Consider the following 143,373-nt stretch of genomic DNA (forward strand, 5'->3'; position numbering starts at 1 on the left):
TGACTCCAGGATCTCTTTCTTGAGTGGTAATAACTAATTTAGACCCCATCATTTTATATGTATAGTTGAGATTACGTTTTCCAATGTGCATTACTTTGCATTTAGCAACACTGAATTTCATCTGCCATTTTGTTGCGCAGTCACCCAACCATACAACACAATTTCATAACTTCATATGCACTAATGATATACATATTTAGATAGAACAGTGACTTTCAGCAGATCATATCCTTTCCCCTGATACCTTACATGGCATGCTTTATATGCAAGATCCCAATTATATATAAATGAGGAATATGGGGGTTACAGAGCACTCCCCCAAGGTATAGAGTGTTACAGTAGGTCTCCATCCTGCTGCAAGGGGAAACTAGCAGACAAAGGCCCCCAAATTACACAGTGCAATTGCAAAACAGAAAAGATCAGATTGTGCCCAGTCCTTGCATAGGAGCACAAGATGGTGGGATGGCACAAGAAGTGCCCTGCACTGTCCAGCAGAGATCTTCATAACTCCCTGGCTAGTAAGTAGGCCCTTCATGTAGCAGCTCCTGTCTGCCTTCCAAAGGGAAGTTGTTTATTTTTCAGTTCAGCCAAGCTCTTGTGTGCCCTGCTGCCTCAGGTAGAAAGTTACTGATAAAACTCCAAGTTATACCGTTGTGTTGTTAACATATCTTAAAATATGAGAAATAAAGTGATTTTTGTCTATTAAATAGTTGTTTCCATTCATTGCTTCCCAAGGGCAGGATTCCTACAGTAAGCAGAGGTTAGGAGTGTAGAGGGGAGTTGAGTGGTTTTGGCAGGTCCCTCGCACAAATCCAGATCACCACAGGAACCTCCCCAAGAACTGCTTGGAGATGGATACACTTTATACATGTCAGTGCACAATAGGAACGTGCAGGTCTCTAGACTTGGGCCCGAGACTGTGATGCACAACTGAGCAGTTCTGAGATTGTCCAGTAGATGGCAGGGGCGTGTACACACTCCCTGGCTCATTACATATAACCGTAGTTAGACAGAGTTCATCCTCCAGGGGCCGTGGGTCACTCAGAAGAATTAACCACATCATCTCTCTGTGCCTTTGTTTCCCCATCAGTTAAATGAATAATTCTTACCTGCCTCTCTGGGAAACGGGGACGCTTTATAAAGCACTTTGAGACCCTGGGATGAAATGGGCTCAGATACCAATGTGACGGGCATGTGAGGTTACCATGAACTTTAAAAGTGCAAAGTCTCATCGAAGAACTGTAAGATGCTAAATAGCAATATTTAGCTGACTGAGAGTCCAGGACCACATTCTTTGCCTCAGCGACAGCAGTGTGAACGTGGAGCAAGCCCACCAACTCAGTGAAGTTGTTCTGGATTTACACTGACTGGATTTGTAAAGGGACTGCTCAATGCAGCAAAAACAAGCCTACTCTCAGGACTGCAGGCTAGGAACTTGCTGCTTTATTAACTGCATGCCCCCTAACGCAGCTGGGGGAAACTCCCACTAACTAACCAGTGAGGGGTAGGGGTGGAACATGGCACCAACCCCTAAAACGCTGAGTAATCCAATTAACCCCTTGATGACCACTTTATTACAGTTGCTGTAAAGGGAGAGCAGAAACTGGTCCCCATTTTTGTAATTTAATTGAACTCCCTGGTAATAATTCTCTTCCTCTCGTGCTCTGTGGGCCCAATTCATCCATTCAATTCAGTGGAGAGGAACTTGGGTGAATTTAGTCCTCCAGCATGTTATTTCATTGAGCCTATTAAACACTGGAGGGAATAGCTTACATGGCAAGCCTGCACTGAAAGAGACGCCAAGTTTCTGCAGTCCTTCCAGCATATTCCCCATGCGTCTACGAGCTGCTTGGCTGGCATTTGAAAAGCGACTTTTCCAGGCCTGTCTTCTCCAGCAGCACCCGGGGCACGTATTTGACTATGGCCCCCTCTCTCCTACTTAAATCTCACTGGGGGTGTGTGGGGGGGCGGGGAGCAGCATTGTTTCCTTACTGAAAGAGACCAGATGACAGCGCAAGGGACACACACCAGCCCACCACTTACCACTGTCTCAGCTGTTGGCTCCTGACAGACAGAAGCATGTGGTTTCTAAAAATACCCTCCTAAAGAAAATACGTGCGCTTTCCAATGGGAGAGGGTTAATTAGACGCTCTGGCCATAACCTATACAAATGCTTTCAGCTTGGGAAATAATTCCAACGTGTTTTTCAGACGGGCTTATCCTAATGAAGCAAACAGTGCTGGTCACGCGGGACCAGCCCCTTTGATTTCTGGGCTTATAACTATATGAAGTAAAAAGCTCCCCCCACAAGTGGAAAATGGTACAGCCTCATGTAAGTGGGTGTGATGGGGACCATCTATTTCTAGGATTGGTCCTGTGGCAACCCAAAGGTGCTGAAAAAGCAGGAGAGACAAGGGACCTGGCTCACAGTGGGACACCTGCGTTGCAAGCCTGGTTTCCCTGACATGACACCAGGGGAAATGGAGATGGTGGAAGTGTTCACTTTGGAAGGCAAAGGCAGGGGGTTGAAGGCAGCCAAGGAATTCTGGGCTGGGGATGTCATCTTCGCGGAGCCAGCCTACGCTGCGGTAGTTTTTGACAGGTAAGAGAGAAGTTATTACACAGCAAAAAACCAATCCGTGCTGCTTGTGAAGCCCAATCTGGCTGCAGTCGGTGAAGGCTTCATTAGAGTCTGGATAATATCAAGAAAGGCTCAGAACTGCCGTCAGCCGCGCTCCACTGAGAGTCATTCTGTGGAGCTGCAGGTCACAGCGGCTGTCCTCTTGCTAGGATGGGGTAGTCAGTCTGCTTGCCTGTTTTAAATACAGTGCAAACCTGCTTCCGGGACATGATCTTGGAAGGTGCTCAGCGCTTTCAGCTTCCATTGAGAGCAGAGGGAGTGGAGGGAGCTCAGCGCCTCTCAAAATTGGGCCCCAGCAAATTATTCAAGTGAATTGCAGTGTTCAAGCTGCGATTCCAGTTACAATGAACCTCTAACTGACTTTGCTATAGGAGGCTTCCACTATATGCGGGTACAATATGCCATTATGCTTTGTTTTCACCTATAACCCCCTTTGACTATATACATAGAGAGGGCACTAATGCTGAAAGTCAGTAGATACATTCATGTCACTGATAGTTTGTAATAACTTGAGATTCTTTCATCCTGTGCCCCTTTATAACCAGTTACCCCCAAACAAATGGCCTAATACATAGAACTTGGCAGCAGTGTTGTACTTGCCAGTGGATGAATTAATGGGCTGGGCTGGTGCAGTCATCTTTGAGAGGAGAGATTGGATTTCTGTAACTTTCCTGCGATATTGACGAAACCCGAAAGTGACTCCTGATGAAGATGCATTTTCCAGTTATGTTACTTGTCGTGAGCTTCTTACTTTTACATGAATAATATTTGATCAACTTCTCTTGTGGATGTGGATGTTGAGGGCTAGATCTGCAAAGGGATTTAGGCACCTAATTGCCATGTTAGGCACCTAAGTCCAAAATTTAGATCCTCAGAACCCCTGTTCAGATGCTACCTCCCCCTGTAGATGCCAATTTTTGCTGTTAAAATCCCTTAGGCACCTACTTTTCCACCAATGGGCATGCACAAAGCTTCCTGATTCCTGGTGCCAAGTGTCTAGCTCAGGGGTCAGCAACCTTTCAGAAGTGGTGTGCCGAGTCTTCATTTATTCACTTTAATTTAAAGTTTCACGTGCTGGTAATACATTTTAATGTTTTTTAGAAGGTCTCTCTCTATAAGTCTATATATTATATAACTAAACTAGTGTTGTGTTGTAAAATAAACAAGGTTTTCAAAATGTTTAAGAAGCTTCATTTAAAATTAAATTAAAATGTTGATCTTATGCCGCCAGCCCTCTCAGCCTGCTGCTGGTCTGGGGTCCTGGTCAACTAAGCTGGCAGCAGGTTGGGCGGGGCCTGCAGCCGGGATCCCGGCTGGCAAGGGTCCAGCAGCCGGGACCCCAGACCGACAGTGGGCTGAGTGGCTCAGCCCACTGCCGCTCAGGGGTTTCATCTGCCGGCTCCTGCCAGCCGGGATCCCAGCTGCCGGACCCGCTCAGCCCGCTGCTGGTCTGGGGTCCCGGCCCTGCCCACATACAGTGAGTACCTACCTTCTCCCTGGTTCTGGCCCATTCTCTTCCTCTCTCTGCACTGAGCTGAGGGTGGGAGTGCACTGAGCACAGGGCTGGGGGTGAAGGGTCTGGCCAGGAGCTAGAATGAGGGAGGAGGCTCAGGGTTGGGGCAGGAGGTTTGGGTGTGGGGCACTTACCTGGGCAGCTCCCATTTGGTGTGAGGGGTGCAGGTGGGAATGGGTGTGTGTGTGTGTGTGCAGGAGCGCCCGCTTGGTGCTCAGGGTGGGGGTGGGGAAGTGGGGGGGTGCAAGAGTCAGGATGTGGGGGGTGCATGGGGTGGGGGGGCTGGTATGTGGAGGGGGTGCAAGAGTCAGGGCAGCGGGCTGGGGGGCATGTGAGGGGGGTGCAGGTGTCAGGGCAGGGGGGGCTGGGTATGTGTGGGGGTGCCAGAGTCAGGGCTGGGGTCGTGGGGGTGTGTGTGAAGGAGTCAAGCAGAGGAATGGGTGTGTATGAGGGGGGTACAGGGCTCAGGGCAGAGGCCTGGGGGTGTGCAGGGCTGCGGGGCTCAGGGCAGAGGACTGGGTGTGTGTGTAGCGGGGGGTCAGGGCAGAGGGCTGGGTATATGTGAGGGGGGGTCAGGGCTCAGGGCAGAGAGATGGTAGTTGAATTATGCCTAAATACCACAATGGGTAGTGCCGTATAAATGCCAAAATCGATTAGACTAACAGACTATGGGCTCAATGCTGCTGCGACTAGGCCAGATTCTGCCTCCCCTTACATTGGCCCTGATCCAGATCCCATCAAAGTTACTAGGGGTCTTTCCATTGACTTCAGTGGGCGTTGGGCCAGGCCCATTGAGTAACTTACTCTGCAATTAGTCCCACTGGAATCAATGGCTCTATTTGTGAAACAGGTAGTACTCACTAAGAGTAGGGGTGGCAGTAGCTGGCAGTCCCTATTGAACTCAGTGGAAAAATGGAAGCAAGATCAGGACTAAGAGGTGATTTTATAGTGATTTGTTCCTAAGCTTGGTCGTTTAATGCCAGCTAATCATTCTGGCCAAAGCTGAACTACGCTGGGTCTCAAGGGTCCCTATAATGAACTTTTTTTTTAAATGAGCAGCAGGCTAATTAAAATACCACCGGAAGAATGTTTTGTCTCAGGCAGAGACAGAAGTAGCTTGCACAGAATGTTCTAACCATATCTTTAAAATAAAACCATTTTATTTAGTTAGGGTTTTTTAAAAAAAAATATGTTCATAGTAAAGGGACACAGCCCATTGAGACTAGTCTTAAAGATTGTAGCTGCCTTGCAGACTCATCTAGAAATGGATCGTTATGATTATGCACCGTTCTTGGAGAACTGTTCTTATGAGCCAGTTATGCTCATGTTAAAGGCATAGATATTCTTCAGATGGATCTTTGCGTACAGATCCTTATCTCTATGATGAGCCCCTTTGACTGCAATGGAGCTACTCCACTTTACACCAGCTGAGGTCAGGCCCTTAGATTGCTTTCTTTGACAAGAAAAGGCTGCTTGGTCTCTTGCAGCTAAGGATCTCAAAGTGCTTCACAAGCCCTCATTAATCCGCACAGGGCCCTGTCAAGGTAGGTATTATCCTATCAGTGCTCCACCTATTCTACACTGCTCTATCTACTGAACACAGTAAGCCACATCCCCACGTGGTGTAAATTGCCATAACCTATGTCTATGAACACCAGCTGGGGATTGGGACCAATATACGGAGCTTTGCAGGCTTACACGTGGAAGCAGTGTGTAAGGCACCTGTATAAAAGTCTGTGTCTACACTAGATTATTTTTCTTAACATTTCCTACGCTTGCTGCTACCAGTTCAGCTCCCCCTGTGCTAGTGGGGTGCTATGGGCTAGTGTAAACAGCCTACCTGCTTTGCCACCATGTCATCTTCCAGGTAAGGCCCGTGCCTGGGAGTGTGAATTGCCAGTGAAAGTCCTGTTAAAAGAAACTTTCCATTTTCTCCACCGCCCCCCACCTCTTTTTTATTTTTTGAAAAATGATCCTTGGAAAATGTCAATTATTATTGGGACCCCACCCCCTAAGTTGTTTTCAGTGTAAACAGAACATAGTAATCCCTAGCCATACACCAGTATATTTATAGTCAGACTCCGGGGGCAGCTGTTTCAAAGCCTTGCAGGTTTTGAAATAATACCGTTTAAAAAAAACCAGTTCTATAAATAATTCCAGCATTGCCCCCTCGCCTCAAAAATGTTATCTGGACAGAATAGCTTATACTGCCTGCAGCAAGGGACTAGATGTTATGTTTGCAATGGGATGGATTTCCTATCCTAACAGACCTTTTCCTTCCCAAACGTCTATCAACAGAACAACAATCCATCTAGGCTGGCATGCTGTTTCTAAAAGTATTTCAGAGCAAAGGGGATCTCCTTCTGCCTCTGTATGATGCACCAAACTGTGCTATATTATACCAAGGAAAGACATTTTTCCCTAACCCCAGCTGGTGAGCAGTTCACCCCCTTGTTATTTGTATTACAGTACTGCTGAGAGGTCCCAGCTGAGCCCAGAGCTCCATTGTGAGGCGATGGGCAGATGCGTAGTCAGTGATACTACTTCACTGCTCCAAAGAGTTTACAATTTAGACCTGGCAGAAAAAGGAAGCATTGTTATTCCCCTGTTACAGAAGGGGAGCTGAATCAAGCCACAGAGAATTAAGCAGTTTGTGTAAATTCAGGTCTAACTGGCTCACTTTAAGTAGTTGTTGCTCCGGTGGCTGTCATTGGGTCCTTAGAGCACGTCAGTAAAGTTCAGCCCTCAGCTACATACATGTGACTGCTCCCAATTAGTTGACTAGGTTTGTATAAATGAAGGATAATAGAGCCGCATGAGTTCAAAATTCCTCTTGCATTTTCCATAAGACCTGGGCTGCTGCTTCACTTCCTGTCTTTAAAACCTCATGTGGTTTTGTTGTGCAATGTTTGAAAGGTTGCTGTGCTCCTCCCCGAGGTGGCTGCTTTTCAGAGCTGAATGAAATGCTCCCTATACATGCTGCATGTCAGTTTTGCTTTGGAATCCTTCTACACAGGGATACTATGAATGTCAGATCAAAACCTTTACTTTCTTCCTGCTCTCATGGGGGGAAAAAAAAACCCAACAGCCTTAGGTCAGTGGTTCTTCCGCGACACATCCTCCTGAAAGCCTTCCTTTGCTTTGACGGGTACATTTTTTTACAAACCCTTTTCAGCTGCTGTCGACCTGTGTGCAGCAAGAAGGCTCCCCTTAACGACGGTGGGGAGGACCCCTCCATTCCCAGGCATTATCTCTCTCCTTGCCTTGTACAGTACACTTGTGTGTTTTTATCAGTCCTGTGGCTCTTTGCTGCCTTACAAGGAGAGTAATCTCTGCTGCACCTTTCTGCCCCCATGACTTGACAGCTGATAGAACACAGCCTTGCATTTCTGACCAGCACCTAGTTCTGCCATTTGACTCAAGAGAGCAGGCCACTGCTCCTGCTATTAGCACGGAACCTGCTGGCCAGCCTGCCTCTTGTTGGCATTCCTGCATGCCTGATCGTTGTCATCCTGCAAGCCACTGTTTAACGTGGGACTTTACACTCTGCCTATAATCTTGTTTGCAATTGTCGCTTAATAAAACTCTGTTTGCTTGTGTTGCAAAACCTAGAGTGGAGGGAGCAAGGCGTATGTTGTTAGCAGCACAGGTAGCAATGCTAGATGAATTACAGCTGTGCTGGCCTTTCCATTGTAAGTAGAGAGGAAGGATGGCTGTGTGGTTAAGGCACTGGACAAGGCCTCTAAAGCTCTGGGTTGAAGTCCCAGCTCTAGCACAGATCTCCCATGCATGGCCTCTCAGAGTTGGTAACATAACTCCCACCTTTTCATGCTCTCTGTATGTGTATATATATCTCCTCAATATATGTTCCATTCTAAGCATCTGAAGAAGTGGGCTGTAGCCCACGAAAGCTTATGCTGAAATAAATTTGTTAGTCTCTAAGGCCTGGTCTACACTAGGACTTTAATTCGAATTTAGCAGCGTTAATTCGAATTAACCGCGCACCCGTCCACACCAGGAAGCCATTTAATTCAACCTAGAGGGCTCTTTAGTTCGAATTCGGTACTCCACCCCGACGAGGGGAGTAGCGCTAAATTCGACATGGCTATGTCGAATTAGGCTAGGTGTGGATGCAAATCGAACTTAGTAGCTCCGGGAGCTATCCCACACTGCACCACTCTGTTGACGCTCTGGACAGCAGTCCGAGCTTGGATGCTCTGACCAGCCACACAGGAAAAGTCCCGGGAAAATTTGAATTCCTTTTCCTGTCTGGACAGTTAGAATCTCATTTCGTGGTTGGACATCGGGGCGAGCTCAGCAGCACCGGCAGCAATGCAGAGCTCTCCAGCAGAGGAGTTCATGTAATCTTTGAATAGAAAGAGGGACCCAGCATAGACTGACCGGGAAGTCTTGGATCTGATCAGTGTGTGGGGCGAGGAGTCTGTGCTTTCGGAGCTGCGCTCCAAAAAACGGAATGCAAAGACCTACAAGAAGGTCTCCAAAGCCATGAGAGACAGAGGATACAGCCGGGATGCAACGCAGCGCCGCGTGAAAATCAAGGACCCCGACAAGGCTACCAAAAAATCAAAGCGGCAAACGGACGCTACGGAGCCTGCCACCACTGCCCCACCAGTGACCATGGACTCTGACGATGGGACAGTGTCGACGGCCAGTTCCTCGGCGATGTTCGCGGACGGGGAAGATGAGGAAGGGTTTGTGGAGGACGAGGCAGGTGACAGCGCTTACAACGCTGCTTTCCCCGACAGCCAGGATCTCTTCATCACCGTCACGGAGATCCCCTACCAACCGTCCCCGGCCATTAACCCGGATCCTGAATCAGGGGAAGGAGCAGTCGGTAAGTGCTTTAACCATGTAAACTTTTATTCTTAATATAACAGGAATCTGAAGTATGTGAAAAGGAAGTCTCTCTATATATGGTGATAGAACAGAAATCCTCCTGGGAGATCTCCATGAAGCTCTCCTGGAGGTAATCGAAAAGCCTCCGCAGGAGGTTCCTGGGGAGAGCTGCCTTATTGGGTGCTCCGTGGAAGCACAGTTTTCCGTGCGAGGCTTTCATGAGGTACTCAGGGAGCATTTCCTCCCCGAGCACGGCTGCATAGGCCCCTGGTTTGTGCTGGCTTTCACGCAACATGCGCTCTCTATCTCCTTCAGTGACCGTCCTCAGGGTGATCTCGCTCGGAGACTCCTGCATCTAATTAGGGGAATTACTGTAATGTTACGCCTGGTCCAAAGTATTTTTAAAAAATCTCCGGACAGACGGCATAGCAGAGACTCAGCACGCTGCTGCGTGACGAGCGTAACGGAAAGCCAAAGATTCAAATGGACGCTCATGGAGGGAGGGGGGAATGAGGACGCAAGCTATCCCACAGTTCCTGCTGTCTCCGAAAAGCATTTGCATTCTTGGCTGAGCTCCAAATGCTTCTAGGGTCAAAAACAGTGTCCGCGGTGGGTCAGGGCATAGCTCGGCAATTTACGCAGCCCCCCACCCACCCCCAGAAGTGAAAGGGAAAACAATCCTCTCTTGACTCTTTTACATGTCACCCTATCTTTACTGAATGCTGCAGATAGACGCGATGGTGCAGCACTCAACACCAACATCCTTGCTACCCCCTCCGCCATGGGTGGCTGATGGTACAAAATGACTGGTACCCGTCCTCATCATCAGCCTATTGGCACATGGGGCAGTGCAAAAGGATTGGTAACCATGCGTACTAGCATCTGTCAGGTCCCCCAGTGTCAAGTGAACCTAATTTTTCCTGGTAGATGGTGCAGTATGGCTGGTAACCGTCTTCATCATAGCAACAGGGGGCTGAGCTTCATCAGCCCCCACCCTTCATGTGTAAAGAAAAGATTCAATTGCCCCTGGACTAGCAGCAGGATGCTGGGCTCCTCTCCTCCACACTCCTTAATGTCCTATCTGGACTATCATAGCAACTGGAGGCTTCCTTCCACTCATTTCTCACTAACAAGTCACTGGGTCTTATTCCTGCATTCTTTATTACTTCATCACACAAGTGGGGGGACAATGCTATGGTAGCCCAGGAAGGCTGGGGGAAGAATGGAATGAACAGGTGGGGTTGTTGCAGGAGCACCCCCTGTGAATAGCATACAGCTCATAATCTATGCAGGATCTGACACAGAGCAGCTGTGCTCTCTGGTTCTCTGATACAGTGGTTCTCTAGTACACTTGCCCATATTCTAGGCAGGACTGATTCTATTTTTAGATACCAAAAAGGAGGGATTGACTCAGGGAGTCATTCCCAATTTTGGCTTTTGCGCCCCTGGCTAAGAGCAGCCAGGGGCACTTATGACAGCAGCAAATGGTGCAGTGCAAAAGGACTGGTAGCCATGCCCATCTTATTACCAATTTATGGTATGGTAGATGGTACAGTATGGCTGGTAACCATCTCTGCTGTCATGCAAAAGCAAAAGCATGCTGCTGGACTGCCTCTGTCAGCGGCATCTAGTACACATACGGTGACAGGCACAAAAGGCAAAACAGGCTCCATGGTTTCCACGCTGTGGCATCTGCCAGGGCAATCCAGGGAAAACGGGCTTGAAATGATTGTCTGCTGTAGCTTTCCCGGAGGAAGGGATGACTGACGACATTTACCCAGAACCACCCGCGAAAATGGTTTTTGCCCCATCAGGCACTGGGATCTCAACCCAGAATTCATAGAGACAGACTAGACTGTGTTCATTGTTCGCAAAAATTTATCTTTGCAAGGAATTCACTCCCTTTTTCCCATCACACAGCTTCGACTGTCTCCAGACCTGCCACAGCATCCCCCTCACAGAGGCTGGCAAAGATTAGGCGGCAAAAGAAAAAGACACGGGACGAGATGTTCGCTGAACTTATGGGGTGCTCCCGAGACGAGGCAAACCAGCAGAGCCAGTGGAGGGAGACCCTCTCTCTGTACCAGTGCTCACACAGCGAACGGGAGGAGAGGTGGCGTGAGGAAGACAAGCAGGCGACTCAAACGCTGCTTGGACTAATGAGGGAGCAAATGGACATGCTCCTGCGCCTTGTGCATGTTCTTCAGGACCTCAGGCAGGAGGACAGAGCCCCCCTGCAGTGTATCTGCAACCGCCCTCCCCCGCCACAAAGTCCCATACCCCCCTCACCCAAAATAACCAGAAGGAGGGGCGCCAGAGGCCGTGTAAACTGTCACTGCACCCCAGCAGAGTGCTCAAGTACCGAAAAGCTCTCATACCCTAAATTTTGAGAAGTCCTTTCCTTCCCGCCTCACCCAAGCCCCCATCCCAGTTTCATCCCCTAACTGTCTAGTTGATAATAAAAAATACTTTTCTCTTAATTATTGTTTCCGTCATGTTCTTTTAGAGGAGACTGTGTTTGAAGGGGGGAAGGGGCAGGGGTGAGCTGCAGCGGGTTCGCACGGGTTCGCGGGAACCCGTTGTTAAATTTAGCAGCCATTTTAGAACCGCTTGTTAAGGGCTGCTAAATTTAACAAAAGTTCCCGCCCACTCCTCTCCTGCTCCGCCCCCTTCTCCTCCCCCTCCCCTGCTTCCCGCGAATCAGATGTTCGCGGGAAGCCTGAACAAGCAGCATGGAGGCAGCCAGCAGGTAAGCTGGGGCGCGGAGGGGGAGGGGAGGTGCGGCTGGCTCAGCAGCTCCCGGTCCCAGACCGCGGCTCCCTCCAGCCCAGCGCCGGCCCGGGGAGTCGGGCCCCGCGGCTGCCGCCGAGCGGCCGGGCCCCGGTGCCGGCCCGGGGAGTCGGGCCGAGCGGCGCCGGTCGTGGTTCTGGCAGAGTGGACCCGGTCCCCAGGCAGTGTGGTAAGGGGGCAGGGAGGGGGTGGGTTGTCGGGGGGTGTATAGGGGTAAGGGTTGTCAGAGGGCAGGGAACAGGGGGATTGAATGGGGGCAAGGGTCCGGGGGAGCAGTCAGGAAAGAGCAGGGTTGGATGAGGTGGTGGGGGCACTCAGGGACAGAGAGAAGGGGTAGTTGTATGGGGTAGGGGTTCTGGGGGGGTCATTGAGAATGAGAGGAGGGGTTGGGTGGGGCGGCAAGGGGCAGTCAGGGGACAGGGAAGGGGGGGATGGGTCAGGGGTCTCGGAGTGTGTGTGTTAAGGAACATGAGGGGTTGGATGGGGCACGACCCCCCCCCCCACGGAGGGGGGGGGAAGGAGGGAACCCGTTGTTAAAAAATTGGCAGCTCATCACTGGGAAGGGGGTTGGTAATTTGACAGGACAATCACCTTTACCAGGGTATAGACATGGGGGCAGGATCAGCAGCAGGTCACACACACACTGCAGTCAGTACGCACCCTGGTCGGTATGGAAGGTGGTTTGCAGGGTCTGTGTGGGTGGGGGGGTACGTGACTTTGTAGCGGGGGCGGGGGTTTACAGATCTCATGCAACGGTCCCTGTCCTGGACCATAGAGCCACGCAGCAGAGGAATCTGTATCCGTCCTCCCCCGCCAAAAGGCCACATAGCCCCCGCACACAGAGTCCCAAAAAGGAGGGATGGCAGGCTCCGTTGAAACATCCAGTCCGGCACTGCAGACCGCTCTGGGAGCAGGAGCCTGTCATTCCTCGAGTTTACAGGCGGTCTTCACATCACTGCACACCCTACCCAGCACAGTCCGTGTCCCAGTTTCAACCCTGTAACGCAAAGTCATCAATAAAGAAACCTTTGTAAAGTTACAGTGGAACCTGTATTTTATTTTTAAACGTGTGTTGGAAGTTGGGGAAGCGGGGTGGGCGGGGTATGTAACTGCAGATGATAGTCAACAGTCACTTGGTAAAGAAACAGGGGCAGGTTCAGCTTCTCTGTAAAGAAACTGAACAGTCACAGGTCACGCTGCTCACTGCTCGCTGGTATTTGAAGAGTTCCTTGTCGCTGTGCAAGGCGCCTGCACAGAGCTTCACGAGCCAGGGCATTAGCGGGTAGGCTTGGTCCCCGACGATCACTATAGGCATCTGCACATCCCCAAGACTTATTTTGTGGTCCGGAAAGAAACTACCTTCCTGCAGGCGTCTAAACAGACCACAGTTCCTGAAAACACGCACGTCATGAACTTTGCCTGGCCACCCGACGTTGATGTTGGTAAAACGTCCCCCATGGTCCACCAGTGCTCGCAGCACCATTGAAAAGTAGCCCTATTTCTCAGCAGCTGACTGTGGAAGAGGTGGACGATAAGGTGCGAGGAGTTGACAACGGCCATAACTGCAGCGGGATCCATGCTCAAAGTGCTGTGGCGCCCGCGCTGTCACTGAGCAGAAAAGTGCACGAACAGATTGCCCGCAGGCGCTTTCAGGGAGGGAGGGAGAGAGGGCGTGATTGACGGTTCAATGATGACAGTTACCCAAAACCACCCTCGACACATTTTTCCCCCCATCATGCATTGGGGGGAAATCCCAGAATTCCAATGGGCAGCGGGGAGTGCGGGAACTGTGGGATAGCTTCCCACAGTGCACCGCTTCCAAAGTCGACGCTGGCCCCGTTACTGTGGACTCACACAGTCGAATTAGTGTATTTAGTGTGGATACACAACTTCGACTTCATAAGGTCGATTCCACAAATTCGAATTAAGTTGATGCGAAATAGTCTTGTAGTGTAGACATACCCTAAGGTGCCACAAGTACTCCTGTTCTTTTTGCAGATACAGACTAACACGGCTGCTACTCTGAAACCTCCCATGCATAGTTGCTCTCAGCCTCAGTTTCCCATTTGCAAAAGGTGGGTGATAATCATAGGATTGGAAGGGACCTGGAGAGGTCATCTAGTCCAGTCCCCTGCACTCATGGCAGGGCTAATAAATAACGCTTCCTTTGCATGTCTTGTCTATTTGCACTTTGGAGCAAGGATTCTCCCTTCTAGGTGCATCACAGTGCCTACCAAGTTAATTTTGCTTGTGGCCTTTGGCTGGTAGGTTAGACATGGTTATGCTTATTTGGATTCTCTTGCACTCAATAAGACACTCTTAGACTTATCTACACCCACTTACCATGGTTAAGGGTGTGTTTCCACAGCAAAAGCTGTGCACGGGCTAGCCCGCCTGAACTAGTTTGAACCCAGCTAGTACAGGTGACAACAGCATTGAAGTAGGCTCAGTGTGAGCTTCAATGTGAGAAGTACAAGCCCAACATGACCTGTCAGTACATACTCAGTTTGCTAGCCGAGACTGTGCTGTATTCATTGCCTTTGTTACCAGTGCTAACCGGATTCAAACCAGCTCAGGCAGGCTAGCCTGTGCACATAGACATAGCCTAAGTTTCCAGTTCATTCATGGTATAACTATGTGTCGGAGACTGGGGTGGAAGGGTCCTGAAGGTTCTGCGGCTTACGGCAGAGGAGAGAAATGGCTTCCCCTTTTTTCCAAACAAAGCAAGTAACCAGGAGAGGCAGCTATACGGATGAAAGTTGTAGTTAGGTGCGTTATGGGTGGGCTTCTGCCTCCCTCTGAAGTAGCTGACATTGGGCACTATCAAAGAAAGGATGTCAGATTAAACAGACCCTTGACCTATTGTGCTATTGGCACTTCACATGTGTTTTATGAGAGTCACAAATGAAGCCTTTATGTGCTTAGAGAGGAAAGTCTAAATCTCACCCTTTGATGTGTAATCGGTAAGCTAGTAAACTACAGAGCCAGCTGGCTGCACCTGTTGTGTCCTCTGGATAGAAATGTCCCTTGCATTTCAAATGAACTTTCTGGGGACAGCTGGTTCTTCTGAGAAACCTGCCATTGCCAGCCAGTCTGCATGAAAGAGGAAGGTATTCTAAAGAGTAAACACAAGGGTATAAACCCCTCTTGAAATGTGTGGCATATAACCTAGAGAAGTTACTCGTTACCTTTTAGGTTTAATAGTAGGCTGGTGATGAGCGTATGAAGACACCAGTGACAAGTTCTAAATTGCTAACCTTTGAATTTTGCAAGTGCACGTGATTCATTACTAACATCCTATGATGGTTGTTAATGCTAGTCTCCTGGCTGCATTTGGCTAATATTACAATCTGCCATCTAAAATCCTACCTGCGTTCACTAATTTAGCATTTTTTCAGAATTCTTCTTTATTTCCTGGCCTCAGCTATGGTTTAATGTTGCTTGTATACTGTTAGACAGCGAACACATTGGATCCCAGAGGTGGCTGCACTTCAGTGATAGGTAAACAGATTCCTGTGTGTGTATATATGGTTTTATTCAGGAGAAAGCAAAGCTAGCTCCTTTTTTAGGGCCTGATTTTGCTGCCATTGAACCAATGGACAAACTTCCAGTGATTTCACTGGGAGCACAGTCAAGTCAGTATGAGGCAACATTTCAATCATTACGTATATAGGACCTGATCCTGCAAATCCTTACCACGAGTAGTACTTGTGATGCTGGCGGACCAGGTGCCAGCTCATGATGAAGCTCCTGGTTAATTCACTTGTGTGTTAGTATAGATCAAAGTGATTGTTAAATGTAGAAGAGTGCATTTGGTGTTTAAACTTCATGAAAACTAATGGGATGTTAGTTGCATTATATTCACTTATCTGTATCCTGTTATACTATAATGGCAAACATTTACTTTGTGCCTATCCCATAACTAAATAACCCATCAAACAGGAAGAGGCCTTGTGGAATGCAAATGAAGAACTTTAACAGAAAAGTGCTAATTTCAAAGCAAGAAGTCATTGTGTGCAATGATCGGAGGTCAAAGACTTTAAATGAGTTCTTCACTCTCTGTCATCAAAGGAAAAGCCCATGTGGGTAGTGACCCTGTCAACTTGTTTCCTGTGAGAAGACACTATAAGTATGGATTCAAGGCAGGGTCTCTGGACTGTTTGGACTCTTACAGAGAAATGTACTTGATGCAAAGCAGAGATCCCCACAGATAATCAAGGTACCTGAAAGACATTTGGGAAACTGGCAGTTTATTACATCACTGCCACCATTTGAAATTACAAACCATGACTCACCTGTGCATATAGTTTACCTGCTTTAACCTCTCAATAATTCTCACTAGCTTAGCTAATAAACCTTTAGTTAGTTTCCTATAGAATTGGCTGCCAGCGTTGTCTTTGGTGTAAGATCTGGAGTACCAATTGATCTAGGGTAAGTGACCGGTCTCTTGGGACTGGGAGCAGCCTGATGTGGTGTAATTTTTGGTGTAAGTGACCTTTTATCACAAAGTTCAGTTTGTCTGGGTGGCAAGATAGACTGGAGAGTCTAAGGGGACTGTCTGTGACTCCCTGCTAAGACTGGAACAGTGATCCAAGAGTTCACCTTTGTTACTGGCCTGGGGAAATCTAATTATGAAACATACCCCCAGCTTGAGTCCAGCTGGAGTCAATGGGGCCATGGGCCACTATTGGGATTAAAGACCATTCCCATGTGTTGTAGTTGTCTGTACACAAAGACCATCCACACACTTTCCATCTGAATGATCTTTATTTTGCATTAAGGGAATAACTAAAACAAGAGACAACAAAATTAAAGACTTCATGGGAGAGCACAGAGAGTGTTTTCTGAACTCCCAATGGCAGCTACCCCTGCAGCTGTGGGTATGTGGAGGGGCGTCTTCTCTTCGTTTAAAGGTGCACTACACAAAAAAGTAATAATGGAGACAAGTTCATTAATCATAACATTAATATGAGTTTGAAGATCAGGCCCCTAGTGCATAAAGTTTATAAAGCATTTGGGAATGAAAAAATCTGTGTCAGTGGAACTTGTTTAACTGACTTCATATTATCAGTTTTTTAAACAGCACCATATCAGCAGTGCAGTGAAGCCTTTTCTAGACTGGCAGCCTGCGTAGATTTCAGTCATTAGTTCCCAGCCATTGAAGTACCTGCTACCAGCCTTTGGGATGGAATGTGGCAGCTGTTTAACAGTGTACAGGCAACACTAAACAACAGCTGAGGGCAGAGAATACAGACACATTCTATGAAAGTGCAAAACTCCTGAACGCAGGTAGATTTTAGGTGGACACAGTAATATTAGCCAAATGTAGCCAGGACACCAGTATTAATGACCAAAACAGGGTGTTAGTAATGAATCAAGTGCTAGTTTAACCCCCAGTGTAGACAGACCAGGCTGCTGTTTGCACTAGTAGAGCTTACTTTGGTTTTGAGCAGGAGTAATCTCATCTGTGCAAACAGAGGTACGGCTACACTTGTGGTTGTAATCAGGGCAATATCCCCAGTCTAAAATCAAAGACCTAAATCAGTGATGGATATGAACCATTGGAAAGCAGCCCTGTGTATTGAAGATGGGACACTTGGGGATTCCCTTATACAGGAGTCAATTTAGGTTCTGAACTCCCCTGTGTATGAACCAAACTGTCTAAGGCACTTATATGGTAGAATGAGAGCACCTCACAACCTTTACTATCTTTATTTATCCTCACAACACCCCTTTGATGTAGGGCACCACACCCGCAGCTCCCCTACTATTGCTATTTGGCTAGCTAGATCAAAACTAGCTCAGGCATGTCTATGCGTGCTCTGATTACAGTGCAGAGCAGACCTCTCCTTAGAGTACGTCTACACTGCAGCCAGGGCAGTGAATAGCATCTTGGATACAGGTACCCGCACTTCTTTAATCTAGTAGCTCACTGAAAGTAGCAGTGAGGACACAGCAGTAAGAACTGCTGACCCACCCGCCCTTCTCCTCCAGGCATGTGCTTGCTTGTGCAGCTCACGCTGCAGCATCCTCACTACTATTTTTAGCAAGCTAGCGAGATGAAAGCTAGCGCAGGTAACTGCACATCACGCACCCGGCTGCAGCATAGATGTACCCTAGAACCTAGATGATTTACCCAGGGTCACACAGGGAGTCTGTGGCAGGACAGAGAAATGAACCCACGTCTCTAAAGTCCCAGGCTAAGACCTGAACCACTGGATCCTTCCTCCGGCTGTCCCTAAGCTTGTGTTCAATGTCTGTTTCTACGTATTGTCAGCACCATGGCAGAGAGGACATTCCTGTTTTACCCACTTGCTGCCGTACCCACTTTACATTACAGACTTTTTTTTTAATTAGTGCTTTAATATTTTAAATTCCTGCCAGACACAGGGTGATCTGCATTAAAAAAGTGCATTTGTTTTTCCTATTCCCACACCATAAATTATATGCTATGTTTCAGGTGGAAGAGTTGATAAGGTTTCTATGACATTTTCCTTATTTCCCAATCCGACCTGTGTTCTGGAAACTTTCAGGCTCCTAATATTTCTTTAGGCAGAGGATCATGTCTGCAATGCACCCTAACAGTCACAAACCTGTTTTTCCGGGAGTTAGACAGGCTCTTAGAGGAAAGAAAAATGATGCGGTAAACAGTAGCCAGGTAGATGGCGGGAGCTACAATTGTGACCAGGAATAGTTGCAGAGAGAAGTTGGTAAATGCTTTGTAAACAATGGTAGTCAGTCGTGTGGTAACAAGCAGTACTGTTCCCATGGATTGTCCTAAGAGTGCACTTTTCTCGGACAGGCCCCTATTAAGCAAGGTACATGAGCTAACTTTAAGCATATGAGGGGCCCCTTTGATTTCTGTGAGACAGCTTACATACCTAGCTGGTGAAGCAGAGCTGTAGCCATCCATTAGAAGGCAGTGGTGCATGCCAACACTAGCCATCTTGTTACAAATCTCTCCAGGTGATTTATTGCTATCCAGTGCTCTTGCCATGCCTCTATGGTGGTGGGTAGGTTACGGGTGGTTTATGCCCTAGGCAAATTCTCTGTGGTTATGTCTCGGAGAAATCCTAGGTCTCTCTCTCTCTCTCTCTCTCTCTCACACACACACACACACCCTTCTCAGCCCTTCCAGTAGAGTTGATACCTGTACAGGTTTTTCCCAGAATTGTCCCCTTTTTTGAGGTAGCTCTCAGAAATCAGTAAGGGTGCTCAGTAAACACGGTCCTATTTTATGGTCCCAGGATCACCCCAGATGTCCCCTTTTTTGTACCTCAGAGGTGATCACATCTTAATTTGTGCCAGGGCTGAGCCTTGGCACCTCTAGGCTTGGCACTTCATAGTCAGTTATGAAAGAAAAAAAAATTGCATGAGCTCTGGCACCTCTTTCATTATAAATTAAGGACTGGTGGTGGAAACCCTAAACTCTCAATGAAAATGGGAGGTAGAAACTGGTATCCCCAAGGGGGTGCCCAAAATCAGGACCCTCCCAAGTAATGTGGAAGATGGAACAGCTCTGGCTGGGGCCTTTGGGGACCATCTTGTGGAGAGCAAGCCAGGGAGCCCCATGATGTGTATCGCTGGGGTGTGTGAAGGTGGCAGAAATGTCCCAGTGGACAAAGCAAGCACTCCTGTCTGTCGAGATGGATTTGCTAGCAGCAGCCCCTTATGGGAGATGCGAAGAATCAGAGTAATCACTCATGAATTTCTTGGCTGAGGGAGGGTGAGTCAGTGGGGAGGGAGGAAGGAGAGGGAATAAGGGAGAGAAAATAAGTGTGGGGGGTGGGGACTGCCTGGGGCAGCACTCCTAGGTTTTAAACCTCAGCTTGGCAGCTATTCATTTGACACACAGGGAAAAAAACTCACATTGGTGAGTGTCTTTACCTGCTTCATGGGAGAGGAGTTCTTGCCTCCCGCCTCCCACTCCTCTTTGCTCCCAGTGCACTGAGGGATTTAGGCCTGCCTGTCCCACCCCTGCCATTGCATGGGGGAGAGAGGAGGCGAAAATTAATGCTTCTCTCTCACCTGTGAGAAATGTCCCCTGTGGCGCCACAGAGAGCTTGGCAGCTGGACTCTCACGCAGGTTTGAACTCAGTGTAATCTCTTGAATTCAGAGGAGTTACTCTCAAGTTACACCAGTGTAAAGAGGTCTGGATCAGGTCCTCTGCACTGAGTGTGGCAGTTTTTTTCTGGTTCTGTTGAGTGACAGACTCACTAAAACAATGAGGAGTTCTTGTGGCACCTTAGAGACTAACCAATTTAGTTGGGCATAAGCTTTCATGGGCTATAACCAAAGTGGGTTATAGCCCACAAAAGCTTATGCCCAACTAAATTGGTTAGTCTCTAAAGGTGCCACAAGGACTCCTCATTGTTTTTGCTGATACAGACAAATACTGCTACCCCTCTAAATGCTCTCTAAATGAATTTTTAGGGAAAATTCTCAGTGGACAGACAGCTAATGTTTTAACAAGGGCCTATGGGAAAAACGGTGTCCCTTTAGCAACGATGATACGAACCAGGAGTGCATATGCTAGAGACAGGAAGCTTGGCAGACTGGGGAATGCATCCATTTGTTCCCTCTTTTAAACAAAAAAGCTCTCTCATACTTATAGCCCAGGAAAGAGTCAACAGCACTTGGCAAAGACATTGATATTAACTGCACTTTGCTTGAAATGTTTATCCTTCCTTCCCGCTAGGCATGTGGAATATATTGCTCAGCATTATTCAGTTTATCGGGTATGATACCTCCTGGGGTTGGTGCGATGGGTTTGGTCACAGAGACCCCCTTGGGACTGTCACCTGATGTGCTGAAGTTACCTCTGAGCTTGAAACTTGAAATTACCTGCCAGCTTGGGACTCCAGAACCCTGCCTTGTTGAGCCAGACACGCTAGCCTGCTGCAAGACAGACCCAGGGTCTGGGCCACGCTCCCAAAGCTGCAGACTTTAAAAACAGCTCAGCAGGTTACCTGTCTCCAGCACCCAGACACCCAGCTCCCAATGGGATCCAAAACCCAAATAAATCCGTTTTACTCTGTATAAAGCTTATACAGGGTAAACTCATAAATCGTCTGCCCTCTAACACTGATAGAGAGATATGCACAGCTGTTTGCTCCCCCAGGTATTAATCACTTTGGGTATATAACAAACAAAAGTGATTTTTATAAAGTATAAAAAGTAGGATTTAAGTGGTTTCAAGTAACAACAGACAGAACAAAGTAAGTCACTAAGCAAAATAAAACAAAACATGCAAGTCTAAGCCTAATACATTAAAAAGCTGATTACAGGTAATCTCACCCCTAGAGATGTTCCAATAAGCTTCTTTCACAGACTAGACACCTTCCTAATCTGGGCCTAATCCTTTCCCCTGGTACAGTACTTGTTAGTTCCAGCAGACATCTTAGGTGGTAAACGGGGGTATTCTCATGACTGGGATTCTTTGTCCCGCTCCACCCCCTTTTATAGTTTTGGCACAAGGCGGGAATCTTTTGTCTCTCTGGGTTCCCACCCCTCCTTCTAAATGGACACATGCCACTGTAAGCCCTCATTCTTCATTACCTCGGGCTGGCCCACAGATACACAGGAGAACTTGCAGGTAAATAAACCATTTACAACCAGTTGTCCTAGTCAATATGAGCCATCAAGATTCTAAACCACCATGAATGGCCCACACTTTGCATAATTACAATAGGCCCTCAGAGTTATACTTCATATTTCTAGTTTCACATACAAGAATGATACATTCATACAAATAGGATGAATATATTCAGTAGGTTATAAGCTTCGTAATGAGCCCTTACAAGAGACTTTTGCATAAAGCATATTCCAGTTACCTCATATTCACACTCATAAGCACATTTCCATAATACATATGGATGCAATGTCACAGTTGGGACCTAGGCTACGCTCCCTGGGAACGTCTCCATGGAGCCTGGGGCCATCTGGGAAGTCTGGATTGGGATCCGATGGACTTTTCCTGGGTGCTGACTGCCATCTCCTTTTGTCTTTTTAGCCTTACTCATCTGGTCTGCCACACCTGCTTTAAAAGGCAGGAGAAGCTCCACCGCTGTGGTCAGTGTAAGTTTGCCCACTACTGTGATCGAACCTGCCAGAAGGACGCCTGGCTGAACCACAAACATGAATGCTCTGCCATCAAGGCGCATGGGAAAGCGCCCAACGAAAACATCAGGTGAGTGGGCGAGGGGGATGATTTTGGTCTGGTTCCTGAGTAGGCCTGAAAAATGTAGGCTTGAGGGGGGGGTTCTCTTCTGTGCTCGCTCCTCTCCACCCCTCCCTACCTGTCGCTTTCCCTTAAGGTAGGAAAAAAGTGGGAGTGCAGTGGTCTCCAAACTTTTTATGCCCAAGATCACTTTTTGAATTTAAGGGCAACCCAGGATCTACCCTTCCCCTTCCCCGAGGCCCCACCCCTTCCCTGAAGCCCCACCCCATTCACTTCATCCCCCCGCCCCCGTCCCTCGCTCACTTTCACCAGGCTGGGGCAGTGGGTTGGGGTTCAGAAGGGGCTGTGGGCTCTGGGCAGGGGCCGAGGGGTTCACAGTGTGGGAGGGGGCTCCGGGCAGAGCCTGGGGCCAGGAGTTGGGGTGCAGGAGGGGGTGAGGGGTGCAAACCCTGGGAGGGAGTTTGGGTGCAGGAGGAGTCTCTGGGCTGGGGCAGTGTTAGGGTGAAGGAGGGGGTCCAGGGTGTGGGCTCTGGGAGGGAGCTCAGGGCTGGGGCAGGGCTTGGGGTGCTGGAGGTGGTTCAGGGTGCAGGAGGGGGTATGGGGTGCTGGCTCCAAGAGGGGGCTCAGGGCTGAGGTGCAGCCTCCTGCCAGGCAGCACTTATCTCTGGCAGCTCCCAGGTGGCAATGCAGCAAGGCTGAGACAGGCTCCCTGCCCGCCTTGACCCCATGCTGCTCCTGGAAGGGGCCAACATGCCCCTGCAGTCCCTGGGTGGGCAGGGGGCACGTGGCTCCGCCCGCTTCCCCTCTCTGCAGGCTCCACCTCTGCAGCTCCCATTGGCCACAGTTTCCTGTTCCCAGCCAACGGGAGCTGCGGGGGCAGTGCTTGCAGCCAGGACAGCGCATGGAGACCCCTGTCCCCCAGGGCTGTGGGGGCACGCTGGCCACTTCCGGGAGCAGTGTGGGGCCACGGCAGGCATGGAGCCTGCCTTAGCGGCAGTGGTCAGCCCCGCTGCACCACCAGCGATCGCGATTGACGGGAGAGTGTAACGGCATGTAGACTAACCCGGCGGCGCCTCCTGCTGGTCATCTCGGGGAATTAGCTTCCAGCCTCCAGAGCACCCCCTGTCGGCCGGTGTCACGCTACCGCTGGCCCCCTGTGTCCCTCCTGGACCCTGGGTGACCCTTTCACCGGGTGCTGCCCCCTGGCAGTAGCCCGACTGTTTCTCCACGACTCCCAACTCAGGGGAACCCCCACCCACTACCCCCACCTCACCTCACCTCAGTCATAGGCTACTGCCAGTCACCAACTCACCCCCCACGCACTGGGGCAGACTGCAGCGTAAGCCACTCATCATAGGCAAGGTTGGGTCTGGACCTGCTGCCTCTACCTATTGCTGGGCTGCCCCTTTGCAACCCCAGTGCTTGTCTTAGGCCCTCAGCTAGGCCCGCAGCCTGGGGGCTTTCCAGGCTGGAGCTCCCCAGCTCCTCTAGCCTTCCCCCAGCCCTGCTCCACTCCCCAGCAGCCAGGCCCTTCTCTCTCTACAAGCAGAGAGAGAGTGTTTGGGTTCTGGCTCACAGCCTCTTATAGGGGCCAGCTGGGCCTGACTGGGGCATGGCCCCAGCTGTTACTGCCTTCCCCAATCAGCCTGGGCTTTGCTTCACAGTCCCAGCCCTCTCCCGGGGCTGGCTTTAACCCTTCCAGGGCCGGAGCGGGTGACCGCTCCGCTACAGAGAGTCTCTAGGATTGACCAGTCGATTGCGATCGACCGGTCGGTGACCATTGCTCTAGTGTATAGAATCAGAACTGCTCACTTGTGTGTCTTAGATTCTGCACTGGAAAGAGCAATAGGGGATTCCCTTTTAGCTCAAGTGGTAGGAGCCTGTGCTTCCTGGAGCAGGCAGATTATTTGTATTGTGCTAGCGCCCAGAAGCCCTTATACTGGACCAGAACCATTGTGCTAGGTGCTGTACAAATGTTAGACTGTCCCTGCCCCAGGAGACTTACAGTCTCCATCCCTGCTGTCTCTGGGAAGGTCTGAATGGCTGTGGCATGCAGCTTGGTGAGGATCTTTGGTGGCTAAAGGTCCATCTACAATACACAGTGGAGGAGAATGCAACACAAAGAAAGAGTCAGGTTCCTTCCTCTCTCAAACCATTTCCTCACTCGTCCCTAGAAGCAGCTGAGCCCTCAGAGCTGCACATGGCTGAGTGTGCTTCGCATTGCATCACGCCGTACTGACTGTGCACAGTGTGTCAGGCGGCAGGCAAGGGCCTCCAGGGAAAGGAGACAGAAGGGGTTTCTGAAGGGGCTCTGGGAAGGGGTTATGCTCTGTGCACTGCATCACCCAGAGGGATAGGATGGGGAGAGTCCCTTTTCTCTCTTCCCTTTGCCGTGACCAGGGCCGGCTCCAGGCACCAGCGAAGGAAGCAGGTGCCTGGGGCGGCCAATAGAAAGGGGCAGCACTCCATCCATTATTGGGATGGCACGTCTAGGTCTTTGGCGGCAATTCGGCGGCACTCCTTCACTCCCTCTCTTCCTCTTCGGCGGCACTTCGGCGCCAGCTCAATCAGATTTTTCTTTCTTTTTTTCCCTTCGCTGCTTGGGGCGGCAAAAAAACTGGAGCCAGCCCTGGCTGTGACTCTCAGTTCTTGGCCTGCCACCTACACTGCCCACCTGCCATTTGCTGTCGCGGATGTTTGAATTCAGCACGCAAACATGTTGGGCCTTACAGGGTGTCTCGGGTAACATAATGCTGTAGCATAACCCACTCATTCGAGGAGGATATGAGTTGTTACAGCCCCCAGCTTGGGTGCTGGGCTCTAGCCAGGGGTGAAAGTAACTTACAGGACTTACCGGTACTGCTGGAATCCTAAGGGGGGCGTGGCCTCATCTGGAAGAGGCGGGGCCTCAACTGGAAGAGGTGTGGCCTCTCAAGATTTAAAGGCCCTGGTGCACCAGCTGTGGCTGGGAGCCCCAGGGCCTTGACATCAACCCGCGGCTCCCAGCTGAAGAGGTGGCTGGGAGCCCCCGGGGCTCAGGGGCAAATTAAAGGGCTGTGCTGTGTATGCTTCCAGCCCTGTATAAATAATGCAGCAGAGGAGAGGAAAATCCATTCATTGCTTGGGAAGCTACTGAATGTTTGGAGTTGCGGGGACAGACAGCTTAGAGCAGTGAAGAGAGCTGGGAATAGCTTTGGCCTTTCACTTGCCCTCTCCAAATAAATAGGGGACTCTGCTGGTAACCCTAAGGAAGGTATGGCTAAAAGCCGTTCCTTCCAACAGCAAAGTTGACAGCTCTCGCCATCCAGAAAATAACAAACATTTCTGCAGTGAAGCAAGTTAATCTCCCCTTAAAATAAGAAGTTAAAAGGCAGGTTGGCTTTCGCTAGGACATGGAATTGCCACCTGCTTTCCCTGGGTTTAGTCTGTCGAGTTCCTTCACTTATCAGGCTAGCTATTAATAGCCTCTGTATAAAAATACCCCTTTGTGATACATGAGACTGAAAGGTATTGTTAGCTAGTGGCAAACATGGCTCCAGGGGCTAGCAGTCACTCAGACGGCGCTGGCATTGGACTGTCTGTTGCCAACCACCAGTGTGGGTGTTCAGCCTGCAGGACAAGCAGAGGAAGGATGGAGACCGCATTTTAAAGTGGCGTTAACAGTCGCACTGTGCACATCTTCCACCCACAGGGCCTGTGGAGCTCAGGGTGCATTATCCTTCAATGGTGCCACTCCACAGGGGGATCCCCTTCATGAGGGGCATGCCACTAGGTCTGGGAGCTCTGCCAGGGGTGGTGCTGGAGTCCCAGAGGATACACATAGAGTGGAGTGGAGAGTGGGTGTGTGGGGTGAGTGGAGAGTGGGTGAATAAGATGGTGCCATTTCTCAGCTCAATAACTCTCTAGAGGAAGGATTGACTAGTGGTTAGAGTGATGGCTGGAGACCTAGGTTCAATCCCCCGCTCTGCCATGGACTTTCTCTGTGATCTTGGACAAGACACTTAGTCTATTTCAGTTCCCCATCTGTAAAATGAGGGTAGTAGCACCCACTCCCTGCCCTTGGAGGATGTATACATTAAAGAGTGTGAGGTGCTCAGATACCCAGGCGATGAGAGCCAGGTAAGCACTGTAAGTAGGAGCCACAAGTTGATACATTTTGTGCCGTGTTTTAAAAATGAAAAAATTACCAAACTCCCTGGTTTAAGAGTTTTGTGCTTTACTTTCCACGACTAGAGAGAGGACACGAACAACAGAAAATTCTCGTCACTTTTCTCCTTTAAGACTCTGCATTGTTTTCCTTCAGTGCTTTGACGGGCATGTTCAGTTGTATTGTAGCTACCTGCAAAGGGAGCCATGAGCCATTGATTGAACTAATTCCAGATGAGAAATTCATCAAGGCCAAATCCCACCCCTGCTTTGCCCTAGTGCAGTGTGATGGCCTCCATTCGGTCCCTGCCACCTTGCTGGGCCTGGGTTTGGTTGTCTGTGAATTGCACTAGCACACTGGAGTTTCCTAACACGTTTCTGTGTTGGCCAGGCTGGCAGCCCGCATCATGTGGAGGATAGAGAGAGAGGGAGGTGGCCTTACGGAGGGCTGCTTGGTCTCCATCGACGACTTGCAGAACCACGTGGAGAACTTCGGAGAAGAGGAGAAGAAAGAGCTGAGAGCCGACGTGGAGAGTTTCCTCAACTTCTGGCCCCCCCCGAGCCAGCAGTTTGGCATGCAGTACATCTCTCATATATTTGGAGTGGTATGTCAGCCTCCTGGGAGAACAAAGCGAGAGCTATTTATAATGCCCAAGGACGAGGGCTATGCTGAGTTCACAAAGAAGGCTGAAAATGAGCCTTCTGCCACTGACTCCTGTAGCCAATTAGTTCATTTTATCATCCATTTATCATTGTGCTATATGGCGTTATGGTCAAGGCATATGCTGTTGCATATATAATCAGTGTGTCCTAAATAGATTTAAGTTGCAGGATTACAGAAGTATAAGATTGACAAGTATTTAGGAGTGATGAGTGTGTATTAGATACATAAGTAAAGCATGGCTGGAATGCAAGCCTACAGGCTGAGAGGCCTGTAAGATTTTTGCTTAGACAAACTAGGCCATAGACTTGACATGAATGGATGACGTAGGAATAACTCTATGTCAGTAAGGCCACAAGACTACTGAAAAAGATGTGCCAATAGTTAACATTATGGAAACCTAGATTGCAATAAACTGTAAGCTGTTGTCCAAGATCATGAGACACCTGATTGTAAAATCATGGAATGTCCTGTCCTGACTGCAGGGTACATGTTGTGTGTAGCTGCTATGAGAATAAGAGGAACTAAGAAACAACCTATGTAAAATGGGTCACCCCAGTATTCACAGGGTGTGGATGTACAAATAAGGAAAAGAGGTTTGAAAACCTCATGCATATGCATAAGGTAGGTGTGGTCAGAACCACACTTCCCAGTAAAGTAGTTTGCACTTTTCACTAGAGGCTCTCCCGACCCTTTACAAATAGTGAGGAAAAACAACGAGGAGTCCTTGTGGCACCTTAGAGACTAACTCATTTATTTAGGCATACGTTTTCTTGGGCTAAAACCCACTTCATCAGATGCATAGAGTGAAAAATACAGTAAGCAGTATATATATTACCGCACATGAAAAGATGGGAGTTGCCTTACCAAGTGGGGGGTCAGTGCTAACGAGGCCAATTCAATCAAGGTGGAAGTGGCCTATTCTCAACAGTTGACGAGAAGGGGTGAATGTCAACAGAGGGAAAAGGAGGAGGAGGCAGAAGGGGGTGGGGTGACAGCAGAGCAGGGATGGGAAAAGGCGGGGTGGGATGAGGATAGAGCAGGGGCAAGAAGAGGCGGGGTGGGGTAGGGACAGGAAGAGGTGGGGCAGGGTGGGGCCTTGGGGCAAGGAGTAGAGTGGGGGCAGGGCCTGGGGCAGAGCAGCGGTCGAGCACCCCCAGGGAAATGAGAAAGTCAGTGCCTGTGGGCTGCAGTGAACCAGTTATGGCTCTGATTCTCTGCCTGGCCTCAGTACTGGTGAGAGTCGACATGAGGATGCTGTAACATAAACAGTCCCAAAGATCCATCACCAGCTGAGGATAGATGGACAGAGTGTGCTCCAGTGATTCCTTCTCCCTGCACCAGGGGCCAATGGGAGGATTGCATAGGAATTGGCTATGCTGACGCTCAACCTGCTGGGGGAATCCCCAGCTAGGGGGATGCAGCCAGTCTCTGCTCCCTCTGTGCTGCTCCAGCAGAGAGAACCTGTCCAATGGGTCAGTGGCAGGAATAACAGAGTCCAGACTCCCTCTCACCTCTGCTAACTGCTAGACTACACTCTGCTGGTCCTTGGCTGGAGGATAGGATCAGGGAGGCCAGGAAAGGAAATAAAACACATAGTAGTTGAGTGAATTATTATCTAGTGAACAATTCATTTGACGGATTTCCCCTCATTTTCTGTCTGTGCATTGTCTTAGAACAGCCTATGTTTTTTGTTACTGAAATTAGTCACTGAATAATGACTGCAAATAATTCTCAGTTTGTCGATCATTTGGGAGTTGCCAGGATGTAGTAGGCGAAAGTCATTACGAACCGGGTTATTTTTATTTGGATACAGAGGTCAAGTGACATTGTTGTGTTCTCAGATTGGGTGAGTGTAGCCTGTAGAATTAGGTTGATCCAGGTACTCTCACAAGTTTGGAATTTGCTTCCTGTGGCTGTTCTGCACAAATTGCTTAACAGTCCCTTTTCCCACGTGACTCGTTTGCTAGAATATTTGCAGAAAGTGAACACAAAAGGGGCTTGAATACACTCAAAGCAACAGCATTTACAAATGGGAATAAATATTAGCAGACAGTATTTTGCAGTGTTTGCTTTAGATCATGCAGTCTGTCTGCTAGCGTTCTGCATTGTGAACTTTCTCGTGCTTTGTCCAGGCTAAAGGATGCTGTTTCTAGCACTCCCTGTGTGTATCTCTCCCTTGTCCCCAAAATTTGAAGGCCACACCCCTATGCCTGGAGCACAGAAAATACACATTTTATGAAGAATCAGTGAAAAATATTCCAAAATCTAGGGTGCTACTGGGGCTCATTTAAGTCAATGGAAAATACCTGTTGAATTCAATAGGGCCAAGATTTCATCATTATTCTCCTCCCCTAATACTTTTTTTGCCTATGTTTTGGGGGCTAGATAAACTGCAATGGCTTCACCCTGAGTGACCAAAGGGGTCTGCAGGCTGTCGGTGTGGGCGTCTTCCCCAATCTCTGCCTGGTGAACCATGACTGCTGGCCTAACTGCACTGTCATATTCAACAACGGCAAGTGAGTACGTTTCCATTCCAAGGGGCAGGGGGAGACGTTTGCCCCAGTGCATGACTCATTTTCCAGATTTGGTCCCAAGCCTCACGTTGTGCACCTTAGGAAAATCCCTTGGTTTCCTCTTTTTCTGGCTTGTTTGTGGAAAACAAAATATTAGACACAGGAAAGCCAGACCCCTTCGTGGTGAGCTGCAGAGCTGCTGCTTTTTCTGTCTTTTGTTGTTGTTGTTGTTGTTTTTTGGTGCACAAAACAAATACGCAAAAGACACCTAGAAGGCCTTGTGCAAACCATTGAAGCCATTGTTTCAATTGATTTTAGTGCGCTTTGGATCAGGCCCCTAACACTCAAATGGAGTAAAATAGTAACAAGACATATGGGTTACACTTTAAATTAAGGTTCCACTTATAAATAATTTACAGTGAATGGATGCTTATGGTAAAGCGATTGTTATCAGAGTCCAGGTCGATAGATTGCTTATAACTGTGGCTTGTAACCACATATAATACCTTGATGAGTTTATAACCATCTATAACACAAAATACTCATGTGTCTGACATGCTTATAATACCGAGCAATCATTTATTAACCCTTAATAAAGCATTTATAAATGGAACCTTAATATCAATTGTGACTGATGTATGTGAACGGAGACCCTCATGTAAATATGGTGCCGAGCACCCACAATTCCTCCTGGGGTCACCTAAAAATAATAGCTGAGACTGAAAGTGATTGTGCAAGTTCCAGTGGAAAACACAGCACCAGTTGGACAGGGCTGGTAGTTGCAAGCTGCCAGAACATTTGTCCAGCCAAGTCAATGGGAGGGGTGCATGTGTGTTCAGCACCTCTTGGGATCATGCCCGCAGATTTTAACATACAAGGAAGGCCAGATCCTCAGCGGGTGTGAATGGGCATTGCTCCATTGACTGACACTGACCTATGCTGAGTTACGCTAGCTGGGGATCTGGCACACAGCGTATAAATCCGAGCAAAACGGCTGTCACTTTAATTAAAATCAGAAACCCTCAGAATGGCTGTATCGTTCGTAGGGTTTGTCACATCCTGTTTTCACAAAAAACTAAATGTTGGGCCTAAATCAGCTTAACAGTGTCCCCTTAATTATCTTCCTCGTGCACCAAAACTGGGAGCTTTAGGGGTGCCAGGAATCGGACTGTAACCCTCATGGCATCGACCGACCATTCAAGCTTCTACGCCCACCAATGGGGAATGAGAAAAGAGCAGGAAACTGCTTTGTAACTGTTAGATTTGGGAAGATAGGGCCTGATCAATGGGAGTCTTTCCATTGACTTCAGTGGGCTTTGGGTCAGACCTATGTTATGGTGATGGGACCTTATAAGAACCTAGATAGATAGCGAAGTAGTGAGATCAACAACTCTCACATCTGATCTTGGCTCTTTGGCAGTTATGTATGCCCATGCGCATGTTCTATTACTGAATTTAAACCATTTGGTTATTTTTTTTAAAAGGCATTTCAGTTCACTTTTAATAGGCACTGCACACCAGGCCTGGGTTACTTGCAGAGCTATCTGTCATGCCAAGTGTTTGCCTTCAAAAGATGGAGAACATTTTGAGCTGCATTCTAATCTCAGATGTGTGGCAAACACGGGCCTGTCTCTTTAGGACTCCGCTACTGTGCATATACCCCAAATCCTCCCCCGTGAATGAGGGTACAGGCATTGTTTCTTTAATCTGTGGCAGGAGGAGGGCTGGGGATGTTCTGAGGCAGAAACTCTCCAGGGAAACAAAGAAAGAGTAGATTTCAGGACAATACTGTTTCCCTGCTCCTAATAAATGTCCTTGTTCAGTGCTAGAAGAAAGTGACTCTTTCTGTGATTATTTGCCATTGCCACCTGACACGGCTGCCCAGACCTGGGCTGCACACTGCAGATCTACCCACGGCCTGGGCTGCAGGAACTTTTCCTCTCTGCTCCCAGGATGGCAGTGGAGCTTCTCCACGCTTGCTACTCCAGCCACAGCTGTAGGACTAGCTTCCACACTGCCTGTATCCCTCTCCATTGGGAGCGATGGCCCAAGAATCCATGTGACAGCTGATCCAGTGGTCTCCCCTCACCTTGCTCCCAAATGCCAACTGTGCAGCCATGGGCCAGGACTCCTTCTGGAGCTGGCCTCTGCAAGGCACAGGGGAAGTGCACCTACTCCATGGGCTGGCCAGAGCCTGCCCCTCTGTATTGTGATGTCAGTGAGGTCCTGCCACAGACAAGGTCTCCTGGGTCCCCATACTCTGTGCTGTGCTGAGGAAGTGTGAGCACACTAGCAGTGTGCGAGCACACTAGCAATCGGTTACATAGACATGCATCAATGCCCACCACATGTCTGAGCTTAGAATCTGTGCCTTTGCTTGGAATATTGCTGTTTCTCATGGGTCCTGAAGCCTATTACTATTTAACTCCAGGACCCAGTGTGGAGTGAGTTGGAGGTCTCAGTACAGTGCTTAGGAAACAAGGGTTCATCTGGCAAACCAAGGGGCCCTGCAGCTGGCAGCTTCAGCTGAGTTTCAGAATTAACTTCCCTGGAAAATGTGGAGGGTTTTTCTCCATGAAAAGTCATACATTTAAGATGGTTTAAATCATGACGTTAGAGATGGTTTATTATCTGGTTAGTTACTGCTCTCCCAAATCCCCTCTCAAAGAAAACGTCCCAGACACTGGTATTCTCCAGATCTCTATGCAGTTTTCCCCCCCCAATGAATTTACCAAGACTTGCAAAGTGGGTAAACATGTGAACAAATATCATGCTCAGGACATCTGCTGACCACTCGGTGGAGTCAGGAAGGACACTCTCCACCCCTCTTGCAATTGGCCAGGGGCATTATGGCTGTTTCTTGTCTTCCTCTGAAACCAGTAATAGGTAATGGGGCCTGCTCCCATGACAGTTAATGGATATTTTGCCATTATTTTTAATGGGGCTGATCAGATATTATCATTTCTATGTTTCTAATAACTGGGTCTGATTTTACTTTCACACTGGTTTTAAGCCAGTGTATATCTATTGGTGTCAATAGAGTGATTCATGATTTATGGAAAATAATCAGATCCATTCTTTCCATAATGTTGCAAAACATAAGTCCAGTGACTGAGGTTGTCCATATATGCCCAGATCCTAGCAGATAACACCTGTCCATGGCTAAACTAACTGCAGACAGAGCTGATTCCCCCTTGACACTCACATGCAGTCTTGTGCAGAATGCTCCTTAAGTCACAGTGCCAGGACAGCTGCCAGCTGAAATTGCCCCAGGCCACCGATGGCCGATTCGGTTACAGCAGCTGTATAGTGACAGCAGAGAGCTACATCGCTTCAGACTCCACCCTGCAACCGGATACGTGTCTGTCCCTGGGACCCCTGTATGTCCCCCGGACCGTGAGCAGCTACTGTTCCATATACTGTATGTGCCGATTCCATTTTGCTTGTGTCGTACGTGTACCTGTGTAAACTGCAGATGTTTGTTTTGTCTTTCAGTCATGAGGCTGTAAGATCAATGTTCCACACACAGATGAGGTGGGTTGGTCTTGTAAGCATAATCCTTCCCCTTTGACCTTCCCTTCTGACCCTGTGTTAACTAAAAGCCACAAGCAACAATGATGAGGCTTGAAGCTGCCTCAGTTTGTGGATAGTTTCACTCTACCCATTCTCGGAATGTAAATGTTCCCCCCACCCCACCCCTCACGTGTAAAGTCCCACTAAACCCAAAGCCTCCCTTTGTAACCTCTGCATTTTGTAGTAGATTTTTTAAAAAGCGGACACTATTCAGTATGCTCAGACCTGCCACTTGTTAATGCCTTCTCTGTCTTGTCATTCCTTCCTTCCCCTGCCCTGCTTCCGTATTTCCCTTCATGCACTCTTCACTCCTGTTCTCTCAACTACAGAAAGAGCATGAAAGTCCAGCAAGGCCTCGCTAACCTTGCCCACCCCCAAATAATTGCAATAAAACCCAGTTTATTATGAGATGAGAAGTGATTGCATTACTGACAAACTAAATACTCTGTTTCTTTGTAACAAACAGTTCGCTCTGGATGCACTGACTACAGTGGCAATACACTGAGATTTAGATGTTATCCATTTTTACCTTTACAGTTGTGCCTGTTATGCCTTTTTACGATGCCACTGTTACCTGTTCAAAATATTTTCCTGTGTGATGTTTTAAAAGGATTTTTAAAGGTGTATTTTTTTTTTAATTCTCTGGTTACCTCATTGCACTTAATATATTGCAATCTGTTTCGTTTAAAGCGACACTGTTGTCTTAACATATATGATCCAGAATCTCAACACATGTAAACCAGCAGAGCTCCATTGACTTCAATAGGATCTGCATCCAAAACAAGCAGGCAATTCATTGTCATAAATTAGAACTGAAATATTTTTAAATGATTTTCACCATTAATGTTGTTTGTTTCCTCAGTGCATTTCTATGAAAATAGACTAGCGAGTTTCATGTTTGTTTACAGACATCATATCTGGTCAACTTCACTTTCTGGCTGTTTTGTGTCTGCACACTGGGGCAATGCTCCGGTTACAAACACTGCAAGTTCATTGGAATCTTGGAGGAAGAAGGGAAGGTCGTGGGAGCAGTTGTGTTGATCTGAAAGTCTTGTAAAAACCCTGTTTTGAGCCCTTATCAAGCAGACAGTGTCCCTGTAACTGTATAGTTCCAAACAATTCCTGGTATTTCTTTTTTCCCCAAAATGTTGCCACTTCCTTCTATGGTACGGTGGGCTGGTTAAAAATACCTAAATGTCTACTGTGCTTGGGCTACCAAAGCATCATCGGAGTTCAAAAGCTTGATTTTGTTTCTCCAACTTTATGATTGGCCTTAGTTAAGGCCCCATTAAGTCTGAAAAGGGATGTGCATATATGTAAATCTTCACCATGGATACTGTACCTTATGCATTTTCTCCTTAGAGTCACAGCTGGTTGCACCTTACTCTGTGTAAATTTAGTACTTTCTTGTGACATAGCTAATAGCTGTCCTTTTTGACGGCACGTCCAGTGATGAGTCTAGTATGAAATAGCCTGTTGAGTATAATCTAATGCCAACAGGTGGTCAGGGCCAGCCGCACAGGATGAGTAACTTAGGTAGCAGCCCTAGAATTTTATGGCTGAAAGACTCAAAATTGCAACCCCTGCATAAAGAAAAACAAAATGAGGCATCCTTGTGGCACCTTAGAGACTAACAGGCATAACCTTTTGTGGGCTAGAACCCACTTCATAGTTATGGTCAAAAAAACATAGTTATCCTGTGCAAATTTTAATCCTCTTGGGAAAATGCAGTAATGAAAATCACTGAAGTAGATCTGCTCCATCCCTTGAAAATTCTGTGGGTATGCTTTTGGCTTTATTTGCACTAGATGCCACTGTTTAAATGAAAGTCAGGAGTTCCCATATGACCTACCCTGTACTGCTGAAGTCAACGGGAATGTTGCTATTGACTTCAATAGGGACAGGCTCAAACCTTTAGTAAAAGAGGATAACTATTAGAATTGTTTCACTTCCCAAGGCCCCACTTTCCTCCTGCTCAGGTCTGGTGTGCTGCTCCATTTAGCTCTGCAGTTTACAAACTAATGTCGTTACTGCTGCTCTCAAGGCATTGAACACTCCCTGTAGGGCTTTATTCTGCTCTGAGAGCGGGGTGGGGGGGGGTTTCTCCGGATATGATTTACTGAAGTATAGACCTCATGCGCTACAAATCCCCAGGCCTCGTAGAGAGGTACACAGCCCTTTGTGATGGGTCATGCAACTAACCAGCTGAGTAATACCAGGATTGGGAGCATGGTGATAGGTTAAAACAAGGTAAAATGTACTGTAGATCCGGTCACTGGACTAGCTCCATTGTGCTGATATGTAAGTATGCTTAGCAATGCACAAATACATTTCGCCCACTAACTGGCATTGCGGGAACAGCCCTGGAGCTCTGTTCCCAAAAATGGAGTGATCTAGTGCTAAGGAGTTGCTAATAGGTGGATGGGGGGAAGAGTCAAAAAGGGTCGAATAAAGGAGATATAGATATAAACAACCTAGTACTTTTAACCACCTCTGAGGGCCTTATTTACGGTCACTTGATGGAGCTTTCCCCACCTTAAATAGTAACCTCGTCGGGCTAACTTCTCCTCTCAGTCACACCAATGCAGCCCATTAATGTCAGGGGGCTTGTACCAGTGTAAAGCAGAGGAGAATTTGGCCTGCTCCAGTGAAACAAGCTATGGTGGACTTTTGAGTATCCCAGGGCTTTTAAACACATGCTAGGGGATGAAATGAAGATGCAAAGTGCTGGCTCTTTAAAGAGGTGGGCTGGCATCATTCCGCAGCTTTCACCAGAGTACTGTAGTAGCAGTTGGTATTTTCTGTATGGTCAGTGAAGACAATAGTAACATGCTGGCAGTTAGAGACATGGGACAGTTTTGTTAGGAAACCTGAAGCCCACGTGAGATTGGCCTCAGTGTACGTTTGAAGCGTGGCCATCTTCACTGAAGGGTTTGCTTAATCTTTGAGTAGAGATGGGTGAAGGGACATGAAAGTCACTTTCAGATTCCTGATCCAGGGCTTTGGAAAAACCAAAGAGTCTCTCCCACCTTTCAGGAATCCTCTCCACGTTTTACACTGAGTCCAGTATGGCCTGGGTGGGGTGGGGTGGGGTGGGGAGGCAGTTTACTCAGTGCTTTGTGAATATTCACAGGGTGCAGACATGATCAGAAAGGCTAGTTTTAGTGGTAGCTGTGTACTATCAAGTGTCCGTGTCTTCATTTGAGGAGATTCCCCAGTAAACCAGGACACAGCAATGGCCTGGAACCGAAGATCCACATCCAACTACCCTTAAACATAATAAAAGTTTGTATCTTAGATTCAGCCCCTAACTATATAAGTGGATCCAGATCTGAATATCACAATTCAGGCCATTTACTACTTTCAAGTGAACTTCTGGTTGGGACAGAGGCGGTGAAGGGTTTGGACGAGGCGTTTTGTAGTGTGATTTAGAATAGCTGAAGTGCTGCACAGATGTGTATTTCCTTCAGTTTTGGAAGGGTTAAAGTGGTCCTTTAAGACAACAGTTTGCTTATCGGAGGCAGGATCTTTAGTGGAAATTGTCCCTTTCCGTTTAGCAAACAGTGTCCTGGACTTGAGATGTCACTTTCTAACTCCACATCTCTTCCTGTCTGAAACCAGAATCGAGCTGCGTGCGCTGGGTAAGATCTCACCTGGGGAAGAGCTGACTGTCTCCTATGTTGATTTCCTCAACGTCAGCGAAGAGCGGAGGCAGCAGCTGCAGAAGCAGTACTATTTTGACTGCACGTGTGAGCACTGCCAGAAAGGGATCAAAGATGATCTGATGCTGGCTGTAAAAGAAGGTGAAAACAAGGTACATCCCTGACTTCGTTCGCAGCTCTCAGTCATGGGGCGATGCTTCTTCTTCACTGTTTGTATTGCAGCAGGCAGTAGGGGCTACCGCCCAGGCAATAGGAGACCGGGTAGGCCAGAGCTAGCCCAGCTGGGTTAAAAGTAAGTTTCCCTGGTTACAAACACAGGGTCTAGGTCAGTGTTTCGGCCGCCAGGGGCTTTTCTTGGGTAGTGATTTGGGGGGAAGGGGCAAAGCAGCGGCCCCTCCTCTGGGGCTGCCAGGAGGGGTTGGATTCTGCCCACCTCTGGAGCCACAAACACCAGAGGAGCAGACAGCCGGTGTGAGTTCCCCACCTTCCCGGGGGTGGTGGGACTCAGGCTTCTGGCTTCAACCCCGGGGTGGCAGATGGCAGGGTCTGGCTGCGCAGCAGCGGGCTCCTGCCACTGGCTCTGATGTGGGTCTTTGTGCTCCAGGCTTTGGCTGCACTGTGGCGGGTTCCATCCCCTGGCCACAGGACTCCATCCCCGAGCTGACCCCTGCCCCCCCATCACCCTGTTGCTTCCCTACTCACCTCCCCATCCAAGGCTTAATTTGTGCCCCAGCTTGCCCCAGGGCTGAGTAAATCTGCTGGGAAAAGTGAGATATGAATGTTTGTTAATATCGCTTTCGCTGCCTCCCATCTAGCTAACAAGTCTGCTGCTGTGAAAAGTGATATTAACAAACATACAGATGTCACTTTTCACAGAAGCAGACTTACTAGCTAGCAAGTCTAAAAAAATGCAATCAAAAAAGCAAAAGAAACAATAAAAAAAAAAAGACAAGAACATGCAAAGCACCTTATTTGTGTTTCTATTCCGTTTAGGTCCAGTAAAGAATAGATACAACTGTACATTATTTTGATTATTGAGTCTGCAAAAAAAAAACCCTCCATAAATAAGTTGTTATGATTTGGACATGTAAATGTGCATATTTATTTGTTTTTCATAAAGTTAATTAAGTATTTTGTCTGAGTGGCCACCAGCAAGAGTTGGTGGCCGCACTCTGAGGCCACCAAAAAAATTGTTGTGAGAACCCCTGGCTAGGTCTTTGTGGGTGGCTGCATTGGGTCGATTCTCTGTGGGGAGTTCACATGACAGGCATAGTGAAGCATAGTGACTTGTATTAGTTTATTATTCAGCTTCACCTGAGTTCTTTGAAGAATAGCTTTATTCACACAATGATCAGCCCCTCTCTAAATCAAAGCACAGCTGAACTACCTTAAGGACCTAATCCTGCAACTTTGCACTCATGCAAGTAGCATCACTGAAATCAGTAAAAGCTTGATCCTGCCATGTGAGTCTTGTACTTGATTTTGTTCGGGTTACTCCCGCAAGTAAAGGTTTACAGGTTCAGGCCCTAATTGAAGTCGAGGGGACTACTTGTACAACCAGGAACCACTCACATGAGTAAGGGCTGCATGCAGCCCATAACTCCTACTAACTGCTGGGAGACTACTGCAAATTAAACTGTTTCGTTTTTATTATTTACTATAATAATTCATAGCGTACTAGTAAATTACCAGTCTCTGTTCTGTATCTGTGGCCACTTGTACCACACTTATCAGTGTGGGGTCTGAACACCTCCAGCAATATATTCAGAAGTCTGAGATCTTTCTGCAGCACCTGCTGTTAAACCTTTAGGCTACATCTACACAACGAGTGAGGGAATGCGATTCCTTGACTCATGTACATATACTTGTGTTAGTTCTCATCCAGCTAGCATTGTGTCTAAATAGCATTGTAGTCATGGTAGCACTGGTACAGGAGCGGAGGCACATACCCACTGCTTTTCAGGTGGGCTTGTGCTCAGCAGGGCTAAGCCAGGCCTCTGCAGCTGCTCATAGCATAGAGACAGAGCCTTAGTGAGCAGCAAAGGCTTGTGTGTCTCTGTGTGTGTGTCACTGGGGATCTGCTATACATACAGTCAGCGTGTGTCACTTTCAGGGTGAATATTTTCCATATCTTTTAGTGCCCTCATGGAAAAATCTCCCTGCACCTATGCAAGGCCTGGGATTTTACGTATTAAAAATACTCTCCATGCATAGGTAATAAATCTTGGGATTGACCTTAACAGGAGACAGTGTCTGCTTGCTGCCCAGCTTTTCTTCATTCCCCGAATTCAGGCTCAGTCCCCGGTTAGTAGCAGCCCTCACAGCTGCATGGAAAATGCCCTCTGAATATATGCTGGAATGACAGTTTACATACTCAACAGCTGTTCCATTCTCTGATCCTTCACCCTTTCAGATGAGTGGCAAAGCTTCCACCGATTTCAGTGGGACCGGGATTAGGCTCTTAGTGAAGGCAGGAAACAGCTTTCATTTGACAATTCATGTAGGCAAATGGGGTAGCCCCTCCGCCCCCCTTCCTCCCAAGCATATGCTGCTACTGTTTAAGTGACATTTCAAGTGCCCATTATAGGAGTCCGTTACTCAGCCAAAACAACTGGCATTGACATCAAAATGCCTTTTGAACAAAGTCTGCAGGACAGGCTAGGATCCCAAGGGTACATCTACACAGCAGCCAGGAGGTGTGAGCCCCAACTGGGCTAGAAAAGACCGACACTAGCTCTGCTTGAATTATTATGCCAAAAATAGCGGTGTGGATGTTGAGGCACAGGTAGCGGCATGAGCTGGCTGGCTGCGTCCAAGCCTGCCTGGCCCCACGACCACAATCTGATGGCTAGCCTGTGCCACAATGTCCATATTGTTATTTTTAGGGTGAGTTTGAGCAGCGCTAGCATGTGCCTGTCTACCTGGGCTGGGAGGCATGCTCTCTCACCTGCAGTGTAGACATATCCCAAAAGGCTTAAACCCGGGTTAAAATCTTAAAATCTGGTTATCTTCAGTAGTTTCAGTCTTTTAAGCTATAACTCTGTATATAGGCTCCGAGTAAAAGACCATTCTTGTTCCTCGTATTGTAAATATTCAGGGCCCTTTCTAGCCTGGCTGTCATTAGGATCACAGGTGGCTGTCTCCACAAATTTAACAAAATCTAACACAAAGATTCTCCAAGCCTCCCACAGTCCAGATGTTAAAAGCAAACAACGGGACAAACCTAGAGCGTTGAATCCAAACCTCTTCTTCTTTCAGGAGGGATCAAAATCTATTCCTCAGGTACAAACCCAGGATTACTGCTTTGGTTCTTGGTCATATAACAGTGTTATCAATTTTATTGTGAATTTCACAATAAAGGGTGTTTTTCTTGAAGCCCCACCTCAAGGCATCATGTGATTATAAAACAGTAGATTTCTAGCCCTTGTGATTGCGGGGAAAACTGTAGCGTTTAATTTCAGAAAGGGGAACTACACAAAAATGAGAAAGTTAGTGAAACAGAAATTAAAAGCTACAGTGCAAAGAGTGAAATCCCTGCAAGCTGCATGGAAACTTTTTAAAGACACCATAAAAGAGGCTCAACTTAAATGTATAGCCCAAATTAAAAAACATAGTAAGAGAACCAAAAAAGTGCCACCGTGGCTAAACAACAAAGTAAAAAGCAGTGAGAGGCAAAAAGGCATCCTTTAAAAAGTGGAAGTTAAATCCTAGTAAGGAAAATAGAAAGGAGCATAAACACTGGCAAATGAAGTGTAAAAAATTAATTAGGAAGACCAAAAAAGAATATGAGGAACAGCTAGCCAAAGACACAAAAACTAATAGCAATTTTTTTTTAAGTATATCAGAAGCAGGAAGCCTGCTAAACAGCCAATGGGGCCACTGGACGATTGAGATGCTAAAGGAGCACTCAAGGATGATAAGGCCATTGAGGTGAAACTAAATGAATTTGTTGCATCGGTCTTCACGGCTGAGGATGTGAGGGAGGTTTCCAAACCTGAGCCATTCTTTTTAGGTGACAAATCAGAGGAACTGTCCCAGATTGAGGTGTCATTAGAGGAAGTTTTGGAACAAATTGATAAACTAAACAGTAATAAGTTACCAGGACCAGATGGTATTCACCCAAGACTTCTGAAGGAACTTAAAGGTGAAATTGCAGCGCTACTAACTGTAGTTCGTAACCTATCATTTAAATCAGCTTCTGTACCAAATGACTGGAGGATAGCTAATGTGACACTAATTTTTAAAAAGGGCTCCAGAGGTGATCCCGGCAATTACAGGTTGGTAAGCCTGACTTCAGTACCGGGCAAACTGGTTGAAACTATAGTCAACAACAAAATTTTCAGACGCATAGATGAACATAATTTGTTTGGGAAGAATTAACATGGTTTTTGTAAAGGTAAATCATGCCTCTCCAATCTACTAGAATTCTTTGAGGGGGTCAACATGCATGTGAACAAGGGGTATCCAGTGGATATAGTGTACTTAGATTTTCAGAAAGCTTTTGACAAGATCCCTCACCAAAGGCTCTTAAGCAGAGTAAGCTCTCATGGGATAAGAGGGAAGGTCCTCTCATGGATTGGTAACTGGTTAAAAGATAGGAAACAAAGGGTAGGAATAAATGGTCAGTTTTCAGAATGGAGAGAGGTAAATAGTGGTGTCCCCCAGGGGTCTGTACTGTGACCAGTCCTATTCAACATATTCATAAATGATTGGGGGAAAGGGGTAAACAGTGAGGTGGCAAAATTTGCAGATGATATAAAAATCAGCAAGATAATTAATTTCAAAGCAGACTATGAAGAGTCCCAGGCAGATTGCGAAGAGCTACAAAAGGGTAGGTGACTTGGCAATAAAACGACAGATAAAATTCAATGTTGATAAATGCAAAGTAATTCACATTGGAAAACATAATGCCAACTGTACGTATAAAATGATGGGGTCTAAATTAGCTGTTGCCACTCAAAAAAGAGATCTTGGAGTCATTGTGGATAGTTCTCTGAAAACATCCACTCAATATGCAGTGACAGTAAAAAAAAAAGCTAACAGAATATTGGGAATCATTAATAAAGGGATAAATAATAAAACAGAAAATATCATATTGCCTCCATATAAATCCATGGTACACCTACATCTTGAATAATGTGTGCAGATGTGGTCACTCCATCTCAAAAAAGATATGTTGGAATTGGAAAAGGATAAAAAAATGGCAACAAAAATGATTAGGGGTATGGAACAGCTTCCATATGAGAAGAGATTAATAAGACTAGGACTTTTCAGCTTGGAAAAGAGATGACTGGGGGTGGGGCGGTTATGATAGAGGTCTATAAAATCATGACTGGTGTGGCAGCAGGTTTAAAACAAACAAAAGGAAGTATTTCTTCACACAACACACAATCAACCTGTGGAATTCCTTGCCAGAGAATGTTGTGCAGGCCAAGACTATACAGGGTTCAAAAAAGAGCTAGATAAGTTCATGGAGGATAGGTCCATCAATAGCTATTAGCCAGGATGGACAGGGATGGTGTCCGTAGCCTCTGTTTGCCAGAAGCTGGGAATGAGCACTTGATGATTATCTTTTCTGTTCATCCCCTGCGGGGCAAGTGGCATTGGCCACTGTCGGAAGACAAGATACTGGGCCAGATGGACCTTTGGTCTGACCCAGTATTGCCGTTCTTATTGCAAAGAAGTGGGAACCCCAGAAACTCAAAAACCAGAAGGCAAAGAAAAAGAACCCAACATTAATTAGTTTTTAAATTGCATGATTTTTTAAGACAATCTCAATATTTTGGGGGCCTGACTTGTGGCTTTGGAATGCTTGCAGCTGGCATTCCAGCATGGAGAGATGGAAGGAGCAAGCTTTCACGGCCAGGTGGGAAGTCATGTTTTGGCCCAAATGCTTACAGTTTTTCCAGTATGTAAATAAAATATGGGGTTAATTTCCTCCCTGGTATAACTCCATGGCAGTCTTAGTCCATGGCCCCAATCTTGCCATACATTGTGCACATGCAGCACCTGGTGACTCCATGTAACCCCACTGAGGGCAGCCTGTTTTCTGTCTCCCATGCTCAGTCTTTTTCATTCCCCTGTGAGGTTTGCAAGAGTCTCCCAATTGCCAGTCACTAACTTTTGACATTTTGCATGAACAACAAACAAAACCAAGCCCCCAAAACCACTCAGGTCTCTCTCTGCCCCCACACCCCCATCCCAGTGAGAGCACAATCAGGCCATATATATGCATTAGCAGCTCTGAGTGACATTGTAGGTTAGTACAGGTAGGGGCTGATCTGCTCCCGTTGAAATCAGTAGAAGTTTTACTCTTGAGTTCAATGGTAGCAAGCTTCAGGACCTCAGTGTGGCAGCTGGTGCTAGTCCAGGGAGCATGGGTGTTACTTCAAAAGTGAATTCATTTCAATAGCTTTCCAATGCTGTCCCCAGCCCTCCCAAGATGTAGTGAAGGAAGTTCTCCAGTTCTCCAAGGACACCCTGGAGAAGATCAACAAGGCCCGCTCCGAGGGGGTCTACCACGAAGTAAGTCACGGTGTCTTTGGTCTCTCGTTGCTGCAGAACTTCAGGGAAAGGATGCAGGCCTGGCTCTCTTCTGGCTCTCTCACCGAGCCACTGGGCGGACTCTGACAGCATTTGTGTTGTCATATTAATGAAACAGTCCTGCAGACAGGGGCAATAGTTGCATACGCAAGCTGACGGGTCAGTTTGCTGATGTCAGTTTTTATGGGGTAAACAATGAATGAATACACTGAAATTAATTCACCAGTATCCACTTCCTTCCTCCCTGGCTCATTCATTCTCCTCTGCCCATCTCCTCCACCAGTCTGTCCACAGCCTGCCAGTGAGTGACCCTTCCACTGGGGCTGCCCATCTCGCTGGAACTCTCTCATTCTCTCTCCAGGGTGATGAAACAGGGATGGGACCAAGTCACAAGGGTTCTGAGCTGGATCCAAATTCCCCCGGTGTCCAAGGGGATCAGATCTAGTCTTTCCCCTCTGATCCATTTCACAGAGGATGAGACTGAACCTCCAGGGCTGATGCTGGATCCACCCTTCACCAGCATGTGAGAGGTTCAGGGCTGGTGTCAGTCTGATCCCATCTCTCTGCTGATGCCCGTTAGTGATGGGAGGAAAGTTTGTGTGGTGGCCGCCATCTTGGCCAGCACTCCAGGGATCTCCAGAGCTACAAGCATGAGCTAAGAGCCAAGACTCCCTAGGTGAGGTTGAAATAGTCTCATGTCCTTTGCGGATGGGGACACAGGGGAAACTTGTGACTCACTCACCAGTGGGTTACATTTGCAACCCTTCACTCTTACTTTCCTCCCTTGTTTATGACTGACTCTCTCTGCAGAGCAGCTATTGAGCAAATAGGATAAATGTGAAACATACAAAATACAGTGATCTGTCATGGCAGATATGCAGTTCTAGAGCAGGCAATGCTGTGATGGTCTCTTGAACTCATTTGCCTTTCATGGGTGCCTAGGTTGTGAAGCTCTGTCGTGAGTGTCTGAAGAAACAAGAGCCCGTACTGGGCGATACTAACATCTACCTGCTGAGAATCCTGAGCATCGCTTCGGAAGTGCTCTCCTACCTCCAGATGTTCGAGGAAGCATCAGGCTATGCAAAGAGGATGGTTGATGGTTACATGTATGTGATCATATCGCCCGTTTTCACAGTGGCTCTTTTTGATTCTATAATTTAATTAAGACATTTCTACAAAGAATCTGGACCTGACTCTGCTCTCACTTTACAATGGTGTAAAACAGGAGTAAGTCCACTAAGGTCAACGGAGCAACCTTGGTGTAAAACCTGTATAACTGAGCTCAGAATCAGGCCCTGCTTTTATCACCAAAGAAAGAAAGAGTTTTGCTCACTTTGTGAATGGAAAGTTCAAAACCAGGATCATTTTTCAATGTATCTGCATATAACTTCAGAGGGGGACTGGACAGGTTTCATTAACCCATCTCTTTTGTCTGAGAAGCTGCCCAGAGCTGCTTAGATGGTGTCAGAAAAATTAGACACGGAGAAGACCTATCATTATGTAAAGAACACACTGTGCTCCTGGAATGTGATCTCTGACTGGTAAAGAGATGCTACTGTGATAAGAAAACTGCTGGTGGGTTGCACAGGTGTCACCAAGTGCAATTTTTTGTCTTGCCCTTTTACTTTGCACCACTTCAGGTCACATCTAGCTCTTGCTCCTGCTAGTAACTGTTCCTTGCAGTTTATTCCTGGGTGTCAGAGTCAGTGTTTAAGGCCAGAAGGGACCATTAGATCATCCATTGTGACCTCCTGTATATCACAGGCCACCAACACCCACCCAGAACCTGCACACTAAACCCAACAACTGAAATCAGACCAAAGTAAATGAAACTCATGGTAGACTAGAGTATTATGTGCGACAGGCAGAGAGCAGGAGGGACTGAGGTGCACCTGTGCCCGAGGCCCCCACAATGGCAGGGAAATGATTAAATGAGATACACCCAGATAATCCTGGCAAATCACCTGCATCCCTAGCTGCAGAGGAAGGCGCAAAATCCCCAAGGTCCCTGCCAATCCGACCTGAGGGAAAATTCCTTCCTGACCACACACATGGTGATCAGTTAGACTCTGTGCATGACAGCAAGAACCAGTCAGCCAAGCCCCTGAGAGAACAAATGCTTGATGCTACCCCAGAGCCCTGGCCCACCTCGCCCAGTGTCCCCCGTGGCATCTCTGATGCTTCAGAGGAAGAAGATAAAAAAAACTGTCCCAGAATACATGGGGAGAGGGGGAAATCCAGTCTCATTTTAAAGGACTCAAGTGATGGGGGTTAGGGGACAGGCCTTTAGGAAATAATATGTATTCAAATTTGTTTTGGCTGTTGAGCTTTTCCATTGTGAAATAGTCTCTTGCTTTGTTGGAGCATCTCCACCTGGAAGCTGCCTTCCTTCCTTCCAACAGTTGGCCATCAAGAGGTGATTGGCCAGAAACAAATACCCAGTTGGTCTAGAAAGAACCTCAAACCATCTAGAATTTCCTTCCATCTTAGCAGCCCAGCAGCATCTTATCTAGGTGCTTCCCCCATGTTGTCTTAATTTTAATGTGACTCCTTTTGGACAGCTCAATCATACATGATGGACATTGCTGTCTCCTTTGAACACTCTGTATCTACTTCTTTACTGACTAAACCAAGTTTCTACTGCAAAGCCAGTAAAGCTGGAAAAGTGGGTTGGGTTTTATTCTGTTCAGGCTAAGGGTACCCGATCCGGCAGGTAGTAATCGATCTATCGGGGATCGATTTATCGTGTCTCATCTAGATGCAATAAATAGATCCACGAATCGACGCCCGTACTCCACCTCGGCAGGAGGAGTAAGCAGCGTCGACGGGGGAGCCACGGCAGTCTACTTGCCGCCATGAGGACAGCCAGGTAAGTTGAACTAAGATACTTTTGACTTCAGCTACGCGAATAGTGTAGCTGAAGTTGCGTAACTTAGTTCGATCCCCACCCCGCCCCCAGTGTAGACCAGCCCTAAGGCTCTGCAATTTTTGTTTTTCCTCCCTCATATTAAGCGTAGCTCAAATGACAAAGTGAGCACAGATTCTTAGAAATCACAGGTTTTAAAATCATAGACATTAGAAGTAGAAAAGGCCTATCACGTCACCTAATTCATCCTCCTGTCAAAGAAAAATTGTTCCCAGAAGTGTGTTGTTTGCCATTTTGTCCAGTTTCATTTTAAATGCCTTTGACCGCTGTTGGTTTATGAGAGGCCACGTGGTCCAGGGGAAGGATCATAAGCCTGGAAATGGAACCTACATTTAAGTCCTGGCTTTGCCGCTGATCTGCTAGGTGACATGAGGAAAGTCATTTCACCTCGCTGTGACTCAGAGTCCCCATCTGTAAAATGTGGACGAAGAAACTTCCCTTCCTTTGCAAAGTGCTTTGAGATCCGCAAATGAAAAATGCTATATAAGAGCTAGGTTTAAATCTAAATTCAAGCAATTGCTCACTGTGCTGGAACTGCAATGTTAGGGGCATAGCACTGGATCCTGACTGCAGTTATATCGATGGCATGTGGTGTTACAAACCTTCGGAGCCTGTATCAGACCTTAACGGACTTTGCTCTCAGCACATTGTTTGTTCCCAGCCAGGTTCTGCCACACCAAGTAGCAGCAGTTTGACTGATTTCAATGGGGCTACTCACAGATTGAGGTACTGCTCAGTGTGAGTAAGCATGACAGAATCTGGCCCTCAGCAAACAGTGTTTTTGGGTAATATTTACATTTGGAAAGTTAGATTCTCACCACAATGAAATTTCTCAATGTTTTCCCAGGAAAATATACCATCCCAACAATGCGCAGTTAGGGATGGCAGTGATGCGGGCAGGGGTCACCCACTGGCATGCCAGTCTCATTGAAGCAGGGCACGGCATGATCTGCAAAGCCTATGCTATTCTTCTGGTGACCCATGGACCTACCCACCCAATCACCAAAGACCTGGAGGTAGGTGGCCAGAGTCTCTTGGACAGTTCCTACTTTGACATGTGTCTGTGTAATCTGGTTTGTTGTCATATATGAAGAGTTAAATTTAAATAAATGGTGAAGCAGATGCCTAAAAAGCTGGGAACTGCTCATATAAAGCTTGCTTCATGCAGTGTCTTGTTAATATGTTTTCCATTAGATTTCACTAGAGCTGGTTGGAAAATAGAATTCCTGTCCTCTGAGACGTTCCAACGTTTTAACATTGGTTTTCATCCCAGTTGGGAGAAATAGTCAAAATACAGTATTGAAAACTTTCATGGAATGAAAAGCGATAAAAAAATGTTGAAACAAGATGTTGATTCAAAATGAAGTGTTTCATTTTGGAATGTTGATTTGAAGCGAAAATGTTCATATCTAACAGATGTTTTGACTAAAAGTTGACATTTTAAAGTAAAAATGTCAATTCAAAACAAAGTGTTTCATTTCCAAATGCGGCGTTGGGAAATTGAAAAATGTGACATTTCCCGATCAAGTTGTTTCGCTCATCAATATGTTAGCTCCAGAGCTGGAGGCAGGCTTTGCTGGCCCTTTGGAGAAGTGACATGTTCTCGTGCCAGCTCCGTCCTCACCTGAACTTGGACAGTGGCACTGTGACTGCTAGGTCAGGGGTGTGTGTGTTTGAGAGAGAGAGACATGCATAGATGTTTCTGCAACCGCCTCAGCAGTATAGTCCTAAAGTCACTGCCAAATGTGCATTTTATTTCCTCAGACCATAATAAGGGGCAGTGTGGTGCTGTGCTCTCCCAGGAGCTCCCCAGGAAAGGAATTGTGCTTCAGGGATCCACTTCATTCCATTGTAATGCCAACAGGCCCCAGTGGGCAGGATCGAACCTGGGACCTCTGGAGCTTAGTGCATGAGCCTCTACTGCATGAGCTAAAAGCCATATGCCCCTTAGCTAAGGCTGTAGAGCAGATTCATTTTATCTCTCTCTGAGTGGTCTTGGTGCCACTCAATGGGACAGAGCACCACACCCAGGAGGAGTGTGGGTTACATATGCTCTCCCCTTGCTCCTGGGATAGTAATTTGTTGCGGGCCCTCCTTTGTCCCTGGCACACTGACTTAGCTCAGTTGGCTGGTGTACTGGAGGATGGAGTCAAGACTCTGCTCATTCCCTGTTGCTCCTTGCCCAGCTTCTCCAGGAGGAGAACAGTGGGCTCGCAGCATCCACTTACCCTTGTGTGCCTGGATCCAAGGCCAGCTGGCCTGCAGAGGGGTGTAAAGGGAATCCTTAGCATCTCTTCTCTGCCTGTGTAGGCACAGGGGCAGCCCTGTAATCTAGCACTGGCCGTGAATTTGTGCTCAGGAAGAACTCTGGGTTGAGAACTTTGGGAATGGGAACCTGTATTTGTCTACACCATGCTGCCTCACCACTAATTAGCCTGGTCTAGGAGGAACCATGACTGGGTTTGGGAGAGTAGCTGAGTCTCTGTGTTTGGGCAGCCTTTGGCCTCCCTGATGAGGAATGGGTTATGAAACTGGTCTGAGGTCATCCTCCCTTGTCACATGGGCCACTGAACAGTGATTAGATGGCACCGATGTTCAGCCATCTAACAGAACTGGGGAGCAGGAGGCCACTATCCTACCTTAGAAGGTACTTTATTTCTTTACTTTGAGAGATATGGTAGAGTTTTCACCACTTGGTCTGCCCTTTGATTTCATCCCTGCAGGTCATGCGTGTCCAGTCGGAGATGGAGCTGCGCATGTTCCAGCAGAACGAGTTCATGTATTACAAAATGAGAGAAGCAGCCCTGAAGAACCAGAAGATCCAAGTTATGTCTGAGCCCACCAATGAAGCTCCATCAGGCCTCTTCCACACAAAGCAGTAACCACATAGCTTCCAGTTATCTGTATTCCTGCACATCTGATAGAACATCAACCCTTTCCTTCCAAATCTGAAGAGATTATTTGTAATGAGCACAATGCCATCTAACTAAGAACACATAAATCTCCCGAGAGTAGCTCTTGACAAGTATTCTTCCAGGAGCTCAGGGCACCAGCTAAGAAATATTTAACAGGAAATAGATCTTGTTTCCACAAATAATAAAAGGGTCATTATAGCATCGCTTCCGCAATCATTCATTTTAGGGCTAGTTCTCTTCATATAAGGCCAAATCTTGAAGTCCCTCACTTAGACTTTCAATCAGTTCTTTCTCAAGCAAAACTTCCATTGGAGTCAACGGGTGCTTGCCTAAGTGAGGATGGGGATAAAACCCAGTAAAAATGAGGATGGACTACAGGGTTCAGCCCAAAGAGAGTCTTGTCTGTGTGAGGATTGAGTGACAACTGAGGAAAGCTATTAGGATTTGGCACTGAGGAAGTTTTAGGTAAAGACACTTTTCCTGCCATTTTTCTATAGTTCAAAAACGAGCTTGTAGTGTAGGAACTAACCTGCTGAATGGAGCAGACTTTAAGCAGTACTTATGACCAGTATGCAGATTAATTAGAGATCCTACCTTACGTAGAAGAATTTAGGTACCATTAAGGCCGTATAAACTAGGGTGGCGATGGCTCAGCTGACACTGGCCTGCCAATTAAAAAGTGCATAGACACTTGGTTTAAATCTCAGCATGGATGAAGTCAAACCAGGTTAGGGTGGTGGTCTGGTGTAGGTCCAAGCCAGTGGCCAAAGAAGATGGAAACAGAATGGTTAGCTTCCATCACACCAACCAACGGGCAGGGAGCGGCAGGGAAGCACGGCTTCCCTCGGCCACAGTGTGGGAGCTCCCGTCTGCTGTTAGTGGAGGAGGGGGAGATGTCCTCCTCTCTGCTCCTACGCACTTTAGTCCCCAGTCCTATCCTGGGCTGGAGCACTGTCGGCTGACCAAACTGTGTCGTGCTTACCCCGTTTCAATACAACAACATTTAAACCACGCTTAAGCCTGGTGTGTAAGTTAATTTGTGAGGCAAGGCAGATGGGGCCTGCAGTGAGTACCACAGATGGGTCTAATGTAGTGTATAACCAGGGGGTGGCTTTAGGGCTCGTGTGCCATAGGAACTGAATGCTGATGAGCAGGGAGTGGGTAGAAAGGGCAGGTTCCTTTAGGAAGAGAATGACAGATGTCACTGCCAATATCTTTCCTGCATACTTGGTTTGGTTCAAGAAATGTCAAGTTCAGCTTGGATTTATTTGGTGGTAAGGAATACGGTCTAGTGTAATGGGTAAGGGAGCCAACATAATCTGTGTTCCAGTCTCGCCTCTGTCATTGTCTTTGGTAACGTCAATTACTCTCTCTGGCCAAGTTCAGAGTTAAGGCTAAATTAAACTAAAAAAAAAAGTGAACTCTGGTGAGGCTGGAAAGGAATGTAAATGACATCAGTTTAGCTTCACCTTTGTATTTGGCCTTCTGTGCCATATTCAGCAGGTTTAAAACAAACAAAAGGAAATATTTTTCGCACAGTGCACAGTCAGCCTGTGGAACTCATTGCCAGGGGATGTTGTGAAGGCCAAAACCATAACTGGATTCAAAAGAGGATTAGATAAGTTCTTGAAGGATAGGTCCATCAATGGCTAATAGCCAAGATGGTCAGGAATGCAACCCCATGTTCTGGGGGTCCCTAAGCCTCTGTTTGCCAGAAGCTGGGAATGGGTCACGGGATGAATCACTTGATGATTGCCCCGTTCTGTTCATTCCCTCTGAAGCACCTGGCATTGGCCACTATCAGAAGGTAGGATACTGAGCTAAATGGACTATTGGTCTGACCCAATATGGCCGTTCTTATGTTCTTTTGTTCACCATCTGTAAAGTGCAGGTTCATAGATTCCCAGGCCAAAAGGGACCATGTGCTCATCTAGTCTGGCCTCCTGTACCTTTGTGGACACTTTAATTTAGCCGACAGAGATAGAACAAGATCCACTGCCTGGAAGCTGAAGCTAGATAAATTCAGGCTAGATCAATGAGCGTAATTAACAATTGGAACAAATAGCCAAGGGTTTGGGGTGGATCTCCATAAGTGGCAATTTTAAAATAAAGACTGGACGTTTTTCTAAGAGACATGATCTAATTCAAACAGGAATTAATTCAGGGAAGCACAATGGCTTTCCGGTGTGCGTTCATTCAAGAGCGTAGTGATTGTCTGGTTTCACCCACCTAGCTGTTATTGTGGCATTTAGTGCATTGGATGAAGTACACCACATGTTGTGATATTACCTCATCCACCTTGTCTCTCTAATATCCTGGCACCAAAACGGCTACAACACTGCATACATAAAACTATCCGGTCCTTTACAGATTACTACAGCATTTGACAATCTGGTCTCAGTCATACAAGTTAAAGACCTGATCTTGTGCCTACTAAAGTTAGTGTGAGTTTTGCTATTGCTTTCAGTGTGTGGAAAATTAGGTCCTAGGAAGGTCATGATACCCATCTGCTCAGAAGCTTCCAGTTAGGAAAGTGCTCCTCCCTCCTTACTGCTGTGCTACTGGATTGAAAGAGGAATCAGAGCGGATGCCATGGAGCTGAAGACTTGGGTGTGTGAGACAGAAGTTGCTGCAGGGTCATGGCAGGGGGGCCATAATACTGGGTAGAGGTAGGGGGACAACTTACCATTTTGGAAATCATCTTGTTCTCCACATAGTCAACTGTAATGGGCATGCCCAAGTGTTTCCTTTTAGCCCAAAGCTGCCCATCCATATGGGATGGTTGAGATTGTGTTCCTGTGTTTTACTGCCTTCTGCTGGCCTGGCTATCACACCTAGTCGCTATGCAGCATACTGGACCAGCTGACAGTGTTACTTCTGGAGTTTTGTGACTGACCCTGGTAACTTTTTCCGCTTCTTTACTGCTTGCCATTGGCTGATGACCTTGGTCTCTGTCCGCACACGTCTCCGCTGATTGCTTGTTACGTATCATTCTCTATCCCCACATAGCTGGGTGAACAGAATGTTGGGAATCATTCAGAAAGGGAGACAGAGAATATCATATTGCCTCTATATACCTCCATGCAGGGCTGTCTCTAGGGGGCCCGGGACATAGGTGCCAAGTTTCCAGCGTGCTCCCCCGGCTCCGTCCAGGCCCCGTGACCACTCCACCCCTTCCTCCAAGTCCCCACCCCCACCCTGCCTCTTCCCTGCCCAGTTCCTCCCCCTCCCCAGACCGTGCTGTGCCCTCGCTCCCCCCTCCAGTGCCTCCAGATGCCGCGACACAGCTGATCAGCGGTAAGTGCTGGGAGGGATGGGGAGGTGCTGATTGGCAGGGCCGGCCGGCGAGCAGGAGGCGCTTGGGGGAGGGGGAGGTTGGTAGAGGGGCTCCTCACCTCCCCGCCCACCTCCTCACGAAGCACAGGACCCCCCAGAGCATGGGGCCTGGGGTGGTCACCCCATTTTCCCATACCCTAGGGACGGCTCTGCCTCTATGGTACGCCCACATCTTGAATACTGCATGCAGATGTGGTCGCCCCATCTCAAAAAAGATATATTGGAATTCGAAAAGGTTCAGAAAAGGGCAACAAAAATGATTAGGGGTATGGACCAGCTTCTGTATGAGGAGAGATTAATAAGACGTTGACTTTTCAGCTTGGAAAAGAGACAATTAAGGGGGATATGATTGAAGTCTATAAAATCATGACTGGTGTGGAGAAAGTAAATAAGGAAGTGTTATTTAGTCCTTTTCATAACACTAGTCACCAAATGAAATTAAGAGGCAGCAGGTTTAAAACAAACAAAAGGAAGTTTTTTTCCTACAGAATGCACAGTCAACTTGTGGAACTCCTTGCCAGAGGATGTTGTGAAGGCCAAGACTATAACAGGGTTCAAAAAAGAACTAGATAAGTTCATCGAGGATAGATCCATCAATGGCTATTAGTCAGGATGTGCAAGGATGGTATCCCTAGTCTCTGTTTGCCAGAAGCTGGGAATGGGCAACATGGTATGGCTCACTTGATGATTATCTGTTCATTCCTTCTGAAGCACCTGGCATTGGCCACTGTCGGAAGACAGGATACTGGGCTAGATGAACCTTTGGTCTGACCCAGTATGGCTGTTCTTATGTTGATGGGCTGACACATATAAGCGCCTGTCTCAATTGGCACAGGAGATCACAAGAGTTTCTTTGAAACCAACTGGTATTGTTGTTAGGGCTGTGGAAACAAATTCTGCCCACCAGCAGACTCATCAAAACCTCACATTTCATCAAACACGCATTGTGATTTTTCCCCATGGCAAAAGGGAGGTGAAAGAAATGATTCTCCATTTGTTTGAAAGTACCGGGTATGTATGAAACATGAGCCAGGCACTGCTTTGAGACACAGGCATGAGCTAATACCCCAGAACTAGGGGCCAGGAACTCCTGAGCCCAAATCCTGGGTCTGCCACAGGTTTTCTTTGCCGCCTTGAACAAATCACTCACAACTGCTCTATCTGTGCAAGGGAGATGATATTCACCACTGGATGAGGGAGTCATGAGGATTAGCCAGCTAATATCTGTACAAGATGCTGAGGATTAAAAGTGCTAAGTAGTCTATGAAGGAAAAGAACAAAAAAGAGAGAGGAAAAAACAACCCAACTTCTCAGAGCTACTGCTGCGGTGAGCTAGTGTCAGGAGCAGATGAGTCAGTTAGACAAAGGAGCTGACAATGGACACTAGAAATAAAAAAGATGGACCAGAGAAGAGATGAATCTTGTGTGGGTAGAGCCCCTCCCACCAAACCTGATTGGCTGGGGGGAGTGCCGCTTAGGGTGACCAGATGTCCCGATTTATTGAGGACAGTCCTCATATTTGAGGCTTTGTCTTATACAGGTGCCTATTACCTCCCACCCCCGATCCTGATTTGTCACACCTGCTATATGGTCATCCTAGTGCCGCTGCAAAACAAGGACACAGAACTGGCTACTGACCATCTGGGAGAGTTTGAGCTAATAAGAGATTGTGGGGGGAGGGGCAGGGAGGGATGCAAGCCCAGGAAGTTTGGAAGGAGGAGAACAAAGAAGCAGCAGCTGCCCCAGGAGGAGCAGAACCAGCAGCACAGAACAAGGGGCAGGCAGGCACCAAACAGCTGCCCGGACAGCTGAGCCCATGCAGCAGGACTCACCATTCTGAGTGCACAGTGCATGCTAGCTAAGTATGGGGGCAGTGTGCTGTGTGGTATACCAGGGCAAGGGACGCTTTGGAGCCCCTGCCAGAGCTCTGTCCCTGGGCTGAGTCTTTATGGTGTACTGGTGGCAAAGAATCTGTAACTCCACCTAGAGGTCTTCCCCTGGGTTTGCTCCTAGGTTTGCCTGGCATGGGGAAGGAGTTGTTCTATCATTAAGCGTAGTACTTTTCCCAGGAGTTTAACTCTGATGCACCTAGGAGAGAGGGTTGGTGTGTGCATGGGGCTGGGACCCCTTCCCCAACCCTGGGAATGCCCAACCTGACACTTGCAAGTAAATTGGAGAAAATTCCTCTGCAAAGTAATTAAGGTTTAAAAATAAATTCCAGACTCTCCTGCAGAGAGCCTGAAACTATGGCTTCTGAATGGCTGAATTCATGTCAATGGGTGTAAACTCAGAGGCCAATGGAGACACTTTAAATGCCCAAACTGTTCACTGTTTGACTACCCACCACAAGGCAGGAAGAGGGAACATTGTATTATACAAATCTACCATAGTGTTTCCCAAAGTAGGGGGCATGCCCCGCTGGTGGGTGCAAAGGACTAGTGAGGGGAGAGGGTCGTAGAAGATGTGCACATTAAGATGGGTCAGGCCTTTAACAACCCAGTGAGGTTGAAGGGTGTGAGTGTGTGTGATTGGTTTCACCTTCCTGAAGCTGTGTTCAACTGTATAAATGTTTGGAAACTTCATCTTAATGGGACATTTGATACCTGGAAAGATACTGGGACAAATTATTCAACAACCAGTCTGTAAGCACCTAAAGGACAATAGGGTGATAAGTAATAGCCAACATGGATTTGTCCAGAACAAATGATACCAAACCAGCCTAATTTTCTTCTTTGACAGCATTACTGGTCTACTGGTTAGGAAGGAAGCAGTAGACTAGATGTATCTTGATTTTAGTGAGGCTTTTGACACAGTCCCACATGATATTCGGATAAGCAAGCTAGGGCAGTGAGGTCTAGAGGAAATTACTCTAAGGTGGGTGCACAACTGGTTGAAAAAAAACATAGTCAAAGAGTAGTTATCAGTGGTTCACTGTCAAACTGGGAGGATGGATCTAGTAAGGACCTACAGGGGTATAAACTCAGAGGCCAATGGAGACACTTTAAACCAGGGGTCCGGTATTATTAAATATTTTCCTTAATGACTTGGCTGATGCAGTGGGGAGGACATATAACATTTGTGGATGACACCAAGCCAGGAGCAGTTTTGCAAGCACTTTGAAAGACAGGCTTAAAATTCAAAATGACCTAGATGAAAGGGAGAATTGGTAGGCAATCAACCAGATGAAATTCAATAAAGAGAAATGCAAAGTCCTTAGGAAGGAAAAAAATCAGTCGCACAACTACAAAATGGGACTATCTGGCTAGGTGGTGGTACTGCAGTATCTGGGGGTTCTGGTGGCCCACAAATTGAATATGAACCAACAACGTGATGCCTGTGTTTAGCAACAGAACAAATACAGCATGGGCCGCAGCAATGGGTCTCAACGCTGACCCGGAGGAATCACTTCTGTGGCACAGAGCGTAGTACAGTCGCTATAGCCCGTTCATACTGGGCCCTCTGTGTAGAACTTGCTAGCCAGTTTGCGCCAGTCGTGGTGGTGGCTTTTGTGATATGGATAGCTGTTCACTCGGAAAATGGAGAGAAACTGCGGCCAATACAGCTCTTACAATAGGCATCTGTGAATCACAACATTGCCACCAAATGACAAGGAGGATGCTAATAATAATAATTAATAACAACAACAACAAAGGTGCTTTAATACAAACTGTACTTTATTGGGCACACTTTACACAGTATAGGAAATGCACAGGATAGCTAGATTCTCTTGCTGATTCGCGTGTAGCTGATGTCTCCCAGGATCATTGTCTAAAAACCAAATAGAAAGCACAAAGCGTTAGTCTTTCACCGAGGTAGCCTGCAAATATCACACATATCAAGGCTCTGATCCCGCAGACCAGAGACCCACACTTCAGGGTGGGGCCCAAGGCCCACCAATTGTATCTCCTTTAAATTGCACTGCTAATCCTTTCACTATATTAATAAATACTCAAAAACACGTGTGGCCAGTGTGACCTTGCTTATTTGAAACCAGTCGGCTGAGCCTCCTCCCGTTTTTTCCGACACAGAGTCATGCCCCACAATGTCTACCATAATGATAGTGAAAACATTCTTCACCTACCTGAAACCTTGATTATTCACACTTTTCAGTGGCCCCAATGCCCGTTGGATAATTAAGGGTGTACAGCATGTAGCGTACCGCACATTCTCATTGAAAATGGCCTAAAATGGCCACTTGATTGACCCGCCAAACTTAAGCACCTGGGGTAGACGTTGGTCATTAACAAAAGGCCAAATTACGCACACGCTTGTACACGATATATTTAAAAACTGATTTTCATACGTTACTACCTAATAGGGCATATCCTTAGCTGGTGAGAATCAGCATAGCTCCACTGAACTAAGGAGAACTATGCCAATTTATACCTGGGGAAGTTCTGGCCCGTGTATAAACTAGTACTCTGGGTCCGTATTCTATGCTGATAGCTACTTGCTGGTCTCCATTAGAAACTCCCACCATAGCCTCATGCTGTAAGTGATGACGTTTTTCAAATGTTATATATAACCTCATATACTTACGTTGGTGACTATGTCTCCCTTTATTTCAGTGACGGATTTTATTTTGTTCAAGTTCGTGACGAGTTTATTGTCACCTTCCATTTGAACAACAGCCTGATAGAGAGGGAGTAGGGGAGAAGAGAGACATGAACATTACTGCCTGTGGAATAAAGACCAATTTGCACGCTCATGTGTCTAATTATTTGATATATTAGGCAAGTGTAAGACTCCAAATTAACTAAAGGTGTGAATTTGAAGTGGATTAGTTAAATCACATTAAATCCCTGGATGGATGCTGTTATTCAGAATTAAAAGTGGCCTTAATTCCATTTAGTTACTAAACCAAATTAAGGCCACTATAATTTTGAATGAGGGTATTCACACGGGAGTTTAATGCGGTGTAACTAATCCATTTCCAACTCACTCCTTTAGTTCCTTCAGACTAACTTTCCTGGATGTCCCCGTGTAGACGAGTCCTAAGTGGTTTAACATCGCTGCTAACTGAAATTACATAAGTAAAAGTCTTTCAATAGGAAAACATTATTTATTTGTCTACCTCCTTAGATTGTAAGCTCTTTGGGGCAGGGAATGTCCTTTTATTCCACGTTTGTACAGCACCTAGCACAGTGGGGTCCTGGTCCATGACTGGGGCTCCCAGGCAGTATGATAATACAAATAGTATCAACCTACATGCTCCCTAGTGGCTGTTATATAGAAGGTAAAACTCTTATAGCCACACTTGCAGAGGATTCTCCTTTAGCTCAAGTGCTGGTGGCCTGTGGTTTGCTCCAGCAGTTCATGATGCTATCCCCAGTACAACACATGTGGGATCTCAGCGACCTCTAGGTGTGTAGCATTGCAGTGCTATTTCAGGTGACTGAGGAATTCCTCCAGCCTTCAAAAGATCTAGAAAGCCACCTGCTGATGAGATAGAGACGGTGAGGTGCAGGAATTGCCAATGCTGGGGTTTTAAGTGAACCGTTGTATCTGTCCTTTCCCTTCCAGGAACAGGAACCATCCAGTTTTAAGAGCTACGAACCCTAATTCCACATGCAAACAACGGCAGAGGAAGGAGCAGTCAGAGCAGCCAAAGAGCCTGTGCATAATCCTTCTTTAAGAAGGCAGGTTTTTGTTTTATGCCTGTACATCTCCTGCCACATTTCATCACCCCCTTTTATAAAAATAAAATGGAACTCGGTGTCTCTTTTGTAATGTAACAGACCATGTGAAGTCAAACCTGATTCAGCTGTCTAGTCTGGAAGAACGGTATTTAGCACTTTTACAGAATTGTTCATCTGTGGCTCTCAAACATGTTACACATGGGGAAACTGAGGCAAAGAGAGGTTGCAGTCTGCATTTTCAGGGGTGGCCTATAGTTTAGGGCATCTAACTTTAGACATCCAAGGCCTGATTATCAGAGGTGCCGAGTGATGAGTTTAAGTAGGAATTTAGTAACAGTGAGCAGCCACACATCCAACCGAAGTCAATGGAAAGTGCTTAGTGCCTATGCGAGTTAGGTAATAATTGGAGATATACCAATCTCCTAGAACTGGAAGGGACCTTGCAAGGTCATCAAGTCCAGCCCCCTGCCTTCACTAGCAGGACCAATTTTTGCCCCAGATCCCTAAGTGGCCCCCTCAAGGATTGAACTCACAACCCTGGGTTTAGCAGGCCAACGCTCAAACCACTGAGCTATCCCTCCCCCCCCTTTTATTTATATATATTTGTATATATAACTACAAGCAGAGTTAAGCCCTGGGGTTCTAAAACAGGGCACTCAGCAAGAGAGGCACCCAACATTTGAGGCCACTTTTGAAACTTTGCTGACACTCAGCCAATGGCAGCCCATGGCAGTGAGCGCCACGCCCAGGACGACAGACTCTGGCTCATGCCACAGTGCTAAGAATAGCTGTGATAGATGGGGCTCTTAAGCTGCAGTTTGGGCTCTAAAGCCCACCCCATCCCTAGGTTTCAGAGCCTGAGCTCCAGCCCGAGCTGCAACGTCTACACAGCTTTTAGCACTGTGGCGTGAGCCCAGTGAACTGGAGTCTGTTGACCTGGGCCTAGTGAACCTGGTCTCCTGTCTAGAACCTCTGCTCCTGTCTAAAACAGGGCAAGGCATGGCACCCAAGTGGCCAGATGTCCTCTCCATTGTGCAATGCTTCCCTCAGCTATGGTTTGGAGCCTCCACTACAATAAATCACACATGGCCAAGCTGTGAGCCAAGATCAATCCATGAAGTTACACAATACAATCCATGGCCACCTAAACTTCACTACCTGGGACTCAGGCCACAGCAACTACAGGTCCCAGCATGCAGTGCTCCACTTTGATCCATGTGCATGCTGGGAGCTCTAATCATTGTCAGCCACACATCCCTCTTACACACCAGGCACCAAATTCTTTGCCAGTGTAAACGGGTGCAATCCCACTGAAGTTAGAAGAGCTGCACGCATTTAAACAAGCAGAGAATTTAGCCCAGCAGCAGTTACGGGCTTTGATGCATCTTGCAGATCTCCAGGGCCAAGCTGATGGTGTGGCTGTTAGTTGAGCAAATCTGGGGCACCGCTGGGTTAGATGAAAAGGAAATAAAGTGCTACAAGTCCACTAGAAATCAACTGCCTTGTACGGGGGGCAATGTCAGTTCAGCCCTTTCTGTGGGACAGTGTAGCTGGGACGTGGTGTCAGGGCAGGATCCTGCAAGGTGCAGAGGGCCCCTTCCAGGGGACTGAGCACTCTCAGGGCACTCAGCACCCCACAGGAGATGCTCAGCAACCCACAGCCCTACACGAAGGGAGGACCGGGCACCTACCTTGACCTTCTCTCCAGTTGGGGTCTCCAGTTCAGCCTCCTCTCCAATAGTGAACTCATTGGTCAGCACTTTGCTGCCGGTTGTCACGGTGACCTTGAACTTTTTGCCATTCTGTACAATTTCTGAGATGCTCTTGATGTCCTTGCCCTTCTCGATCAATTCATCAGAAAGACCTGGCCAGAAAGAAAAGCCTAGGCTTAGTGAGCGTTCTCAGGAGCTCTACTTCCGGGGCAGATGGGGAAGCCACACAAACAGAGCCAGCTTTCGGGCTGTGAAATCCACGGCTGAGAGGGCTCCTTGGCTGGTGCACAGTGGCCTCACTCTGAGGGACACTTCCTAAGTTAACATAGGACCAGGCAGTTGGCTGCTGTTTGAGTGCAATGAACAATGTCATTCATAGTCTAGTCTGGGAAAGTCTCCAACCCCAGGACTTGTCCCCGGTCCTACCCGGCTGGTTAGAAAGAGGAAGAAATGCCACCCCTGCCCTCACCTTGAAAGTCTAAGGGGAAAGAAAAGATCAAGCAAAAGAAAGTGGATGGAGGAGAGGAGAAGACAGGAATTTTTGTGGGAGATGTAGAGAGACTGGAGAAAAAACAATCCCTGGTCAGAAAATTATTGAAAATGTAAGCTAACATTTTTCAAACTTGAGTGTCTAAAAGTAGGCACCTAAATCTACCTTCAGGCACCTAAATAAGTGGCCCATTTTACCTAGTTCTTGCCAAGCAGTTGAATCAGAGGTTCCATACAAAATGAACAGAGTGACAGATTAGCAGAGTCAAGGCAAAAATCAACAGAGATTCATTTAATAGATTCCTAAGACCAGCTCCTCAGCCAGTGTAAATTGGCATACCTCCACTGACTTAGGTGGAAATTCACACCGGTCTGCAGTAGCTGAGGATCTGGCCCGCAGACTCTTAGGGCAGAAGGGACCATTATGGTATTTTAGACTGATCTCCTGCATAGTACAGGCCAGAGAATTTTATGCAGTGTTTCCTGCATGTCAATCATAGAGACTCATTCCATCATGTGTTCTTTTCATGAATGCATCAGACCACATGTATAAAAATTAAGGACAGTAAAATTCAATATTAGAAATTAAAATTATTTTCATTTAAATCCTGAATGCCTGCACGCAATAGACTCATTTTAACCAATGTTGGACACTACATATGGACAGAGGCAACACACACTAAACATAGTTACATGTATCTGATACTTACCAAGGGCTTTCATGAAAGGCTCGAAATTTTCTTGGGACTGGAGTTCAAACTTTCCATTGAAGTTCATGATGGAGATGTTCTCTGTGGCCTGTCAGGAGAGAATGTAGCTTGTCAATAACCAGCGCTTGGGCTTTATAAAGATTCATTGCCTTGAAAGTTGGTCAGAGGTCATATGATGTCATTCTTTTATGGCCTTGCTCAAACATTAACATATGACTGAGCAATGGTCAGTGATAAATTGCCCTCAGCTGCTGACTTAAGTTTGCAAAGTGGGGTAGGTTATTTTTGACAAAGACGCGGAATTACAGATGTAACAAAATACAAAGCAGCTTCTGTAAAACTAAAGAAATGTGTGGGGGGGAAGTACAGAGAGATTTTGTCTGCTGGTTGTCAGAGAAAAAGCCAAATGATTCAAACCAACTAGAGCAGCGGTTCTCAAACTGCGGATTGGGACCCTAAAGTGTGTCATGAGCCCGTTTTAATGGGGTCACCAGGGCTGGCTTTAGACTTGCTGGGGCCTGAGGCCAAAGCCCGAATCCCACCACCCGGTACCAAAGCTGACGCCCGAATCCCACCGCCTGGGGCTGAAACCCAAGGGCTTCAGCCCTGGGCGGCAGGGCTCTGGCATTGGCTTCGGCCCTGGGTGGTGGGGCTCTGGCTACAGGCCCCCACACCTGGGGTTGAAGCCCTTTGGTTTCAGCTTTGACCCCTCCCACCAAGGGAGGCGGGGTTCAGGCTTTGGCTTGGCCTCCCATGCCCAGGGCGGCCGGGCTCGGGTGGGCTCAGGCTTCGGTCCCCCCTCCTGGGGTCATGTAGCAATTTTTGCTGCCAGAAGGGGTTCGCAGTGCAATGAAGTTTGAGAACCCCTGGACTAGAGCTCTGGAAACACATTAGAAAGAGCAGGGCAGCTGGGAAGATATTTTGACATCTGGGTGTGGTGCTGTGTGAGGCGTAGAGATTTTCATTTGCTCTTCCCAACATACTGTCACAAAGAGCAATGGCTATGGTCCAACAGCTACACATATCACCCACTCGTAATGCTTGGCAGCATCAATGTAACGGCAACTTGTGTTGCAATCCAGGGTTCTCTCTGGATCTCACAATAGTATTAAAAAGCTGTGACCATCCTCCAATAGGTCAATGAAGATACAGATGAGTCTGAACCAAAACCCCAGTTCCAAACTTGGAAAAACTTTGTTTCAGATCCAAGCTTGATCACTGCCCTTTGTCTCCATATCCGGGCTGAGCTTATGAAAAAAGAGCTGGTTGCCACTAGATCAGTGATGGCAGCGGAGGTGATAAAGCCCTGTGCTACCATAAAAGCAGGGGAAAAGAAACAGCAACAAGCCATCCCTAGACTCCCCCTTCCCCACCCACTCACTGCCAGTTGGCTACTTAAGGATAATCACTGCACTCAGATCTGCATATTAGTGTCTCTAAAAAGCTGCATAATTTGTGAGGTGACCAGCAGCCTCCATGCTGAACTGTTGCATGATCCGTCCATCCAAAAAGCTACTGTGAAAATCCTCCTCACTGCTTGGAATCATCCTTCCTTGGCTGGTCTCTGCCTGGTTTGTGCATCAAATCCAGGCTTCCATTTGTCACTCTTAGAGGTTTGCACAGCGCTGCGCCTTAGTCCATCTCTGATCTCATCTCTTCCTACGGCCCCTGAGGATTTCTGTCATTCTCCCTAAGCCATCAGCCTAATTAGTCTCTTCTTTTTCCATCTCCCATTCTCACCCCTGTTGCTCCTTATGCTGGGAAGTCTCCTTGTTTACTAGATGACCATTAGGGCTAGGAAAAATTTTCTATCAAAACTTTTCTCTATGGAAAATTGAAGGGTTGACTACATGTAAATTTGTGCAGTATGTTTCTGCTTCCCTCTGATTTTTTTTGTCAGAAAATCACAAAACTTAAAACCCCAATTTTTTCATTTTCAGCCAAAATTTTTCAATTTTTCAATGAAAAATCACAAATTTCCACAGAAAACAACTCCATTTTCCAACCAGCTCTACTGACCAAATTTGGTTCTTCCGAACCCCTCCTTAAACCTCACAGCTTCCATTAAACGTTTCAGGGATGACCCACTAAAGAAATCCACAACTCTTCACTGTCTGTGACAAGAGCTTTCTTTATTCAGCTGGTTTATTACAGCATATGTCTGAGCCGCATTGTCTGGGCTATATTAATCCAGTTAGCATCTGCTGGGGTAAACTTTGTGTTACCCCTTTTGACCCGAGCAGTTAGTTAAAAACCTGGGCTCTTGCATGCTGTTCCAGTTAGAAGAGGAAACTGATGATACGGCCAGGTATTGTTGATGCAGTCCAGTTTATGTACAAAGTCCTGTTTCCCTGAACACAGGACAAATCAAATCACAAGAGCCAGCTGTTTTTCTCACAGCTCCAAGCCTCTTTCAGCCAGCTCTCAGCCCCAAAGGCTGTGTCTCTCTAGGCTTTTCTCAAGGCCATGCTCCCAGTTCTAGTTCAGGCTTTGTCTGTTGCTTTCTTGCTGCCTTTTCTCTCAGCTTCTCTGGTCTTTTTGCTGTTTCTCTCAGACACGCAAACCTGCACAAAACAATAGCCAGAGAACCCTCTCCTCTCATGGGTGCCTTTGTTTGTGTTCTCTCCCATCTAGTGGCACCGAGACCACTTAGAGAGGGATTAATGAGTCTGCTCTACAGCCTGAGCTAAGAGCCGTATGGCTTTTAGCTCATGCAGTAGAGAGTCATGCATTTAGCTTCAGAGGTCTCAGGTTCAATCCCACCCACTCATGACCAGGGTCTGTCGGTGTTACACAGGGACCCATTTACACCTTCTCCAGCCAGCTTCAGGGCATCTGGCCCTCCGTGTAATTCAGGTAATGAGCCGCTTTGGGCAGGGGTCATGTTGCACTGAGCAGCGGTGAGACCACCAAGAGGGCTTGGTAGATAAGAAATGCTGCTAATATTTATGCATGGTTGTCTCTTTTGTGAGAGAGGATCCCCCAAATGGACTGTGAAGCAAGAGGTTCCGGCCCGGCCTGCACACGTTATTGGTAGGCTGTTATCAGAAACAGGCTGTCTCGTGGGCGTAATTCATCACTCACTCTCGCTGGATGGACGAGGATTCCAGGGCCTATGGTGTTTGACCAGGTCCCGTCTCTGATTCTGACACTAAACTCCCACCCACTTCTGCGTGTGGGCGGAGGACAAAATGTGGGTTTTGAGTCACCAGGGCTTTGCCAGGCTGCAGGAGTTTTAACGAGCCTCTCAGCCAATTTGAGATCCAATTACAACATCCTGCACTCAGGGACCTTGCAAGTGTGTGCCACTCCCTAGGAGATTTGGCTTCATTACCCAATGGGCAGATCCCACTGAGACAACAGTGCCAAACGAAGCCAATGGCCCAACGCCGCTTCTGCCTGAGAAAGGGCTGTGTAAAAACACCAGGATCTGACAGAGAGTGTTTTAAATTGTGACAGGTACAAATCCTAGTGAATCAGTCGAACTGCAAGTGTAGACTAGGACCGATTTCTGAGACCATGGTTAAAGCCTGCTCTAGTCTTGCACTCCTCGATATGGGAACTAGGGTGTGGGGGGGGGAGGGTGCTGTAGCACCCCCAGATTTTGTGCAGGGTCCTGGCCGCCGGTCTCACGCCCAAGGTCCCAGCACTGCTGGCCCCGCGCCTGAGGCTCTGCTCCTGGCCCACGCCCCTGGCTGCTGCCAGCCCTGTGCCTGGAGCTCCGCTCCTGTCCCCATGCCCAGGGTCCCAGCTGCCCTCTGCCCCGCACCCGAGGTCCCGGCTGCTACCAGCCCCCGCTGGGGGCTGCACTCCTGGCCCTGGTTCTGCTCCCACCCGAGCTGTGGTCCCAGCCTCAGCCCCTTCACCCCCGTCCTCCCCACCCCCTGGAGCCACAGCCCAGTCCTGGCCCCAGCTCTGAGGAGAGGGGGCATGGACAGGCGTAAAGGGGGGTGTGAAGTAAAAAGTTTGGGGACCCCTGACTTTCAGCACCCCACTGTAAAACGTCTTCCAGCACCACTGCTTGCACTAAGACTGTGTCCATCCCCATTTCAATTTCATTCAGCCCTGACACCCAAGGCCTGTCTATGGGTACGTCTTCACTGCGAAGTTAAGTGGTGATTGTAGTGTGGGGGCTGGGTACGCATACCTGTGTTAGCTTTAATCCAGCGACAGCCGTGAAGATGTGGTGGTGCCCCACCCTTTCCCTGGACCCTTGCCTGCGGCAGGGAAAGACTCCAGCACCGGGAAAAGACTCTGGCAGCAGGGAGTTGCTGAAGCTTTTCCTTGCTGTCTTCCCCTGCCAGAGCCTCTCTCTGCCTTATGTAGCTACACGCCACACAGTGTGGACGCAGCAGGCTTTTCCCTGCGGCATGTAGCTTGACATACTCTACAAGCACCTCCAGTGATGTGCAGTGGGAAGTCAGGTGAGTGGAACCAGTTTAAAACCAGTTAGAGTTGGGGGGAAATTTCCCCAGCGTAGGCCCCATCATCAACAACTGGTAGTTTTCCTAGCGCAGACCAGACTTTAGAGAAGCACTTTTCTCTCATCTTGGTATTTACTACAGTGGATTTCACTCTAACCTGATTATCTCAAGGCTGTTCAAATAAATTGCTGTTCATGAGTCTGGAAAACTAAACCCAAGCCCCTATTCATATTTGTTATAAGTTGTTTACAATAATTGATTGATCACAATGCTAACTCCCCCTCCCCCCGTTTACACCCTTTGTCTGCAAATCCTTTGGGGGCGTTAGGTTCTTTTATTATACTCAAATATACAATACAGAGGAACATTTTAAAAAAAAAAAGAAAAGAAGACTTCACTGAATGAATTTTGGCTCGGGTAATCATTATCTAGACAGGCTTGCTGACAAGTGAGATAAACTTAATCTCAATAGCAAAGGTCAGGCAACTTCTCCTTATTGAAATGTAGTAACGAGTCCTTGATTGCTATCCAAAATACTGAAGCTCCCTAACTCCATTGTGAGCTCCCCACAAGAAACATCACTCATAGCTAGCAGTGATCATCTCCTATTGTCTAGCCTAAAGAAAACCCTTGAGTCATCAGTTTACCTATAAACAAATCTAGTGTTCTCCCTTGAACCATTGTATTTTCTCTACAAAAATCCCTACTCACCCTCCAGTAAGTGTTCTGATGCATAGACCCAAACTGCATCAGTTCCACTGAGATGCCATCTTCTCCTGACTGATTGTGCTGGGGGCTCTGCCTGTCTCCAGCACGCAGGACCCTGAGCTATCACCATCATCTGGGAACCCCGACCAGTTCAAGCCTCATGGAGTGGGTGAGAGCCCTCCCTCCCTCTCTCTCTCTGTTTTCTTTTCTACCTCAGGTATTAAGCTTTAATAATGTAACTGTTATATTGGTTTAGCCCTTCTTGGGTAGTTATCACTATTATTCAATAAATAACTTTTATGGTTGAGCTGGTTGCTTCTCTTTCTCTTGCTGAACTTTACTCTTTTGTGTTTTTAGCTTCCCTCATTTACTCTTCAGCAACGCTTCTTTTACCTAAGCTAAAGATCCCTGCAGCGCCCAAAATACAGTGGGGTTTGCTCATCAAGTGGGTTACTACCAGTACCATTGTGATGTGAGAGCAGGGAGAGGGACATGCTGAATCTGTGACACATAAGGGTGGCAGCTTGAAAGTGCTGCTTGACCCAGCCCATTGAGTCCAGGGACATATAAGGGGGTCAGCTTGAAAGTGCTGATTGACCCGGTCCACTTGGGGGGGGGGTGTCTGTGTGCGTGTCCGTCCGTCCGTCCCTGGAACCTAGGTCCTGCAGGCTAGCTCCAGTGGGAGGGGACTTGCATAAGGGAGAAGTAGAGCTCCATATGAACACACACATGACACAGGCAGTACATTGATAGAATTATACTCAAATAGAAACCCCCCCTCCCAGAAGAGTAACCCGAATAAATGAGCGTACCCCAAAGTAACGGGCAAATCTGGTAACACTCTGAAAACTCCCACTCAATGTGCAGTGGAAGTCAAAAGAGCTACCAGAATGTTAGGAACCATTAGGAAAGGGACAGGGATAAGACAGAAAATATCATAATGGCGCTATATAAATCTATGGTACACTCACCCCTTGAATACTGCATTCAGTTCTGACTGTCCCACCGCAAAAAAGATATATTGGAATTGGAGAAGGTGCAGTGGAGGGCAACAAAAATGGTTACGATATGGAACAGCTTCCACATGAGGAGCATTTAAAAAGACTGGGACTTTTCAGCTTGAAAAAGAATCAATGAAAAGGGCTATGGTAGAGGTCTAGAAAATCGTGACTGGTGTGGAGAAAGTGGAAAATGAAATGTTATTTATGCCTTTGCATAACACAAGAATCAGGGGTCACCCAATGAAATTATTGGGCTGCAGGTTTAAAACAAATAAAAGGAAGTACTTCTTCACACAATGCACAGTCAACCTGTGGAACTCCTTGCCAGGGGATGTTGTGAAGGCCAGAACTATAACTGGGTTCAAAAAAGAATTAGATAAGGTCATGGAGGATAGGTCCATCAATGGCTATTAGCCAAGATGATCAGGGATGCAACCCCATGCTCTGGGTGTCCTAAACCTCTAATTGCCAGAAGCTGAGAGTGGATGACAGGGGATGGATCATGCCATATGTGCCTTGTTCTGTTCATTCCCTCAGAAGCACCTGGCATTGGCCACTGTGGGAAGACAGGATACTGGGATAGATGGACCATTGGTCTGACCCAGTATGATCGTTCTTATGTTCTAAACAATCAGTTTGTTCACACCGGGAGGATAGTAAGGTGATAAGTAATAACCACACTGGATGTGTCAAGAGCAAATCATGCCAAACCATTCTAATTTACTGTTTGACATGGTAATCAGCCTAATGGATGGGGGGAATATTGTTGTGATATATCTGGACTTTAGTAAGACTTTTGATACTGTCTCTAATGATAGTCTCAGAAACAAACTAGGGAAATATGGTCTAGATGAAATTTCTATAAGGTGGGTGCACAACTGATTGCAAAACTGTACTCAGAGTAGTTTTCAATGGTTTGCTGTCACATGGGGTGGACGTGTTAAGAGGGGTTCTACAGGGGTCAGTAGATGACACCAAGCTTGGGGAGGGGGACAGTTGCAAGCACTTTGGCAGCCGGGATAACACTTCAAAATGACCTTGATAAATTGGAGAATTGGTCTGAAATCAGTACAATGAAATTCAGTAACAACAAGTGTAAAATACTACACCTGGGAAGGAAAAAATTAAATGCACAACTACAACACAGGGAATAAGCAGGTAGGCAGTAGTGCTGCTGAAAAGGATCTGGGGGTTCTAGTGGATCACAAATTGATTATGAGCCAGCAATGTGATGCTGCAATGAAAAAGGCAAATGCCATTCTAGGGTGTTGGGACGAAGTGGGACTGTTCTTAATGTTTCCTCTGAATACTGTGTGGGTGCCTCAGTTTCCCCTATGCTTTTCTTAAGCCTCCAGTGTACATAAATGGCCGACACTTTGTATCCTGGCAACAAATGGCTGGGGCCCTTCCCCCTGCAAGGGAATAGCTAAAGGTGAATAAAGAGATCCGGTGACCTCCTGGCCCGGGAAAGAGACAAAGGCCAGAAAGGACGGGCTGCAGGGGGTTTTTCAGTTGGGAGCTGGCTGGGGATGGGAAGTGAGGGCAGACGGGGTTGTCTGGCTCACTGGGCCCCAGAATGGACCCGGCTGAGGGGTCCTGTTCTCTGTACCTACAAGCTCTGTTTTAGACCGTGTTCCTGTCATCTAATAAACCTCTGTTTTACTGGCTGGCTGAGAGTCACATCTGACTGCGAAGTGGGGGTGCAGGACCCTCTGGCTTCTCCAGGACCCCGCCTGGGTGGACTCGCTGTGGGAAGCGCACGGAGGGGCATGTGCTGAATGCTCCAAGGTCAGACCCAGGAAGGTGAAGCTGTGTGAGCTTCTTGCCCTGAAGACAGTCTGCTCCAAGGGACAGGAGGCTCCCCAAAGTGGGTGGCTGGCTTTGTGGGGAGCAGTTCCAGAGCATCGCCCGAGGATAGGTGTATTAACAGGAGTGTTATATGTGAGATAGGGGAGGTAACTATCTTGCTGTACTTGGCACTGGTGAGACTTTAGCTGGAGAATTTTGGCCAGTTTTGGATGCATGTTGAGGGTGCATCTACACTGCAACTGGGAGCGTACTTCCTCGCTTGAGTAGACAGACATGAGACATCTCTGCTAGAGAAAGTGTGCTAAAAATAGCAGGCTAGCTGGGGGTAACCATGGCAGTGGGGGCCCAGGGGGGTTTGTCCTTGGGTGTCTAGCCTAAGCTGCCACCTCTGCTATCCCTGACTACACTGCTAGTCTTAGCACACTAGCTAAAGCAGAGCTAGCACGGAAGCAAGCTCCCAGCTGCTGTGTAGATGCACATAGAAATATGTGAACATATTGGAGAGAGTCCACGGGAGAGCAACAAAAATGATAAAAGGTTTAGTGAAACCTGGACCTGTGAGGATAGGTTGAAAGAACTGGCCATGGTTAGTTTAGAGCAGAGGTGGGCAAACTTTGGCCTGCGGGCCACATCTGGCCCGCAGGACCCTCCTGCCCGGCCCCTGAGCTCCTGGACTGGGAGGGTTACCCCCTAACCCCTCCCCTGCTGTTCCCTGTCTCCCGCAGCCTCAGCTCACTGGTGCAATGCTCTGGGCGGCAGGACCCGGTCTCTGTGCTGCATGGTGGCGTGGCTGGCTCCAGCCGGGTGGCACGGCTGCCTGTCCTGGTGCTCTGGGCAGCGCGGCTGTAGCACCACCAGCCACTGGTGCTCCAGGCAGCACAGTAAGGGGGCAGGGGGTGTTGGATAGAGGGCAGGGGAGATCAGGGTGGTGGTCAGGGGGCAGGGGTGTGGATAGGGGCTGGGGTGGTCAGAAGGCAGGGAACAGGGGGGTTGAATGGGAGCAGGGACTCAGGGGAGGCAGTCATGAATGAGAGGAGGGGTTGGATGGGGTGGCGGGGAGCAGTCAGGGGCAGGGGTCCGGGGGCGGTCAGGGGACAGGGAGTGCGGGGGTTGGATGGGGCAGGAGTCCCAGGGGGGGCCGTCGGGGCGAGAAGCAGGGGGAGTCGGATAGGCACAGCCTCCCCTAACTGGCCCTCCATACAATTTCAGGCCAAAAAGTTTGCCCACCCCTGGTTTAGAGTTTTGAGAAGGCAGACGGGGGACAGGCAAAGAACAGTCTTCAAATATGGAAAACGATGTAAAGAGAGTGGTGATCAATTGTTCTCTATGTTCACTGAGCATATGACAAAACATTATCGGTTTTGTTTGCATTGAGGGAGGTGTAGGTTAGCGAGAAAGGTAGTTAAGCACTGGAACAGGTTATCTAAGGAGGTTGTGGAATCCCAGTCACTGGAGGTTTTTAAGACCAGGTTAGCCAAACTCCTGTCAGGGATGGTCTAGGTATACTTAATCCTGACTCAGCACAGGGGGATGAACAAGATGACTTCCCAAGGTCCCTTCCAGCCTTACATTTCGATGATTTCCCCCACTTTACAGATGGGAAAACCGAGGCAGAGAGTGGCAAAGTGACTTGCCCAAGATTATCCAGTAGGCCAGTGGCAAACCCCGTAAAAAGCTCCTGAGTCCCAGGCCAGTGGTCTGGTCACTAACTCATACTGCCTTCCCATGTTTTAGAGGATGTCACCAGGGGATTTGAGAGAAATGTGAAGGACAGAGCCCCCAGCCTGGTGAAATGCTCCTGACTAGGGGTTTCATTACCAGTTTGATACAGAAGCACAAAATGGCATAAATCCATTTTTTTTCCCTTTTTCTTTGCAGGTCTCCATTAAGTTAATGCTGTCTCAGGGCCTATCTACACATGAAAGTTATTTCATAAGAAGGTAGAGTATGAACTTAAAGAGGAATAGGTATTCCTGAATTACTCCATGTGTGAACAGTCTGATTCTGTAGGAAAAGGCTTCCATGCATGGTGTTATTCAGGACTAGACAAGCTTTTAATACGGGGTTTCTTGTATCAATATCTTGTTTGATTTCACCCTATGTTAATTACCAAATGCCTGTCCTTGATGTATATATTCCTAGATTAGATTACATCATTATCAGCTGCCTGATAAATCCTTGCAAGCGCAGCAGCTTGTTCAGAAGGCTGCAACATGATTTACTTCAGTGATTAATGCTCATAAGGGGTAAAATTCACCCCTGTGCAAAAGGCCAGTCCCCGGCCTACATACTGCGTAGGCCCCTATTTTGAAGGCTTAAAGGGGATTTATGCAGGGTGTAGCCGTTGTGATGAGTCACGGTAAACAGGGCTGAATTTCACACAAACAGTGTGTCACGCCACATCTTAACTGATTATCTTAGCTTCTGTTTACCCAGTGCGTATACCTGAAAGCAGAACGTATAGAGTCAGTGGCCTCAGACAGCAGGTTCTCCCTGAGAATCTTCTCTCCTCTTACAATGGATGAATGTGACAAGGTGGGGGAGGTAATCAGGGCCACCCAGAGGATTCAGGGGGCCTGGGACAAAGCAATTTTAAGAGCCCCTTCCATTAAAAAAAGTTGCAATACTATATTCTCATGGAGGCCCCTGCAGGGCCCGGGGCAAATTCCCCACCCTGGCAGCCCTGGAGATAATATCTGTCATTGGACCAAACGCTGTTGGTGAGAGAGACAAGCTTTCAAGCTTACACAGAGCTCTTCTACAGGTCTGAGAAACATACTCCAAGTGTCACAGCTAAATACAAGGTGGAGCAGATTGTTTGGAGTACGTGTTGTGACAAAGTTCCTCCTCTACCTTGGTGGGTCCTGCGCTTATTTGGCAGATTTCCTCACCTCAGTGATCTTCCCCACAGTCTGGGTCAACTTCTCCTGTGTCTGATCAGGAGTTGGGAGGTTTGAGGGGAACCCAGGCCCCTCCTCTACTCCAGGTTCCAGCCCAGGGCCCTGTGGATTGCAGCTGTCTAGAGTGCCTCCTGTAACAGCTGCATGACAGCTACAACTCCCTGGGCTACTTCCCCATGGCCTCCTCCAAACACCTTCTTTATCCTCACCACAGGACCTTCCTCCTGGTGTCTGAAAACACTCTTGCTCCCAGCTCCTCACACACACTTCCTCTCCTCTGACTCTCCCCCTGCCTGACTGGAGTGCGCTCCTTTTTAAACCCAGGTGCCCTAATTAGCCTGCCTTGATTGGCTGCAGGTGATCTAATCAGCCTGTCTGCCTGAATTGGTTCTAGCAGGTTCCTGATTACTCTAGTGCAGCCCCTGCTCTAGTCACTCAGGGAACAGAAAATTGTTCATCCAGTGGCCAGTATATTTGCCCTCTACCAGACTCCTGTACCCCACTGGTTCGGGTCTGTCACAGTAGTTAAAGCATATTTCAAGGGACGGTTCAAGGTGAAGTGGCCCATTAACTGAGACATTAAGTACATTTCCCAGATCAGAAGAAGAGCTCTGTGTTAGCTCCAAAGCTCGGCTCTCTCAGCAACAGAAGTTGGTCCAATAAAAGATATTCCCTCACCCATCTTGTCCTTCTCATATCCTGGGACCAATATGGCTCCAGCAACACTGCATATGACACTGGATCAGTGTGTGCATTCAAAGTTGTTGGGTATTCTCTTGTATCCTCCAGTGTCCTATAGATTTGCCTTGCTGGTTTTAGCATCTGCGGAGGTGAGATGCCACTGGCAGTTGGGGTGGAGATGCCCGGTGTCCTGAAATTCACAGAACAGTTCTGACTTCCCTGGGTCTGCCTCTGATTCTGCAGTTAGAGTCCTTCCTTTATTTCGGGAGTGCTGGGGCTGTGGTGCAGTGATACGACGTGATGTCACCATGCGGGGAGGTGCTTCCCTGATGGCAGGAGGAGACCATGGCTTTGTGGTGGCACAGCTTCGCATGGTTGTTTTGTTCTGCCAATCAACGGGAAAGGCACTGAACCATTCTACGGTCTCATGTTTGAGTGAGATGCACCCCCCGCAAACCTGCCCTGGTTGGGCCCGGCCTTAATCCTAATGCAGAATCTGATCATAGAGTGACATCTGGAGTTACACTCTACGTGGAATCAGCTTGAGCCCATTTTACAGGGCACAGTGGCATTTTCCTTGTGAGAAGTTCTTATCTGTGAAGCACCCTCTGACAATTCCAGAGGGTCTTGGAGAAGCTGGAACGTATCAGTGTCAATGAAACACCATGATGCATGGCTAGTCAGTAAGAGCCAGAGTGTCTCTTGTCCTTAATGGGGGTGCAAAAGGGTGTGTGGGAATAAGGAGACTTGCCACCCCTTGAATTCTATGAGCAAGGGTCAGGGACAAGTGCAATCTCTGCCCTTTGGGGAGCACAGAAGCTGCTCACTCTGTGCATCTAAATGTATGATCTAGCCCTAATCTACCCTCTTCCCTGCTATGTAACTGGCATAACTGTGCTGTTACGGTCTCATGCGCTACCTGATATTCAGTGAAACGTGGTGACTCCAGGACTTTATGTACTTGGAGCATCACTGCTATCATCAGCAGGGATCTTCTCAAGCCCCACTATTTGCATCTGGATTTGGAGCAGGGACCATCTTTTTGTCTGTGCTTGTACAGTGCCTAGCACCATGGGGTCCTGGTCCATATCTGGGGCTCCTGGGTGCTACCACAACACAATATAATAAATGATAATAGGTTCCGATTTATATCGCCCCCTGAATTCAGAAGGGTCAGCTCTGTACCCAGCCCAAGTCATTAGCTTGATTGTAATCTTGCTTATATTAGTTTGACTCCAATGCAACTGCAGTAACTGCAGCAGAGTCACTCCTCATTTGCACTGGTGCAAGTCAGATCTGCATCAGGGCCTGTATACGTAAAGTTTTCTTTTTAAGCCTTGCATAGGTATAGACATGAATTATTATTAACTGGTTACTGTTATTAATCACTATCATTAATCACTATTATTAAAACACTATCAGTGTTAGTAATCAAATTATTTTCCTTCTGGATGTCACTTGGGAAACAGCATGCTCTAAAAGGTGCTGTATGGATAAAGATGACATGTACCACCGAGATGAAAACCTTGTCTGTGTTTTGGGAACCCTGAGGTAAAAATATTATCTAAGTTGTATCTGTCCTCTCTTTGCACAGGAACACCCCATTTCCTACCCCAAACCATGCTCTGTGCTCTATCTATGGACCCCATCACTAGGATCTGAGCACCCCACACTATTCAACATATTTCTCCTCAAAACAACTCTCTGAAAGTGCTACTCTCCCCATTTTGTAGGGAGGGAAATGACACATGCAGAGATGAAGTAACTTGCCCAAGGTCATAAAGGAAGTCTGTGGCAGAGCAAGGAATTGCACTGGAGTCTCCCAAGTGTTAGACTATTGGGCTAGCCACTGGGCTCTCCTTTCTCTCAGGTTGTGGGCAGAGGGCCCAAGAGGCATTCCTCATTCATTTTCATTCACGTGCATATACAGCTCTTGAGATAAAATTTGGCCCTTGCATTTAATTTACTTGCCAGATTTTTAGGGCTGGGTTGTGCAACCCTTCCGTTGGTGAACCCTTACCCATTCAAAATGTCCCATAGATGGGATTAAGAGTTGCATAATCTTGCCCTCAAGCTTCCTGTGACTTCTGTCTCCACAACTGTCTTGCACTTTGCTCTACTGAACAAAATCGGAGGCAGTGGTGCCTTAGAACCTATTGTGAAACTCATTTCTGCATTGAGAGTCTACAGTGAGAAGCTGAGATGAAAGGACTCGAATCCTCTTTCAAATTCTGCCAGCTTGTCTTTTCCCCCACAGTGATCTTTGGCCTGATTAACTATTGCCCTTCAAAATACAGAATAATTGGGGAGGAAGTGGGAAAAGATCACCCACGTGGAAATGTTATCTCTGAGCCCATGTCAGATAATAGTCATTCTTTAACACACACTGTATCTGGAAGAGGGGATGTATATTTGTCATGCCAAAAGGGCAATTTTGTGCACTTTGGTTTGTTTGCAGATTTAATAAAATATCCATATAAATATATCAATAAAAAGGCATTAAAAAAAGATTACGGGTGCACGGTGATATGATCCAGAGGGTATAGCTACACTGCAATCACATGATGTGATTGTATCTCATAGAGACATCCCCGAGCCAGCTTTAATCCAGCTAGCCTAAGTAATTACCTAATGTTCTGGGCAGGCATTGTACACACAATGTTTCCCTATAGCCTTAGATATAAATGCACAGAATCTTCCAGTGCTGTCTACTTCTCAGACAGAACCAGAGGAAATACCACTTTGGATTAGACCAGTGAATCATCTATTTATTTACTTACTATTTAGATTTGTTTGATTTTAGTTTGGGGGTTTAACATCTAACTAGCTAGCACTTAGCTGAGGGGAGAGCTGGGGTTTGTAGCCCCGGTGCTGTGGCATTCCTGTCAAATTCTTTATGATGTGTGAACTGTAGAAGAACTTAAAATATGTTTCTGACATGAAGATTTATAATGACACTTGAGTTGAATATGTTATGTTGATGGATGACTGCACAGACAATTAATATTTATCCTACAAGATCTTGTGTTTAAATCTTCTCCTGATGGATGAGTTATTAGCTGTTTTACTCAACAAAAGGGAAAACATTGCAAGCTTTCTGGGCCAGGGACCTTGTCTTCTTCTGTGTTAAGAATGGACCCAATTTTCTAGTATCTGCAGTTTCCACTGGAATGGCGGCAGGTGTTAAACATAATTGAAAAGCAGGCCCCTCTGATTTTACACGTCTACAGAAACTTTAACCGAAGGTTTTAAACAACACCAAGTTAGATCTCGCAACAGGAAAGGGTACTGGATATGGTGGGATCGCTTTCTCCCACCCATGAAATGCAGCCACCTCTGGGGAGGGGAGGGAATAAAGCAGCTCTGCACTTTACAGCAACATGACACCACAAATTAGGACAGGAGGTGGAGAATATCTTTTTCCAGTCAAAACCGATGGGGGAGCTGAGGTCGGGAAAATGTAGTTACCTGAGTTTAGCCAGAATAACAGAGGTGACACCCCTTATTTTAGAAAAAGTGCCAGGGGAACTTGAATACCACAGGTGGTCAGGACCTGGATTTATGTCTTAGCTTCAAGAAAGAGGAACAGGAGAACAAAGGCTGGGTTAAAACAAAGATACCAGTGTAAGTAAAGCTGCTGCTGAGTGGTCTCCTGCATTCTCAGTTCTTGTGATCGCCAGATTCTACTGGAGTGAGGAATTGAAGAGGGGGAAAAGTCAATGTCTGAGTTAACCCACCAAGGGGAGTTGGTAATGCTAGTTATGCCTAGGTGGACACAGCGGTTGGGATCCTGCTTGCCTTTCCAGCAGCTCCTTCCAGCCCTGTCCATACTCAAAAATGGCTCTGATCCAAGGCTAAATGTTACAAGTAAGGGTTTCTAGCACCCATGGCTTTTGCATTACTAGCCTGGCTCTGTAAATCAGTTCAGAGTGTCCACACTCCGTACTCTGTGGCCTGGGCTTAGTGGTTCCTACCCCATACCTGAGGGGGCAGGCCTTTAGTTTTGTGTGGTCCTGGACCCGACTGTCTTAGCATCTGCAAATAGTACACAGCACTCCCATTCCACAGTTCCCCGCACTGCTCCCCAGGGTTGTGGGAGAACCTGCAAAACATTGTGGGACCAGAAGGGTATTCTGAGAAATAGGGTGAACATCCTACAACCTCCCTCCAGCCCCCACTGGATGCACTAGGGCAGCCATAGATGAGTGCAGGGCATTATGGACAGGTACAAGACATTTCATTTCCTGTACCTGATGACCCGGGAAGTGGCCACAAAGTTCAGGAAAGTTCCTGCAGGGTGAGGCAAGAGTCGTGAGGGACTGTGCCAGAAAACTGCAGCAGTGCAGCTGTGACACCTTCCCAGTCTCCCTAGCATGGGACTGGTTTGACCCAAACCAGTTTGGGCGGAGGCACTCATAAGACCAGCCCAGAGTCAGATGGTGCAGTCGTTATCTGGCCACAGGTACTTGTGTGTGCAAACATCAGCCTGTCTGTTTGCACACGGGATGTCCCTTTCTCTAGCAGGGGGTGCAGGAGCCTTCCATGTCATGCGTAGCAGTGAGATTAAAGCTAACCAGAACCACATATTCCAACCCAGGCAGAGAACAAGGAGTTCTGGTTGCTCTCTTCAAACTAACTAGCTCCTGAGGAGGGAAATTGCCAGTCACAAACCATGGGCCAGCTCTGCAGATGGCATGAACTGGTGTTGCTCCACTGACTTCAGTACAGACTTGTTGACAAGCTACACCAGCTGGGGATCTGCCTATGGCATCCGAGCACAGAATCAAAGCATGTTTGGAGAGTGTGGCAGCAGCCGGTGGTGGTGGACTTCGGGCTCACCAAAAGCAGGGATTCATTCACGGCTTCGAGCCTGATCCTGAGGGGTGAGCACTCTCAGCTCCCACTGCAGGCAACTCATTGCCACCTCTAAAGTTCAGGCTGCTAGTGATGAAGCCCTCATAATCCATTCCCGTGCTCTCCTTCTCCACCCACCTTCCTCTCAGGGAGCTCTGAAAGGCCTGGGAATTTGAAGGCTGGCCCGAGAAATCTCTGAGAAGCCCAAGTGTGTGGTTGAAAGCTGGTACAGCGTGGGCTAGTGGCTAGGAACCTAGACTAAGAGGAGAGCTTAGTTTTATTGCAGGTGCTGCTTTGTGACTGGCCTGTGCCTCAGTTTCCCCACCTGTAAAAATGAGGTTAATGATACTTCTCTCCTTTCTAAAATGCTATGTAAGAGCTCAGCTGGATCATTAAGGTTAAATGTGTATGCAGGCACCCATCTATGTTCTGTAAGTGCTGTATAACCTCTGTGCACTCTGTAAATGATACAAAAGAAAGAACCATCATTGGCAGGGTCAGCACAATACAGAGAACTTGAAGGTATAAGAGAATTAAAAGGGAAGAGGGAGAAATCTGGGTAGAATCACTCCCTGCTCCCCAAAACTTTATCATTTACAGGGTGGCGAATAAAACATCTCTGCCCAAAGAAATGCCCTGCATAATTCTAACGGAACCTGATTAGGGGGACGAAAGGATCTGTACAATGCACAGCTGGCCAGACCCCTGCACTTGCATTTCATTGTTTGCAATTTGTCAAATAGGTATAGCAAAATGCTAGCGCCCCATGGCACTGTGTATGGAAGTAGAGGTTGCTGCCACCTAGTGTTTAATAAGAATAGTACAAGTTGCTCTGGTAGAATAAAGAACATGGAGTCCTGCTGGGTTTGGTTCTTGTGGGTTACATTATTTGATCCCTGCAGTATCTGTTCTTTGGGGTTGACAGACTTTTGGTTTGCTTGGCATTTATGGTTCCACTCAACCTAAATCTCTAAGGGGAAAGTCCCCATGCATTAGCCATCCCCAACCTTGCTCCTTCCTTCCTCCCCCCAACTTTGCCTTTAGATGACTCTGGAGGATGGAGGGACCTAACCAATCAAATCCATGTTAATGAAAGCCAATGCAGTATTTAAAATGCTATGGATGCCTAACAGCGACTAAATGCTACTGTGGCTGGCGCTCTGTACATACAGAAGATTGTAATCAGCAAGCACTGCGATCAATGTAACTCCTGCGTACTTTTAATGGCAAGCACTGGCACGTGCACCAGGATAGAAATGCAAACTCAGCCTAAAATTAGGATTGCCAGGTGTCCGGTTTTCGACTGGAACGCCCGGTCAAAAAGGGACCTTGGTGGCTCCAGTCAGCACTGCTGACTGAGTTGTTAAAAGTCCAGTTGGTGACACTGCGGGTCTAAGGCAGGCTAGTTCCTACCTGTTCTGGCATGGCGCTGCACCCTGGAAGCAGACAGCAGGTCCGGCTCCTAGGTGGGGGAGGCCCAGGGCTCTGCATGCTGTCCCTGCCCCAAGCACCGGCTCCGCACTCCCATTGGCCAGGAACCGTGGCCAATGGGAGCTGGGGGAGCGGTGCCTGTGGGCGAGAGCAGCTGAAGGAGCCTCCTGGTCCACCCACCTAGGAGCCGGACCTGTGTCCGCTTTCGGGGTGCAGCACAGTGCCAGGACAGGTAGGGAGCCTGATGCTTCGCTGACCGGGAGCTGCCTGAGGTAAGCCCGTGCCCCAAACCCTTGCCCCAGCCCTGAACCCTCCTCCCAAACCCCTCGTCCCCTGGCCCACCCCAGAGCCAGCATCCCCAGCCGGAGCCCTCCCCCTCCCACCCCAACCCCCTGCCCAAGCCGAGCCCCCTCCTGCACCCTGAACCCCTCATTTCTGGCCCCACCTCGGAGCCCACATCCCCAGTTAGAGCCGTGACCCCCTCCAGCACCCCAACTCCCTACCCCAGCCCAGTGAAAGTAAGTGAGGGTGAGGGGAGAGTGAGCCACCGAGGAGGGGGGAAATGTTATAAGTGGGGGGTGGGGCCTCGGGGAAGGAGCGATTAGAAAGTTGGCAACCCTACCTGAAATAATGGGACACTAGCCAACATTGTGGAATCTCCATCACTGGAGATTTTTAAGAGCAGGTTAGACAAACACCTGTCAGGCATGGACTAGATAATACTAGATGACCTATTGAGGTCCCTTCCAGTTCTATGATTCTATGATTCTAATATCTTACTGTTAAGTGTTCAAGCTTGTAATTTACTAATGAGGTTGGTAGGGAGCCTGCTAATACCCCTAGAGGACTGAGCACTTCCTCTCAGACTCCAACCCATGTGCACACACTTTTTTTTTGTAATCAAGAAAAACTCCTAACAACCTAGGAAATTAAGTGCAAAAATACATTAATCCAACATGAAGGGTTAAGCATTAAAAAGTCAGGAAAGGCAAAAGTTATGACTGGGTGCACAAACCACTTCCTTTTGTGCATAGGCTTCATGATACAACCTTTAACTACATGAATACTGGTTATGTGAATTACTTGAGGAGTATCAGAGGGGTAGCCGTGTTAGTCTGGATCTGACATGCATCGGACGAAGTGAGTATGCATCCGACGAAAGCTCATGCTCCAATACGTCTGTTAGTCTATAAGGTGCCACAGGACTCTTTGCTGCTTTTTTGGGGAGTATGTAAGGTTGCAGCAAATGGTGTATTATTTACAGTTATCAGAGAAACAACATGTAATCACATAATCAGAGACTACCGTCATCAGGTAAAGTCGCAAGGACAGAGATGCTGCCGGAACAGCCCTGGCTTCTGAAGTTCCTTGCTTTTGAATGCTTAATTGTGCAACTTTAGGCCTGGTCTACACCCGGTGTTTGTACCGATTTAGCTATTTCGGTCAGGGGAGCTGCTTTTATAGTGATATAGTGAAAACGGTACAACACCTGCTGTGAATGCAGTTACACCAGTGTAAAGGTGCTTAGACCAGGATAACTTTGGGTACGTCCAGACTACCCGCCGTATCGGCAGGTAGCGATCGATTTTTCGGGGATCGATATATCACGTCTCATCTAGATGCGATATATCGATCCCCGAACGCGCTCCCGTCGACTCCGGAACTCCACCGGAGCGAGCGGCGGTAGCGGAGTCGACACGGGGAGCCGCGGACATCAAACCCACACGGTGAGGACGGGAGGTAAGTCGGAATAAGATACTTCGACTTCAGCGACGGTATCCCCGTAGCTGAAGTTGTGTATCTTACATTGACACCCCCCACCCAGTGTAGACCAGGCCTTAATTCCCCAAAATGTAGGGGAATAAGTTATACAGGTATAACTCCATCCACACTAGGCGGTTCTGCTTTAACTGCAGTGGTTTCTATAGTTAAAGCAGTAACACAGCTGTGTGTTGCAGTTAGCGTTGCACTCTCAGGTTTTGCGTTCAATAGCCCATGGTCTGTTGTCAGTGGGGTTGCGGGGGTATGAGCACCCAGCCCGTGTTGCTGCCAACTCTCACTGGCAGAAGGCTTACAGAAGAGCAGAATTTGCTGATCACTAAGGCTTGCCTTCACTTCAGTGTTAGCTCCAGGTATAGCTCAAGTGTGACCCCTAACCTGACTCCAGTGCGCGCACAAAAGTTGGGTGGTGCTTTAAACACAAGCTAGCTGGCCCGTGAGGGGGTATGAGTTGGAATTCAAGTGGAATGGGGCTGTTCCAGCTAACAATGCAGTGAGGATGCAGCTCTTCTGTGCTGCCAAGGTAAACACTCTACGGCTAATCCAATCAGTCTGTGCAGCTCCAAGTGCTGTTTTGCTGCATAAGCACTTTCACTGGAGCTGGCTAACTCAGGGGGAATTAACTCAAGGGGAGATAACTTGGGCTAACGCTGCAGTGAAGACAAGCCCTTCGTTGCACTGGAGCACGTTGATATCCACCTGGATGAAAGGCCCCATATAAATGCAGTATCGGTATCACCAGTTGGTGCGCTCCGGTTTTTGCCAGCCATTGCTGGGCAGCCCATTCATCGCATCTTGATGTTTGCGTGTTGTGTCTGCTAAAGGAGCTGCGTAAATTTGAAAATGCCCACGTGCGTATTTTAGCAGGACAGTTTAGCTGTCCTTTTAAACGATGGTCAAAAGCATCTAGAGTTTGGGAACTGGGCCTCTTTTTGGTGCATTATTATAAATCTAAATAAAACAAATTCAAAGCTGAACTTGACACCCATCTCCCAACAATGGTTCAGGAATAATGGAATGAGACACACATTTTTAACATCAAGGGCAATTAACCATTGGAACAGCGTCCCAGGGGATGTAGTAAATTCTCTATATCTTGGGAGTCTTTCAATCAGAATTGGATGTCTTTCTAAAAGAGATGCTCTCATTCAACCACAAATTGTTGGGTACCATACAGGAATTCCTGGGTGAAATTCTCTCTCTGTGTTATGCAGGACTAGATGATCAAAGTGGTCTCCTCTGGCCTTAAGAGCTATGACAGCTAGGAAACCATTTCTACCACAGGTTTCAGAGTAGAAGTGAGCTGTAGCCCACAAAAGCTTATGCTGAAATAAATGTGTTAGTCTCTAAGGTGCCACAAGTACTCCTGGTTTCTACCACAATGTACCAGGGAAGGACTAGACAACCCATTAGAGCAGAACTTTTTTGCAGTTCTAATTATTCTGTGACATCACGGCACTAATGACCAAGGCAGCTAGATGAACCCTTATGCTCTTTTAGGTTCTGATCCTGCAAACTTCTGTGCATGTGCTGAACTTTACTCATGTGCATAAGTGAAGTACATGCATATGTGTTTGCAGAACTGAGGCTTTAGACTCAATTGTAGTTATCAGCATTGCTCTGTACCTTTGGATCTGATTTTTCTGGGTCGAAGTCCCATTAGGTGCCATAGCAGTGCTTGAGCTGATATATGGTGATACTGATCAGCCATGTGCTTCTCACAGCAACGTGGCATTATCCTGATTCTTGATCCTCTAGAAAAGAGTGAGTATTTTTCTCAAAAACAGAGAATAATAGAAACTAGAGGGGGAAACTATCTGTTAAGACCAATCAGTAGGGTGACCAGACAGCAAATGTAAAAAATCGGGATGGGGGTGGGGTAATAGGAGCCTGCATAAGAAAAAGACCCAAAAATCGGGGCTGCCCCTATAAAATCGGGACATCTGGTCACCCTACCAATCAGGGAGGCACAGAGTCATAGACAGAGGACATATAATATGCTAAACTGATTTAAATTTTTTTATTAAAGCTAATGCTAAAATTATATAATACACAGGTTAAGGAAAGTGTGTCTGTACATATGGGTATAGTGCTTAGATTATCCAAAAGTACAAAGTTTGTCTTAAAAGTCATAGAATACATACAGTACATAATCTGCAATATCCCAAATGAAGGTTAATACATTTAACAATGCAGTTTAGCATCCAAATATCCAGGTACATCACTCATGAAAAGTTAAACAGAGAGTTGGTTGTAGAAAGCAAATATAGCAATGAGTGAAGATTGTCCCTCAGTAATTGAGAATTTAGGATAGGTTGTCCGTTAGAAAATACAATCCATCAGGGAAGTATTCCAGTTACTTTCCTGACCGTGCCTCTCATCGGCACCCCAGCTCATCTCTGCTGGTATTGCCAATCAAGGGTGGCAGGTTTGTAGAAATTTTGGTGGTGCCTAGAACCTGCCCCCCCCCAAACTCCACCCCCACATCTGCCTAAGGCTCTGGGAGGAAGTTTGGGTGGCAGGAGGAGGTCTGGGGTGCAGACCAAGGCTGGGGAAGGGGATTGGGGTGCAGGCAGGGTGCAGGCTCTGGGAGGGAATTTGGGTGCAGAAGGGGTGAGAGGTTGGGCTCTGGGAGGGAGTTTGGGTGGCAGGAGGAGGTCTGGAGTGCAGGCCCTGGGCTGGGAATTAGGGTGCAGGCGGGCTGCAGGATGCAGGCTCTGGGAGGGAGTTTGGGGATTTGGGGTGTTGGAGAGGCTCAGGGCTAGGGCAGAGGGTTTGGATGTGCGGGGGTGAGGGCTCTGGCTGGGGGTGTGGGCTCTGGGGTGGGGATGTGTTTGGGGTGTAGGAAGGCTGCCCCAGGGCTGGGGCCAGAGAGGAAGACTCCCCCAGCCCTCTTCCCGCCGGCAGCAGTGAGCTCTGGGGGAGCCCCCCCCCCCGCCCCACAGCAGCACACTCACCTCGCATCACTGTCACTGCACATGCTTCTAGGGCCCCCCTCAGGTCCAGGAAGCCCCCTTGCCTCCCCTGTGGTGGGTGCCGGGGGGAGGCTGCTATCACATGTGCACCTCCTCCCCTGCTGCTGCCCCTCTCTGTAGCCTCACTGAGGGTGGGAGATGGGGCTGCCCCTTGCCCTGTGCTGGTGATAGGTCCCGCCGGAAAAGGGAAGGGTCCAAAGCAGAAGAGTAGCCTGCCCTGCTACTAGTGGGTGGGGGAACTAGGACCCTGTGGCGGCAGTTGATGCTAGAAGCCAGCAGAGCGGAGTCAGTGTGGAGTTGCAGGGGCGAGGCAGGGATGCTCTGGGGCCTGGGGAGGTGCGTGGGGGCAGCAAGTAGGGCTGGGGGACACTTGGGAGAGGAGTGTGGGGGCAGCAGGCGGGGCCAGGGGGGAGAGACCTGGCCCCAAACATTGGTAGAGCTGGGCCCCCTGGGCCTGAATATTGCTGGAGCCCGGGCACCAGGGGCCCATACAACTTGCCGCCCATGTTGCCAGTGTCTGGTGATGTGTTCTAGGTAGATGTCCCTGCACTACCTGATGACATCCAACACCATGAGTTGCCGCATCAGCCAAGTGTAGCGCTGACCAGTTCTGCATTCCCGCAACTCTCACTTGTTGCAGGGGTCCTATGCGCTCAGGGCTCTGGCGATCACAGAGCGTGAGTTTGAACCTGGTAACCCCTAGCTCTCAAGGTGTCGGCCAGAGGGGAGTATTTCTCCACCGCTCAAGCTTCGTGGAAAGCCAGGGTCCTGTTCTCGAAGGGCACTGTGACGTCCACCGTGACGATCTTCTTTTGGTTCTCATTGGTGATGACAATGTCCGGTCGCAGTTGGCTGTTGGTTCCAGGGATGGTAGAGTTCATGGCCACCTACAATGAATTTTAGCCTAAAAGGTCAACTATATGTAAAATGGTTTCTACAGTCAACTCTACGAACTCTTGCAAATAGACTGTATGAGATTCTCTCTGGTGAAATCTTGTGTGATCCAGAGCTGTCTTTGTATGTACCAAGGATGTCCCTGTCTCAGTTATTCCTGTATGACAGCTGAACATAAGCTAAATAAATACTGTGTGTGTAGCACAACTCAGTTCCTTATGCAGAGTTTATGATCTACCTGTTCAAGACACTTGGATTCCCTTAGTTACAAATACGTCAGAGCACTTGACCAAACATAGACAAGATCCCTGCCCCTAAGTACTTCTCACCTAGTGATGCCTGAGGTAACAGCTAAGGTATAAGGACTTCTGATAGTGGTGGCCAAGTAAGCCCCATGCTATTTGCGCCAGGCACATTCATAGCTCGCTGGGAGATGTGATTATGCACATTTATTTACCTATGGAGATTTTTATGCCATGCACCTTGCTGTAGTATCTGAGCACTTTACATGGAGATTATCAGAACAATTTGCAAGTCAATAATTCTCTCTCTGTCTCTCTCTCTGGTCCACGTGCATACGCAGATACACACAGAGGAAAAGTCCTGTAAGACTTGGAAGCGCATTATTCGAAATATCCAGTGTGCAGCTCACTTTGTAGCACTGAAGCATCCATTCTGTACTCACCTTGTCCCCAAAATCCAGCCACGTAAAAACAAACCTATATAAACTGATGCAAGAAAAAGAAGCTAGAAAGAGAGGAAGCTTGTTTTGTGGATAAGACAGAGGAAAGGGCCCTAGGAAAGCTGGGTTTTAGCCCTGATTCTGCCACGAGCTTGTTGTCTGACTTTGGGCAAGTCACATAACCGCTCTGTGCCTCGGTTTCCCCATCCAATGTGGATTTAAGTTGTTTGCCTACCTCCGGGGGGAATGTGTAGCTTTATTCATTATTGTCTGCAACGAATCCAGAGATCTAGGGACGGATGGAAGTGCAAAGATTCTTCATGCAGATTTATGATTTACAACTGGAGTCCTGGTTACAGAGGAACCTGCAGTCCCCATGTGCGTTGGAGCGGGGAGTGTTTTCAGGGAGCACACAGCAAAGGCTGGCTTGCTGCCTGGACAGCGGGTTGGTGCTGGCTGGTAAATCAAGCAAAGCTCCCTTAGCTGGCTGGGGGCTCCAGGTCTGGCTCTATTCCGGAGTCTAGTCGGCTTGTGCATCGGGAGGCTGATGCCTTGCTAATTAGTAAGTAAACCCCAGCCGCTTTGGGCAGGGCCAGGACGGCTCGATGGGGCCGGTTTGACCCTGCTCGGAGGACGTTGCTTTCTGCTGCTGGGGCAACCTTGCAGCCAGCTGCCTGGGGCTGGGCTCGCCTTCCCCGCTCGTGCTCTGCGGGAGGGGCCGGATCAGCTGCCACTTTCCGAAGCTCCAAGAGGCTGAAGGGGGTAACTGACCGGGTGGGGGGGTCGGTATTTGCCTGGGCTCCTGCACCCCGCAGCCCGACTCCTGCTGGGGCCAGCGGCTCTCAGGGCTTGAGTGTCTGCAGAGCGCCCTGTTGCCGGGTGGTGACCAGCTCTGGTTTGCACGGCTGTGCGTTTTCCGCGGCTGCGGCCGGCAGACGCTACCCCTGGCAGAAGCGGGGCTGCTGCTTCGGGCTTGGACAGGTTGCAAAACGCTGCCCCAAAGCTGCAAACAAACCTGGCAAGGGCGAGGGCTCCCCCCGCTGGCATAACAGCGCTGGGCTGGGAATGGATTGTTCGGTTCTCTGGCCAGGCTCATTCTGGGGCCCTCCAGCCGGCTGTATTCTCCAGCTGTTTTTTTTTTTCAAATCAAATTGAAGATTTTGAAATAAAACGTAATTTTGAATAAAAAAATCGAATGCCAGAATTTCCCCCCCTGATTGAACCAATCTGGTGAATTTAACACAAATTTGGAAACGTTCTGTTCGACCCACATCTGTATATTTGGTCAAAAAAAAAAAAAAGGTTTCACTGAAAAATCTCACCCCGCTCTGTCTGAGCTTTCCAGGTGGTGCGGGGACACCTGGTTCTTCCAATGCTGCATGCCTGAATCGGAAAGCCATTGGCTTTCCTACATGTATGATGGTTTATTGTACAGACGCAGAACAAAAAGATAGTCCCTGCACCCAGTTGCTTACAGTCTAAGCTACTGTGTATAGTGTTGTCACTCCCATCATCGAAATATCATGATCCAGGCCTCTTGAAAAATCATGAGAGTTTTAAAACTAATGAGTTGAGGCTCTTTTTATTTGCTGTGTTTTTAAAGTCTTTAGTGTTCACATTTTCCAGCTTTAATCCACAAACATGATGGCTAAAAACCTTTGATTTTCCACTGAAAGCTGGGATTCCGAGGCCTTCACGCATTCTAGGGATGTAAAATATCATTCAAAAAGTTAACGGTTTAAATGATTAATTTTATATTGTTTAAATGGTTAACTGATTAAAGGGAGAGGGGCTGGGGTTGCTCCAGCCGGTGCAGCTGGGGCTGGGGTTGGGTTCGGCCAGCGAGGCTGGGGCCGCTCTGGCTGGTGCAGCTGGGTCTGGGGTTGGCCGGTCGGCAGGGCTAGGGCTGGGGCTGGGGTTGGTTGGCGCGGGGCTGCTGGGGTCGGCGGACCTAATACTTACTGGTTAATATTTAACATCTCTAATACATTCCAAGGCCAGAAGGGACCATTGTGATTATCTAGTCTGACCTGCTGCATAGCACAGGCCAGAGAACTTGCCCAAAGTAATTCCTACAGCAGATCTACAGCTGCAGTGGTGCTCTCTGGGCAGGAGCAGTACCAAGAGAAGTGTTTCTATAGAGAAATAAGTTCTCTCTTTCCCCAAATAAATCTCCCAGTCCCCAATGGAACATGCAGGGTCCCTCTTATCTCCTCAGAGAGTCCTGGCCTGAGAATAGCCCCTTGCACTTCCAGAGAACTAGTTGCCTTGATGAATCAGTCTTGAAGCCAGTCTTGTTCCCAGTATCCATGACACTGATCAGTAAAGGGCACAGCAGCATCCACAAAACACCTGTCTGTTTGTCTCCCTGTCTTTTGATACCCCAGACTTCTCCTCCAGGGCACTCTTGTGTAACTGTCATGTCTCTTGCAGCGACGCTGGAAACATGAGGTACATTAGCACTCGAGGAGAAGCCAAGAGCGTTGACTTTGAAGGAGCCCTCTTTTCTGGCTATGCACCGGATGGTGGGCTTTTCATGCCCCAGGAAATCCCTACCCTGGACTATAACACCCTGCGAACATGGAGTGTCTTCTCCTATCCAGAGCTGGTGAAAGAGCTGAGTTCACTCTTCATCTCATCTGAACTAATCCCACGGAAAGAGCTGAATGGTAAATGCAAACTAGACAGCAATCCAAGCAACCTGCTGTAGGGTTCATGCTATTTGTATCAAAGCTCTTAGATGAGACTATTATTTTACCCTGTATTAACCCATCAGCCTAATAACTCTGATCCTCACTGGACTTATGAAGGCCCTTAGTGGCCAGAATCTCCATGGTTATTATAATGTTACCCTGTCCTTTACCTTCCCCAATTGTTTCATCCACTTGGTGTTTCTTGTCGTTAAACTAGATTGTTGGAGATCAGCTCCTCTTCTGAAGACTAGTAGAAGATTCTCTTTAAACAACCAAAGGGCCAAATTCTATCTCTGTCTATAAATGTCATTCTCTTAAAGGGCTAATGCAGTTTCCCGGGTTGCTGTAGGAAGGCAGATCTCTGCTGCAAGTGGGTGCAAATACAATATGGATAATGTTGCAAAATCGGTGGTTTGGGGCATCTTTATGCTGGCTGCAGCAGCCCCTGCCCACCTGGCTGTTCCATGTAGAAGACGCCTTCTAGGAACATTGGAGCATATCCGATGAGATCTTTGGTGTATCAGAGGGCATGCATGGAAAAGATAAGCAGGCTCTTTCACCTTTGTGGCTCCTATCATAGAAGACCTGTGGAGCCCTATGTGGCTTTTGATTGGTGTAGACAGGATTAAGGAGGAAATTTCCTCTCTTGCTGTATCTGTGGTTTTTCTTTGCCTTTGGGTAGCACCCTGTCAGAATTTGGCCCGGACTGTTTTAATTAACACATATTTATAAACAGATGTAAAAGCAAATGTGGCAGATGGATTCCTCCTTCTGCCAGATGTTCCTGGTTCTATATTTTCCCTTGGCAAAATGGATCACAAAACAAGCATGTAACATGAAGCCAGGTGTAGGTTTTGGTAAAGACACCTTGTAACAAATCGGTGGTCTCATGGTGCTTCAGAGTTGTCACTATGGTGCACTCCATGGATGCTTAAATTTCTCTCCAACAGTGGGAAAAGCAGCATCTCCTTAGCTGTCAGCCATAAATAGCCTCTGACAGACAGTTGTGCAGTTCTCTTTATACAGTTAGATTTTAATATAGCCCCTATCCAAAGTCTCACTGGGTACGTCTACACTATCCATCGGATCAGCGGGTAACGATTGATCTATCGGGGATCGATTTATCACATGTAGTGTAGATGCAATAAATCGATCCCTGATTGCTCTCCCATCGACTGCTGAACTCCAGCTCGGTGAGAGGCGGAAGCAAAGTTGACGGGGGAGCCGCGGCAATCGACCGTGCACCGTGAGGACATGAGGTAAGTCGAACTAAGATACGTCGACTTCAACTACACCATTCTCGCAGCTGAAGTTGTGTATTTTAGGTCGATTCCCTCCTTCCCCCCCGGTGTAGACCAGGCCACTGTTCCATTAGAGGGCAGTGGGGACCATCCACCTGAGCCTGTTCATTGCAACATTGGTTGATTCTTGTTTTAATTGTTAAAATAGATCTGACTGGGTCAGACCCTCGGCTGGTATAAATCAGCATGGCTCTGTTAAAGTCAGTGGACCTGTCCAATTTACACTGAGGATCAGACTCTTAATTTGTAAGAAAATAATGTCTTTGGCTTCTGTCTATCACTTCCTTAGCTCTGCGGTACTGGAGAGTCTTTGGTTTTTCAGTAAAGATTCTCATGAGCCTGGCAAACCATGATCATGCAGGTGATGTGTTAGAGGTTTATTCCTGGTACCTATTCTAACAGTCCCCTTCAACTGCTTCCCTCCAGATCTGATTGACAGCGCCTTCCGGAGGTTCAGACACAAAAATGTTGTGCATCTGGCCAGGCTGAAGAATGGGTTGAATATTTTGGAGCTCTGGCATGGTGTAACTTATGCTTTTAAGGACTTGTCCTTGTCCTGCACAGGACAGTTTTTACAGTACTTCCTGAAGAAAAGGAAGAAGCACGTCACTATTCTAGTCGGTAAGTTACAGCTAAACAGATGGATGCAAGCAATGTACTCGGAATTTGCCCTGGTGGAGGCTTACATCCTAGTGTCGGAGAAAAACTCAGTTCTCACTTTTTCGTTTGGGTGCAGCAAAATCAAATACTTTATTATTTCTCCAGTAATTACAATAGAGGGAGAGAGTGCCATAGAACACAGGGTCGCCCCAGTCCCGGACAGGTCTCTCAACTGGTAAACAATTACAGCAAGCCTTTATACTTTTGTTACAGACAATAACTAGCAATAATACAGACAATAGAGAGCAACAACTACATTTTGTTTATACATAAGCCATTCTGCTATCTTATTTGTCTCACTCCTAGGAAAAGCAAGCCTGCATATTTGGTTATCAGTTACACGGTCATAATAACTTTGTACACAGTTCTTTCCCTCTGCCTCACACTATCCTTGCTTCTAGAAGTCTCACGTCATTAGGGTTACAGCTGGGCTAACTCTTGCTAACTAACTGACATGCATTAAGATCCCCTTCAAATCCTTATTAATTCTTTCCCTGCTTCCACACTAGTTATCTCCAGAACAGGGTGGCCAGTATGCCTCACTTGACCTAAAGAGGGCATCTTTACTGGTTCAGCCTCCCATTCATTCTTTGGTGTCTCTGCTGATAGTGGTTTGTGATGTGGACACTTGCTTATTGGGAAGTGCTCATTTTCCAGTATTAAATGCTGTATACCCGGCACTAACCAAAAATTATCCGGACTGACAAGTGCACCCTTCTGTGTGAAAACAAATGTGGCTGTTCTTTCAGTCTTTAAATTAACTCTCTTAATTAGTAGATATAATTATTTCATCCTTGATTATTTTCATGTGAAACAGGAACTTCGGGAGACACCGGTAGCTCGGCAATTGAAAGTGTGCGAGGGGAAAACAACATGGATATCTTTGTTCTATTACCCAAAGATCTCTGCAGCCAGATACAAGAACTGCAGATGACGACGGTGATCGAAGAGAACGTCCATGTGTTTACTGGTTTGCATTTTGTTGGATGATCTACTTCATACTATTGCTGGGTTGATGTTAATGTCAATCTCAATGTGAACTAGCCAATAATTGTAGATAGCCTTGCGGGAATTGTGTTACAAACTGCTCCCACTGTGGGTGTACCATGTTGGGCCATCAAACAGCATGACTTGTATGCAGTATTATTGTAGCCATGTGGGTCCCAGGATATTAGAGAGACAAGGTGGGTGAGGTAATACCTTTTATTGGACCAACTTCAGCTAGTGCAAGAGAAAAGCTTTCGCGTTTACACAGAGCTTTTCTTCAGGTCTGAATAGGTTTCCCAGACCTGAAGAAGATCAGACCCACGTCCATTGCCAGGAATCTTCCGGGGCTGCTGCCTTCAAGTCCAGCTCTGAAAGCAGCACAGAAGTGAGGGTGGAAATTCCACAACCCCCCTACAACAGCTTTGTGACCCTCCCACAAACCCCCTTTTGAGTCAGGACCCCCAAGGTTACAACACCATGAAATTACAGATAGAAACATCTGAAAACATGGAATTGACCAATTTTCATATCCTATGGCTGTGAAATGGACCAGAACGGGACCATTAATTTTGTAGGGCCCTACCATGACTCCCTTTGGCACAGGCAGCGCTCTGAGTTACTGAACAGAATTGGGAGCTATAAGACATTGGTTCAAGTCCTGACTCTGCCACTGGTTCATTTTATGACCTTGGAATAACCTATAGATGGGCCCAAACCAAAATCCCAGATCCAAACACCCTTAAAAGTTGGAAATTCTGAGTAATTCAGAATTGGAACCCACACCTGGATCCAAATCTTTAGTTGGACCGCTATATGTGTGCCTACCCCAGCTTCACAAATCCAGTTCGATGGCTAGAATAACCTATCAGTCTTGAATCCTATTTGGTAGGTAAAAACAACTGTCTTGTGCCTAATTCACTAATTTCAGCAACACTTCTGTTAATACTCCTGATTGTTCCTTCCTCTTTTCCACAGCTCATGGAAATAGCGATGAAATTGACGAGCCGATCAAAGAATTGTTCGCTGATGCAGATTTTGCTAGAAAACACAATCTGATGAGCTTGAACTCAATCAACTGGTCTAGGATTATGGTGCAGATTGCTCACTACTTCTATGCTTACTTTCAATGCACTCCATCCATGGACATGACTCCACTGCCAACTGTGGAAATTGTTGTGCCAACAGGGGGTGGAGGAAATCTCACAGGTTAGGTGTGTGTGTGTGTGTGGGGGTGTCTTAAAACCAAAAAGTGGCTTGCGATAAAGAGGGAGTTTGTATTTTTTTTCTGAACTACTTAAATCATGATTAGTAATATTTAAGTACCAACAGCATTGTTGGCACCATACAAGACACAGAACAGTGCTGTGGTGCCATATGTTGATAATATGGGGATGCGCATGTTAGAAATACACATGAACAGAATGAGTTGGATACTGAAAAGAGAAAATACTGAGGATCTGATTATTCTTAATTAGACATGAATGCATAGAATCATAGACTCATAGGACGGAAGGGACTTTGAGAGGTCATCTAGTTCAGTCCCCTGCACTCATGGCAGGACTAAGTATTATTTAAACCATTCCTGACAGGTGTTTGTCTAACCTGCTCTTAAGAATCTCCAATGATGGAGATTCCACAACCTCCCTAGGTAATTTATTCCAATGCTTAACCACCCTGACAGGAAGTTTTTCCTAATGTCTAACCTAAATTGCAATTGCTGCAATTTAATCCCATTGCATCTTGTCCTATCCTCAGAGGTTAAGAAGAACAAATTTTCCCCCTCCTCCTTGTAACATGTACTTGAAAACTGTTATCATGTCATCCCCCCCCCCTTTTCTTTTCCAGACTAAACAAACCCAATTTTCTTAATCTTCCCTCATAGGTCATGTTTTCTAGACCTTTAATCATTTTTGTTGCTCTTCTCTGGACTGTCTCCCATTTGTCCACATCTTTCCTAATATGTGGCAACCAGAAGTGGACACAATACTCCAGCTGAGGCCTAATCAGTGCGGAGTAGAGCGGAATAATTACTTCTTGTGTCTTTCTTACAATATTCCTGCTAATACATAGAATCATAGAATATCAGGGGTTGGAAGGGACCTCAGGAGGTCATCTAGTCCAACCCCCTGCTCAAAGCAGGACCAATCCCCAGATGAGCCGGGGTCCCAACTACTCCACTCTACACCAAGTAAGAGTGCACAGGAGTCCAATGACTACAGCATCTCGGAGGCTCTAATACCACCCACAAAACAACGCTGTGACATTATAGGGAAGATTCCTTCTTCCACAGATCTCTTCCAGTACAGTGTAAGCATATATAGGCTGTGCACTGTGTTAAGGATTTGCTCTTAAATTATTATTTAACAGAAATATATTTGAGAAATTAAATAGTTACCACAAGAAAGTGCACTAGGCCCTAGGACAAAATTCTTGAGCTTGACTACAATTTAAATAAAAGCCTTTATAGCTGTGAAAAATATAAATACATTTGTATTCTGAAAAAAATAATTTATAAAAGATGCTTTCTGAAAATTCTTGATTCATCAAGCTATAAAGTTCATTTGTCATCAAATGAAGATTACTTTTTTTTATTTAATCCCAGAATGATGTTCACTTTTTTTGCAACAGTGTTACACTGTTGACTCATATTTAGCTTATGGTCTTGTATGACCTCCAGATCCCTTTCTGCACTACTCTTTCCTAGGCAGTCATTTCCCTTTTTGTATGTGTGCAGCTGGTTGTTCCTTCTTAAGTGGAGTACTTTGCATTTGTCCTCATTGAATTTAATCCTATTTACTTCAGACCATTTCTCCAGTTTGTCGAGTAGAAGTACAACTAATCTGGCCCGTGTGTACCTGTGGCTCATTATACATCCATTTGCACATGAACTTTATCCTACTTGGGGGGAGAGGGGGCAACCATGGTAACAGCTCTCTCCTAACTTTACAGTTCTGGCCTTTTTAACTGTAGGCAACCTATGGCATGTGTGCCAAAGGCGGCACGCGAGCTGATTTTCAGTGGCACTCACACTGCCTAGGTCCTGGCCACCGGTCCGGGGGGGCTCTGCATTTTAATTTTAAATTAAGCTTCTTAAACATTTTAAAAACCTTATTTACTTTACATAAAGCAATAGTTTAGTTATATATTATAGACATAGAAAGAGGTCTTCTAAAAACGTTAAAATGTATTACTGGCACACACAACCTTAAATCAGAGTGAATAAATTAAGACTCGGCACACCACTTCTGAAAGGTTGCTGACCCCTGCTTTAGGGGAATCATATCTACTGGAAAAGCAATACAAGAGGTGATGTAAAAAGTTGCATTCATGATATTTCAGGAGCATCTATCTGAAGCTGCATTAGCATGTTGCCAAGAGTTCAGAGGTCACATCCCATTTGAATGAAAAGCATTTTCCAGAGGCCCCTCTCTTCACTACATCTTTTAATATGATGGTGTGGTCCACAGAGAGTCCAGGACCAACCATGTGGTGGTCTCTCTTGCTGTGAGGCTGCTCAAATGGAGCATTGCATACTGGGAGCTGTAGTTTCTTTGGGCTATACCTGTATATTAAAGATAACTTTTGGTCCCTCCTGATGATTTTGCACAAGAGGAGGAGCAATGATTTCACTGGTAAATCCGCCTTAGGAACATTTCATTGTGGGGCTGAAGCCCATGTTTTTGAATTTTTCATTCCTAGCTGGATACGTCGCACAGAAAATGGGACTTCCAATCCAACTCATCGCTGTGGTAAATAATAACGACATTATCCACAGGACAATTCAGCATGGAGATTTCTCATTCTCGGGGAGCGTTAAGTCAACTTTAGCTTCTGCAATGGATATTCAGGTATGTGTCTGCTTAAGCAGGAGAGATCATATATACTGTGTTGAATGATACATCTACTAAAATTATTTTGCTGTCCATATTCTGTTCTACATTGGTTCTTACACCACCCTCATTACTGCAGAGTCTGGGTGCCTTCCAGTAGTGCATGAAGTGATGTGGCTAACATGTCACGTATGGTTCATTCGCCTTCTGATTGTCTCCACCATGGGAGAATTGTGTGTGCAGTGTTGGGTTTGGTAGGTATTTTTGTTTTGCTTATGTGTTGCTGCTCTGTGTTTATAGCACTGAGGGCGGGCTGGAGAAGTGTCGCTGGCATTTGGAGAAGGTGGGGAGGTTTGTGATGGTCCATAGGTCCTGATAGGTCATTCCACAGCTTCAGACAGCCTTCAGGACAGCTCTGTGTCCTGTATAGATGAGCTTTTCCCCTGTGGTAGAAAGTTCCATTGTACCTGAGAAGTGGAGTTGTTGACCATGTTCTTCATCCTGGAGCTCAATTAAAAAATCCTGGGTCTCTGCCAAGATGTCAGTATTTCTGCTAATTATCTTCCTGTCCTTTAGCCAGGTCACTACATCATCCCCCTGATCTGGGGTAACAACGTCTCGCCAGACAAGCTTTTTCTGTGTTGTCTCAGGCAGTCTTCTCTTCCAACTGCAGGTCCTGTGCCACTTTGCCGGTGGCTGGTAGGGGAGCCCTGGTCCACCTGCTACTCTGAGTTCCAGCCCAGGGACCCTGTGACGAGCAACTTAGATCTGTTCAATCTAGGACTCTGTTGCTCTTTCCCAGGGCTCATACTCCACCTTCCTATCTCCTTGCCTATCTCTGGTTTACCTCTGGAGGTTCCTGTGCTCTCTATAGTGAATTTACCCTTCTGGGGCTCTTCCTAGAACCCCGAGCCTAGGGCAGGACCCCAGGCTTACTTTCCAGCTGGATCTCCTCTTTTCTTTTTCCAGCCCTATTTATTTTGACACAGATATACAGGGCCTGCTCCTGCAAGGAGCTGAGCATCTCCAACTCCCATTGAGCACACAAGAGGTGCTCAGACGTGCTGTACAGTAGTATCTACCACATGAAGTATCCAACTAGAGATCACCAGTGCTCCAGATTCTGAATTTGATCCTCTATGGATGGAGGCTCATGGGTGTAGTGTGTGTGTTTTATAGGAACCTTACAATATGGAGAGACTCTTATGGCTGCTTTCGGACTGTGATGGCAGCTTGATTAAAACTCTGATGGAACAGTTTTACACGTCGAAAAACCTTACACTCCCAGAAGAATTGCACAGAAAGGTCAGTCCCTTCGTGTGTGTTTAGTAAATACTTTTCCATCACAATTAAAAAAAATCAACTGTTTTCAGAATAAATATTAATATTGCAAGTGTATTAATGGGATCGTGCCATGTCATCTCAAACCTAAAATGTAGGTATCTGTATGTAGGGTGGCGGAAGACAGGCATTTACAAAACCTGTGTGCATAAGTATCTTGTCAAATAATCCTTTCTTTTAAAATTATAATTATTTTGTTGGTGTTTAAACATTTCCCTGCAGTCCTAGAAACCCCAGTCCAGTAGCATGTGCATTATTTGTACTTAGGACCAAAACGCTCCCCAACGATGTAATTTCACTGTCCAACACCCTGAGCCAGCAAAGCTTTTAATCAAGTGCGTAACTTTAAATTGTGAGTGGTTGTATGTATTTCCATGGGACTACATGCATGCTTAACCTTTTAAGAAAGAGCTTTGGTGAATTAGGCATCAGGCTGAAAGGGAGAAAAATCAAAGGTGAAAAGTAAACTAATGGTTTCAGTGTTTGTTGTCTCCATGGGAAAGAAACATTAGCAAAGTCCTTGTTAAATCGTAAAAGATATGTATTATTGCACCTATCACATACATCAGGGTTTGGGATTGATATCCTCAAATACCGGCATCAGTTGCATTGTGTCTGGCAACAAAGTACAGTAATTAACTGATGTAGCTGGGTGTGCAAAAACCCTGCATAGACTGGATTGACTCTGATGATGATATCAATGTGTCTGACAGAAGTACCCGTCTCTCTTGTATTCAAGATACTAACAAATAAGAAGGTCTTACATACACGTGGTGACATCACAGAATGAACTTTTAATACATTTTAAAAAATGATTTGACATTGATCTGTAAATTCTATTGTGGTGATTGTGGATAATTGTTGGGGTCTTGTTTCTGTTTTTTTCCCTCTCCTGGGTTCTCCAGCTTTCTGAAGCGCTGAACTCATGTTCAGCATCCGACAAAGACATTGTTCAAGCAATGAGACGCTGTTGGGAAGATAATCGCTACCTGTTATGTCCCCACTCAGCTGTGGCTGTTCACTACCATTATAAGCAGTTGGACTGCCATCTCAGCAAGTAAGAAGCTACTAATGGAAGGCCAGATTCCTTTCAGGAAGTGGCTAACACCATGGGTGATCTTATGAGAGCAGCATTTGTGCTTCCTTCTGCGTCAAGAGGGAGATCCTGGCTCACATCAGCATGGGTGCATCAGGTTGCAGCCCAGCTCCTTCATAACCTCTTACTGAGGTTGTGCCTCCACTTTTTCCTGCACTTTCTGATCCAATCACACCCCATTTGTGCCCCACAGAGTTGCAGGACCTTCTTTTCAACTTCACTGGCCAGGTCAACCATCCATCACACAGGGAGGAGGAAGCTGGACAGGGGGTGCTCTGAGACCGGGGGGCCTATTTCCATTCCCTTCTCAGATCATGCCTCCAGGCACAGTTCCTCTGGGCGGTGTCCATTGACTCCTTAGATGCCTTTTGAGGAACTGTGGACGCTTTCTGGAGTTCTCTGCTCAGTGTCCCCCTCTGGCTTCCTTGTTATTAACCTTTGACCCCACTCCTGTTTTCTCTTTAATTTTCCCCAGAAATCGCCAGTAGCCTAGGCTCGGTGGTTCTGCCCCTTTAGCTGAGGGGGTGGGCCTTTTATTTTGGGTGGGTCTACACCCAGCTGACCCCAGAACTACTAATAGTACACGACATCCTATGTCTCTCTCCCTCTTTTGCAGTGGACCCAGGTGCTGTTTAGCACCCGCCTCAGCAGCAAAGTTCCCGGATGCCGTGCTCAGAGCAAAGCTTGTTCCTGAAGTTCCACCTGAGATACGAGCTTTAAACGCGATGGAGACCAGGTCCACAACACTGAGGAGAGAAGACAACTGGGCAAGAATCCTAAGAGACAGAATAGAAGCCATTGCCCAGCGCAGACACACATAGGTGGAGTTCATCTGATCCTCAATAGCGCCATGCCTGGGCAGTTCCATATAAAGGACAAGGCTGACTTAATGATGCATAAGCTTTCTGATAATTTCCTTTCCTAGGAAAGTCCTAATGAACTCAATAGAGGATTATAACGTCTCCATGTAACTTGTAACCTAAGTGATAGAATTCTGTAATTCTCGATCAAATTCTATAGAATGGTTTAAAAAAATTATGGAAAGGCTCTGCCTGCCAAATTCTATAGAGTTTTTAGAGTGACTTTGATAGAATCCTGTTTAAAGTCTCTGGAGCCATATAGCTTTTATCTCTGTTAACTCTTATGGAAAAGTTCTTTCAAATTTATCTTCGAAGTGCCTTACAAACAGGAATTATCATCTGACTACGGCTTTCCACAATTATTACAATCCCATATCTTTCCTTCCCTAATTAAAAAAAAAAAATCTGTAGAGGAATATAATACAAATTGCTGTAATGATTTTTTTTTCCTGAACAGTTCTGTTGTAATTTGAATAAGTAATAAAAATGAACTGCTGTCCAAAGTACATTAAATAGAATCAGTGCTGAATTCTGCTTACTGTATCCATTTTTTGATATCTTGAAAATGCTGAATTTTATCATTTTCTTTAACTGCCCACCAGAGGGCATTGCAACCTTATTTTGTTTTGTATTTTAAAATAGATAATAAATTGAAAGAGTGCTCACCAGTTGTCACCTGTAGACTGTTTAAGGTGACCAGACAGCAAATGTGAAAAATTGGGACAGTGAGTGGGGGGTAATAGGAACTTATATAAGAAAAAGACCCAAAAATCAGGACTGTCCCTATAAAATCGGGACATCTGGTCACCCTAATACTGTTCAAGGAGCCATAGAGAGTCTTTGGAGACTTGGATCTCCATTTAGGTGAACAAAAAAATGCCAGATGCTTCAACAATACTTCCAGGGACTAATCTTCACAATTCAATATGTGAATTTTTCTACGGGCAATTCCATGCCTTATTTGCATGCACAGACATTCAATACCTGCAGATGGGGTACTTGCACTTTCGGTAATGCAGCTATCTGGCCATTTGCATGCACAAATAGTGGAGCTGCACAGGCAGTTGGGGTAATAGGGCACACAGGTTAGGCAGGCAATTTGGCACTCGTGAATGTGGGCAACTAACTTTTAAATGTGGAATAAGTCACATCTCTAAAAATAACAGGGTAGCCAAACAATAAAACTCTCTGTGTGGGGGCGATGAAGCCATTCTGCGTCCAAAGAGGAGACGCTGTTTCAGTTAAGGGAAGGTAGATGCTGTCGGTGCTGGGGAGAGGTTTTTTGTCCTTGAAAAGGTGGCTGCGTGTGTTACCAGAACAAAACAAAAACCGAACCCAACGTCCAACAGGCTTGTGGTAATTTCATGAACTCAAGCATGGTTTGATGTCACCGTAGCCTGTTAATGGGAATATAGTCTTGTGTGCATCCACGTGGAAGACAAGTGCAATTGCAATGTACACTTGCAGAACTCAAATTTTCCCTGTGGTGTTTACCATCTCTCCAGCTCATTTCTTTTACCTGTACAAATATAGCACAGCTTCTTGTATGAACAATCTTAGAATCATAGAAGTTTAGGGTTGGAAGAGACCTCAGGAGGTCATCTAGTCCAACCCCCTGCTCAAAGCAGGACTAACCCCAACTAAATCATCCTAGGCAGGGCTTTGTCAAGCCAGGCCTTAAAAACCTCTAAGGATGGAGATTCCACCACTTCCCTAGGTAACCCATTCCAGTTCTTCACCACCCTCCTAGTGAAATAATTGTTCCTAATATCCATCCTAGACCTCCCCCACTGCAACTTGAGACCATTGCTTCTTGTTTTGTCATCTGCCACCACTGAGAACAGCCTAGCTCCATTCTCTTTGGAATCCTCCTTCAGGTAGTTGAAGGCTGCTATCAAATCCCCCCTTATTCTTCTCTTCTGCAGACTAAATAAACCCAGTTCCCTCAGCCTCTCCTCATAAGTCACGTGCTCCAGCCCCCTAATCATTTTCGTTGCCCTCTGCTGGACTATCTCCAATTTATCCACATCCTTTCTGTAGTGGGGGGCCCCGAAACTGGATGCAATACTCCAGATGTGGCCTCACCAATGTCAAATAGAGGGGAATAATCACTTCCCTTAATCAGCTGGCAATGCTCCTACTAATGCAGCCCAATATACCGTTAGCCTTCTTGGCAACAAGGGCACACAGTTGACTCATACCCAGCTTCTCGTTCACTGTAATCCCCAGGTCCTTTTCTGAAGAACTGCCACTTAGCCAGTCAGTCCCCAGCCTGTAGCAGTGCATTGGATTCTTCCATCCTAAGTGCAGAACTCTGCACTTGTCTTTGTTGAACCTCATCAGTTTCTTTTGGCCCAATCCTCCAATTTGTTTAGGTCACTCTGGACCCTATCTCTGCCTTCCAGCATATCTACCTCTCCCCCCAGCTTAGTGTCATCCGCGAACTTGCTGAGGGTGCAATTAATCCCATCATCCAGATCATTAATGAAAATGTTGAACAAAACCAGCCCCAGGCCCAACCCCTGGGGCACTCTGCTTGATACCGCCTGCCAACTAAACATTGAGCGGTTGATCATTACTCACTGAGCCCAATGATCTAGTCAGCTTTCTATCCATCTTATTCATCCAATCCATACTTTTTTAACTAGCTGGCAAGAATACTGTGGGAGACTGTATCAAAAGCTTTGCTAAAGTCAAGGTATATCATGTCCACCGCTTTCCCCATATCCACAGAGCCAGTTATCCTATCATAGAAGGCAATCAGGTTGGTCAAGCATGACTTGCCTTTGGTGAATCCATGTTGCCTGTTCCTGATCACCTTCCTCTTCCCCAGATGCTTCAAAATGGATTCCTTGAGGACCTGCTCCATGATCTTTCCAGGGACTGAGGTAAGGCTGACCGGTCTGTAGTTCCCCAGATTCTCCTTCTTCCCTTTTTTAAAGATGGGCACTATATTTGCCTTTTTCCAATCACCCAGGACCTCCCACAATACCCACGAGTTTTCAAACATAATGGCCAATGGCTCTGCAATCACATCCGCCAACTCCCTCACAGGAACTTATACAATGTATAAGTGCATTGAAGATTTCAGGTTGGAAGCTGGAAGCTTTGGCAGCTGGACAGATTTTTTTATTTTTTTTTTGGTCAGCGTGGGAGTATGTGGAGTTGGTTTGGGATTAGAACTAGGGAGGTCCTGGTCTTGGCTCCAGATGAGATTTAGTTGAGTTTTGCAGCTAAAACAGGGATTCTACCTCTCTGTTAATATAGCGTATCCTCCCCCTTGCACTTGGACCCCAATTCTGGAAAGCGCTTCAAAGCGTATGCTTTGCTTTAAGCACACGTGAAGTGCTTTCTTGATTCAGAGCCTTACTCTACTTAATTGTATGGGAATTTACAAATAAATCCGTCTATTAGCTTGAGTTAAAATTAATTGAAAAATTGGTCCTTTCGGTAATTGGAGTCTTTTTTTCTGAATTATAGTAATAAGAGAATAACATAGGGCGTGTCTACACTACAACCTTTTGCCAACGCAAGTTGCATGGGCATAAAGTTAATATATCGCTTGTGCGTGTAGGTACTTGGCTCCTTGCATGGCACAGTGTGTACTCACCAGAGGCGCTTGTATTCATTCACAGTGTGGTGCACCCTGGGTAAATATCCCAGGGGGTGCAACTCACCACCATCCAGTGCACTGACTTTTGGGAAGTTCTGGCAATACACGGTGTGGCAGAAATGAGTCACACGGGGTAGCTGGGACTACAGGGTCAAGTTCCCATCCTGCAACTTTCTGCACCCCCTAATGCCACCTCTAGCCCATAATTTTCACTCCTATTTTGAAAATCCCATGAACCTGTGCAGGATTGGTCACTGGCCACTATCTCTGACACAAGTTTGGAGCCTGCACAGCTCTGCACTGTTGTCATAAGCATTGCAAGCACAGGACGCCTTATGCTATTTGCAGAGCTGCTGGAAGACCTGTGAGGAACATGACGATTTCCTGGAGGGCAGTTTGCTGTGGGATATAGCAAGAACCAAGTCAAGGCTGGTGATGACTTTCGCAGAACAGCTGCAAACAGTGGAGCCTGAGAAACCAGCATTGACTGGTGGGATTGTAACTCACGCACCTCCTGAGTGTGGTGCAGGGCCGGCTTTAGGCCAACTCAACCAATTCCCCTGAATTGGGCCCCGCCCCTAAGAGGGCCCCGCACCCAAGCCCCAGCATGGCGTACCGGCAAGAGCCAGTGCGCTGTACCGGGGTGGCCCGGCTTCCCCAGGGAGCAATTTAAAGGGCCTGGTGCTCCCAGCAGGGGCTGGAGCCCCAGGCCCTTTAAATTACCACCAGAGCCCCACTGCTGGAGCCCTGGGGTAGGGCTGCGGGGCTCTGGGGGCTATTTAAAAAGTCCAGGGCTCCCATTGCTTCTACCGCCCCGGTCCTTTAAATAGCCGCCGGAACCCCACTGCTTCCCCAGGGCTCCCTCGGCTATTTAAAGGGCCGGGGTAGTAGAAGCAGGGGAGCCCTGGGCCCTTTAAATAGTCCCTGAGCCCTGGGGTAGCAGCGGGGGCTCCAGCTGCCTCTGCCGCCCCGGTCCTTTAAATAGCCGTGGGAGCCACGCCGCTTCCCCAGGGCTCCCTCGGCTGTTTACAGGGCCAGGGCGGTGGAAGCAGGGGAGCCCCGGGCTGCTGCTGCTACCCCGGTGGGGGAGGGAGGAGGAATGGGCACTCACCATACAGGGTGGGCTGTACCCCCTGTACCCGTACCCCCTGCCTGCAGCCAGCCCCTGCTGCACCCCCTGCCTGCACCAGCCCCGCACCCCCTGCCCTGCCTGCACCAGCCCCTGTCTGCAGCCAGCCCTGCACCCCCTGCCCGCAGCCAGTCTGTCTCCAGCCAGCCCTGCACCCCCTGCCCTGCCTCCAGCCCCGCACCCCCTGCCCTGCCCTGCCCGCACCCCCTACCCTGTCTCCAGCCAGCCCCGCACCCCCTGCCCGCAGCCAGCCCGTCTCCAGCCAGCCCCTGCCGCACCCCCTGTCCTTCCCGCACCAGCCCCGCACCCCCTGCCCTGCCTGCACCAGCCCCTGTCTGCAGCCAGCCCTGCACCCCCTGCCCGCAGCCAGGCCCGCACCCCCTGCCCTGCCCACACTCCCTACCCTGTCTCCAGCCAGCCCCACACCCCCTGCCCGCAGCCAGCCCGTCTCCAGCCAGCCCCTGCCGCACCCCCTGTCCTTCCCGCACCAGCCCCGCACCCCCTGCCCTGCCCACACCCCCTACCCTGTCCTCAGCCAGCCCCGCACCCCCTGCCCGCAGCCAGCCCATCTCCAGACAGTCCCTGCCACAGCCCCTGTCCTTCCCGCACCAGCCCTGCACCCCCAGCCCTGTCTCCAGCCAACCCCTACAGCACCGCCCTGCCTGAAGCCAGACAGACCTGCTGTCCCCTGTGCGGCACTGAGATCACTCAGGAGTGAAATCAGGAAGGCCAAAATCACACTTGGAGTTGCAGCTAGCAAGAGATGTTAAGAGTAACAAGAAGAGTTTCTTCAGGTATGTTAGCAACAAGAAGAAGGTCAAGGAAAGTGTGGGCCCCTTACTGAATGAGGGAGGCAACCTAGTAACAGAAGATGTGGAAAAAGCTAATGTACTCAGTGCTTTTTTTGCCTCTGTCTTCACGAACAAGGTCAGCTGCATGGGGCAGCACAGCATGGGGAGGAGGTGACCAGCTCTCTGTGGAGGAAGAAGTGGTTCAGGACTATTTAGAAAAGTTGGACGTGCAGAAGTCCATGCGGCCAGATATGCTGTATCCGAGGGTGCTAAAGGAGTTGGCGGATGTGATTGCAGAGCCATTGGCCATTATCTTTGAAAACTCCTGGAGATTGGGGGAGGTCCCAGATGACCAGAAAAAGACTAATGTAGTGCCCATCTTTAAAAAGGGGAAGAAGGAGGATCCGGGGAACTACAGGCCAGTCAGCCTCACCTCAGTCCCTGGAAAAATCATGGAGCAGGTCCTCAAGGAATCAATTCTGAAGCACTTAGAGGAGAGGAAAGTGATCAGGAACAGTCAACATGGATTCACCAAGGGCAAGTCATGCCTGACTAACCTAATTGCCTTCCATGATGAGATAACTGGCTCTGTGGATGAGAGGAAAGCAGTGGGCATGTTATTCCTTGACTTTAGCAAAGCTTTTGATACAGTCTCCCATAGTATTCTTGCCGGCAAGTTAAAGAAATATGGGCTGGATGAATGGACTATAAGGTGGATAGAAAGCTGTCTAGATCATCGGGCTCAACGGGTAGTGATCAATGGCTCCATGTCTAGTTGGCAGCCGGTATCAAGCAGAGTGCCCCAAGTATCGGTCCTGGGACTGGTTTTGTTCAATATTTTCATTAATGATCTGGAGGATGGCGTGGACTGCACTCCCAGCAAGTTTGCAGATGACACTAAACTGGGAGGAGTGGTAGATACGCTGGAGAGTAGGGATAGGATACAGAGGGGCCTAGACAAATTAGAGGATTAGGCCAAAATAAATCTGATGGGGTTCAACAAGGACAAGTGCAGAGTCCTGCACTTAGGACAGAAAAATCCCAGGCACTGCTACAGACTAGAGACCGAATGGCTAGGCAGCAGGTCTGCAGAAAAGGACCTAAGGGTTACAGTGAACGAAAAGCTGGATATGAGTCGACAGTGTGCCCTTGTTGCCAAGAAGGCTAATGACATTTTGGACTGTATAAGTAGGGGGCATTGCCAGCAGATCGAGGGACGTGATCATTCCCCGATATTAGACATTGGTGAGGCCTCATCTGGAGTACTGTGTCCAGTTTTGGGCCCCACACTACAAGAAGGATGTGGAAAAATTGGAAAGAGTCCAGCGGAGGGCAACAAAAGTGATTAGGGGGCTGGAGCACATGATTTATGAGGAGAGACGGAGGGAACTGGGATTATTTAGTCTGCAGAAGAGAAGAATGAGGGGGGATTTGATAGCTGCTTTCAACTACCTGAAGGGGGTTCCAAAGAGGATGGATCTAGACTGTTCTCAGTGGTACCAGATGACAGGACAAGGAGTAATGGTCTCAAGTTGTAGTGTGGGAGGTTTAGGTTGGATATTAGAAAAAACTTTTTCACTAGGAGAGTGGTGAAGCACTGGAATGGGTTAGCTAGGAAGGTGTTTGAATCTCCTTCCTTGGAGGTTTTTAAGGTCAGGCTTGACAAAGCCCTGTCTCAGATGATTTAGTTTGGAATTGGTTCTGCTTTGAGCAGGGGATTGGACTAGATGACCTCCTGAGGTCCCTTCTGTGACGTTATTGATATAATCTGGGACCATATAGAACATGGTTGCAACCAAAGTCCTGTAGTGGCACTGAATCTTGCGTAAAGGGGGTCAAATGAGGTGTCTAAAACCAGGTTATGGGTTGCTGGTTATGATTATGCTGTCTGTATACATGTATCATTTTGTAGTTGAAGTTATGAATATTGGCTCTTTACTGTCTGTATTTCAAACTTGTGCTGTGCTTCTGGGTGACATCCCAGCCAAGTTGGTGTTAGCCCTGCCTAGTCTGCTTGATGGCCCATTAAGGACCATCAGCTACACAACTGACCCATTGAGAGGAGGCAGATACGCCTTGTAACTCAGCAGGGTGGGCAGGAACTTGCCCATGTGACTGCAGACTCCACTTTGCTGTAATTTTCCACAGTAAGAACAAAGAGGTTCTTACACCTGGAAAAGCCTATATAAGGCTAATGCCTCATCTCCATCTTGTCTTCAATCCTGCTTCTTACCTCTGGAGGGACTTTGCTACAAACTGAAGCTCTGAACAAAGGACTGAATGACCCATCCCCACTGTGGATGTACTTCAGAGATTGGATTTGAACCTGCAGTTTACTCCATCACTGCTACAAGCCTGAACCAGGAACTTTGCCATTACTGTATGTAATTGATTCCATTTAACCAATTCTACCTCTCATCTCTACCTTTTTCCTTTTATGAATAAACCTTTAGATTTTAGATTCTAAAGGACTGGCAACAGCGTGATTTGTGGATAAGATCTGATTTGTATATTGACCTGGGTCTGGGGCTTGATTCTTTGGGATTGAGAGAAACTTTTTCTTTTATTGGGGTGTTGGTTTTCATAACCATTCATCCCCAGGACGAGTGGCACTGGTGGTGATACTGGGAAACTGGAGTGTCTAAGGGAATTGCTTGTGTGACTTGTGGTTAGCCAGTGGGGTGAGACCAAAGCCCTCTTTTGTCTGGCTGGTTTGGTTTGCCTTAGAGGTGGAAAAACCCCAGCCTTGGGCTGTAACTGCCCTGCTTTAAGCAATTTGTCCTGAATTGGCACTCTCAGTTGGGTCCCGCCAGAACCGCATCGTTACACCTTCCAACCCTGATATTCTAGGATTCTATGATCCTGCCTGCCGACCGGGGTAATGACTGATAACCACATCGTAATGCAGGCTTGGGATGACGAGCAACGGCTGCAGAACTTTGGGATGTGCCAGGCTACCTTCCTGGCTCTGTGTGCCGAGCTCTTCTCAGCCCTCCAGCGCAGGGGCACCAGCATAAGAGCTGCCCTGACAGTGGAGAAGCATGTGCTGCACAGGTTCTGTCCTCTATAAAAGAGAGGATCCAGCCCAAACTTTTAAGCCAGATCCAATTATCTCCCAAGTTCTGGGATGTTAGATTAGAACCAAAACCAGAGAGCCAATCTCTCTTTACAACGACGACTTCCTTTGTAAGGTGCGGTCTACTAGTGATGGCCATCAGTGGCTGCTAATCTACAGGCGGAATTAAAGTGATACATTTAACAGCTGATTGTTTGCCAGGAGAAACCCTTTAGATCTGCACAGGCCTGGCCTTACCCTTTGTGGTCCCCATGCTACTTCAGTGGAATGGGATCAGGTGGGGAAGCTCCATCTGCTCATGCCCATCGAAGGGGAGAGCAGGCCAGCCTGGTTGTTGCAAGTGTGTGTCTCAAAATCTCTGGGCCCAAGCAATCACTTGCATTGCTGGTGCTTGTGGTCAGCACTGGCTCATCATGGTCCAGGCCTGTCATTTTGTGTGAAGAAACGAACATAGTTCAGTGGGAGGCGATGGCAGATTAATATAGCCCAACTGCTACTCAAGAATAATGTGATCTCTGCAAGTGTCAGAAATATGGTCACTGCTCTTAGCCTATGATCAATGACTTAAAAGCAAGCGCTGTGCATATCTCAGGGGCAGACCAGTCAAAAGAAGCTCTCAGATATCTCTACCATTCCTATCCTGCCCTGCTTTAGGAAGTGTCATCCTCGCAGTCCACCTAATGGAGATGGATTATGGCAAAACACTAGCCGGAGCCTTTTGTTTGGGCCCGTCTGCCATATCCAAGTGTAAACAAACGAGCAGCACTTGGGGTCTTGTGACTGCCGTGGGCATGTTGGGGAGGGGGCTTTGCGTTCCTGTCTCACTGATAGATGGCTTGTGCATCGCCTAAAGGCACTACACATCCTGACTGAGATATTCTTCTTGGGATAATGACTGGGGTGGGGCCCCCTCTGGCACATTTGCTAATTCTCAAGGTTTAAGCAGTTTCTTGGTAGGAAGATTGGTCATAAATATAATCTTGGGTGACCTTTAGCGCTAGTGAGAAAATGGATCTTTTGGCTTTTGACCTGGTTTATGGAGGTTTCGCAGTTCCCATCAATCCAAACTGGAAGTGAGAGAACGCTCTTATTAGTTAATGCATCTTATTTTTAAGAAATCTAATAACCCATGGCAGTTAATGTACAAAGTTACCACAGTCCTCAGCTACCTGAACATGTACATCATGGGGAATAATACAGCAGAGGATCATCGGCTTCCAAAACACTGTTCTCTAGCCCTAACCCAGTGCAATCAGCCCTGTCCTATATCCCCGAGCGGGACTGACATCTCCCATTGAGAAAACCATATACAAACAAACCAGTTTGTTTCAACGGTCAAGGTATTTCACATAAGGGTTCCGTATACAGAAGTAGTGGCAATCGTAGTCACCAGGACACAGTCTTCTCTGAGACCTTTTGAGTTAGAGGCATTGTTGGCTCTAAACATAATTTGTGTCTATGCACAACACAGTCAATGCTCTAGTAACACCCTTATCTCCCCAGGCCTACACTGACACAAGGTTTCCTTATAAATTTGCAGGGATCCCTAACACTGTCTATTTGTCTGGTCTCTTTTCCTCCTAGCTCTCTGGCTCCAATTTAGGAAAGCAAGTGCTGTACTTAACGCCCATTGACTTCAGTAGGTCTTAAGCATGTGCTGGATCCTTTCCTGCAGATGGGGAGGCCTTCCTGAATTGAGCCTTTGGTGTTGTAGAACATCCCAAATGCATTGCCCCAAAGGCCACTCTGCTTGCACAGCCTCAGGGCCTGCCATCCCCTCAAAAGCGCTGGTGAAATAGCCTGAGCCATGCCTCCTGGTATGCTCAAGGCTCTCAGGCCTGGTAAAGAAGGATGGATGAGCATCATGTGACTGTATTCCTCAGCTCAATTATGAGGCAGTAGCATGAGGTTCTGCTCTGCCTCCTGGTGAAGACAGCAAGGGAGTGTTCGGAAGCGGTGTTTCAGTGCTTTATTCTTTAAAAAACAACAACAACAACAAAAAAGATGTCAAAGCCTGAAATAGATAGACCAGCATGAAGGAAATGTAGGGATGAGGCCCCAAGATATGAGAGACAAGGTGGGTGAGATAATATCTGTTACTGGACCAATTTCTGTTGGTGAACGAGACAAGCTCTTGAAACCTTGTCTGGTTCATCAACAGATGTTGGTCCAAGTCCAATACAAGATATGACCTCAGTCACCTTGTGTTTCCCATTATTTGTAAAAGTTCTGATGAAAACAGGGGATGGGGGGGGTAAAGAGGGCCGTGTGTATTTAAACAATCCACTGCAGAGTTTGCAGACTAGTGGTTGCAGCTTTGTGCTAGTGCATGAGAACCAGAAGGTGAAATAACTAGAAATGAGTGAAACTGACTCACCTGTTTTCCTTGCCCAAGCTGAGTGAAAGGCATGGAATTTCTGATCAGCGCCAGAGGTTAGGTCTACACTACAGACATTACAAGGGCACAGGTTTCGTGCTGCAGCAGTGCTGCTGGAGTTCCATAGTGCGGACACTCGCTCCAGTGACAAAAGAGGCTTTTACGTTGCTGTGGCTAATCCACACCTCTGAGAGGTAGAGATCTTCCATTGACTTAGTGGGGTCTTGGTTAGGGCTCAGGTCAGCTTAACTACAGCTCTCAGGAGTGAGAATTTTTCAACCCCCTGAGTGACAAAGCAAAGGCGACCTAAGTTTTAGCTGTACACCTGGCCTACCTGAAGTGCAGTTAGTGGAATAATGCATGCAACTAATAATGGCAAAGCTTGGGAACTTCATTATTAGGCAAATGATATTCAACCAGCATTAGCCTGATTTTAGATCTGGCACGATCTTAGTTAGCTTCCAATCTTGCATTGCCAGCTGCACTGAAACCTTTGACCAAATCCCCCAGCAGGCACTTTTGCTGGGAAACTCCCACTGAAATGAATGGGAAATGGGAATTTTCCCCTGCCTAGGGATTGCAGTTTCAGCTCTTTTAATAGCACTTTATATATGTATATATTTGTACAATAACCCAATGCGTAAGTGAGCTGGGGAGCTGCCTCTACAAGTCATAGCTTTTGGGGAATGTCATATACCTAAAAAGAAAAAAAAATAGGAATAATTACACTGGGGGGGAAAAATCCCCTTTCAACGTCAAAATAAGTTCCATTGTAGGAGGATTAGTTTTAAGATTTGGTGCCATTTGGCAGGTTAAAAGTAAGTGCTGTGAAGTGAATAAGCATGGGATTTTTTAGGCTGTAAGAGAAGATGAGAACTTTGCTTGGGCTGAGATCCCTGCTTCTAGCTCTTTGGCTGCCTCTTATTGACTTTCTCTGCCTGGCTAATAAATGCAGAGAACTTTTCCCCTTCCCCTTCTCTCTTCCCCAAGATATGTCTACGCTATAGATGTGACAATGACCTAGCTATGGCACTGCAGCTGTGCACCCATAGCACCATAGGGAACACACTTACTACAGCAACAGAAGGGATTCTTCCATCGCTGGAGTTAATCCACATCCTTGAGAGACGGTAGCTAGGTTAATGGAAAAATTCTTCTGTCAACCTAGTGCTGTCTACACTGGGCTTATGTTGGCTTAACTATGTCTTGCAGGTGTAAATCAGTGGTGTGCAATCTGCGGCCTGTCAGGGTAATCCGCTGATGGGCCACCAGACAGTTTGTTTACATTTGCACGGCTGCCTGCAGCTCCCCGTGGCCGCGGTTTGCTGTTCTCAGCCAATGGGAGCTGTGGGAAGCGGTGCGGGCCACTGGGAGGTGCTAGCCACCGCTTCCCGCAGCTCCCATTGGCCAGGAATGGTGAACTAAGGCCGCTGGGAGCTGTGGTGGCCATGCAAATGTAAACGAACTGTCTGGTGGCCTCCCAGTGGATTACCCTGGTGCCCACCACTGGTGTAAATTGTTCATACCCCTGAGCAACATAGGTAGGTTGACCAAAGGTTAGGTGTAGACCAGGGTCAAGACTCTGACCGGGTCTACACTGGAAAATTAGGTAAGCCCAGCTTTGTCAGTTAGGGATATGAAAAATCCATACCACAGAGTGACCTAGTGAAGCAGACCTAAATCCCGCCATAGGCAGCAATAGGTCAGTGGGAGAATTCGGAACTAGCTATTGCCTCTCTGGACGGTGCATTAACTACAGCCATGGGCGAGGTTTTCCCGTCGCATTAGGGAGGGTCTACAGTGAAGTGCTACAGCTGCGCTGCTGGAGCATTTTGAGTGTTGATTTACCTTCCGATATTGCGAGGTGCTGGGAGCTGCAATTCCAGCTGAGTTAAGGGACAGCCGAGTCTGCCTGACCCCTTTCACAATCACGCGCGGGCGCTCTGGCCCGTTCCTTTGAAAATCACATAAAAGCCCAGCTTCTTGTCAAACAGGCTTCGAACACATTTGGCGTCAAACACGGCTGGGCCAATTCACCGCTGCGTTACTGCAGTTTCATGCCAGAGTAACTCTGTAAAACTGGAGTGGTGCCATGAAGAAGCAGGCCCCAGATCCTCTGAAATAAAAATTTAGAGCTAGATGCCCAGATGCATATCAGAAGAAGTCAATGATTTAGATCTGTCCCTCAGTGCTGAATTAACTAATGAACGATTGTTTTGGTCTTTAAATAATCAAAATATCCACTTAACGCCCTTCCCCATTATTGATAATTTGTTCACCTCTAAGTTGTTATTTTCCACTAAAAGTGTTACCTGGTAACTCACTATTAATACTACCACTATTAATGATTAAACGCCCTGGCAACTCCATTGAGCGCTATAGCCAGATTCCTCTCTCATTTATGCCCATGTAAACACCAGTTTTACTCCACTGAATTTAATGTAGCACCTTGTGATTTCCCCCCCATTATTGTCCTGCGTGGGCATGTAGTTCAAGTAATCAATTAGCCCTTAATCTTTGTTCATTTCATGATAGGTTTTAGACCCATTTCATGATGGGTATAAAACCCCCATTTAATCAAATGTATCCCAGGTTTGCATCCAAATGCAAAGTTTGCAAATCTGGTCCATCTCTGTGAGAAAAAAAAATGCAGTGAAGATAGCTAATTACTCAGATAGATCAATAGCAGAGGTGAACAAATAGAGCTGTGAGAATATCGGTGGAAAGAAAAATGAGATGTGTAAGCAAACCGTTCTTCAGTTCTGCCGGTGGATTTGTTATTATTAATAATCATCGTTACTATTACTGAAAGGGAACAATGGTCCAGTGTCTAGGATGCTAACTTGGGTGATTTGGATTCAATTCTCTGTCCTGTCCCAGACTTCCTGTATGATCCTGGAAAAGTCATGTAGGTCCAGATCCTCAAGGGCATTTGGGATGCTCACTTCCCCTGAAAAAAACTCAATGGATGTTAGCAGCCTAAAAAACTTTGAGGATCTGGGCCGGAGACATTAAACAATTTGTCCTCGATCACACAAGAAATCAGGGAAACAGCCAGGGACAGGATCCAGATTTCTCTACTCCCTGGTGTTTTGCCATCTCTGTGCCTCAGTTCTCCATCTGTGAAATGGGGATAATAACACTGCCCTAGCTCAGAGGGGTGTTGTGAGATGCTCAGATACTGTGGTAATGGGGGCCAAGATACAGAGAAGTATTCACTTAATAGTTTGGATGAATTATTTTCAGTCTGTGGAAACTTTTTAACTGGAAAAAATGATGATAAATATTGAATAATGAATTATTATCATGAATAAGGCCCTCAGGCTTTGGCTACACTTGCATTTCAAAGCGCTGCCGCGGCAGCGCTTTGAAGCGCTTAAGTGTAATCAAAGCGCCAGCGCTGGGAGAAAACTCTCCCAGCGCTGTCCGTACTCCACTTCCCTGTGGGGAATAACGGACAGCGCTGGGAGCGCGGCTCCCAGCGCTGGGGCTTTGACTACACTGGCGCTTTGTAGCGCCGCAATTTGCAGCGCTGCAGAGGGTGTGTTTTCACACCCTGCTGCAGCGCTGCAAATTTGTAAGTGTAGCCAAGCCCTTAGTAACCTTCCAGGACAAATATTTTCATGAATACCAGTGATCATCCAATATATTGACTAGCACAAACACACAAATAGCAATGAATCATTCAAGTCACTTAATCACAAATATATTTGAAACATCTATTTTTCGCCCTATTATTCAACCGGTTCTAGAAACAAGTAGCATTGTCACAGTGTCTCTTCCAGATGTTGGATACTGAAGAAACAACCATTTTGTGGCAGGAATGGGTAGAGAAAATAATTTTAATTTAACCAAGGCTGAAAATGAAAAAAGCCTCAAAGCTCAAACTACTACATGACTGCAGAGATATTTCCTTCCAATAGAGGGCAGTCTTCTGTAATGTTTGTTTGACTCTAGCCACCAAATGAATACTAGAGATTTTGGTGGTGGTAACCTTGGTGTATTAGCACCTTTAAGTATTTTTGAGTGTTGTTATCAGATGCGATGGGCCTGAATATTATTCTTAGTTTATTTGATTTTAAGGCCAGGAGGGACCATTGTGATCATCTAGTCTGTCCCCCTGCATAGCACAGCCGGAGAATTCCACACAGTGACTTCTGCATCTAGCCCAAAAACTTGTGGCTGAAATGACATCTTGTTTCCAGTTTGAACTGTGCTGGCTTCAACTTTCAGCCACTGGCTCTTAGACTTCAATGCTGCAGGGAGGGATTTGGTAACAACTGTAATAACTCACATGGGCCACAAGAACCTCAATATTAATTTGACCGAAAATATGGTTGAAAAAAACTCCAAGGAGAAAAACCTCCTTGCAGCTAGAGCCCTGCCCCCCAAAATACTGATCACTTCCCGCAAGGGGTGCTGAGTGCCTTTACACTGCCTTTGACTTGAATGGGAGATGAGGTCTCAGAGCAACGTGCTGCATGGACCCCTATCAAGAATAGTGGCAAATGAAAGCATTAGAGGCAACATGGATCGATTAGAGTGGAACAAGTGTATGTGTACAATACTGAGATGCAACTTGTAAAGGGTAGTAATAGGATACAGAGCTTTGCAGCTCTACTATGCATCCATCGCAGGTCAATCGTGACTAAAAGTCATTGCCACCTGCCAGCTGGCGTATTGTAGGGCTGTCAAGCAATTAAAAAACTTAATTGTGATTAATTGCGTTATTAATCACACTGTTAAACAATAATAGAAAACCATTTATTTAAATATTTTTGGTTGTTTTCTACATTTTCAAATATATTGATTTCAATTACAACACAGAACACAAAGTGTGCAGTGCTCACTTTGTATTTATTTTTATTACAAGTATTTGTGCTATAATAGACAAAAGAAATAGTATTTTTTGAGTTCACCTCATAAAATAACTGTAATACAATCTCTTTATCATGAAAGTTGAACTTACAAATGTAGAATTATGTATAAAAAAACTGCATTCAAAAATAAAACAATGTAAAATTTAGAGCCTACAAGTCCACTCAGTCCTACTTCTTGTTCAGCCAATTGCTTAGACAAACAAGTCTGCTTACATTTGCAGGAGATAATGCTGCCCGCTTCTTGTTTACATAACCTGAAAGTGAGAATAGGTGTTCACATGGCACCGTTGTAGCCGGCGTCACAAGATATTTATGTGCCAGATGTGTTAAAGATTCATATATCCCTTCATGCTTCAACCACCATTCCAGAGGATATGCGTCCATGCTAATGAGGGGTTCTGCTCGATAATGATCCAAAGCAGTGCAGACCGATGCATGTTCACTTTCATCATCTGAGTCAGATGCCACCAGCAGAAGTTTGATTTGCTTTTTTGGTGGTTTGGGTTCTGTAGTTTCTGCATCATAGAATCATAGAATCTTAGAATATCAGGGTTGGAAGGGACCTCAGGAGGTCATCTAGTCCAACCCTCTGCTCAAAGCAGGACCAATCCCCAACTGAATCATCCCAGCCAGGGCTTTGTCAAGCCTGACCTTAAAAACTTCTAAGGATGGAGATTCCACCACCTCCCTAGGTAACCCATTCCAGTGCTTCACCACCCTCCTAGTGAAAAAGTTTTTCCTAATATCCAACCTAAACCTCCCCCACTGCAACTTGAGACCTTGTTCTGAAAGCAGGGCCAGCTCCAGGGTTTTTGCTGCCCCAAGCAGCAAAAAAAAAAAAAGCCGCGATCGTGAGGTACAGGAGCTCTACCACCGCTGCTTCAGTCTTTGGTAGCAATTTGGCGGCAGGCCCTTCACTCCAAGAGGGAGTGAGGGACCCGCCGCCGAATTGCTGCTGAAGAGCCGGACGTGCTGCCCCTTCCCCGTGGCCGTCCCAAGTACCTGCTTGCTGGGCTGGTGCCTGGAGCCGGCCCTGTCTGAAAGCAAGCTCCACACCTCGTCCCTCTCAGATTTTGGAAGGCACTTCAGATTCTTAAATCTTGGGTCCAGTGCTGTAGCTATCTTTAGAAATCTCACATTGGTACCTTCTTCGCGTTTTGTCAAATCTGCAGTGAAAGTATTCCTAATACGAACAACATGTGTGCTGGGTCATCATCTGAGACTGCTATACATGAAATATATGGCCGAATGCGGGTAAAACAGAGCAGGAAACATACTATTATCCCCCAAGGAGTTCAGTCACAAATGTATTTAATGCATTATTTTTTAACGAGTGTCATCAGCATGGAAGCATGTCCTCTGAAATGGTGGCCGAAGCATGAAGGGGCATACAAATGTTTAGCATATCTGGCATGTAAATACCTTACAATGCCGGCTACAAAAGTGCCATGCGAATGCCTGTCCTCACCTTCATGACATTGTAAATAAGAAGTGGGCAGCATTATCTCCCATAAATGTAAACAAACTTGTTTGTCTTAGTGATTGGCTGAACAAGAAGTAGGACTGAGTGGACTTGTAGGCTCTAAGTTGTACATTGTTTTGTTTTTGAGTTCAGTTACATAACAAAGAAAGTCTACATTTGTAAGTTGCACTTTCATGATAAAGAGGTTGCATTACGGTATTATATGATGTGAATTGAAAATGCTATTTCTTTTGTTTATCATTTTTACAGTGCAAATATTTGTAATAAAAATAATAATATAAAGTGAGCAGTGTACACTTTGTATTCTGTGTTGTAATTGAAATCAATATATTTGAAAACATAGAAAAACCAAAAATATTTAGTAAATTTCAATTGGTATTCTATTGTTCAACAGTGTGATTTAAACTGTGATTAATTGCAATTAATTTTTTTAATCACGATTAATTTTTTTTTCTGTTAATCGCATGAGTTAACTGTGATTAATTGACAGCCCTACTTTATAGTAAATGAATTGGTGGTCTCAGTCCAGTTCCATGATCAAGGGTACATCTACACTGCAAAGAAAAACCCACAGCACTGAGTCTTAAGGGTATGTCTTCACTACTCGCCAGATCGACGGGCAGCGATTGATCCAGCGGGGACTGATTTATCGCGTCTAGTCTAGACGCAATAAATCGACCCCTGAGCACTCTCCCGTCGACTCCTGTACTCCAGCTTGGCGAGTGGCGCAGGCAGAGTCGACGGGGGAGCGGCAGCAGTCGACTCACTGCGGTGAAGACACCACGGTAAGTTGATCTAAGTACGTCAACTTCAGCTACATTATTCACATAGCTGAAGTTGCGTAACTTAGATCGATCCACCCCTCCAATGTAGACCAGGGCCTAGGGTATGACTACAGTGCAATTAAAAACCCACAGCTGACCGGTGCCAGCTGCCTCAGGCTCACGGGGCTCAGGCTAAGGGTCTGTTTAACTGCGATGTAGATGTTTCAGCTCTGCCTGCAGCCTGAGCTCTGGGACTCTCCCACCTGGCAGGGTCCTAGAGCCTGGGCTCCAGCCCAACCCCGAATGCCTCCACTGCAATCAAACACCCTCTTAGCCTGAGCCCCGTGAGTCAGCTGGCCTGGGCCAGCTGTGGGTTTTTAATTGCAGTGTAGACATACCCTCAGAACCCAGGTCAGTTGACTACAGACTTGCGGGGTTCGGGCTACAGGGCTGAAAATAGCCCTGTAGCTGTTCTGGCCCCAAGACTCCCCACTCACTGGGTTACAGAGCCCAGACTCCAGCATCAGCCCGAACGTCTCCACTGTGATTCTTAGCCCCACAGCCCGAGCCCCATCAACCTGAGTCAATTGACCTGGGCACTGAGACTTGACACCATGGGTTTTTCTTTGCAGTGTAGCTGCTCTGCTCACACTTGGCACTTCCTATTGGCCAGTCTTAGCAGAGAGGCCAAGTGCTGAACGGGCCATGGAGAATGGACCATCCTTGCATTAAGGCTTCCACTGCCTATGCCGCTTTGGGGGTCCCGAAACCCATCTTTAGAGACACAACATTTGGTTTTTCAAAATGTTTCCTAGGCTGGCTGTGGAGCAATGTTCTTCTGACCCTAATCCTAATTAGGTAACATTGTCCTTATGGGCTGGAGAGAAGGAGGCAATATAGCGGTGGATTATAGGCCAATTCTTTAAAACTGTGTACTGAAGGTTAGGAACTGAATTATTATTTATAGTGCCCACAGGGTACTAGGTAATTTACGGACAAGTAGGTGCTCAGATGCTGTGGTGGTGATGAACACAATATAACTGCCTAGATAGAAAGATAAATAGACAGATGAAGACCGGGCTCTTATTCTCAAGAGTTGACAATCTAGAGGCTCTATCCCACAGATACTCACTATGGTCACACAGCACTTACTCTTCGGAGTGGGCCCACTGCATCAAAGGTTCACAGATCTGGTGCAAATGGGTTACTTACTCATTTTTTAAATTAATTTATCCCAAGTGAATAAAGGAAAATGGAGTTGCTTTGTTGTTGCAATTTGCTGCTAGGCATTCCTACATGTGCTAATGATAAGTATTAATTAAATACCTCACTGTTGTCTTTTAAATGCAGTTCTTTCAGGGTGTAATTAAGCACAGACACCCAGCCCTTTCTGTCTGCATAGAGAGAGGCAGGCCGGCCTTTTTGGAGCTGTGTGGTTCCCTTTGTGCAGCAGGAGAGAAGCAGAACATGAGACAAAGCCAGTTTCACCAGCACACATATCCTTTGTGGGGAAAGCGACCAGGTAAAGAAAATTAAAGGGATACTCTAGTGTTAAGATACAAGCCCCACATATTGTGCTAAGTTTGTGCCACCTTAAGGTTTTACTCTTTCATAGTTTCATAGATTTTTAAGGTGAGAAGGGATCTTTAGATCACCTAGTTTGACTAGGGTGACCAGATGTCCTGGTTTTATAGGGACAGTCCTGATTTTGGGGGCTTTTTCTTATATAGGCACCTATTACGCCCCACCCCCATCCCGATTTTTATACTTGCTATTTGGTCACCCTAAGTGTGACCTCCTGTGTATCACAGGACATAGAATTTCACTCACTCACCCCTGAATACAGCCCAGTAACTTGTGTCTGGCTAAAGCATATCTTCCAGAAAGGCATCCAGGCTTGATCTAAAGACTTCAAGGGATGGTGAATCCACCACTTTCCTTGGTAGTTTTCTCCAATGGTCACTCACCCTCACTGTTAAAAATATGTGCTTAAATTAAATCCTCCCCTGCTCACGGTACACATGTGCACTTCGTTCTCATCACATGCAAAGAAATTGATCACAACATGGGCACCTTTCATCACCAATCTCAAAATATACACACAGCATCAAAGCCTTCTGGAAATTAATATTTAAAAAAACCATAGGTGCACATTAGTGACATGTAATGATCAAGCACAACTCCATATATGGACGTAATTCTACCTTAAATCCATAGTGCTTTATAGTGTGAAACGACACATACGACATTATTCCAAACAAACAGCAATCACGGGTTATTTATTTGTATAAAAAATTCTACCAATCCATAAATATATTGATCAGCATTTGCCACTGATAACGGGTAAATACATTGCGACCGAACCCCAGACAACCCAGGAGTCAGAGATCTGCTTGTTGTGATGAAATATGCATTTCTTTGAACTGTGTTCTCAGCCAGCATTCCCCAGGTGCAGCTGCATAGGGACTGCCTGTAGTTCCCTGGTTGGTTCTACACCTCAAGCCTGCTCTAAAGTTCGCTGCTCAGACCTGTAATACACTAGCTCAGGATAGCCCTGGAGCCGTAGGGCTGCGGTTATTCCCTCGGCACGTCCTCCCAATGAGGGAGCCTGGGTGCTGGCTGGCTCTACCCTAGCTGGAAACTCCCTTTTGCTCCCGGAGCCTGGAGGATCCACTAGCTTTATAGCCCCTCTGTGCCACTGAGGCAGTGAAAAGGGGCTGGATCAGAGCAGAGAAGCTGGCGCTCCGTGTCAGCAGATTTGCTAATGCCCAGTGTTTAACAAATCACGAGATTGGCTTAAAATGGACGAGATTTGAAAAATAAGGAATTCTGTTTTTTTTTTTTTAAATCTGCTTTCAAGTTTTTGATCCTTCTGGGTTCACATTTTCCAGCTTTTCTCAGCAACCAAAAATTCTTTTTAACAAACAAAAGCTGGGATTCTCACATGACTCCAGGAGCTGGGGCTTTGAGAAAAACACTCAATATTGCAAGACTCACAACAGTTGGCAACACCAGTTTATTATGTGGCCAGTGGGCGATTTATGACGTCCTTAGCTCTTCATTTCCTTACTGTTAGTTGTAAAGTTCTTTGGGGAAGGGACCACGTCTTCATATATGTTTGTATGGCACTATTCACAATGGGGCCCTGGCTCCTGACTGGCTCTCTGACTAGTACTGCAATATAAATAGGAAATAATAAACAGGCGCTGGGCTGGCACAGCGATGGTGTAAGAACGTAAACAGAATAGAAATGATTATTATTGTGCTAGCCCCTAGTAGCCCCAGTCATGGATGCAGGACTCCGTGGTGCTAGGTGCTGTATAAATATAGAACAAGAAGATGATCCCTGTCCCACAGAGGTTACAATCAAAGGCTAAGATAGGAGAGGAAGGACTATCCACTGGTTAGTGTGCTAGCCTAGGACTTGGGAGACCTGTGTTCAGTTCTGTGCTCTGCCACAGACTTTCTGTATGACCTTGGGTGAGTCACTTAGTCTCTTTGTGCCTCAGTCTTCTTTCTGTGAAATAGGGGCAGTAGCACTGCCCTGTCTATAAGGCTGTGGGGAGGATCAATGCACTAAAGAATGTGAGGCGCTAAGTGTGGGATCCATGAAGGTACTGAGGTGCCTATGGTGAGTTTTGCCTCCACTGCAATCCACAAATTTCCCGCAACACTCTGTATGCCCCTAAACTCACTCAGCACCTACATTTTCAAACTAAAAGTTCCCTAGGCGCCTACATTGCTGTCTCTGAACCTGTGCCCTGCCACCTCACTCTGTGCATCCCGACACCCATCTCCCTCCTCAAGCCCTGGCAGGATTCACAAACCTGGGACAGAGAGATGTTTGGCTGCCTAAGTCATGTGTGAGCGTGATCCAGTGGTTGGAGCGCTCACCTGCCTATTTCCGAGAGGGGCAGGGCTTAGCACACACCCTTGTTGTCGGTATCTCCCATTGGCTAGCTTAGGTGGCTCCTCCCTAGCATGCTGGCTTTTGTGGAACACATCCTTGGCATCTCTCTCTCTCCTCGCATTGTACAGGGAGCCTGGGCACCTAACTGGCTCTGTGGATCGCAGTGCTGTTAGGTGCTAGGGGTTAGGTGCCGTGACATTCAGCATTGCAATGCCTAAGTCCCTTTATGAATCCCACCCTAAGATCCTTCAGTGACTGGGGCCAGGGAAGTATGCAAGGCAGACACCCATGCAGATTTTTCCCCTACTGTTACTCACACCTTCTTGTCAACTGTTGGAAATGGGCCATCCTGATTATCAGTACAAAAGCTTTTTTTTTCTCCTGCTGATAATAGCTCACCTTAACTGATCACACCCATTTTTTCATGTTCTTTGTATATCTATATCTATATATATTCCTACTGTATTTTCCACTGCATGCATCCAATGAAGTGGGTTTTAGCCCACAAAAGCTTATGCTCAAATAAATTTGTTAGTCTCTAAGGTGCCACAAGGGTTTCTCTAAAAGCAGCAAAGAATCCTGTGGCATCTTATAGACTAACAGACATTTTGCAGCATGAGCTTTCGTGGGTGAATGCCCACTTTGTCGGATGCAAGAGTTTCTCGTTCTTTTTGCTGATACAGACTAACACGGCTACCACTTTGAAATCTATTGGACCAGCTTCTGTTGGTGAGAGAGAGAAGCTTTCGAGGTTACACAGAACTCTTCTTCTCTTCAGATCCTTGAAAGTTCGTCTTTCTCACCAACAGAAGCTGGTCCAATAAACGATCTTATATGATATAAACCCACCTTGTCTCTAGAATATGACAGTTACCAGCCATTTAGTAGCCTCAACAGGGTTTTAAACCAAGCTTTTGCGAGGGCGGGAAGGGTTAGAACAGAATTAAAAATGGTGCTTGATCAATTTACCAAATTCCTATAAATAGTTAGCAGAGAGGACAAGGGCTGAACAGGTTTGGAGACTGAGTTACCCCTGCTCCCGCCGCGGAAATATAGCCCCTCCAGGGCACAGTGATAGGGGCAACACAGGGAGGCTTTAGCCTGCTCCCGCTGTACCTGTTCTGTGCAGAGACGCGTCTGTCATTACATCCCTCTCTCTGGCACCGTTCTGGAGCGCTGCAGGTACTTGAAACTAGTAACAACTGCCAGCCAGAAAGCTGCCCTTGGCTCTGACTGAGGTGCCAGGCTTCACGCTTCTGTTGGCTCTGCATGTTCGTGGGGATTGCCTAGTGTATGCGCCGTGAACCCATCACACGTCTCTCAATAGTTTAATTGTTACCATTGAGATAATTACAGGCTGCACACTGCAATGGGAATGGCACTGTGGATTTGCACAGGGGCTGGACTACCGAGCTGCGTACAGTACATGAGATGGGACATTTATCCTGGTTTTTGTAAAGGGATGTGCAGGCAGCTGGGTATTTGTAGCTATTTCTACACCCCTACTATTGACAGGGTCATATTCCCTGCTAACCACACTGTGCCCTGAGCAACCAGAATGCGGGAATCTGCCGGATAAGCACAGCAGAGGCCCATGCTTTTAGAGCCCATGGTTCTGGGTTCATTCCCCACAGAGGAGCCCTAAAAGGATCTGAACTGCTGTGAAGCTCTGTTGCTCAGGATTTCCCATGCTGGGGTGGGCAGGGAAGTGTAACGCACATTAACACAGCATGGGTGTCTGTCCCCCCCGCAGTGGTTGGTTCACATCAGATGTTTATGAGTCTGGTACTGCTTCTAGCTAATGGATTTAGGTCCAGATCTGCAAAGGTATTTAGGCACCTGGTTTGCATTGATGTTAGGAGCCTATATAGCTTTGGGATCTGGGCCAGGCTCCGTTGGCTCATGTTTCTCCACTGAGTCATCCCAGGGGTACTTGTGAAAGATTGTCCTCTTTTGTGAATATTCATAAGCAACAGCCATATCAAACGCTCTAGAAACAGAAGTCTCTGGTTTATTTACAGGACAGGTACACAGAGATTCCATGGGCTGGACCCTGGCTATGGAAATAGCCATGAGCTAGCACATTCCTCGGGCACACTGGAGTTTTTCATTGAAATGTCAATCAAGGTTTCCCAGTGGTTGCACCTGAGACAGAAGTGAGACCAATGCAAGTCACACAACCTGCGTATGGCTTTGGGTGCTCTCTGAACTGGATTAGAACCAGGGACAAACTCTGTACCCCAAGGCCTGAAGCAGATTGCATAGGAACTTGGGCCTAACAGTAGTGGCCTTCAGGCAAATGGCTTTCCAGAGAGACCTGAATCAGCCCGATAATTCCTCTGCATTGTGCTTTTTTTCTCCGTTTTTCACAAGGTGCTTCCTTTGAAACTTCCGAGCCCTCTGGTATATGTCCTACTGCTGAGATTAGCAGCAATTGCTTTATTACGTTCCACGCTTACGTCTCTTCTGGGGCATCCCAATTTCTACAAATTCTTTAAATATCTGCTAATAAAAGCTGGTCCAGTAACTACATGCTCTCTCCTGAAGACAGAATTGCTGGAACTTGGTGTTATCTAAAAGAAATTCATTTTGGCACAAGGTGCTCTGCATAAGAACCACTTCTGCCTATTCAGCTTATCAGCCATCTCTGCATCCAGCACAAGCCCTCCTCTCTCATTCCTAGTTAATTGGTGTGAAATTGGAGCAAGTTCTCAGGTGATAATGTGTTTGCATTTACTGCTTCACTGAACCACCCTAGCTACTCAATCCCAGCTTCATTAAATCCTCAATTTTAGCTTTTGCTCCTAGCTGTGAGCTTCAAACCCTATTTCCTGTGTCCTAGACATACAGCGTAACACATGTCAGGAAGACAGCTTGATTGTAGCTGCTGGTAACAAGGGGGCAACTGCCCAATCAGTGTTAAAGAAAATTCATTTAACATTAGAAAGATACTTAAGATCCCTGCATTGGGCAGAGTACATTTCAGAACACTTCAAAGGAAGTTGATTAGTTCCCATACTTGAAAAGACATATTTAATACCCTTTGATTATCTTCCATTAATTAAGTAATGTTTTCACAGCACTTTGAAAATAGAAAGAGTTAAACAAATTCTATTATTAGTATTTAAAGTCGCAGCCACAGTCAAAAATTAAATATTTGTACACACAAAGGAATGTCAATTTTCAAGCATTGTAGAAACTATTCACAGATCCCGATGTGATGGTTATTATTCGTAATTGCCATCAGTTTTTTTGTTTTTGTTTTTTGTCTAGAATATGCCACTGACTGGGGAAACGGGGGAGAAAGGAGACAAATTAAAGTAGAAAATTTTCATGAAAAATGACTTTTCATGAAAAAAGTAATCACCATTTCAAATTTTTGAAAAAATTTATCTAATTAAAAGGCAAAAAAATCAGACAAATTAGTAAAACTGTGTAATACATTTAGATCTAGGGCTATCTGTGGGATATTCTTTGGGAACTCCCAAACCCCATGAAACACTTGTGATGGCCTGGGTGAAGGAAGAATCTGTTCAATACACTTTTTGTACTGGTATAACTATGTCAGTTAGGGGGTGTGGGTTTTTTTTTACTGTATAAACGACACTGCTATAAGCACATTTATACTGGCCTAACGGCCACCACAATCTGGTAAGATTGTATTGCTTTAACTGGACCGGTACAGTTAAAATGATACAACTTGTGTTTGTAGATAAGCCTTGCTCTCTTGAGGGGATGGTATTCCCTACCGAACTTCAGCTGAAGAAAGAAAGGAAAACGTAACTGTTTATACTGAGGTGACGTCTACACTACAGACTTCTTCTGATGCCAATGGGGCAGGCAGGGGCTTGACGAGGTGTGATTCCAGACTGACATATGCAGTTATACCAGCAAAACAACTGTGCATTTGTGGGAGTACCAAAGGGTATGTCTACTCTACACTACCAGTGGCACTGCTGCAGCTACATCGCTGTAGCCTGTAGTGTAGACACTTGTTACAGTGATGGAAGGGATTTTTCCATTGTTGTAGTAAATCCACCCCCTCGAGAGGCAGTAGCTAGGCTGATGGATGAATTCTTCCACAGACTTCTACAGTGGGGGTTAGGTCCACCTAACTACGTGCAATTGTAGTGCCCTCGTGGCCTTTCCATCATCCATGGATCAGTTTGCTGGGTGTGCTCCACATCTTGATCCTTCAGTCTGGGAAACTGAGAGTCCTGAACTCTAGTAAAACTTGAATAGACTGTGGGTATGGCTTCCGATGGTGCCCCTAGCCCAGTGATACTGAATTAGATGTATCCACGGGCCGATTTGAGAATTTTATAACAAGAGGCGGCCATTTGCACAGAAGGCTGATTCCTCCCCTTTCCCCGCAGAAAACTTCAGTTGCCAGTAAATAAAGATCTTGATTGCACCATAAGTATTAGTGTTTCTATCTTTTAACAAGGTTTATAAATCAACATTATCACCTGTGTTTGTGACTAATGGAAGAGGAGATATTGACGATCTCTGGCAAGCTTGTGAAGAGGGGTTTGTAGGAGGTCAGGGCAAGATGCATGCATGTCAGGTGATTGCACTGTTGTTTTTTTATAATGTTCATGGTAGAAAACTCAGATTCGCAGAAGTATGTTGATCTGAATATCATTAAAAGATAGATGGCTAGATTCTGGCTATTCTGAAGCTGGTCAGCATATTGAGTCTAAGAAATCACAAAGTCCCATTTCTCAGACTTTTGCCTCCAAGACATCTGAGCTCTGGAGCCTTACAATTTCTAATTGAAAGGCACCTTCACCAATTAAATCAAGAATGTTCTTTGCTTCAGAAGGGAAAGGTCCATTGGCACAGCCAGCAAATGGATCATTAACAAATAAAAGCAAATCCTTTGGAATTTTAAAATTCTCAAATCGCATTTTAAAATTTTCAATCAGATTGTTTAGGAATTCTTGCATCATTTTCATGGATGTTTCACCTGTAGCAACAACATTCAATGTGGGAAAGTGCAAGATCTTTCCTCTGAAGTCTGTCTGAAAGATTTAAAGATTCCTCTGAAAGGTACACACTTTTTCAAACAGATCCCCAACACTGCTTGCACGGCCTTGGAGCTGCAAGTTGAGGGCATTCAACGTGACCAGTCATATCACACAAAAAAGCTACCTGTGACATAGAGGGGACATCATTCATAAATTGCAGGAATGCGCAAGCCTTGTTGGTCTTGTGGTTTGAAAGAAATTCTATTATTTCTTTTTGCAGTGCATGAAAACTCACTGACACAGGCCCCCTACTTAACCAGTGAACATTGTTGTGCTGCAACAAGTCACTTTATCGTAAAAGAACCGTCTTGTAAAAGAGCTTTAAAAAGATGACATTGCACGTTAGAAGTTGAGCATATGTAGTTCACTGATCGCATCACAATACCAATTGGTTTTTTTTTAAGTCCCCAGATAACTAACCCGCAGGACAGATGGATGAATGATGCAGTGAAGTGATGAAGGCTGCCAAATGTGAAGCAAAGCCCTTCTCTTTCCCTATCATGGGGGGGACAAGCAAATTTACTTTCTGCAAATCTAAACCATTTTTTTCAAAAAAGCCTTTTACATTTTCAAAAATGATCTCTTCCGTGATGTAGGTTTCTAGTGGTATTAAGCATGAAAATTCTTCCTTGAAAATTTCACCACCATAAAATCCAACAAACGGCCATAGCTGGGCAGTATCACTTAAATCGCTTGATTCATCCACTGCAAGAGACATGTATTTGGCATTTTTTAAATCGGAAAGCCGTGCTGACCAACAAATAATCCTCAGAAATTACCTCCAATCTTCACACTGCCGTGGAATCAGACAGGAGAACTTGCTCCGCATAGTTCCCAAGGGGGGCGCTGGAACATAGGCGCTGACTTCCTCTCAATTCAGGGGTCCCCGCATTCATCTGATCATTGGGCGATAAATCCTTAGTGTGAGGCCTATGAGACAAGGGATCTGCATCCATGTTTGTTCTCCTGGGCCAGTACGTCAGAGTGAAATCATAGGCACGTACCAACGGTCCCCCACTATGGATAATTTCGCTATTGTCTTGATGTATGTTATTATCAATCTTTATGACGAACCTGGCCCCACAGATAGTCATGGAAATTCTCTGCCACAGCCCACTTTAATGCCAGGAACTCCACTTGATGAGCAGGGTAGTTTCTCTCAGGGGGCGTGAGGCCTTGACTCTCAAAAGCTACTGGCCGGAGTTCGCCCTTGCCCTCTTGATAAAATAAAATGGCTCTAACCCGGTGTAGCTTGCATCGACGTAGAGCTCATACGGCTGGGTAGGATTGACATACGCCTCCACCTCGGGTGACCATATCTCCCTATGCTGAATACGGGACACCTAGTAAAATCGCTCAAATTCAAGCAAGTTCAATGGCAATCAATCAGAACTATACAGTAACCCCCCCACCCCACACATGCTATAAAAACTCCAGGGCCCAGCGGGGGAAGGGGACTTTGGGGGTCCGGTCTGGAGGTGGGGGGCGGCTCAGGCATAGGCGTAGTATGACTTCTATTTTTGGGGCAGGGGCCGGCAGGGCTCAAGCCAGCTCCATATGGCGGGTCCAGGGAGGGAGTGCCACCTCCACCCCTGAGTCACCTCAGCAGGCCACTCAGCCTGTCTTGGTTGTGGCGGGGGGGAGGGGCAACCAAAAATTATAACTCAGAGGTGGGGGGTTCAGCTCAAAGCGTTTGAAAACAGCTCAGGGTGCAGGGAAGAGGTAGCTAGGGGCTGGGTGCAGGCAGGGGGTAGCTCAGGGTGCAGGGAGGGGGTAGCTAGGGGCTGGGTGCAGGCAGGGGGTAGCTCAGGGTGCAGGGAGGGAGTAGCTAGGGGCTGGGTGCAGGCAGGGGGTAGCTCAGGGTGCAGGGAGGGGGTAGCTAGGGGCTGTGTGCAGGCAGGGGGTAGCTCAGGGTGCAGGGAGGGAGTAGCTAGGGTCTGTGAGCAGGCAGGGGGTAGCTCAGGGTGCAGGGAGGGGGTAGCTAGGGGCTGTGTGCGGGTGGGGGGGTAGCTCAGGGTGCAGGGAGGGGGTAGCTAGGGGCTGGGTGCAGGCAGGGGGTAGCTCAGGGTGCAGGGAGGGGGTAGCTAGGGCCGGGGTGCAGGCAGGGGGTAGCTCAGGGTGCAGGGAGGGGGTAGCTAGGGGCTGTGTGCAGGGAGGGGGTAGCTCAGGGTGTAGGGAGGGGGTAGCTAGGGGCTGTGTGCAGGCAGGGGGCAGCTCAGGGTGCAGGGAGGGGGTAGCTAGGGGCTGGGTGCTGGCAGGGGAGTAGCTCAGGGTGCAGGCAGGGGGTAGCTCGGGGTGCAGGGAGGGGGTAGCTAGGGGCTGTATGTGGGCAGGGGGTAGCTCAGGGTGCAGGAAGGGGGTAGCTAGGGGCTGTGTGCGGGAAGGGGGTAGCTCAGGGTGCAGGCAGGGGGTAGCTAGGGGCTGTGTGCAGGGAGGGGGTAGCTCAGGGTGTAGGGAGGGGGTAGCTGGGGGCTGGGTGCAGGCAGGTGGGTAGCTCAGGGTGCAGGCAGGGGGTAGCTAGGGGCTGTGTGCAGGCAGGGGGTAGCTCAGGGTGCAGGAAGGGGGTAGCTAGGGGCTGGGTGCTGGCAGGGGGTAGCTCAGGGTGCAGGGAGGGGGTAGCTAGGGGCTGGGTGCAGGCAGGGGGTAGCTCAGGGTGCAGGGAGTGGGTAGCTCAGGGTGCAGGGAGGGGGTAGCTAGGGGCTGGGTGCTGGCAGGGGGTAGCTCAGGGTGCAGGAAGGGGGTAGCTAGGGGCTGGGTGCTGGCAGGGGGTAGCTCAGGGTGCAGGGAGGGGGTAGCTAGGGGCTGTGTGCTGGCAGGGGGTAGCTCAGGGTGCAGGGAGGGGGCAGCTAGGGGCTGTGTGGCAGGAGGGCTCCCCTACGGTCGCTGTTCCCTGAGGGCTCTGCCCGCCGTGGAGCCGGTCCCTCACCCCTGTGGCTCTTACCGACTGAGACTGCGTGAGAAAAGGGGTCTGGGAGCTGAGGAGCAGCTTCAGTCCCCCTGCCCCAGCGGGAGAGGAGGGAACACCACAGCTGCCTGCTCTGTGGCACCAGCTCCACACTGTTCAGCTCCAACTTCCCGCCTCCGAACTGGCCAGGGGGCGGGGAGAGAAGGAGGTGTGTGTGGGGGGGTGTGGAGCTGCCCCCTGGACTGCCCTGCCCTTCCACTGCAGTTTAGGGGGGCAACATCTCTGATGTCCCCCAATTCTGCCCCTTGGCTCAGGAGGCTTCTGCCCCACGGGGAGCACTGGGGATGATCTGGGGTCGGATTTTGAGCCCCGTGGGGGGCACTGGGGCTGAAGCTCTGGGTTTCAGCACTAGCACCCAGTGGCCCCCTGAAAGGGCTTGCGGACCCCCCTTGAAAGCCCCTGCTTTAGGTTTCACATGGGGAGGGGTGACACACACCCCTCCCTTCCCCCTCCCCGCTCAGGGCTGCCTCTCCCCCACCTCTCCACCCCGCCTGAGGCCACCATGTGCTCTCACTGACCGGCCACCACCTGCCCGCACTCACCCACCAGAGGCAAACAAGACGCAGCTGGCACTGCCCTGACCGACCAGCGGGGGAGCGGAAAATCCAGGACAATTTGCCCGTTTTTTAAAAAAAGGCAGGACACCTGGAAGAGGGCTTAAATACGGGACTGTCCTGTTAAAAATGGGATGGATGGTCACCCTACTTCCACCTGCAACAACCGGCCCTTCCTGTGCCTCAGAACAAGGTTTGAAAGGGGCCGCGCTCTCTAAACCCCAAGGCTGTTACATACACACATCGTACAGGGCATGACCTGCGTCACAACTCTGAGCTAGCTTGACCTAAGTTCTAGGTGTAGAGCAGGTCTAATTTTGCTTGTGGGGTCGGGGTTGGCTGGTACAAACTGAGTCTCCACTATGAGGGTTTGCTGTTATAGCCATATTGGTATAGTTATGCCAGCCAACTCTTTCTAGTATAGACAAGGCCTTACATCTATATAGGGTAGATTTTTAAAGTGCTCAGTTTTGGCTTTATTCTGCTCCCATGGAAGTCAATGGTAAATTCTTATTGACATGAGTGGGAGGAGCATAAGCGCCAACTTCCTCTCTACCCGGGGGATGCTAGACCCCCCCCTGCCCCAGGCCCGCCCCCCACTCCACGTCTCCCTCCAAGTCCCCACCCCAGCCCTGGTGGAGCACCCACGGAGTCAGCGCCTATGGGGTGGAAAGTCATGCCTACACAGAAAATCTTTTCAAAATGCCTTGCAAATCACACCCACGATAGACCAAATAGCACCCACCTTTAGCTCGAGGCACTGCACCAACATTAAAAATACAATCAAATGAAGAGTAAAACCAGCAGCTGCTCTGCACCTATGTGCCAAGAACAAGCAATTACAACAGATCCAGGACACTCCCCTTCTGAGAATAAGCTACATTGGCAAGACGACTTTTCCGCCGGTAAACGTGTCTCTATGGTAAGGCTTTGCCAGCATAGCTGTGTTGGTTCAGAGGGCGACTTTTTCACACTCCTAGCTGACGTAGCTATGCCAGCAAAATTTTACACATAGACCAAGCCTAAGGGCTTGACTACATTTGAAGCCACTGTAGCACATCAGTGTAAATGCTACCTCTGCCGACGGGGTGGGGTTCTCCCAGCGCTGTAGTTAATCCACCTCCCCAAGAGGTGGTAGCTAGGTTGACGGAAGAATCCTTCTATACCGGGGGTTAGGTTGATTTAACTATGGCATTACGGGGTGTGGATTTTTTTGAGTGACATAACTGAGTTGACCTAACTTTTTAGTGTAGACCAGGCCTAGGGCTTGGTGTACACTCAGATTTTTGTACTGGTGTAACTGGTTTGTTAGGGGCATGATTTTTTGACTGAAATACCCAGTACAACCCCTATTAGGGATGCAATTATATCAGTATAAAGGTGCTTATGTTGCATAGCTATTCCTGTATGGGAAAGGGAATAAGCTATGCCAGCATAAGGCTTGGTCTATGCATAAGGGTATGTCTACACTTGCAGAGATTTTGCGCTGTAAGTTTCCCCAGTGATATGGAACCGGTGAAAGAAAAGCACTGGTTTGTGTACTCACTTAATTCCTCAGGTGTCAGAGACTGCTTACACTAGCAGCACTTCCATCGCGGATGACAGCAGCACTGTAGGGCAGCTATCCCACAGTGCACCTCTCTCGATAGGTCTTGAAGGAAGAGGGGGGATAAGTGGAAGGCATTCTGAGTCCCCGCTCAGTGCCCCGCGATGCACTGCTTCATGTCCCAGCAGCCCCATTACTTCCTTGTTTCTTTCATGACGTTTTTAAAAAAAACCCTGCTGTCTGGCTGCTTTCCCCGCCACATCTATAAGCAAAGGGAAAGGGAGTTTGAAACTTCCTGGGGCTTACAGGGGGAGGGGCGGACGTCCGTTTACCTGGCATTAGAGCAGCGGAGATGCTGGCCAGAGTGGTCACTTTTGGAACTATGGGATAACCTTCGGAGGCCAAAAGGTGTTTACACAAGTAGAACGTGTCTTCACTTTCACAACAGCGCAAAAAGAACAGCAGAAAGAACTGTACACCTCTCCTGAAGGTGGTTTTCTTTTTGTGGTGAAATTTCTGAGTTTTACCACAAAAAGTCATTAACAAGTTTTAGCGCAAAAAAATGACATTTTGCGCTTTAAATGGCAAATCTAGACATAGCTTAAAAGTTAGGTCAGCATAGCTGTGGCACTGCAGTCAGGGCATGAAACAACCACCCCCTGACCACAGTATGCCGACAAAACCCCTGAGTATAGAGTGCTTCTGTCCATGTAGCTCACATTGTTCGGGGAGAAGGTGTTCCTACACTGACAGAAAAACTTCTTCAGTAAGCATACGTTGTGTCTACATTAGGGGGCTATGTCAGCATAGTTATGCCAGTGTAGGCTCTGTAGTGTAGACATACCCTTAAGTTACAGCTTATTCCCCTTCCCATACGGAAATAGCTATGCTGATACAAAGCCTGGTCTACACTTAACACTTAGGTATGTCTTCACTACTGGCTGGATCAGCGGGCAGCGATTGATCCGGCAGGGGATGATTTATCGGGTCTAGAATTAATCGACCCCCAAGCGCTCTCCCATCGACTCCTGTACTCCAGCTCGGCGAGAGGCGCAGGCAGAGTCGACGGGGGAGCGGCAGCAGTCAACTTACTGCGGAAAAGACACCATGGTAAGTTGATTTAACTATGTCGACTTCAGCTTCGTTATTCACATAGCTGAAGTTGCGTAACTTAGATCGATCCCCCCGCATAGTGTAGACGAGGCCTTAGATTGACAGAGATACGGCATTCCAGGGTGTGAAAAATCCATCACTGAGCCCAAGAGGTTCCTCTACACCTCACCGGATCAAACTCACTATTAGTACAGACCGGAATAATAGAAACGACTACATAATGCACGTGTACAGCTAGCATAGTACTCCACCAAGTGCCTTTGCTTTCATGGTAGTTGTCAACTATTTAGTGACTAAAAGTGACTTTGGGGGAAAACCTTGGGACTCTGCCCTTTTTTGCTTCTTTATGATGTATAAAGAAAGTCTGAAATGTTTGATGATTTTTTAAAAACGTTTTTCGGTTCGTTTTTTTGCATTAGCCAATTGGGTCTCATATAACTTCAGAGACTATCTGAGGCTAGTGAAATGATGACATCATAAAAGCCCTGGGAGTGAAAGCTGAGACAATGGGAGAGGGTGAGGGTTTATAAGACTGCTTATAAGGCCCGTTTTTTTCTTTTGGTTCGCGCTTATTTAGCTTTAATGACTAATTAACTTTGTGAAGAAAAGAAGCCTTTGATAAAGATTCAGCAACCCTTCTTCTTCGATTTAGGTGTGAGAGCTAGCAATGTCCTTCCTCCACCTAATCAAGCACTCCTGCAAAATCAGGAGAGACCAAACTTCATTTTCCTGGCATTTTTAAAGCCAAAAAAACAAGCAAAAAATTATTTAAAACCCCCCAAACCCTTTTTCTGGGGACAAACTCAACAAAAAATACTCTTCCAGCACTGTTATGCATCAGAAATAAAACAAAGAGGACACAATCCCAATTTCAAATCCCTTTATGGGTGACCGCTCATATGTTAGCAACTGGGTAATTCCCTGGAGTCCTAGCTCTTCTGTTACTTTCGTAAGCCAATTCTGTTCCCTGCCCTAAAGGAATAGCTCAAAAGTCTTCATCCTCTGCCACACCCGGTGGCGATGAGCACCTCACTGTTGGCGCCTCTAAGCTCTCCAGTAGAGCCAGGGCCTGTCATTGGTTTGAGCATTGGCCTGCTAACCCCAGGGTTGTGAGCTCACTCCTTGAGGGGGCTGTTTGGGACCAAAATCTGTCCTGGGATTGGTCCTGCTTTGAGCAGGGGGTTGGACTAGATGACCCCCTGAGGTCCCTTCCAACCCTGAGATTCTATGATTTGTTTAGCACTAACACATTCAGCACATTGCCTGTGCCACATACACTAGTGATGCTATGGATGTGCATGCAGGGCATGAATCAGATTGCTTATATGAAGGTGTGGAGGGTATTACTGATCCACTAACTCAGCCCTGTTCCCATCCTTTGCTAGACTCCGGTCTCGTTTACACTGGTGAGAATCTTCACTGACATGAATGGAATGACTCTGGATTGGCTTTGGTGCAAAGGAGATCAGACTCTGACCCCAGCTTTCTGACAATGCTGGGATTTAGCCAGTAGATGGCACTGTTTCTTTCTGTGTTAAATAAAGCTGTTCCCTAAGGTTTCTATAACAAAGTGGGTCTGCAAGACGTGTCAAGTTAGGGCCGCCTATACTGCTGGTTGTGTGCAGGCTCCTAGCAGTTGATCGGTTGCCTGTCCGGGTTCTTATGCTGAGCCGATTACCATAGTAGAGAGGAGAAGACGAGAGAGAAAATGAACCACACGTCGCAGATGTTAGTCATGTAGCTTAACGTCCTCCTGGAAGATGCTCAGGGCTAGATCCACAATGGGAATTAGGCACCTGAATGCTACTTTAGGCACCACAGACCAACACTTAGACACCACTGAGATCCTCAAAACCCCAGCTCAGCTGCCGGCTAACCCTGTAGGTACCTATATTCCCTCAGTATCTAAGTTTCTGCATGCACAAAACTGCCTAAATCCCAACACTGCCACGCTGCTCGGTGTCCTAGCTCACACCTAAGCTCTGGCAGGAGTCACAAACTGAGCATCCCCCTGCCTATCTCACCCTAGTCTGGTCCTACCCTGTCCAAACTATAGCTGGGAGCTCTCTGGAGGCTGGGCGGTGTCCCAGTAGACCAGCAGCTAGGCCATTCACTCAATCTGCCTGATTTAGAGGAGGGACTAGAGACTATATCCTCCACCGCAATGCCCTGACCACCCAGTTGCAGGGCATTCTAGGATGAGTCTCTCTCGGTCTCACCTGCAGATACTGTTCCACTTTGATTTATATTTAATTTAATACTTAATGTCTGTTGGGCTGGAGAGAGAATGACTCTATAGCCCAGGAGTTAGGGGACTCTCCCAGGAGATGTGGTTTGAAATCCCTGCTATGACTCAGGTGGAACAGAGATTTGAAGGCAGGTCTCCCACCTCCCCCGGGGACTGCCCTGACCAATTGGCTAAAAGTAGATTTCGTCCCTCCCCTTTGTTTCTATTTCCAAGAAAGGGCTGACCTGGCTTAGGCACTGAACTCCAGGAGAGGATTCCCAGCTGTGAAGCCAGAGTGGAGATCGCACCTAACTCCTTAGGAGGGGCAGGGCTCAGGCTTTTCCTCATGGGCATTTCCTACTCACTTGCTTAGGTGGCTCCCGACTCAGCATGCTGGCTTCTGTGAATTCCTTTTTTAGGCGCCTAACTCTCCCCATATCAATGGCCGCCTAATTTGGGGCTGTGAATACCACTGGCCAGAAGGGCCCCTAAAAATAAAGACCCTGAGTCCTTCTCCGGATCTAGCCCTCGCATACCACTGATGAGGCATTATAAGAACAGATTGAAAACATCTCCAGAGTCTACCTGACTCCCAGACTAAAGAGCTGTTTCTTTGGGTTCGTAGCTTTGTTTCCGATTATTCACCCAAACAGCCAGGGCTAGAAAGGCGGTTTGACAATTAAAATCAACCTAAGGCAAAACTGCTAAACCACCGCATAGATCTTATTTTTGTTCTTTTTTTAAAATTCAAGATCTTTTGCCCTCTGCTAACCCCAGTTGCAGATTAGCCCCTGGGCCAACGGGGCCCGTGCCCAGGGGCCCCGGCCACTTGGGGGTCCCCCAGAAAAATGGGCGCTGTCACACTCCAACCCAATCTGCCAAACTAGCGCTCCCCCGGGGAATGCCGGGGGGAGGGGCGGGAGGACTGCAGGTGGCGGGGGTGGAGAGGGCCCCCACTTCCTCTGCCCCAGGGCCCCACAAACCCCTCTCTCCCGGTCTCACTGGAACTCCTTCCACCCTGGAACCACTTCCCTGACCTGGCCACTGAGCCCATGCCTAGGCCTTTAAGCTCCCCCTTATAAAGCATCTTTTCTAAAACTCCTATAAATCCAGTGCCCCTAGAAAGGAAGGCTGTCCCTGTGGTTTAGGCACAGACTACCCATGTGACCTTGGGCAAATCACTTAATCTTTCTGCGCCTCTGCTCCCAATCTCTAAAATGGGGCTAATGCGTCCTTCCTTCTTAGACTGGCTCTTACTTTGTGTTTGTGCAGCACCTAGCACAAAGGGGCCCTGAGCTCAGCCGCCCCTCAAGGTGCTATGGCAATACAAGGAATAACACAGCCATGTTAACTAGCAGGTGAGGGGAAATTATCGTCAGGAAACTCAGGATAAAAAATTCCAAACCAAAGGTTGGCTGTAATTAGGCCTTGTCTACACTGGGTTGTTCTGCACCAATGCAACCCCATAGTATAGATGCACCACCCCAGTGTTGAAAATAACTGAACCAGTGCAGCATGCCCTGCTTGTTAGGCTGTTGTCTTGTCTCTATTTAACCCACTGGTGAGTGTGTGTTACAGGTCCCCCCTCCATTACAACCCCCTAGATGCTTGCATCAGTGGAGCTATACCAGTGCACCCCCCTCCCATAGAGACAAGTCGTGAATTGAGCTTTATCACCACCCATTACTATGCTTTGCGTCACTGTCCAACACCCTTCCTTTTGTCGGTATCCCATGAGCTCCACAGGGCAGGCACCTTGGGCCTGGTTCCCTTCTAAATGTCTCCTCTGGGGTCCTGATCCTGCAAGGTGTTGAGATCTTCTGAGAGTTGCTGACTGCCTTCAGCTCACATTGATGTCCATGGGAATGGAGGGTGCTCAGCATCCCTCAGAAGTGCTCAGCACCTTGCAGGATTGAGTCATAAAACAGGAGTAACTCAATGGAAGTCAACAGAGTTACATAGGGATAAATCCAGTGTAAGTGAGATCAGGATCAGGCCCCTTCATGCCAGTTAAACAGCACACACCCTACAAATAAATAAATAAATATTAATAATAACAATAATAATAATAAACTATGGAGAGGCCTGTTCACGAAAGATCTGATCTTAAATCCCTTGATGCCAATGCTCATCGTCTTCCCATTGACTTCAGTGGGTTTTGGACCAATCTCTAATAATAAGATCAGAATCTCACAAATTAGAATCACACCCTTTAAAAAAAGAATGTGAAGAGGTGTATGGGGGTGGGAAATTGCCAGTGAAATCACATATGGCCTTGTTTTCAGCGGTATTGATCTCCTGGAGATACAAATGCAATGCGTGAGTCAAATCACTCTCTTGCAATTCCATTATCTGCGGATCACTTTGTGTTAATGAGACGCATGTACACCGCAGGTATGTGCGTGTGAGAGAATCAGCACTGACTTCAAGCCAAGAGAGAAAAATCATTAGTTACAGTCTCTGCAGGACTGAACTCGATGGAGACGTGAGGGCAGTGCAGGCGCTGACACATGATCCTGTTGGTGGGTGTGTTGGTTTGCAGATCTAATCGCTCTTACAACACACACACAGAAAATTCATTGTAATAAGCGCCTCGTTGATGGAGAAAATTAGAGCTAAAGAAGGAAGGTTGGTCGCGTGGTTACTGCCATGGCTCGCGACTCAGAAAAACTGGGTTCCAATTCCCCGCTCTGATCTTGCATAAGTCATTCAAGCTCTGATTCAGCAAAGCATTTAAAGACGTGCCTGACACCCATTGAAGTTAGCGGTACTTAAGCATGTGCTAAACAGAGGGAGATGTAAGTATGTGCTTTGCTGCAAATGTGCCGGCTTCTAATTTTCCCTTAGGTGCTCAACTCCTGCTCCATCCCGGCAGCTTCCATTGGCCGGGAATGGCGAACCGCGGCCACTGGGAGCTGCGGGCGGCCATGCCTGTGGACGGTCAATGTAAACAAACTGTCTCGTGACCCGCTAGTGGATTACCTTGCTGGGCCGCTGGTTGCACACCACTGCCCTACAGGCTGAGCTAAAGAGCCAGGCTCTGTAGCTGGGGGCTGTGATGACTTAAGGCAATGGGACCTGAGCTTGGAGGGTTTCTCCCAGCTGCCGTGTAGACATACCCTAATAGCCTCCTGTCCTCTGTTGATGTGTCACGGAGAGGGACATGTAACAACACACCGACCAGTGTGTTACACAGTCTCATTGGGTCTCCTTAGGGTGAACAGACAGCAAGTGTGAAAAATCGGGATGGTGGTGGGGGGTAATAGGAGCCTATATAAGAAAAAGACCCAAAAATCAGCACTGTCCCTATAAAATCGGGACATCTGGTCACCCTAGGTCTCCTGCTAGGGGCTGTGCAGTGTCTAACCCATTAGGGTTCTCAGTTCAGCTGTGATCTTTGTCATAACAACTTTTGGTAGTAATACAAACTGTATACTGTGGTCATTTTGTTTCCTTTGATTTGAGAAATAAACTGCACCCAGGCATAGCTCAGGCTGATTTCACGACACTTAATCCAATACTGAATCTAGTCATTCATCAAAATAACACAGTACAACACAATATAATGGAAAAGAAAAATAACAACAGAAAGCACAGACTGTTCAGGTTGTCCATATAGATCATAAAAAGGCAAAAAAAAAAAAAAAAGGAGGGTGGGGCATGCCCAATGGTGTGGTCTCCTTTAAGGTACATTATCAGAACAGTGGGGTAAACAACGTGTGGGTTGCTGCTGTTTGGACTCTAAAGAGGACTTCAGTCTTCAGGGCTACCAACCTGGGCCCAGAGATCCTCAAAGGTATGTAAGTGCCTAACTCCCATGGGAAATGGGCCTTTCCCATGAGAATCTGAGCCCTGGTCCATTTTACAATCCCTAAATTCACTTTTATTTTTAAAAGAGTGTTCCTGGATTCTGCCAATGGCAGGCTACAAATGGCTCCTTGGTGTACAAGTATTTAAGTTTAGTGGCATTTTCCACAGCAGTTTTTTACCTTTGGGTCAGATATTAGCTTTGCAGGAGTTCCCAGGGTGCTGCCTTCCAGGACAATCTCTTGTAACTCGACTAAACTTGGTGAAAGGGGCTTGTTTGATACTGCGCTTTCTGATATGTGAAGCTCATGCTTGGACCAACTTTCTATTAGCCTCAAATTCAGAACGAGCCGTCCTGCGTCACAACCGCTATCCTGCTTCCTCCCCACCCACCTGCATCTGGCAAATGCTCGGCAGATCACACAGTCGCAGGGAGAAGACATTGGCAGACCACATGTCTTAATATTGTCTACTTCTGTGTTAAGCCTTTTTAGACTCTTGCATAGTCTGTTCATGAAATGGGATCAAGTTCCAGGATACCCACCTCTGCTTCCTTCCATGCTGCACGAGGCTGGGAGACTTGGAGCCTGGCTATCAGATATTAAACAAATACTACGCTTGATATGCCCTCTGTCAGAGCCTATCTGCTACTTCTTTCAGGAAAATGGACGTGATGATCCACGAGGTCTTTCCCATTTTCAGCTGCTAAGGGTCTATAAATGCTTCTGAACACAACCCTGGGGGACTGAACAGCCGACTAAAGACCATGAAAACTAAATGCCCTTGTTCTTCTACATAGATTTTGCTAAGGCAACATCCCATCAGGCTTAGTGGGCTTGATCTGATCCTGGCCTCATTCTCCACAGCTTTACACGCCTTTATACTTGGCCCAAGTGAATGAATCATTCTGACCTAGATGTAACCCACTGGGGTATTACAGGAGAACCCCCTTTATGTGATGGCTGGCTTAGCAGACAGCCTAGGGCCTGCACTGGGGACTTTCAGAGCTAAAAGCATGATCTGCCACCACTGTAGCTCCAATTAAAGTTCTCTGGGGGCTTGTTTACACTTAAAATGCTACACTGGCACATTGGCCCTGCTGCAGATGTGCTGCTGTAGCACTTCAGTGTAGACACCACCTACGCCGACAGGAGGGGTTCTCCCGTCAGAGCAGATACTCCACCTCCATGAGAACAGCGGCGGCTCCAGGCACCAGCGCTCCAAGCGTGTGCCAGGGGCGGTAAGCCACAGGGGGCGCCCTGCCAGTCCCTGCCAGGGCGGCAGTCAGGCAGCCTTCGGCGGCTTGCCTGCGGGAGGTCTGCCGTCCCGTGGATTCGGCGGCGATTCGGCAGCAGGTACGCCGAAGCCGCGGGACCGGCGGGCCTCCCGCAGGCAAGCCGCTGAAGGCAGCCTGCCTGCCGTGCTTGGGGCGGCAAAAAAGCTAGAGCCGCCCCTGCATGAGACGTGGTAGCTAGAACACTGTCTACATGGGGATTTAGGTCAGTTTAACAACACCGCTCGGGGGGTGGATTTTTCAAACCCCAGACTGACGTAGTTAAACCAACCTAATTTTCTAGTGTAGACCAGGTGTTATATCCGCTGCAGATGGGCACAGAGAGGGACCTGTAACACACGCACCAGCGGATAAGAATAGCAATTTATACCATCTTTGTCCAGGTGTCAATGACTTCACCCAGCACGAGGCAGTGGCGAATCAGGACCTGTGTTTTACCTTTGATTGACACAGTCGATTTCCATAGAGTTACTTGTAATTTTCCCCAGTGCCGTTTAGAACAGAATCAGACCCAGTGAGGGAAACTCATCGTTTAATCAATCCCCTGGAGCGAAGAGCTGTGTGGTGCCCCACCTTTTTCTGAAGGTGGCTGCAGTTTGAGTCAGCTGATAATGGAGGCGTGGCACCTGCATTAAGTGCACTGGGCTGTATTGAATTACCTGACCAGCACTCTCTCCTTTTGATCCTGGACCTTTGAATGTCTCTTTTAGCCAGTGCTGTCTCCACGTTAGGATGCGCTGCCTGGCTCTCCTTTAAACGGGATTTAAGTGGGCATTAGGGACTGATTAGGCTTAATCAACATTAATGGCTGCTTTAGACTGAGTGCCTCCAGTTGACATCAAAGGGATGATGGGATATGCTGGGGGGAAGAGCAGGCGTTATCAGGAGCAGGAAGGATTTAAACAGTGCAAGGTCTCACCCATTCTTTAATGGCAGGGTGCATTGTGTCTCTAATCCTTGTTGGTCCAGCTGGCTGTTAGACTAAATGGTACTTTCCCACTGGAGATAAACTGATGGGATAACCCTGCAGTTAAGTACTGGCAGCAGCAGAATTTTCTAATATGTGTCAAACAGGTGCACAGTGCTTTTGTTTTCCAACACCTTAAATATTCAGCAGCTTGCAGAGGGTGGCCAACATCTGTTGACCGGCAAGCAGAACGGTGCGTTCCTGTGGCAGCAGGGCTGGCTGGAAAGGGTGCTCCTGGCATTGCAGATGGTGCCAGGAATCAGCAGAGCAAGGGGGGGAGTGTGTCTGGTATTAATGAAAGTGATAAGATCGGTAATATCTTTTATTGTATTAACTGCTGTTGGTGGAACATGCAAGCTTCAAAGCTTAACTTCTTCCGGTCCAGGGAAGGAAATCCGAGTGTCTGAGATAAATACAAGTTGGGACAGGCAGTTAAACACATGTTGTGGGAGACCACTTAAAATGAAGTGGATATTTAAGGATTAGCAGGCAGCGGTGGGGGTGCGTGTGTTGCAAATTGTTGTAATGAGCCATAAAACCAGTCTCCCTGTTGAGTCCATATTTTTCAGTGTCTAGCTGAGTCATGAATTTAGGTTCCCAAACTGGCCTTTTGAAGGTGTTGTGCAGGTTTTCTTTGAGGAGGTGGACGGAGAGGTCAGATATGGAATGATCACTTTGTGAAACGTATTCACCCATTGGTAAAAGGGTGTTCTTGTCTTTTATCATTTTCCTGTGTGAAATGAAATGAAACTGGCAGCTTTGTCTTGGGCTTAGCTACTTCCTATGACTTAACAGCAAAAACAGTTTGCCTATGGCCTCTTACACCATTTGGCCCTATTTCTTCTGTTATAAATAGGTGTAGCTCCACCAGTTTGCACCAAATAAGGATCTGGCCCATGGCATTTACGTAGCATCAAAGGATCCCAAAGCGCTTTAGAAGCTAAGGTTCAAATCTTGAGGTCCTTAGTTCAATGGGAGTTTACCAGACTGAATAAAAATGGAACAAGGGCCGGGAGACTGATTTGTCCATCTATAGTGATCACCACTAAAGGGAAATGCACCATTTAAAAAACATGGCAGTGCAGTCTGGGACAGGAAGTAAAGAAAAATACACCAGGCATCAATGGTCAGTGCTTAAAGTTGGTGGGGTCACAGACCTGGGCAATAAATAAACAAATTAAATAAACAAGCCAGGTTGCTGAGGAGCGTACTTTAAGCACTGTCTTACCAAAGAGTGGTGCGGCACATGCATGTGCTTAAACGTTTAGCTCAGCGTTTCTCAAAGTGGGGTCTGCGAACCCCTGGGGGTCCCCAAGGGTGCCCCAGTGGGTCCGCGGGCCCTGCTGATCAACTCCTCACCCTCCTTCCCTCAACTCCTCTGGCTCCCTCCCAGTGCCTCCTGCATGGTAAAAGTCCAGCGGCACAGCAGGGCTACATCAGGCTTCCTACCTTCCCTCACTCTGCACCATATCCTTGCGGCCCCGGGGGAGGGGGGCGGCAGGCGGTCTCCCGACTCTGCAGCTCCCATTGGCCGGGAACTGTGGCTAATGGGAGCTGCAGAGGCAGTGCCTGTGGGCAGGGGCAGTGTGCAGAGATCCCCAGAGGGATGTGCCAGTCGCTTTCGGGAGCTGCCCAAGGTAAGCACCTCCAGGCCAGAGCCCACACCCTGAACCCCTCCCACACCCCAACCCCCTGCCCCAGCCCAGAGCCCGCACCCAAATTCCTTCCCAAAGTCTGCACTCCGCACCCCCTGCTGCACTCAAACTCCCTCCCAGAGTCTGCACCCCCTCCTGCACCCCAATCCCCTACCCCAGCCTGGTGAAAGTGAGTGATGGTGGGGGAGCATGAGTGACAGAGGGTATGGGGTAAGCAGGGGCGGGTCCTCAGGAAGGGGCAGGGCAGGGGGCAGGGCAAGGGCTGAGCTGGGGAACTTGGGGATTCCCAAAAAATTTAAAATCAAAATGGGAGTCCTTGGGTTGCTAAAGTTTGAGAACTGCTGAAATTAGGGCCTATATAGGCTGAGCTGTTTAAGGGGTTCCTGCGTTTCTTGGTTGGTCTGTTCTCTGTGAAGCTGATGAATAGCAAGGGCGTCTGGAACATGGATAAAAGGCAGCTGGCTAAAGCTCAGTGACGGTGATTCAGAGATGATGCTGGTAGGAAGCGGAAAGAGGCAACTAATGGCAGAGCTTAGGTAAGTGGAGTGTTTGGAGAGTAGGGGACACCCTTTTCAATTGGTATGAGAACCAGGAGAGATCTAGGAAGGCAAGAGGAGGGGGTCTTGTTTAGAACTTGTGAAGAAGATGTGTTGTGGGGGGCAGGGAGGGAGGCTGAAGACAGAGATAAGACTGGCAGCATGGGGAGAGATGGGAGATGGGAGAGGGCAGTGAAGTTAAAGTGGAGTCAACTAGTTTCCCTTATGCTTTGACTCCCACAGACCTTAGCTAGAAGCAGGTGTAAGCTAGAGTAAGCCCCATGGTATTTTACCACACACGTGACTATGCTTCCTTCCAGCTCCTTGGCGATGTGATCGGCTTACATGAGCTTGCACATAGATGGATCATGTAGTCTGACTTCCTGCATAACATCAGCAAGAAAACGTCTCTTACATAATTCCTAGAGCAGATCGTTTAGAAAAACATCCACTCTTGATCTAAAAATGGCCATGGGTGGAGAAGCCACCATGACCCCTGGTAAGTTGTCCCAATGGTTAATTGGTCTCACTGTTAAAAATGTTCGTATAAAGGAGTCCGAGTGCAAGGGGGTCTGATTTCTGCTGCCTGCCATACACAGCACCTCTGACTGGGGCCACTTGAGAACCTTAACAATGAGAGGTGAACACAGTTAGCTATATCTGCATGTGGTAAATTTCAGGTCAATGCCCAGGAGGGCAATTGTGGCAGATTAAAGTAATCGGTTACTTTAGAATTTGTTTGCCGTAGATCATAATTCATAACTGCTTTACAAAAGTGCAAACTGGGGACAATTCCAGTTGTTCCTTGCTTTACCCAGAATGCTAAGGGTTCTCATAGGGTTGTAATGTTACAGTTCTGATTCTGTCTGACAGAGGGTAGTACGCAGTATTTTCACATGCCCTGCGTTCTTAACGTTATTCTAATAGGTTATCTGTATCAGAGTGGAGCAGCTGCTAAGGATCCAGGAGACCTGTGTTCAGTTCCAAATTCCATTCCTGAATCACTCTCTGTGTGGCTTCAGGCAAGTTACGTCACCACCTTGTACCTCAGTTTCCTTGTCTGTAAAATGGGAATAACACCATCCATCCTTGTAAAGAGCTTTGGGGTACTCAGATGAAAAGAACAATGGATATGCAAAAACAATTGATCTAATCCAGTGGTTCTCAAACTGAGGCTTCAGCCCTAGGTGACGAAGCTCAGGTTACAGGCCCCTCTGCCCAGGGCAGGGGGCGCAGGCGGGCTCAGGCTTCAATCCTCCCTCCTGGGGTCACGTAATAATTTTTGTTGTCTGAAGGGGGTCATGGTGCAATGAAGTTTGAGAACCCCTGACCTAATCTGTCTATCCAAAGTGTCAATCAACATCGTATCCAGGCAACACCTCATCTTGTGATGAGGACACCAGCAGAATATGGATAATAAGTAACCCTAACAGGCATCTCAATGGATTGCAGATCTTGCCTCCTGACACAACAGCAACAGTTTTCTATGCTTTGCAAAGGATGCACATTGAGGATGATTAGCTACAACAACAAACTCGTGATCCTCTCTGTGATTTGGTTTATTCTGAAATATTGAACAATGGTTTAGTCAGTGGTGACATTATGGAAATAAAATCCTTTTTAATGAGAACTCAGACTTAAATACAGGAAAGGATTGGTTTCAGAAACTGTATGGAAAAATTAAGACTATTTAAAGCATTATAGACATAGATGTCCCAGAATGACATAATCCATTTTAAGAAGTTCAGCTGCTAATTAAGTGTAACTACAGCATTTAAAGATATCATGTTTATTTCAAGGAAGAAATGTAATTAACAATGAGCATACTTAGCAGATAATGAACAAAGGTACCTACATTATATGAAAGGATGGGTGGAACTAATGCTGAAGCCAATATATGGTGAAAGTCTTGTAGGCAAAGTCAAATAATGGACTTGCTT

At 47.3% G+C, this 143,373-nt stretch overlaps 3 protein-coding genes across 4 annotated transcripts; 2 read left to right on the plus strand and 1 right to left on the minus strand.

Moving 5' to 3' along the window:
- The first annotated feature begins 2,465 nt into the window (after positions 1-2,465).
- SMYD1 (SET and MYND domain containing 1) lies at positions 2,466-49,103 on the plus strand. Of its 2 annotated transcripts, XM_045019422.1 has the most exons (10): positions 2,466-2,602; positions 21,815-21,991; positions 26,520-26,733; positions 29,178-29,308; positions 32,801-32,839; positions 36,500-36,692; positions 42,973-43,065; positions 44,026-44,189; positions 46,857-47,025; positions 48,733-49,103. In XM_045019422.1, the coding sequence occupies exons 1-10, from the start codon at positions 2,466-2,468 to the stop codon at positions 48,889-48,891; spliced, it is 1,476 nt and encodes a 491-aa protein (XP_044875357.1). In that variant the 3' UTR covers positions 48,892-49,103. The 2 variants fall into 2 exon arrangements, with proteins under 2 accessions (XP_044875357.1, XP_044875358.1); XM_045019423.1 differs by lacking the exon at positions 32,801-32,839.
- A 6,810-nt stretch (positions 49,104-55,913) lies between these two features.
- Positions 55,914-60,965, minus strand: FABP1 (fatty acid binding protein 1). Its single transcript, XM_045018903.1, has 4 exons — positions 60,811-60,965; positions 59,591-59,763; positions 56,800-56,892; positions 55,914-56,028 (listed from the first exon to the last, which is right to left on the minus strand). The coding sequence occupies exons 1-4, from the start codon at positions 60,875-60,877 to the stop codon at positions 55,978-55,980; spliced, it is 384 nt and encodes a 127-aa protein (XP_044874838.1). The 5' UTR covers positions 60,878-60,965; the 3' UTR covers positions 55,914-55,977.
- A 24,372-nt stretch (positions 60,966-85,337) lies between these two features.
- THNSL2 (threonine synthase like 2) lies at positions 85,338-98,250 on the plus strand. The gene is made up of 9 exons (XM_045019966.1): positions 85,338-85,510; positions 87,382-87,617; positions 89,369-89,563; positions 90,420-90,572; positions 91,565-91,795; positions 94,289-94,437; positions 95,599-95,724; positions 96,666-96,817; positions 97,473-98,250. Exons 2-9 carry the CDS (start codon positions 87,395-87,397, stop codon positions 97,675-97,677), a joined length of 1,434 nt encoding a protein of 477 aa, XP_044875901.1. The 5' UTR covers positions 85,338-85,510; positions 87,382-87,394; the 3' UTR covers positions 97,678-98,250.
- Positions 98,251-143,373: the final 45,123 nt, after the last annotated feature.

Source organism: Mauremys mutica, chromosome 5 (genome assembly GCF_020497125.1).
Source record: "Mauremys mutica isolate MM-2020 ecotype Southern chromosome 5, ASM2049712v1, whole genome shotgun sequence".
Lineage (NCBI taxonomy): Eukaryota > Metazoa > Chordata > Testudines > Geoemydidae > Mauremys > Mauremys mutica.

Coding starts and splice junctions, on each gene's coding strand:
- SMYD1 (XM_045019422.1), top strand. CDS start 2,466: ATGACACCAGGGGAAATGGAGATGGTGGAAGTGTTCACTTTGGAAGGC. Junction 32,840..36,499: donor ATGTTCCACACACAGATGAG/GTGGGTTGGTCT, acceptor GTCTGAAACCAG/AATCGAGCTGCGTGCGCTGG. Junction 44,190..46,856: donor AGGATGGTTGATGGTTACAT/GTATGTGATCAT, acceptor ATGTTTTCCCAG/GAAAATATACCATCCCAACA.
- FABP1 (XM_045018903.1), bottom strand. CDS start 60,877: ATGAACTTCAATGGAAAGTTTGAACTCCAGTCCCAAGAAAATTTCGAG. Junction 56,893..59,590: donor CAACTGGAGAGAAGGTCAAG/GTAGGTGCCCGG, acceptor CCTCTCTATCAG/GCTGTTGTTCAAATGGAAGG. Junction 56,029..56,799: donor AGGGAGACATAGTCACCAAC/GTAAGTATATGA, acceptor TTTGGTTTTTAG/ACAATGATCCTGGGAGACAT.
- THNSL2 (XM_045019966.1), top strand. CDS start 87,395: ATGAGGTACATTAGCACTCGAGGAGAAGCCAAGAGCGTTGACTTTGAA. Junction 94,438..95,598: donor CTTCTGCAATGGATATTCAG/GTATGTGTCTGC, acceptor TGTGTTTTATAG/GAACCTTACAATATGGAGAG. Junction 96,818..97,472: donor TTGGACTGCCATCTCAGCAA/GTAAGAAGCTAC, acceptor CCTCTTTTGCAG/TGGACCCAGGTGCTGTTTAG.